This window comes from Hyperoodon ampullatus (assembly GCF_949752795.1).
Source record: "Hyperoodon ampullatus genome assembly, chromosome: 18".
Classification (NCBI taxonomy): Eukaryota; Metazoa; Chordata; class Mammalia; order Artiodactyla; family Ziphiidae; genus Hyperoodon; species Hyperoodon ampullatus.
In genome coordinates this window covers 22,739,424-22,883,602 of record NC_136931.1, presented here as the reverse complement: position 1 = coordinate 22,883,602, position 144,179 = coordinate 22,739,424, and positions in this window count along the sequence as shown.

Here is a 144,179-nt window from a genome sequence, read left to right as displayed (position 1 = left end):
TTCAGAGTATCACTCTGCTCTGCTATAGCACAGCACATACAGGTACACCTTGGAGATACTGTGGTTTCAGTTCCAGACCATAGCAATGAAGCAAATATCACAAAAAAGCTAGTCACACAAATTTTTCCCTGTGCATATAAAAGCTATGTTTATATTATACTGTAGTCTACTGTAGTTTACACTATACAATAGCACTATTCTAAAAAAACAATGTACAGACATTAATTAAAAATACTGTATTGCTTAAAAAAATGCTGACCATCATTTGAGCCTTCTGTGAGTCATGCTATTTTTGCAATTGCAAATTCAAAGATCACTGATCACAGATCACCATAACATATAATAATAAAGTGGGAGATATTGAGAGAATTACCAAAATGTGACACAGAGACACGAAGTGAGCAAATGCTGTTGGAAAAATGGTGCTGGTAGACTTGCTTGGGGCAGTGTTACCACAAACCTTCAAGTTGTAAAAATGCACTGTCTGAGAATCATAATACTAAAGTGAAGCACAATAAAATGAGGCATGCCTGTACTGTGAATCGACCCAGAATCAAGAGAAAGCAATTAAATTATGGAGACAAGCCTTTTCCTGAATGAAAAGCAAGAACAAAGCATTTTGCTAAATTAATTGAAGAAGCAAACATCCACAGAAATTAGTTGATTAAATACTGCATTGAAGGGGGACATTTATAAATGGCAGTAGAGGTTGAGAATAAATTTCTAATAGTAATGAAGGCTTTTTAACCAATCAAAAACACAGATGGTATGGGAAAAGAAAGCCATGGGGCACATAAAGATGACAGAAGAATATGGACAAAGGCATTGAGACCACACTGTACCTTTTTTGCCATATTGTTAAAAAATTCCCATTAGTCCTTAAGTAGAGAGGAATTAACCTTAATATCAGAGTAAACTGGATAATATTAAAATTTTTAATTTTATAACTGCAACACTAAGGGCATAGTAAACTCTGTCTCAGTCTCATACTGAAGTGTAAGTTAAGCCATTCTCAATTTAAATTTTTGTTATCTTTATAATGCCATGAACTAGAGAATCCCTCCAGACAGCACAGGTACTAATAAAGAGAGAGAAGCCTATGTGACTACTAAGTCAAAATCCAGATGCCCAGAGGGGGTAAACAAAGGGGAACACAGCCCCTCCCCCCACAACACAATGTTGTTTCAACAAGGATTACTTCTGACTGGATCTGCCATATGTACAGAAGCACTTAATGAATTTTAAAACAGTACATAAGAAATAAATGATTAATATTATTTTTAAACACCATGAAATACAAGCATAGAGAACAAAGGGAATGTATTTGTGGTCCTTCATGACTTAGTACAAAAAAGCTCCCCATGGATAAGTGTCATTCTAATTATTTTAGTCAAATTTGGATTACGCCTGATCAGCTTGGTAACTAGCAGGAAAAAAATCCTTAGACACCATGATACTGGTCCTATTTTGTGCCTGACCAGGCTAATTTGTCAAGGACAATCAATTTGGTTACTGAAGAGAAACAGGGAATGTCTAAGAATGACCTGAAATATATTTGTACTTCAGAGCTTATACCTGTCAAATGGGATATTCTTTATAGTCAATTCATTGTTACTCTGACTTAAATTCTTTTCACAGTGGAACAAAAGTACAGTAATTTTGAAAATGGCATTTTAAGTGAAGTTATTTATTTATACTTTACACTATATTATTTATTGTGTTGGAAACCAAAAAGAATCACATGATTTAAAAAAAAAAGAATGCAACATATTTTCTGTGAAAAAAATGCATTGAATACAACAATACAACTTCATGGATAGAAGGATGGAATTCTGAATTGTACAAACATGTGCAATGCACAGGAGCAAGTTACAGTGGAAAAAGCATCAACCTCTACAGAACTCCTAAGGTCACAATCATGGTCCTATCTAGGCACTGCCATACACTATGACCTAGGAGAGGCTTCTCCATTGTTCAGTAAAAGGACTGTACCCGCATAACCTCTCTCTCAATTCCTCCAGATTTGAGTTTATGAATTGTAGTTTTTAAAACCTATGTGGATGGGTTTTTTAAAATATGCTTACTTAATTATAAGAAGTTTCTATAAGGAGTGAAACAAGAGGTTCTTTAAATATATATATATATATATATATACATATATATATATTAGCATATTAGAAAGAAGCAGATGGAACAAAGAAATTATAGGATTTTGAGAATGTCTTAATAAAGACACTATTTAAACATATGTAGAAAGGTTTAAGTTATACTACTGAGGATAGTGCATCATCCCAAGGTTTTAACCACCCTTAGGTACAAAGAGACAACTGAATACACGGGGTTAAGGTAATCTGAAAGAAGAATATCCTATATTAAGGGCAAACTTGAGAGAAGCTTTCATTTAATTCAGAAACAACAAGTCAGAGATGATTCTTTGGAAAGGGAATGAATACTCTGATCTCACTTTCTTCTTCTCTCCCTTAGTCTTCTGCCATGGCTCCCAATTGACCAAAGTCAATGGGAAGCCAGAGTGCAAAGAAGGCCCATTGATAAACTAGATACTTATTAGTGGGGGTGACGTGAGTGGGGGGATGCACAGAGCAGATTGGAGAAGGGTGGGCAGGGTATCTGGAGTGACAAAAGGAAGATACCTGCTCCACTGGCTTTGTTTGCATTTAAATGAAATTACTGGACTATATCCTAACAGATGACTGATATACTGAATTACTGTCTTCTCCTCTACAGATCATCTTTGTGTGTAGATTAAGCTGTTAGATATTAGTTTATCCTGACGAAGAAAGAGGTATATTCGTATTTTCCAAATCCCATGTGTTTCGAAAAATTAACGACTACTGTGAATGCACACATATGAATTTCCTGGAGCCTTCCTTAGACCTAATACCTACATCTTGCTTGGACACACACACATATACAAACACACACACATCACATATACAGATCACATACATACCAATACACTTGAAACAATCACTTCAAATTCTGTGACTGTAATAATAATGGGTACTGATTACTACACTTTCACTGTGTGAAATCTACATACCAAACTGCCTAAGAGCATAAGTTCTGCCTTTAGATTGCCTGAATCTAATGCTACTTTTGCCAGCTAGAATTATCTGTATGTTCTTGGCCAAGTTACTAAACTTCTCCAAGCCTCAGTTGCCTGATGTATAAATTAGGTATTTTGATAATCCTAATTGATTTGGGTGTGGGGGGTGGGAAGGGATGACATGAAAAAAGTAGGTAAAGGGCCCAGCATGACTCAGTTTAAACGTGCTTGATTAGTTAGTAGTAATACTACTTTCTCCTCACTCTACTCGTCTAACTTGCACTACTAACATTGCTACTACTTTGTGTAAGGAAAGTTGCTAAAGTTTTAGACGTGTGTTGACTCTACTTCTATCATTATAAACACTTAAAAGTCAGGTAAGAAAATAAATGACATTCTCTCTTCTTATTTGATTTTATAGAAATCTGGCACACAGTTGAAATGGAATAATATGGGAATTCTACCTGTTGGTCTCCAACTGGATAATGTAGAAGAGACATATACCAAAATGTTCATTGCAGCTCTATTCACAATAGCCCGGAGCTGGAAACAACCTAAGTGTCCATCATCGGATGAATGGATAAAGAAGATGTGGCACATATATACAATGGAATATTACTCAGCCATAAAAAGAAACGAAACTGAGCTATTTGTAATGAGGTGGATAGACCTAGAGTCTGTCATACAGAGTGAAGTAAGTCAGAAAGAGAAAGACAAATACCGTATGCTAACACATATATATGAAATTTAAAAAAAAATGTCATGAAGAACCTAGGGGTAAAACGGGAATAAAGACACAGACCTACTTGAGAATGGACTTGAGGATATGGGGAGGGGGAAGGGTAAGCTGTGACAAAGGGAAAGAGAGGCATGGACATATATACACTACCAAACGTAAGGTAGATAGATAGTGGGAAGCAGCCGCAGAGCACAGGGAGATCAGCTGGGTGCTTTGTGACCGCCTGGAGGGGTGGGATGGGGAGGGTGGGAGGGAGGGAGATGCATGAGGGAAGGGATGTGGGAACAGATGTATATGTATGAATGATTCACTTTGTTATAAAGCAGAAACTAAAAAAAAAAAAATATTGAAAATAAAATAATAATAATAATAAAAAAAACAAAAACAAAAACACACACACACACACACAAAAAGAATAGATTACACCAACTCAAACAATTTCCTTTATATGTTGCATGCTTTAAAAGCTGAAGAAAGAAACATCTTTATGGATCACACTGTACCTTTGTTTGCTTACTTGAAACTCCAAGGTGATCTACACAGGAGTATTGAGTAAAGCTGAGATCAACACCTCTTTCACCAGGGAACATTTTCTCTTTGTTTGTTTTGTTTATATCTTATAATGATGAAGAAGACCAGGAATATTTGTGAAGTATCAGAGTTGAGATTCCCCATTTAAAAATGAAGCCAAATAAAACACCAGTGACAAATTCTATATAATCCAATGTAATGGGGGACACTGACTATTTACTTAGAGAGCAGAGAGATTTGAGGCCTGAATTTCTCTTCCAGCTTGTTAAACTGGCAGTTAATGTTTAAATGAGGTTATATAGATTTATGTATATATTTAAAATATGGAGATATCCCAGTGCAACAGACCTTGACGTGATACACCTAAGTCAATTAAGGAAAGAACTGTTTTTCCTCTCTCTACTTTCTCTGCAAAATCTATTTATGAAGAAAAGGGACTAACAATTGAGTGCCATGTGTATATATATATGTGTGTGTGTGTGTGTGTGTGTGTGTGTGTGTGTGTGTGTGTGTGTATGTATGTATGTATATATCAAGCACTATAACAACTTCATATATAAAATTTTGCTTTAGGATTTAAGTGAATAGGTAGATGAGGGAGGTACCACTAAAGATGGTGTCCTTAATGTGTGTCTCAGTGTATATTATGAACAGTCATCAATACGAACAGTCATCACTGTTCATATTATGAACGTATTATGAATGGTCATCACTTTCTGGAATCTAATAGCTTTACTAATTAAAGATTGTGAACAAAGCAATAGTTATTAATCTTCTTAGGAGACAGTGTAGAAACTTAACTAAATACCATAGGTAGGTCTCATTAGGCCTGTAGTTGAGACAAAAATAGGGAACACTGGACACTCACCTCTTCAATCCTTTCTTCCCTCCCTAAAAGGAGGCTTCTTCAAAGAATACTTAAATAACCCACACTTTCCACTACAATTTAACACCACTGCTTTCATTTGAAGGTCATAGGATCTGTGTCAGACACACGTGGGTTCAAATCCAAATTCTACTACTTAGTAGTTGTATGAACAAAGTGGACTAAATTAAACTCTCTGTGTCTATTTTCTAATCTATAAGCATGGATAAAACTACCTCAGAGGATACTTGAGATATTCAGCAAGTAACAAGAAAAACTGCAACCACATCTAGCATTATACATTTCAGAACTATTTCCAAACAAAATTATCACAAAAGGTAAGGTCAGCCTCTGAATTCACCAGGATGGAGTAGTCACATTCCTCCTAGGTCTTCTCCTTTACAACTAAAGTACCTTGGGAATAACATAAAAACCACTGGTAGACAAACTCTGAAAGGTGGAAAGAAGGTTTGCTGCTAAGGAGCTTGAGACTTGAACTACACTGCAGTGAATCCCCTGGGTTTACTATTGCTCTTATATAGCCCACAGAGGGAGTTGCAGAAGACTCCATCCTTGAACCACTAACAGGCACTGACCAAAAAAAACTCCAAATAAAAAAGTTTTTTCCCCTAGCCATAGGATGGGGAAAAGGGTGGGCTAACAAAAGAACACCTTCTTTTTTTTTTTTGGCAATACATGCTCAACTACAGCCAAATACCGGTGGAAAACCTGCACTTGGACCAAGTGGAGAGTTGATTTTTCACCCTATCCCACTTCCACCTGCGGAAAATAACAGCAGTGCTACTATTCCCCAACCAAGTGATGTCAGTAGGACCAAACACAGATATGATCTTCTATTCCTTGCCCACCAAGAGCAGGTGGTGGCATTCCAATCCTTCCATTTAGATAGTGACAGTGAGGCTGAGCAGAGAGCTGATCTTCCATCCCCACATGGTGGAAGCACACAGTGTTCTATTTTCATTGCCAGGATAGTTGACAGTGTGGTAGAGTGGAGAGCTGACCCACGTAAGCATTGACAAGTTTGAAGGAAATGGTATGGGTGAGGGATAGGAAGCATACTGCTTCCCTCCATCCTTAGCGTCAACAGGCCCATTGGGGAGCTGAGTGTCCACCCCCATCCAACATCAGCAAGAGAGAATAAAGTGATAGAAGGTGCGGCTATTTGTCACTCCTCTTCTACCCTCCCCCTTCTGATGTTTGTGGATCCCAGCAGGGAGCTGAGCTTCTATCATCACTCTGCAGTAGAAGTGGTATGAGTCACCAGCCTTCCATGTCTACCTTGGCTAATGACAGGGGTCCTAGTAGTGATCTGAGCTTATATCCCCACTCAGAGGAAATGAGGTGGTATGTGTCAGTGTTCCATATCGCTAGGGAGGTGTAAGAGGGACTGAGGGGTAGCTGAAATTCCACAGCACACATCTGCAATAAGGCACTTTGAGTCAGTGTCCACTTTTGTTGAGATGAAGTTGGAGGAGTCGAATGGGAATCTGAACATAAATACATACCAATCCTTCCCATTACACCTCAAAAGGGAGACTGTTTAAAAAGAACATTATATAGAATCCAGAGCCTCGTAATATGAAATATGCAATAAAAAATGTCCAATCAAGATACAATAAAAAATCACTCAGCATCAATAACCAGTATAATCACAACATGTACAAGAAAATATAACCAAATCGATACTAACGCTGACATGAATCAGATGCTGGAATTATCTGACAGATTTTGTTTGTTTGCTTATTTTTCCAGCCTTGAGATGCAATTCCCAGAAGCACTGTTTCTGGGAAGTTATAAACGCTATGGGTAGAAGTAGTGGTGGAGATGGAGTATGTGAGTAAGAATTATATTAACCAACTTTCACCTTTACTTCCCTTATTTGCTTTCATTCATTCATTCATTGGTTTCTTCTTTAGAACTATCCCCTCCAACATGATTCACACACATTTTAAAGGAAAAAAGAGGAAAAAAAGCAAGAAAAATCTAGCATTTTATAATTGTTACATTTTTCTTTCCTACTTTTCTTTCTTCTTCCTGCCTTTCTTTCTTTAGTTCCTTCATTTTTTTTCCTTCTATCCATCCAAACATGATCCCACAATTTTTCTAAAATCTAAGATGTTCTAAGCTCTGTGTTAGGTGCTGTCAATATAAAGATTTGATGTGGTCCCTGAGCTCAAAATGTGTAGTCTCTACTGGGTTTTCAGAAGTATAAAATGGTATGCACTGTGACAATTTTATATGAAAGGTTTGGGAATCCAGCAGTATTGAGAAGAGCATGTAGGGTCACACAGACCCAGGTTCATAGCATGTCTTCATAACTGGGGCAGGTTACTTCCCCTTTCAGCCTCCGCATGTCATGGGAATTTTATAAAAAAATCATTGATACACATGCTGAGCTTAGAGTGATTAGTTCCTCCTCCTTCATGCAAGGAAGATATAGTGATCACAAAGACTTCACATAGCCTTCTGATCTTAATCTCAATTATTACTTTCTTGCTTGGACCTGGAAATGCTGCTATTTGATGTGCTGGGAATAGTTTATATTTGAATCTGGGTGGTGGCTGCATATGCTTGCTTATGTTAAATCATTCAGCTATACACTAAAGTTTAGTGATATAATATATTTTCTGTTTGTTTGTTTCTGTGAGTGTTAACCCCCAAAAAGAGAGAAAGATAAGAGGAAGGAAGAGGAGGAAGAGGACAAGGAGGAAAAGAAGGAGGAGGAGGAACAGGAGAAGCAAGAAGAAGAAGAAAAAAAAAACCTTGGTGGTAAATATGAATTTTGAAACACAAAGGATGATTTTAAAGAGAGACCAGATGTCATCAGAGTTTAATGGAAAGCTACTATGGATTTTTATATAGTTATGATATCACAGTATTTGTGGATCATGTTTGTATTATCTTAGATTTATTTTTTGAGCCTAGCATGAAAATCAGACTTGTCTCATGAACCTGTCATTTGATTCCATCAATCTTCCCACCAAACAGGTACAGGAGAGATTAACGTCCCTATTTATGAGCTCAGTGATACTCAGGAAGATGGTGATAGAGGAAACAACAAGAAGTGATAGTACCTGGATTGGGCAGTTATAGTGCTGATGGAGAAAAGCAGGTAACATGTCTCTGCTATCACAGAATAAGGTGCATTAATTTTGATCTACTTTCTCCTTTGGGTCTACTCCAACATTTAGAGCTTTTCGTGGTCTATGTTTTCTGGGTCTTAGTTTAAGGAGAAATCTAAGGCTAAGTTGAATTTTGTTTCTCCTACATCTCCAATTCACTTTATTTTAAAAATGCATGGGTGTTTGTAATTGTTCCCCTTTATTCTGAAATCCATCAATTCCATCAAGAAATATCTAAGTGGTTGAGTTCATCAAGATACCTTGTTTTCTGGGAAGAATGCCAAGGTAGCTCACAGATTCAAAGAGAGGGTTCCACATCCTTCATCCCATACTTTGGCTCTGGGTTATAAAGGGAAAGGCCTCTCTCTGTTTTCTTTTCTGCTTAGCTCTGCCCAGTTTTACTCTGAAAACAAGCTTTTCACATATAGCAGTTACAAAGGATGTCATAGCCCTATGGTCAAACTCCCCAGTCTTGGAAATTGTTTTGTAAAAGTAGAGCTTCTTCATCCAGTTACTGTAGATCAACTTCTGAGAAGACTCCTTCTCTGCTTGATGTCACCTGATTAATGCAATTGCCCTTAAATTAAATACTTGAATTAACTATTAAAACCAGGGGAATAAAGGGTATGTTTTACCAGGCCCTATATCATGGGCCATCTCTTCTCAGAGACATAAAAGTTGCTAAGACTGTCAGCTCAATTAGTACCACATGGAATGGGAGAAAGGTAGTTTTCTGAAGGATGGAATGTTGAAAAAATGGATTGAATATGTATCTAGTTTACATTGTGGGTTGTTATTAGATAAAGTCTCCATAGAGGTAGGAACCAAGTACTTTTGCTTAATATAGTATGTGTCATCCAATCCAGTACCTGAAATAAAATTATTTCTCAAAATTATGTTACACAACTAAATAAGTAGATGAATGGATGAGTGAGTGAGTAGATAGATGGATAGATGGGCAAATATTTTATTAGTTAAAATAGTCTTAGATATATGTATTAATTCAGTAAATATTTATTAAATTCACACTTCGAAGTAACCCCTGTTTTTCTATACTGAAATAAACATATTCTCATCAATGCACCATAAGACATTCACCATTCTAGTTGTCTTGGAAGATGAATCTTTTTAAAAAAGAGGCTTTCAAAGATTTCCTCAGGCTTTGTACTCTTCTATCAAATGTATCTGTCATTAATTTGCATTACATATAATGGTACAGACATATACAGATTTTCTTTTGTTTGCTACTTTTGGAATGGTAAGGAACTGCCAACATTCAGCCAATGGCCCCTTGATCCTCTTTATACCATGCTCACAGTGCTGGGGAAGAAAAGAGTCTGGACTTCTTTCTGGGTTCCCAGGGAATCTTTTGAGGCTACTTTGCCCTGAGCAGTCTTACCCAAGCATGACATGCATCTTATTTCCTAAAAGGATGTTACACACAGAGAATACATAACTCTTAATAAAGTAGTAGAAATTAATTTTAGCATCTTTTTATGAGTGATAGCTTTCTTCTATCAATTAATATAAATCTGTATAAGTTACATCTATCATTCATTGGGAAGATTAATAAGTTCTTAATAGAAAAATAATAAAAGCTTTCTTAATATCAGAGCAGCATTATTCATGACCCTTTAAAAATAAGCCTATGGAGGAGAATATTAAAAGATCATTTATATTTTGTAACTAATAGGCATTTTCTTCCAGTTAAAGACACTCTGAATAATGCACAGAATATAGTTGATTAGAAGTTGGATCCTCAATTTCACACCTCTGTCACTGTAATGAAATGTGTATGTCCTGAGCTGGATTCACATCAGCCCTCAGGCATCTTTATAATAGTGTGGTTGCTGAGTATGTAAGACAATGATTCATTTGTTCTTTTACTCTTTAAATCAGGCAATGTTTACTAATGGCTAACATGTACTGAGCACTATCTTAGATGATTTATATATAGTAATTAGTAAAACAAAGATCACCCCTGATGTCATAGAACATAATGTTTCCTGAAGAAAGAATGTTGATGCATAAGTCAACCAATAGTAGAATTAGAAAGTGAGAAATGAATGCTATGATGTTAGTAAACAAAATACACCCGATGGAGATTAATTAGAGAAGGTTATTGGGATAGGTTTAGTTTGGAAGACCTGGTAAGAGAGTAATTCTAAAAAAAATCAATGGACGGCTTAGAGGATAAGAGGGACATGAAATTCTAAGATGAATACAGAGTATGTACAAAGTATTTGACACCAAAAGTATTGTAGTTAATTTGAAAACTAAAAGGAATACTGGGAAACTAGAATAAAGTGAAGGAAGGAGAGAAAGGCTCAAATTTGAGTTACAGGGTTTCAAGATTATACAAAAACTTATTGGCCTGATAAAGAGTTTGAATATTAGTTTATATTCAATATATACTAAGGTTCTTATTATTTAAAGCCAAGTAATGTTATTATTAACATTGAATACAAATATGTTACTAAATAGCTACGTCTTCTTGAGTAAAATAATTAAAACTGGTTCTCCTTTAGTTTCTTCTTCTGCCCAAAGAATGGTTGATGTTAACAGTATCTAAAATTTCATTACATTTTAATTTTCTATGGAAAACATTTGAAAATAGCAAAAGGCTGGTTATTCTTTTGCTTTACAGCTTGTAAATATTTCTGTATGTAAGTTTCCTCATCTGAAAAATCTTGATCCATAGGATAAGGGAGAAAAAAAGTCAAATGTGTGGAATGAGAACATGTTCTATATTTTTCAGATTCCTTATTCAATTTAACAAACATTCATTACTCCCTACTGCATGCTAGATATTAAATGTGTAGAGATCCAAACTATAGCATCTGTTCCCAAGGTGTTCATGGTTGAATAACTGATGAGTAGATGACAATGACAATCCAAGGAAGTATCAGAAATGATTGAGCTATTAATAACATCGTGATTGTATGAGATTGTGAACATGGGTTTTATTTTCTTTGAGTTTAAAAATAAATATGACTCTTCTGGAGTCTATCCTACACTAATTGCTTCCTTAGTAATTTCCCAACATCTCTAATGACAGCTCCTATATAATTGGACAAAATACTTGTGCAAGAACTATCCCTAGCCACATAAAATTGAAAGTAATTTCGAGGTCATTTTCTGCAAGCTGATCAATACGGATTGCACAACACACGTCCACCCTGAATTTATTCCTATAATTTCGCTTTGAGTGTAGCCATGGTTAATTGCTAATCCATATTCATTGAATATCACAAATGAGGGCACAGTCAGGAGATACTTCATGTACCATCTCATCTACTGTGGAAAGAAGTTATGGGCTCAAATTTTCATCTTCTTTTACGGTTGCTTGGCCTCTCTAAACTTCTTTAAAAAAAAAGAAGAGTTACTCTTGGAAAATACTGAAGAATTTGCATGGCAATGCTTAGCAGGTAATTACTTCATTAAATGTAAGAACATAATTTAAATTGCCACCATATAGCAATTGAATTGGTTTAATTGGACTATTTAAGTTAAAGATAACTTTTTAGTTGTGAAATTATTTGTATTTCCAAAGGCATCAACTCCAGCATTGAAAATGTAATTATTTGGAATTTTTCATGAATTCTACTTGAAATAATCTATAAATTAATGTGAGGCATGGAATTATAAATTAACACTGTCTGTTTAAACTCTGACATATTTCCAAATCACCTCTGTTTGTTCACTCTGAGAACAAAATTTGTTGAAAACTGTATGGTAGAAGGGCCACTAAAATTATATGGACAGATGAAGTAAGAAATTCACTTCTGATTTATACAAGGCTAATTTTGCAGAGTTTTCCTACCCTGAAAAATTTGGAGCACCATTTTTTGATGGTTTTGATTGTCCTACATTACATGTGAGCCATAATTAAACTACATAACCAACATTCTGACTTTTTATAATTACTCATATATATGTATGAAATAACATTTGAGAGGTAGCAAATTTTTAACTTAAAAATGTTCAAAAGAAGTTACATAATGATATTAATTATATTATAAAAGAAAAGTCTCCCCTAAATCCCTAATCCTTACTTTAAGATATTTAGTTGGATATTGGAAAGCTATACAAAGGGAGAGAAGAGAGTGATAACTAACGCTACATTACTTAGCCTTTTGCTTAACATTTATTATTTTTATGTATTGACATGCTTTTAATAATCATCATTTAACTTATATTTACCTACGACTTACTCTCTTGGACTTTATGAACGCTTCATTTTTAACAATAATAATGATAGCAATTGCATTTGAGAGTCTGGGTCTGTACAAAATATCTATATTAATAAACTTATTCAATCCTCAGGATATGAGGCTGAAGTCCTATTTCAGCTATTGAGGAAACCTGAGATCAGAAAGATTAATTTGTTCATGGTCATACAGGAAGTAACTGTCAAGGTCCAGATTTAAATGCAGTTTTGTCTAAATATTTTTACAGATCATACTCTTAACCACTTTAATAAATTATTTCAGCTCCTTTGTAGATAACACTAAGGTAGCATTTCCTTGTTTCTTTTAAACTAATTTACATTCAACATGTCCCCACAGTACGTTTGTTATTATATACTAAAAGAACTATAGTCTCAATCTTAATTTATATACTGCTTTCCACAAAACTTCAAAGTATTTAGCAAGTCCCTACAAGTATACACATTTTATAGTCTCTCTACAATTTCAAATGAAGCTTCACTAGATAGCTTTATTTGTATTTAATTTAGTTATCCTCTTACTTAACATATTTATTATTTTAATTTCAACCATTAGGATAATAAGCTGTCCCTTCAGTTCCACTGGATTTGTTGTAGATTGCTGGTTCTTGTCCTGTGAAACGTAATCTCTACCAAGTCTTTACAATTTTCTCTCATGTTACTAACTGGCCCACAATTCTCAGGATTTATCAATCCAGGCTTCCCAAGTCCTTGATTAATATATAAACTACACCCATCTCTGTTTTTAACCATGTTTCCATTTTCCTGATAGATTGACTCATCAGCATAGTGAAAGAAAATGAAAACAAGAGTTGGAATTCAGATGAAAGCCATTCTCCTGGCCTGTATAAGCAACATCAACTCCTGGATCGTTTCTTATTGCCCTTATAAAATCACACTGGCTAAAACTGAAGAACAAAAACATAAAAATCTCAGTCTTTTGGCTTTCAATGTTATATCCATTATTCTCTCCCTACTGTAAATTCTATCACAATCTTTTTAAAGTCACATGGCAGACAAGACCTTTGCTTATCAAAATACCTTCTCATTGTGTCCTGGACAAAGTCTAAACTTTTTTTCCATGACTTTTCAGATGTTATGGTTTTACAGATGAGAAGACTGAGCTTTAGAGAGACCAATATAAACAGCTTACAGTGTAAACTGTAGGTGGAGCATCTAAAGTTGAGTATATCTAACTATAAATGTTCTTCATTGTTGTAATCTACAGACTATCCAGGGTTTATATATATATATATATTTTTAATATTTATTTATTTATTTTGCTGTGCCGGGTCTTAGTTGTGGCACATGGGATCTTTTAGTTGCGGCATGTGAACTCTTAGTTGCGGAATGTGGGATCTAGTTCCCTGACCAGGGATGGAACCTGGGCCCCCTGCATTGGGAGCATGGAGTCTTACACTGGACAACCAGGGAAGTCCCCAGGGTTTATCTTTGTATGAAACTCTCTCAGTCTAGGTCCTAGCAGGAAATTATGGCACACACAGAATGACTTAACTAGAGAGAATGTAATTTAGGAATTATTTATAGAGTTGTAGTCAGGGTTATAAGAACCAACAAGTGATGATGAGTCACACAAAGACTAATGATATCTGGAAGCTGTTACTATTCCTAGATTGGGGTAAGGGAAATGACTGGGTTACCTAGAACCTGGTGTGAAATGGGGTTTGGAGATAACTCATTTAACTGTACCCATAGGGGAATTAATCCATTTCCAAAGACAGAGCAAAGCAGGAAAGGAAGCTGAAGCATAATCCCTGAACTTTCCTTTTGCTTTATTATCTTCTGCTGGTGCCTCCTATTGGTCAACCCAACAGAAGTTAGAGAGCATGGGAGCTCAGGAGATACCATCCTTGGAGATCGTAGAGCAAGACAGAGCAGAGAAGGGCATAGAATGTATTTGGGAGGCAAATAAGCCATAACTAGCTCAGAGGCCTTTGTTACACCCCATCAGTGTTAGGTGTTCCCTCCTAGGAGCTTTCTTTGCACCCTGTCCTTTCTTCTGGTTAATTCTTATCATGTTGCATAAAAGTATACTTTTTAATTGTTCTAACTCTCCCCCTACCCCCATATAGGAGGTCTCTAAGAAGATAGGTGGATCATGTCTTTATTTTTTCACAATTATATCCCTGGTGACTAAAACAATGTTTTGTGCTCAAGCAATGTTCAATGAACAAATGAATGAGAATGAATACATGTGAATAACAAGGAACATTTTCAAACTTCCAAACTTTCAAACTTCCAAGCTTAAGCAAATGAACAAAATTATTTATTCTCGTGTGGCAAAAATCTGTTGCTACTGATGTTATCTTGGTTGTTACTGTGAAAGCATGTGTGTGTGTGTTTGTGTGCATTTAGGCGTACAGCTTACATAATAAGGTGCACAAATGCTAAAGTTTCTAAATGTTTATATATGTATATACTTTGATAAGTGGATTGATTTCCAATGATATTATTTTAAACAAATCAAATCAAATAAGTCCATCTTGCCTTGATCAGCTTTATTAGTTCATTAAAATGGAAGAATCTAAAATTTCTATATAGGAGGGCCTTGGAGTTGTCAATATGTGTATTAGAGATGTTTCTTGGAGGCACATTTGCATAGTAAACTCTGTGTTTTCACTTGGATTATTTGTTCATCTTGCATAGATTGGGAGATCAGCACTGACAAAATTACAAGAGTTGCTATATTACATTGCACAACTCCAGGAAGGACCATTCATATTATAATTCACCCTAGTGGTACCCTCTTGACAGTAGGCTGGAGTCCTAATGAGTAGCTAAAGCTCTCCCAAAATACCCCTTGGCCACTATCTCTAGTGTCATTGTTTTCAGTATATTCAAGCAACTGCTGACAATGGTTCTCTGTTTTGTTAAATAAATAAATGAGCTGATAGTTTGGTACTGTTAAACCCATACATTTAAATAACTTTAATGGGTGTTCTACCATATCCTTGGTACCAGTCCACTGCAAGTGAACTGTTACATATATTTCATCTTGGAATCTACTCAATAGTTACACCTATATCATAATGTTGATACTTGGCCTGATCCCAGTTTTTTTCATGTTGAAAACAGAAAAAAAATTAAGCCACAATGGGTTTGTTGATAATCAATTAGATAATACTTATAAAGGAAATAGTCCAATGCCTACACAACCTAATATAAGCACAATTAATGTCATTATTCTCTTCCAGATCATTTTTAAATTCTGGAAAAAGGACAAAATTAAAGGCAGGTTTTTTTCATGATACAGTGTAATACCTCTTTAACACCATCATCTCCATTTTTTCCTGGTTTAAGACAGCCTGATAAAAATACCATACCAAATTCCAGTCATTTTCTATACCCAGGTCATTTGTTTACCTGTATTATTTTTCTAATGATTTTGACATGAAACACTGTCAAAAACATTTACAGTCAGATAAGTAATATTTGTTCCAAAATATCCCTGCATCCCCAGTTCTGTAATTGAACTATGAAATCTGCAATACATTTATGGATATATATATATACATATATATGTGTATGTATATGTATACACACACACACACATACATACACACACATGCATGTGTGTGTGTGTGACACTCCTTTGTCTACTGACACTTTGAAGAATTAATGAGTTGACTTCTTTGAAAAAGGAAGGAAGCAAGCAGATTTGGGAGAAGTCCACTTTATGACTTCAGTGAACTGGTTGTGTTCTGATTAAAGAATAATGCTTAGAACTTCATATTGTCAACACAAGGGAAATTAGCATGTCCATATTTGAATTTAGTGCATCATTTGGCATGCAGTATAATACCATAAATATGCTAGTACATGCCTACATAACAATTTGTGGTATGAATCACATGTAATATTTTCTCTGAGTTGGTTATAAAGGACATTTGGAAACCAGAATTAACCAGATGACATTTTATTATGCAGTTGGACTGATGTAATGTAAAATTTAATTACATAATATTTCACACACAGCTGGGACAAAACACATATGGGCTTCCAAGATTCACCAGCTAAGCTGAAATGGAGCTCTATTGGGGAGGTGATCAAAGTGGGTTGTAAGCAGGAACATCTTCCAAAGCTGACTCTTCTCTAGATACATGAGAGTCTATTTATATGTCCTGAGGCTCCTTCTTAACTACTCAAATGCTACTTTCACCTAGTTCCTCTGAGAGAACAGATATACTCTAGAGAATCTTTTACAACAAAGCAAAGCAAACAATACAAAACAAAATAGATCATCTGAATCTCCTTGAAAAGCATCCCAAGTAGTTGGTGAGCTTGCTGTACTTTAATCCCCCTTGTGTTTACAAAAGCTTCAGATTTTTGGTATCTAATTGCTAGCAAATGGCAGATAATAAAATGCACTCATCAAACCAAACAGAATTTGAGTTCATTTTGTGGCTGCATTGTCTGTGTCTAAAAACTTCTATCTGAAATGTGCTCAATGAAAAGTCATTTTACACCTAGAGAGAGAAATTTAATTAGAATAAAGTGAGTGAGATGCCAATACTATCAATTCAACGAGCATTTATTGAGTCTTACTATTTACCCAGGGCTGTGCAAGAAGAGGTAGAGCAATGGGGAAAAGATTTTTTTTACAGCTTATATTTTCAGTAGCTCTTTTTTGAGCTTTTGTGATACTGTGGGGAACACTCTCATGGGCTACACAAGAAGCCATGTGATACTTCCTTCCCATATTTCTGTTCTGAGCATCCGACCTCCAGTCCAGTCTAAGCCACTGTCGACAAAAATAGTCAGTATACAATCTACAATAGGAATAAAAAAGAGTTTTATTTTAGCGAAACTAAGGACTATAGCCTGGGAGACAGCCTCTCAGATAACTTTGAGGAACTGCTCTGGAGAAGCATGGTTTTCAGAAGTTTTATATCTTGTCAGAACAAAGCACATCAAACAAGTCTGGGATACGTTCCTTCAAGGTTTAAAAACAAACAAACAAACAAAACAAAACAAAAAACAGATCAACATGTACACAACTGGCCTTGGCACCTGGGAAGGGAGTCTTATCATCAAAAGAGTACCAGCATTGACATCCCAAGAAGGGACGCATTTAATCTTTGTTTTTAACATGGATATTCTTTACTTCTGGTCACACACCCTTTTCTTTAATAATTAAAGCAGAGGTATAGTGTATGTTTGATAGGCCACAAACAGGCTGTTTTAGTTAGTAAAAAATTCATGTTAAATCATGTGTAAGCCACAGTGACTTCCCCATACTTCAACATTGGAAAATTTCTTTCATCACAAGGGAGATTCAAGGGGTCACTAAACGATAAATCTCTGTTTTAAAACAAGACTTTCATGAGCACCCTCCCAGAGTGGGCCTTATCTGCTCTTCAGCATCCCTCTCCAACAAAAGGGCTTCTTACTAGCTCTCAAGGCCTTCCAGTGTGTTTGGGGGGGGGATGGAAAAGAATGGACCTGGAAGAGCCAAAATCATCATCACAGTCTTTTCAAAGGAAGCAGCTTCTTCTTGTCAACTACAGGGCATCTTAACTTGCAACTCAAAGAGTAAAGCTGGCCCAGGATGTGTGGTAAATATGTCAGTAGTGTTAACGCTTAGAATACTTCTAGGGTGAGATAACATGCAAAAGGTTCCCGATTCATTAAAAGCAACTAAATTCTGACAGCAAATCCATAGAAGATTAAGGGCAGCCAAAGCAGACCTCATTGTCAGCTTCTCCTTAAAGGACTTTCTTAATTCAATTATCTAAATACTCATAGGGGCAATTAATTGTCTCCCACCCAAAAACCATCCTTGCAATTACAAATGCAATTACAAACTATTTCTCTGTGGCCAAACTTTTTCATGCTGTCACTCCTTTATGCTTCTATCTATACAGTTTCTTCTCCCTACAATATTCATCACATAGAACTCACCTCCTATAATATGGTACAACTCCTGCACCATTTCTTTAGGTAATCCCTCTCCCAAGGTTTCTTAACAGCTCCACTATTGCAACTTATCATTATTATTACAGTAAGACATTGGGGTTGTTTTTTCTGTTTGTTTCCACTACCAGACTGTAAACCTCTTAAGGAAGTACTCAGACATTTTATCCATGTGTCACCAGTTTCAAGCACCATGCCTGGTACATCCTAAGTGCCAAACTGAAAAGAAACAATCAACGGAGATATCCCCTCTGCAAAGTTGTCTCACAGATTTATAAACTCCAAACCCCTAGGGGGAGGGGGAGGGATATTTGGGGATTCTCAATCATTCTGTTTGCATGACAGATAACAGCCACATTTGCAAACACCACCTCTGGGGAATACCTATTTGGGTAAAAATGCAAGGGTATAAATTACTACAGTAATCTCTAGTCACCACACTTGTTAAGAACATACTGATAATATCACTTGGTTCACTGCAGGCCTAGATCAGGTAAATTTCAGATTTTTCACAATTTTAGACATTTTAATTATAGAACTACCCACCTAGAAACCATATCAGAATGGCCAGCCACTGCTTATTTAATATATCCAGTCCAGCTTACAGTGAAAAATTGAATCCAATTATTATTTTTTAAAGTAAACCATTCTGAAATCTTGGCAGTTTTTCCATGACTATTTTACTGTTATACCGTTTCTTGAACCCTTGACAGATAATCTCACCACACCAGATTACAAACCTATTGATTTCACCCAACCCATTCATTTTGTAAATGAAGACATTGAGGTCCAATAAGGTTGGGTGACTTAACAAGACTGGCCACATAATAAAAAAAAGTGTGAGTTATATCTTATTATCTCATACTTGGTCCTGAGATGTGGCTTACAAAGCCCATTCCTTGCTCTTGGTTTAATTTACCTCTCAAGGCCAAGTCTTCTCTTCCTTGTATAAATAGCGACTGGGAACAAAGCATGAGGGTATATTTTGCATAAATGAAAATAAATAAATGTAATTTTAATGATAGGAAATGCATTTAAAAGAAATGTGATTTCAATTGTTTTTATGTTCCAGCATGAAATAACCCTGACATGTGAAGTTTATTTGTAAGCTTTATTTTGCTGTGTGTAAGTAAGAAAAGAGAATATAGCCGAATTCTATGTTTCACTTTATTTTAGTCCACCACTGCATGGGTACTTCACTGGATGAAAATGAGTGCCTGATAAGTTATTTATTAATAGTGGATGAGTTCTGTGTGCTGAGCTCCAGCTGGCACAGCTTACCCTACCCCTGACTGAGTACTGAACAAAGGATAAGTTGATAATGCTGTGAGAGCAGACTACTCTTATTCCTAGACAGTTATAGATAGTAGAGCATGGGTGCCAACCATATTTATGGGACAGGTTTCTTTACAAGACTGGTGAAATTAAAATAGACAAAAATGAGCTTCAGATACCCAGCCTCCCTCACTTTTCATATAGATACAGATATATAAATATAGATAGATAGCTGAAGAAAATTTTTCTGAACAGATGTCATCAGCTAAGCATCGTGTTGCCATGAAAATGTTCACCTGATCAAATGATGCCCCAGACCTCAGGGAAAGAAACAGTTACTATAGTAAGTGGCACCCCCAGCCTAGATAGGGTCCTTTCTGGAGGACATGTTCAACATTTTCTAATGCTGTGTATCATCCTTCTCCCAACAAACGTTTTGAATCAGGTAGATCTCCCCATGGTGGAAACTTTAACAAGTTACCCAACTACTCTGCGCATTGTTTCTCACCTGAAGCAAAGGAATCAATGCATGCCTTATAATGTTGCTATAATAGTTAAATGAGGTGGTAGCCACTTTTAGCTTAGTGGCTGCTGTAAACTCAGTATTGAAGAAATGGTAGAGGTAGCATGCCATATAAGTGAGAATTTGTAACAATAACATAAAAACGTATTTTAAAATGCCTGAATTCTTACATTATTGAATACTTACCAAAGCATGTATAGATATGCATTTAGAATAATACAGAACTTGGTCATGCACTGTGTTTTTATGAATTGGCAGCACTGGCATCATTTGGGGGCTTATTAAAAATGTGAAATCACAGAACCCACCCCATGCTTACTGAATCAAAATTTTCCTTTTGAATAATATCGTCAGTTGTTTCACATGTATGTTAAAGTTTGAGAAGTGTTGAGATATGGTAAAAAATTACCTATTTTTGTTGTTGTTATTGAGTATCGGCTACATGCCAGGTACTGCATTTAGTTCCCTTATGTTGATTAGCTCATGTATTCTTCACAAAAAAATATTATAAAGAAAAAGAGTTATCTCTCATTTCAAAGATAAGGAAACTGGCTGGAAGAGAGTTCAGACAACACAGTTTGATAATGTCTGAGACAATTTTCAGAGCAAGACTTTTTCTTTTTCAAAGATCTTACGTTTTTTCCCCCCATTATTTAGCACTACATGCTTGTTTCATAGAGGTCCTAGCAGGAAATAGAACTCTCAAATTGTAATTTGAAGAGGGTTTATTAAAGGTACTATTTACAAGTTGTGGACAAGATGTAGAAACACCATAAAAAGATAATAACAGTGAGATCTTACCTCAGTTGGTCTGAAATAAATTAGAGTAGGTAGAGGTTAACACAATTTAAGGGTAGAGATGGCTGTGCTGAAAGGAACTAAGAACTTTGGTCAAAGAATCTACCAAGCTGAGGCAAATTTCTCATGGAAAAAAAAAATTGGTGGGCTTCCCTGGTGGCGCAGTGGTTGAGAGTCCGCCTGCCGATGCAGGGGACTCGGGTTCGTGCCCCGGTCCGGGAAGATCCCACATGCCACGGAGCGGCTGGGCCCGTGAGCCATGGCCGCTGAGCCTGCGTGTCCAGAGCCTGTGCTCCGCGACGGGAGAGGCCACAACAGTGAGAGGCCCGCGTACCGCAAAAAAAAAAAAAAAAAAAAAAAAACAACAAAAAAATTGGTGAAATAAGTTATTCCACCTCACTTTCCTTATTCCCTCTGATATTGGCTTCCATTGGCCAAACTCAACAGGAAGCCAGAGGGCACGGGAAGCCACTGATGTAATCCATCCCTACCACACCTGGCACAGAAAAGTGTGGAAATAGGAGCTATATGGACCATGCCCCAAATCCATGCATGTGTATTTTTAAATATAATGAAACATGTACCATAAGCTGTATAACAAAAGCAAGTTAGAAAATCATAAACAGTATGACAACAGAGACATAAAGAAATATATACAATGACTAGAAAAATATCTAAAATTTAACATTTGTGTTGTCCACATGGGTGGATAGTTATGTCATGATTTTTAACATTTTAAAATATGTCCAAAGGGAGTTTGCTGGTGGCGCAATGGCTAAGAATCTGCCGGCCAGTGCAGGGGACACGGGTCCAGGAAGATCCCACATGCCACGGAGCAACTGAGCCCGTGTGCCACAACTACTGAGCCTGCACTCTAGAGCCCATGAGCCACAACTACTGAACCCGCGTGCCTAGAGCCCATGCTCCGCAACAAGAGAAGCCACCACAATGAGAAGCCTGAGCACCACAACAAAGAGTAGCCCCCACTCGCCGCAACTAGTGAAAGCCCGCACACAGCAACAGATTCAATGCAGGCAAAATAAATAAATAAATAAATAAATAAATAAATAAATAAAATATGTCTGTGTAATATACTTTGTTTTAGCATATTTTATTATATTTTGTGTATCTAAGTTAATGCACGAATATAGGTGAAAACTCAAATAGTAACAGGATTTATAATAAAAAATAGGGTAGTCCTTCCCCAGTCTCACTTCCATAAGGTGGTGAGGTTCAACTCATTTAGATGTCTCTTATAATATTTTATTCCATCTATCTAAATTATATATAATCAATTAACTTTTCTTGATTTATAAAATTTATGCATTTTTTTGTTCTTCTTATATCTCTTTCCCATTGCTCCATCATCTAGCTAATACTTTGATATCACAATTGTCATTTAAAATCTATAGTGTGCATGGTAATGTAAATTTTACTTATAACTGAGCCAAATATTATGTAGACATTTTTAAACATTATATTCTTCTTAGAATTAATATTTTAACTTGTGTAAGGATTAACTTGTCTAAGACTGATCTCCTGCATTTGGCCTTCCAGTAAAGAACTTTGCCTCTTGCTAAACTCCAGAACTTAGACACACCCAAGTACTTATAACAGTGACAAGGTTGTATCCCAACATTCCAACACTCCAGGGGAGGGGACGGTGCTCTTCTAACCATTTACAGTGAGATCATGCCATATCTCACCACATCACAGAGCTGTAAACTCAAACTCAAACTCAAACTCATTCCACAGATTGCTTAGCTGTCAAGATAAGGCTAGAGATGAGGTACTGCCACATTATATTTTTACTACATTGAGCCCCTGATGATGGTAGGTGAGGAGCTAATGATTCCCAAATCAGATATATTGAAGTTCCCACAGCATAAAGTTCTGGGTCTTTCTCCGAAAGTCCAGTATCCAATTCTCCTTGGTCTCTGTGTTCTGACCTTGAAAGTAGTGAGCAACAGGAGCCCACATACCAGTTATCATTGTCTCCATGTGATTCCCTCTCTAAGAAGCCTATGTATGTGTGCTTCTTTATCATTTGTCCTTGTTCAGTTGACACTGAGCAATATTTACCCCACAATGTTGTAACCTATAGCATACTTTGTCATAAGCATTCCCCTAAGACATTCTTCCTATAGCCTTTTGTGTTTATGCTGAAATTTGTATTGGTGCTTCTCTCCAAGATCTACAATGAAAATTTGAGGTTGCAGAATCATGGGATATCCATTTGCTATCCTCTTGATATGGAGTTCTGTTTCCTGTATTCCATGCATTCATTTAAATCTATTACATAATTTCATTTAAGGACATTTCTAATACTTCCATAAATGGATATACATATATATCCATTTATATAAGCAATTTTTAGCCCTTCCATGTTCTGCTCTCTCACTTCATTGATAATTGGGTTGGATATAGAAATCTAGGATGCAAGTGATTTTTTTTTCTTATGAATTTTGGAGGCATTGCTGCAATATATTTTATTATCCAGTACTACTTGAAAAGTCCAATACTATGTACATTTACATTATTTTGGTCATGACCTTTTAGTCTATTTAGAAGCCATCAAGGATTGTCTCTTTATCCTTGGTATTCTGAAATTTCACAGTTGTATGCCTTGGTGTGCGTGTGTGTGTGTCTACATATGTGTGTAATAGTTTTATTCTTCTTTAGGCTCCTGTTGATCCTTAAATGTCCTTTCCTTCCCTTTAATTTTACTTTCTCTGTCTGAAACTTGTTAAATTAAATGTTGAGCCTTCTGATTAATCTTTTTCATTTGACTCTTCTACTTTCCATATCTCTATGATTTGGCTTACTCTTTATAAATTCTTTCAATATTATCTTTCAAACTTTCTAGTGTTTAAGGAGTAAGTTTATATACATATATATTCATTTATATATGAAACATTCATTTTTAAAGTTTTTTTAGTTTTTAGTTGCTCTTTGCATTCTATCAGTTTCTTATTTGTTTGCATAATCCTCCAACAACTCTCTTGTTGGAGGATTTCCTCAAATATCGGGTGATTCTTGTCTATTCATTCAACGAAGCACTAAACTTTGCACAAGGGAGGGAATATTGATGACCAGGGGTCCTCAGTTTACTGTCTATAGGTGCCTGCCATTGTCTTGTGGATATATATATATATATATATATATATATATATATATATATTTTTTTTTTTAATTGGGGTCATTCAGTTTCTCTACAGAAGAATCCTCTAATTTCCTGCTTTGGTATGCATAAGCCATGCTTCCTGAATTTTGTGATTAGGGTGGATAATGATGAACGTGCCCCATTGTACAGTACATAGGCCATACTTTTTTCACTTTTATTTAACTGTTCCACCCCCTCCCCATCTCAGCTTAACATTTCAACTAGTTTGGCTGAGTTCAGGTCTTTTGATTAAATATTTTACATGGCAGGGTTCTTATCTTTGGTGAAGAGGAAGAGTCAGTGAGAAAGGAAGAACTAATTTAATCTCCTGGAGTGTGGGGATGAAGGGGAAACCTGAGAAATGCCAATCACTTTGTAAAAAACAAAAAATGTATAAAGAATTCCCCTGTGTTCACACCCTCTTCAATTCACCTCCAAATTCTGAGCACCTCAGGGGTTCTGCAGGGCAAACTGCCCAATTTCTTACTAGTCTTCCTCCTCAGAAGCCACTTATGTTTTAACTTCTGTCCTAGTGTGACATTTCGAACTCCTCCATCTATATTCTACCTGCTGAATTTGTTGAAAAAATTCATCTGCTCTTTTCTTCTCACCTGTCTCATTGTCATTGGGTAAATGGTGATTTTACCCACATTTTTCCATTAGTGTAGTGAGGTTTTAGAGGGAGAGAAAATTAAACTGCATGTGGCCAATCCCTTGCGTTATGTTTATAATGAGATATTACACAAAATGTATAAGTGATGGAAGAAACAATACATTGATCTCAGCCTAAAATGATTAAATTTGACAGGAAAATGTTAAAACATGTAATATGAATAAGGTGCATAGAAGCTTCATGGATGTTCCCTCACACACATAAAAAACATAAAAACACACAAAATATAGTTGTGAAAATATAATGGCTAACACAGAAAAACTTCCCCCAATCAGGAAAACATACAGGAAAATGAAATATGCTTTTCTACCCTTAAATCATCATGTTCAGTACTGAAAGGAGGGCAGAAAACTGATACAGAAAAGTGAATGCAACACTCTGGAAAAATAATATGACAAAATGAATAAAGAACAATTTGTGTACTATTTGTTTTAGTAATCCTGATTCTGGCAATCCTATGGAATGGTAGGGAGCAACAAATATTGTAATAACAATAAAAAATAAATTATATATAATGAGTGGAGGAAGGAGGGAAGATAGAAAGAAAAGGAAAACAAAAGAAAGAAAAAATTGGATACAACCTAATAACTAAGACATTTTACTACACTGACATAATATGTTACTTGCATATAAAAAACTACATGAAGTTGTACAAAATAATGATCTCACATAGAAGAAAAATATTATCTACTAGCGTTAATTTTAAAAAGTTAGACACCAAATTATATTATGCATGCAATATGACCGAAACTATGTCATAATTAGCACTGAAAGAGCCTAGAAAGAAATACATTTAAATGTATGCAATGGCTGGTTTTGAGTACTTAAATGAGTGATTCTTATTTTTTTGCTCTTGTATTTTTCAAATATTGTCTGAACAATAATATTACTTCTACATTAAAATAGCAAAATAAAATTTTAAAAATTGAGTTTGGAAGAAAACAACCCAATGGTGTGTTTAAGGAAAAGAAAGCCTCTACGCCTACCTTTTTAAGCCACTGTTCTCATGCAAACTCTGAACCCTAGCTCCTGCCCAGGCAAGAAGTCCTCCCACTATTGACTCTCTCCACTCCTCATTGCTTTTGTAATTGAGAACTTTACCTTAGAGTTAGTCTGACTTGATTTAAAGCCTGGATTGTACTCGTATACCAATATTTCTCAACCTTGACACTATTGATATTTTGGTTTAGATAATTCTTTGTGGTGGGAGAAAGGATGCTGTCCTGTGCATTTTAAGAAGTTCAGCAGCATCCCTAGTCTCTACTCACTAGATGCCAGTAGTATATCTTCCTATGACAGCCAAACATGTCTCTAGACATTGCCAAATGTCCCTTAAGGGGTAAACCAGCCACCTTTTGCAAACAATTGCCTTGTTTGTTGTGTGACTCTGGGCAAGTTATTAACTCTTTTATTTCCTTTTATAAAATCAGGCTACTAATATATTAGTTTTAGAGTTGTTGTTATTAAATGTGCTCAATATAGCCTGGCATATTATCTGGTAAGTGTTCAGGAATTCTTACCTCTGATGAGAAAAACAATAATTAGTGTTATTGTTGTTTAGTCACTAGTATTTTTATGGGTTCAATTTTGTCCTGTATAAATTTATATAGCCAAGTCCTATGGGTTCAATTGTGTCCTGCATAAATTTATATAGACAAGTCCTAACACCCGGTAACATGGAATGTGACCTGAGTGGGGGCTCTGGTCTTTACAGAGGTAATCAAGTTAAAATGAAATTATTAGGGTGGGTCCTAATTCAATATGATTGGTGTCCTTATAAAAGAGGGAAATTTGGGGACATACAGGCATGTAGGTGAAATACTTTGTGATGATAAAGGCAGCTACTGGGGCAATGCTTCTACAAGCCAGAGAACATCAAAGATTGCCAGAAAACTTCCAGTAGCTAGGTGAGAAGAATGAAAAAATTCACAGCCCTCAACAGGAAGCAAACTGTGAATACCTTGATTTTGGACTTCTTATGTCCAAAACTTTGAGACCATAAATTTCTCTTGTATAAGCCACCCAGTTTGTGGTACTTTGTTATGGAACCCTAGCAAATGAATACTATTATTTTATTGTTGTTGTTGTTATAATTACTATTTCTCTACTAATCCCCCTATATTCCATAGCAGCAGACTCCCATGCAGATGTTAGCAGGGTGTTAGAGATTCTTTTTGCTCGGCAGTAAAAGATAAAAGAAAAAAATAAAACTTCTTGAATTTCATTATGGTTTTTCAACAGCCATCATCAGGATTTATTTTGGAAAGTAAAAAATGCTGCAGGATCCTGATTCAAGTTATACATGACAAAAAGTTAAAAAATTTTATTTTAATTTCCTCAGAGTTACTCAGTTTTATATAGAGTCACAGAGACTTGAATGGTCACTTTGTAAAATTTTTCGCTAGAATGTAATTGTAGATCATGGTTAAAGTCTCTAAGGAAAACCACTTTATGGGATACTGGAGTGAAAACTGGGCAAACTGCATTCTAGTCCTGGTTCTGCTCTTTGCTCTAGGACTTACCACAAGTCAGTTTAATTTTAGGGACATCAATTTTCTCAACTATATATAATGTGAGATAGTTGGACAAAATGATCTATAGATTTCTTTGAAGTACTGATATTTTATATTTTTATACAGAGAAAGAGTGAGCAGAAAAGAGACAAAAGCCAATGATAACATTTTGGTCCTCTCTCCAGCTTGTACTTCATATATCATATGTATTAACATGTACTTCATGTATAATATTTGTCTATTTTGATTCTGTTTCTTGAAAGAAGGAAAACACCTCTCTCTCTCTCTCTCTCTCTCTCTCTCACACACACACACACACACACACACACAAAGGAACAGTGCAATCATCCTTACCTACTTATCATAGAGCAAATGAGTAAAGTCTTCTCAGGAGAAAAACATTAATATTGTTCTTTCACAGAAAATGCCTGTCGTCTTTCCAAGGGTTCTGGCACAATACAAGACCATCTTCATAAACTGAGAAGCCTACACAATTGAAATCCAACATTTTAATCTAATATGTTGATTATTCCATTTACCTGCTCTGAACATATTACTGATCTGGACATATTGCAGTGGAAGAAAAGGGTGCGGGGGGAGAAAGAAAATTTTAAAAAGAAAGAAAAGAGAAAAGGCATAACTCAACACTGACCTGAGAAATCTATCGGCATCTCTTGCTACCTGCTTCTCCACCTCCAAAATATACATACCTGCAAAGACACACAGAGTAAGAAAAGCAAAACACATCCATCAAATACATACAGTCTTTTATTTTTTAACATCTTCATTGGAGTATAATTGCTGTACAATAGTGTGTTAGTTTCTGCTTTATAACAAAGTGAATCAGTTACGCATATACATATGTCCCCATATCTCCTCCCTCTCCCATGTCCCTCCCTCCCACCCTCCCTATCCCACCCCTCTAGGTGGTCACAAAGCACCGAGCTGATCTCCCTGTGCTATGCGGTTGCTTCCCACTAGCTATCTATTTTACGTTTGGTAGTGTATATATGTCCATGCTACTCTCTCACTTTGTCACAGCTTACCCTTCCCCCTCCCCATGTCCTTAGTCTTAACACAGTTTGTCATTTCTCACTTTGGAGTGCTACCGCCTGCCACAGATTTCTGCCTCACCCGTCTCCGTCTCTCTCTGCTTTTAGATATCCCACCCATTTGGATTTTCTCTTCTTTCAGTGCCCTTCTTTAGATAGGACCACCTGGTTTCCCAGTGCTAACTAAACACTCACTTGGTGGAAACTTGAAAACTACAGTAATTTTGAGACTGGGAGGGGGATTAAGAATATATCACTTAAATATATTTAAGTGAAAGCAAATCCTGTGTTGTTTGTTTCAACAGCTGTTAGGAGAGAAGGATTTTAAATAAGGAGAATTGAAAGCATAAATTAGAGAAGAAAATACTATTTCAGATGTTCCTTATATTTCTAACTTAAATACATTTCAAAGCATCTTCACATATGGATGACATGAAGCTTTGATATCAGATGAAACTTAGCAATCTGGGCTTGTTCTTCTGTCTTGGGTTCATTCTTACAAGTCGTACTGAAACATCCCAACTACATCGTATCAGAATAAGCCTGGATAACTGCAGTTGCTGAGGGTACCCAGTTGGGCAGAGTGATCAACCAACATCTTTCTCCTCTTTCTTACATTAAACAAGATGTCCTTTATGTAAGTAGAAGTTGAGACATTGTTTAAAGGATGAAATTTGCACCTTTGTCATAAGAGCAAATGGAAACAGTACATGTCAATTTTTATTTAATATTAGTAAAGTTGTGACTTGTAAAAGTGTGCTGTTTAGCTATAGAACACAATGGAGTACTCAATTCAGTGATGCTGAACATCCAGAATACATTATCATTCTTTATGGTGTCAATTCCCTTCCCTAGTAAAAGTCTAAAGGACAATACAAGTGAAATCATATTCACTTTGTTCCCAATTGATTAGTTTTATATCTCAAAAGGTGAATTACCTGGCAAGATAAAGTAAGTTTTCATTTGAATGCATGAGTTTAACCATGTAACCCCAGTTCTGAGGAATGTAATGCAGATTTCTGTGTTTCTCTCATAATCTTCATTACATAGTCAGATTTTCTTTTCCTAGTTATTAATTATAATGCCCATTATTCTACAAGTGATATTCTGTGTAAATAGCATTGTGCTAGAGATTGCAATCTGGGGAAGTCATGTGAAAGCACAGAGAACAAGGGGAAGAGGCCAAGAGGCCGAGAAGCAGATGTATATGATTCTGTCTTTCGCTGCTGTATCCAAGTTGCCTGACACATAACAGGTGCTCCCTAAATATTTTTGTAAAATTGACTGATGAATGTATAAGTGAACTGGAGTTGGCATTTTTCACTTTGTTTCTCTTTTCAAAATATTTTAAATATTAGATTCTTTCTCATATCCTCTCTTCCTCTCTCTCTCTCTCTTCCTCTTGCTCGCTCTCTCTGTCTCTTTGGGGGCTTGAAGCTAACCAATCTTAGGCCTAAAATAAGCCCATCAATAAACGTTGAATGACTGGTCTTCCATGATCCCTAGACTGTATGCCTTATATTCTGTTCTCATCCAGCACATTCTACTTAGTCAATTTGAGTCATGTCAGTGGTTTCAGTTACTATGCCTAAGCAGATAATTTTCAAATAAAAATCTTCAAATCAGATTCTGTCTGACTTCCAAATCTGTGTGTAGCTCTGCCAACTTGCTGTCTACCAATATGACACTGGCTCTACAGACTGAATATTTTCAAAACCCACTTTTTTCATGCTCTCCATCCCTAATACTTTGTTATATTTCAGGCCCTTGTCACTTGGCATCTTGAATCTAGCCATTGTCTCTTGCTTCTAGTCTTTGCATTCTTTAATCCAACAGCTTTGAACTGTTCATTATAATGCAGTTTCTTAATTCACTGTCTTTCTAGCATCCTTCGGGAGTTCATAATGATATACATTACATTCTGAACCTTTTTCAAGCCTCTACATGTCTCTTCATGTTGTAACCCTGCCTCCCTAACCATTCCGTCTGACAGGGGCTTCCCCCATTCTTTGAAACAGTGGGCACTCCAAAACAGCAGCCAAGAAAGATAGCAACTGTGGGGAGAGGAATCTCCCTGCTGATGATGGAAGAGTTTTTAGAATAAATCTTATTGATCCTTGGTAAGTGAATGTTGCAGTTGTGAATTCTCACTCCATGATATTGAAGTTTAAAGCCCATTCTAAAAGAAGTTGTGCTTAACCCACTAAGCTGACTCTACTGAAAAAATTGATGAGGGCTCCCCATTCTCTAGTGATGTATTCCTGGAAAGGTTTTCTTCCAGGATGTGAGCTCATTTCGAGTGAATCATGTAGTTACCTATCTCTCAGGAAAGCATATCCATTAGACAATAATCTTTGGGGAGGGGTGATGCCATATTCTTACTTGCCAAAATGAACTGCATGCTAAGATTTCTGCTTTGAAATCCCTTAAGATAATTTTGCTTCATCAATTCAGCTATTATTGAGTTAGAAAGTTTAGTATTGTTAATTACTTTTTCTAAAAGCAACCAGTGATATGTTTCAGGATCATAGAATTTTCTGCTTTAGAGAAGCCTCAGAAATTACCTGGTGGCATTGCGGTACTTGAATTACTGCCCGGTCGTTCCTTTGAGAGGTCTCTGTTAGGGTTCTACCATGGACAGGAGGTGCTGTTGCTGCCTCTCACACAGTTGACGTGTGATTTTAGGCAAAATGTCCACACAGATTGTGTGGGCACAGCAATCAGCTTCACTGACTGGAATGACCACACCTCCTGTGCAAGCTATCTGGTTGAGATTTAACTAGTATTTACTGAATGCCTATTATATGGCAGGCACGGAGCTGATGCATTTCCACATGGTTGCATTTAACTTTCACAATTTTGGAGGTCTTTAATATAGTTCCCACTTTAAAAATGATGAAATTTAAGCACAGATGATTTAAGTATTTTTGCTTAAAATCACTAAGATGAAGTAGCAGAGAAAGGATTAGAAACTAGGTTTCCTGATTCCAATCCTAATGTTATTTCCTATGCTCTCACTCATTCTGTGTTTACTTGATAGGATTTAACACGTCATGATCAGATGGTGCCTGGTAATTTCTGTTCATTACCTCTATTTTCCAAACTTCTTATTTTCTAATTTTATAAATACCTCAAATATATATAAATATTTTTTCTGGAAATCTCATATTATAAAAATTATTTTCCCATTACTAAAACAGTGTTCAGCAAGTTACTACCTGCTTTTTTGTAAATAAAGCTTTATTGGAACACAGCCGCTCCCATCTGTTTATTTATTTTCCATGGCTGTTTTTGTCCTGCAACAGCAGAGCTGAGTAGTTGCAACAGAGACTTTATAGCCTGCAAAACCTAAAATATTTACAGTTGGTCCCCTTTCAGAGTCCTGCAATGGAATTGAGAATTCCAGTCCTAAATACAGCCCTTGTGTTGGTGTTATTCCACCTGTGTAGCTCTTTACTTGATTGTATTAAGATGGCCCTGGATAGGGCTTCCCTGGTGGCGCAGTGGTTAAGAATCCACCTGCCAATGCAAGGGACATGAGTTCGAGCCCTGGTCTGGGAAGATCCCACATGCCACGGAGCAACTAAACCTGTGTGCCACAACTACTGAGCACGCATGCCACAAGTACTGAAGCCCGCGTGCCTAGAGCCCGTGCTCTGCAACAAGAGAAGCCACCACAATGAGAAGCCCACACACCACAACCAAGAGTAGCCCCCACTCGCTGCAAATAGAGAAAGCCCACGCTCAGCAACAAAGATCCAAGGCAGCCAAAAATGAATTAAAAAAAAAAAAAAAGATGGCCCTGGATAATGCTGATGTACTCTGCACATTTAAAATTAATGTATTATCTAAAAGGTTTGCTCACCCCTGGTTTAAATCATGGGGAAATCATTCACAGAAATTATTTGCATTTGTGCATGCACATGAGGGGATGCACACACATTTAAAATGCTGACAAATTCTTTTTGGAAAAAGACTGGATGGAAACAAATATTTGCATATGAAGTTTCTATCTCCTATCTATCATCTATCTATCTATCTACCTATCTATGTATACGTTTCAACTATCTCATGCCCCACTTTTTATTCCAGTCATTGCTGCAAAAACGAGCTTTTGCAAGTATATATTTAGAGCAGATTGCCTCAGCTAAACTACATTTCTGTCTCTTGCTGTCTGAGGATTTCTCTGATGTCATAGTATGGGATATCTGGAGGAAACTAATCCCATAAATGCACGAAATTGGAAGAGCAAGGGCAATAACAACCCAGGGTCAATCCTTGACTAGCATGGTAGAAGAACTAGGTGGACAAATGCTCCCTTTTTTGTCCCCTGGATGGACAACTCTGAGGTGCATTCTGCATGTCTCCTTAGACGTTAGCAGAGATGGAGAGGGCCAGATGCCTATCATGATGACCAGTTTGATTATGTACTCTTAGACAGGCTTTTTCTTCTTCCTCATTTTTCCTTCCTAGTTCCTTACTCCTAGTCTCGAGGAACACTTCCCAAAATAAACTAACTGCATTTATGCACCCACTCAAAAACACAGGATATAGAACAGTGCATGGATATATGTTGCATATACTTAGAGTTGGCAAATAAGAAGTAAGCTTGCAGCAATGTCCTCCTACTGTGACCGTGGTATCTTTCATTATGCATTATGCTTGTACTTTCCCATGGCAGTTAGATGAGCCATCTGAATCCTTTCCAAAATAGCATTCTAGAAAATGACTACTCAATATCCCGAGTTGCCACTGGAAATGAAAACTATGTTTAATACCCAGTATACACCATATTGTATAGCCTAAATGTAATGTGTGTGGTGGTGGAAGTGGGTGAAGGTAAGTACTCAAAAGTATGCACATATACTAGAGCAACACACAATATATAATTTCAATAATATATGTATTCTTGCATACATTAAAAGATTATAATTTTGCATTACCTAATGACATTTTTATAATATATGGAATAGAATTATTTGAAATCTTGCTATTTAAAAAAAGGTGATGTGGCATACAGTATCTGATAAAACACAAAACAGGGAAATTTAATATAGAACAAAATACTAATACAAAAAAGTGATTTTTTTTTCTGCTTTATAACAAATTTAATCAGTTATACATATACATATGTTCCCATATCCCCTCCCTTTTGCGTCTCCCTCCCACCCTCCCTATCCCACCCCTCCAGGTGGTCACAAAGCACCGAGCTGATCTCCCTGTGCTATGCGGCTGCTTCCCACTAGCTATCTACCTTACGTTTGGTAGTGTATATATGTCCATGCCGCTCTTTCACTTTGTCACAGCTTACCCTTCCCCCTCCCCATATCCTCAAGTCCATTCTCTAGTAGGTCTGTGTCTTTATTCCTGTCTTACCCCTATGTTCATCATGACATTTTTTTTTCTTAAATTCCATATATATGTGTCAGCATACAGTATCTGTCTTTCTCTTTCTGACTTACTTCACTCTGTATGACAGACTCTAGGTCCATCCACCTCATTACAAATAGCTCAATTCTGTTTCTTTTTATGGCTGAGTAATATTCCATTGTATATATGTGCCACATCTTCTTTATCCATTCATCCGATGATGGACACTTAGGTTGCTTCCATCTCCGGGCTATTGTAAATAGGGTTGCTATGAACATTTTGGTACATGACTCTTTTTGAATTATGGTTTTCTCAGGGTATATGCCCAGTAGTGGGATTGCTGGGTCATATGGTAGCTCTATTTGTAGTTTTTTAAGGAACCTCCATACCGTTCTCCATAGTGGCTGTACCAATTCACATTCCCACCAGCAGTGCAAGAGTGTTCCCTTTTTACCACACCCTCTCCAGCATTTATTGTTTCTAGATTTCTTGATGATGGCCATTCTGACTGGTGTGAGATGATATCTCATTGTAGTTTTGATTTGCATTTCTCTAATGAGTAAAGATGTTGAGCATCCTTTCATGTGTTTGTTGGCAGTCTGTATATCTTCTGTGGAGAAATGTCTACTTAGGTCTTCTGCCCATTTTACAAAAAAGTGATATATTTTTGACCAAGCTTATAAGGTTAGATTTACTTATTAGAGTTTCATTTGTTTAACCTTTGTTGGTACATTCTCATGTTTTAAAAATTGTAAAAAAAAAAATTGTGAATGTTATTCTTTACTGGACAGAGAAACAAGGGTAACGTAAAACACACTGCATTATAAAGTTACTGTTGAGTGGTAATACTTAAGTTCATTCCAGTGGCACAGTATCTCCTATCAGTGGATAGCATGATGGTATTTATCAGTCAGTTGTGAATTTAAGTGGCATCATCAAACATAATAGAAAATAGATTCTACTGTAAGTTTAGAGAAGACACAGACATGCTCTTCAAAATGATGTTTTTTATACTCACCTTCCATAAAATCTGATGTCATAATATAATATCTTTACCCTGTGAAAATATTTTCATGTCAGCCCCAGAAATTATGTCTCCTCCTGCTATAAAATCTGTCCTTGATCCACAAAGGAGAGGCTTCTAGAGAAAATATATTCCTCTAACACAGGTTAGTGTGATAGATTATGGGCCCCAGAGTCAAACTCTAAGTCTGGGGTGTGTGTACGTATGTGTGTGTCCTTCTCTGACCCTCTGTCTCATTCTCAGTTTCTATTGCTGCTGCAACAAATTACCAAAAACTTAGTGGCTTAAAACAACACAATTTTTTTTAATCTTAGAGGTCTTTAGGTCAAAAATCAGACGTGGGTCTCTATCGGCTAAAATCAAGGTGTCAGCAGGGCTGCATTTCTTTCTGGAAGCTCTGGGAGAGAATTGGTTCCCTTGCCTATTCCATTTTCTAGAGGTCACACAACCTCCTTGGTTCCTGGGTCCCCTGATCTATATTCTAAGTGAGTAACATAGCATCTCTCTGACCATTCTTTCATAGTCACATCTCCCTCTGACCACAGCTGGGTAAGGTTCTTTATTTTTAAGGACTCGTGTAGTTTCATTGGGCTCACAGACTCATTAATTAGAGATCCCACTCAGGAGAAGCTTCCCATCTCATGGTGCACAACCTTAATCACATCAGAGAAGTCATTCTTTTTTTTTTTTTTTTTTTTCAGTACGCGGGCCTCTCACTGTTGTGGCCTCTCCCGTTGCAGAGCACAGGCTCTGGACGCACAGGCTCAGCAGCCATGGCTCACGGGCCCAGCCACTCCGCGGCATGTGGGATCTTCCCGGACCGGGGCACGAACCCGTGTTCCCTGCATCGGCAGGCGGACTCTCAACCACTGTGCCACCAGGGAAGCCCGAGAAGTCATTCTTGCCATGTAAGATAATGTTACTGAATTAAGTCGTATGGACCCTGCTCGGGCCCTAGCCTGGCTGAGGCTCTCTGCCTTGACAGGGGAGGATTCTTTTTCCCTTTGGGTTCTAGTAGGTGAATACCAAAACCAAAGCACTAGCTATGTTCAGTGGCCAAAGAGTGAAGAAGTGGGAACTAGGTTCGAAGATCAACTTCTTGCCCACCTGGAGAGTGATTTAATTTTAAAGAGTAGAGACAAAGGGAGGAGGAGTGAGGCTAATGATGGGGAGAATATGCATTAGTCTACTGGGGAAGGGACAGGGCTTTTCCGAGTGAGTGGGGTGCCACCCTCTTTCTATCCCTCTTTGGTACTTAGTGTCTGGTCATGGCCACTGGTAGATATGTCATTTAATATGCTAATATAGTAAAATCAACTTATAATGAGACTCAGGGTCTGTTGGAGGTCAGATTAATCACCATCTTGGTCCCAGCTAGTTCCATCTGTTTTTTTTCTTTTTCTGTGTGTTGCTCCATTTCTTATCTCTGGACCCTTTAACTTAAAGATTTATGTTCACTCCTGCTAAAGGTGGGGTTGGCAGGTTTTGAGCAAGGACACTCCTGTTAATGGCAGGGGTTGCAGGGTTGTGAGCAAGGACACTTCTGGTAACAGTGGGAGTTGGAGGGTTGTGTGCAAGGACACTCCTGCTAAAGGTGGGGGTTGATGGGTTTTGAGCCAAGACCTGGACGAGCTCTGGCAACAATAACATAGTCACAGGTTCTGTGGATTAGGATATGGATAGCATTCGAGGGAAGGGCATGATTCTACCTAGCACACTCAGTACTGAGATTAAAAATATGTTTCAGAGAACTTCATGATGATTCAGTAAGATGACACAGGCAAAGTGCCTTCCGTTCCCTAGGCCATAGTGGGTGATTTATAAGTGTAAGTTATTTTCCATTTTCCCCATTCCCTTCCTGGTATTTAATCACATGAAGTTTTTACGAGTCAGACATATAAGAATACTGATGCATGTTGAAGACAAAGTGCCACCATATCTCAGGTGATGATACCAACCTTGAGCAGAAGTAGATTAAGGAGTGAGAGAAGATATTTCTGTTTTGGCAAATGGACACATTCATGTGCACAAAAGTTGCAAATCCACCAAGTAAGGACAATCTCTATAGGAAATTAATGCTTTTATGTGTATTATTTGTACAATCTCACTGTATATTAACTATCTGTTTTTATATTAGTTTCACTGCTGGATAGTGACATTCTTTGGGAGCAGTAATTTTTTTCTTATTTATCACAGTATTTCTGTATTAAATATTGTGTGTGAGCATATGTGCATGTAAAGGATGTTTTTACCATAAATACTACATACTACAAATAAGTATTTACAGAATGCATAATATTTTATATGTTTCATGTAATATATAAATAAATATTAAGCAATTTAATACAATTACACATACACATACATGAATATGTACACGTGTGTGTCTATTTATATATACACTATGTTTGATTTTTTTCATATATACTTGTTTGAGTTCATCTTTTCATAAGACAATCCAATGTACTTAGAATATTTTGCACACGTTGAATGTTCAATATTTAGCTACTATATTATATGAGTTTACACACATGTACTTGGTTTTTCACCTTTGTCATTGAATATGTGTCACGACTTTTGTTTCAGTTGAATACCCAAAACTTGAGATACAGCCAAATGGTTGTGATTTTAAGCTGTTAAATTTTGAAGTAATTTAATTAATACCAACTGGCAACTGTATAGTTAAAGGCAAGGATGGCCTTAAATTCCTAAAAAATTTCACAGAAGGTGATGGGATGAAAGGTAATATTTCAGGCTATGATTAAAGTTAGATGGAGATTAGCAGTAAAATGATCATACATTTTCCAAATGAAAAGATTGAATCTTAAGTTTTAAAAATAGTTGTAAAGAATGCCTTTTCTTTGAGACTTCAACATAGCAAGGACATATATGTGGTATATGAACTTTTTGTATAAGCAGGTCTAGTGGCTAGGAAGGAAAGATAGACAGATGTTTAGTTTGAAAAGCATATCAGTATGTAGGTCAAATAAACCAGGGTCTAAATAATCAGCTTCCCACTGGTTGAAAGGGCCAGTTCTTGAAATCTGTCCTCTAGTGGACATGATACCATAGCTTTTAAACCATCAAGATGCACAGGATGTAATTCAAGCTTTTTAGAAATTGTGGTGCCTCTTGAGTAATGCATGGATGCTTTTAAGTAAATAACAACTACAGTGTATTTAGTTGTTCTCTGAAAGTATCCATCAAATTTGCTAATGTTAACTCACAGTACATCATGGTTTGGAAACACCACCACTTACATTCAGGACTTCCCCAACTGTAGCACATGATACTTCTTTTCCTTAGAATCCCTCATTCCCTTGCCTTTCCTTCCTTATGATGAACTCATATTCTGTCATTAAAAGTTAGTTAATTCTGTGAAGAATGCCATTGGTAGTTTGATAGGGATTGCACTGAATCTGTAGGTTGCTTTGGGTAGTATAGTCATTTCCACAATACTGATTCTTCCAATCCAAGAATATGGTACATCTCTCCATCTGTTTGTATCATCTTTGATTTCTTTCATCAGTGTATTATAGTTTTCTGAGTACAGGTCCTTCACCTCCTTAGGCAGGTTTATGCTTAGATATTTTATTCTTTTTGTTGCAGTGGTAAATGGGAGTGTTTCCTTAATTTCTCTTTCTTATTTTTCGTTGGTGTATAGGAATGCCAGAGATTTCTGTGCATTAATACTGTATCCTGAAACCTTACCAAATTCATTGATTAGTTCTAGTAGTTTTGTGGTGGCATCTGTAGGATTTTCTATGTATAGTATCATGTCATCTACAGAGACAGTTTTACTTCTTTTCCAATCTGTATTCCTTTAATTTCTTTTTCCTCTCTGATTGCAATGGCTAGGACTTCCAAAACTATGTTGAATAAGAGTGGTGAGAATGGACATCCTTGTCTTGTTTCTGATCTTAGTGGAAATGCTTTCAGTTTTTCACCATTGAGTATGATGCTTGCTGTGGGTTTGTCATATATGGCCTTTATTATGTTGACGTAGGTCCCTCTATGCCCATTTTCTGGAGAGGTTTTATCATAAATGGGTGTTGAATTTTGTCAAAAGCTTTTTCTGCATCTATTGAGATGATCATATGGTTTTTATTACTTAATTTGTCAATGTGCTGTATTACATTGATTGATTTGCGTATATCGGAGAATCCTTGCATCCCTGAGATAAATCCCACTTGATCATGGTGTATGATCCGTTTAATGTGTTGTTGTATTCTGTTTGCTAGTATTCTGTTGAAGATTTCTGCATCTATGTTCATTGGTGATATTGGTGTATAATTTTCTTTTTTTGTGATATCTTTTTCTGGTTTTGGTATCAGGGTGATGGTGGCTTCATAGAATGCATTTGGGAGTGTTTCTCTCACTGCAATTTTTTGGAAGAGTTTCAGAAGGATCAGTGTTAGCTCTTCTGTAACAGTTTGAGAGAATTTGCCTGTGAAGCCATCTGGTCCTGGACTTTTGTTTGTTGGAAGATCTTTAATTATGGTTTCAATTTCATTACTTGTGATAGGTCTGTTTATATTTTCTAATTCTTCCTGGCTCAGTCTTGGAAAATTGTACCTTTCCAAGAATTTGTCCATTTCTTCGTAGTTGTCCATTTTATTGGCATGTAGTTGTTTGTAGTAGTCTCTTATAATCCTTTGTATTTCTGTGGTGTCAGTTGTGATTTCTCCTTTTTCAACAAAAAATTTTACAATTTGTATGGAAACACAAAAGACCCTGAAGAGCCAAACCAATCTTGAGAAAGAAAAGCAGAGTTGGAGGAATCAGTCTCCCTGACTTCAAACTATACCACAAAGCTACAGAAATCACGACAGTATGGTACTGGCACAAAAACAGAAATATAGATCAATGGTACAGGATAGAAAGCCCAGAGATAAACCCATGTGCATATGGTCACCTAATTTATAACAAAGGAGGCAAGAGCATATAATGGAGAAAAGATAGCCTCTTCAATAAGTGGTGCTGGGAAAACGGGACAGCTATATGTAAAAGAATGAAATTAGAACACTACCTGACAACCATACACAAAAATAAACTCCAAGTGGATTAAGGACCTAAATGTAAGACCAGACACTATAAAACTCTTAGAGGAAAACATAGGAAAAACACTCTTCGACATAAACCACAGCAAGATCTTTTTTGAATCACCTCCTAGAGTAATGGAAATAAAAACAAAAATAAACAAATGGGAGTTAATTAACCTTAAAAGCTTTTGCACAGCAAAGGAAACCATAAACTAGACAAAAAGACAACCCTCAGAATAGGAGAAAATATTTGCAAATTGAACAACAGACCAAGGATTGATTTCCAAAATATACAAACAGCTCATGGAGTTCAATATCAAAAAAACAAACAATCCAATTAAAAAATGGGCAGAAGACCTAAATAGACATTTCACCAAGGAAGACATACAGATGGCCAAGAGGCACATGCAAAGATGCTCAACATCACTAATTATTAGAGAAATGCAAATCAAAAGTATAATGAGGTATCACCTCATGCCAGTCAGAATGGCCATTATCAAAAAATCTAGAAACAATAAATGTTGGAAAGGGTGTGGTGAAAAGGGAACCCTCTTGCACTGTTGGTGGGAATGTAAATTGATATAACCACTATGGAGAACAGTATGGAGGTTCCTTAAAAAACTAAACATAGGACTACCATATGACCCAGCAATCCCACTACTGGGCATATACCCTGAGAAAACCATAGCTCAGAAAGAGACATATACCACAGTGTTCATTGCAGCACTATTTACAATAGCCAGGACATGGAAGCAACCTAAGTGTCCATCGACAGATGAATGGATAAAGAAGATGTGGCACATATATACAATGGAATATTACTCAGCCATAAAAAGAAATGAAATTTAGTTATTTGTAGTGAGGTGAATGGACCTAGAGTCTTTCATACAAAGTGAAGTAAGTCAGAAAGAGAAAAACAAATACTGTATGCTAACACATATAGGGAACCTTAAAAAACAAAATGGTACTGAGGAACCTAGTGGCAGGGTAGGAATAAAGATGTAGACATAGAGAATGGACTTGAGGACATGGTGGGGGAGGGGGAAGCTGGGGTGAAGTGAGAGTAGCATCGACATACATACACTACCGAATGTAAAATAGTTAGCTAGTGGATAGCAGCAGCATAGCACAGGGACATCAGCTCAGTGCTCTGCGATGACCTAGAGGGAGGGATAAGGATGATGGGTGGGAGGCTCAAGAGGGAGGGGATATGGGCACATATGTATGCATATGGCTGATTCACTTTGGTGTATAACAAAAACTAACACAGTATTGTGAAGCAATTATACTCCAATAAGGATCTATTTAAAAAAAGAAAAAGGAGAAAAAAAAAAGTTAGTTAAGCTAGCTCATGAGCTAGGTTGACTGTATCCAAATTCTGTTTCTGCCACCTAGTGGCTGTGAAACGCTGACAGTCACTTAACCTCTCTTGGCCTCTACTTTTTAAATCTTAATGTGCTAAAATTTGCATTGATCATTTAGGATACATGGTTATTATAAGGAATTAAAGATTTGATGCACATAAAGCAGTTAGAATACTACCAGGCATGCTGTAGAAACTCAAACATATTCAATATTATAAGACTCAAAATCTGTTTCTTTGAGGACTTCTCAGAATCCTCCAGTTGGCTTCATTTTCCCATACCTTTTGCCATAACATATTTTGAAACATATGTCATAACAAATATTACTGTTTTATAATTATTTGTTTTGAAGCCTGTTTCTCCACTAGAGAATGCATTCTTGGAGTGGAAATTAAGTTACTGCTGCATTCTTGGTGGTTTTCAAAATGTGGGACACAGATTAGATTATCTAATTTGTGAGATTAGATACTCATGAAACAGAATCCAAATGAATAAATGAATTAATCAATGCATCTGTCAACATATTTGAGGCTGGTTAAGGTTAAGCACAGATATACATTATATATTATTATATATTATATATATATTTTATATTATACTCCTATGTATAAATTTTTTTCCAACATACATGTATATGTATACATGTATGAAGGTTAACATAAAGTAAGAAAATATTAGTTGGAAAAAAATGTAGAAGCTGATATCATACAGAGCAGGATCAAAACAAACTCTGGCATCAAGCACTTGCTGTTGACCTTCAAGAGGTAACTTAACAAGCTAGAGTCCCTTCTACCTACATTGCATCAGTGTGAAAATTCATATAAAATCTATAAAGGATCTGACACCTTGAAGACACCTAATAGATGATAACTATTACATCAGCATTGCCAAAGGTTAGAAGGCTTGGCTATTTATAGAAGCACATTATGGATTGTTAGGAATAAACAGTCCTGCCTAGAGTGAACCACATTATTATTCTGTTTTTTAAACAAAAAAAGTGAAGTAATTTAGGGCCTTCCAGATAAGCTCAACTTTCCTATATTGTTACCTGGGGCCAGGGAGAATATCGGTGAGAAAGCAACTGGTAGAAATAGATAGGGCTCTTTGCTCTCTAAGTTGGGCTTGTGAAATGATGGTTCTACAGGCAGATTTCCCAAAGCCTGTGAGAGAATTACTGCTCTGCTGGAACTCTTTACCTGTGCACTAAAATAGCCGGTGCAGCTTCTTTCATATAAGTCTTAAGTCTGTCCATTTACTCCAAGAGATCAATAAATCTCAATCCCTGATTTTATTCCGAGTATTAATCTGCCACTGATACAAAATCTAATGAAAAAATTTTACCCTCAAGGAAGAAATTACCGTCATATCAGAAGGTGCCAGATATGTAGTGCCAACAAAGCTATGTTAAGTGGTTTATGTGTATTATTTTATTTAATCCATTCAAAGACCCTATGACTTAGATTCTATTATTATTAGCATCATTATATAGAAGAGGTTCCTGAAACTTGGAATACTACATTAATATTCACACAAGTAGGAGGTGGAAAAGATATTTAAACACAGATCTTTCTTACTCCAAAGGCCTGCCCTTTCCATTAAATTAGACTGTCTTTTAAAAAATATTATTTAATTGGCACATGTTAGTGGGAAATAGAGCTGAACTGGAAATCAAGCTACATAGGCTAAATGCCCTTATTTTAATTGTAGAGTGAAGGGCCATTTGCTAACAGGATGATATAAGAGGAATATCCATAGGAAGACCTTTATCTCAGTGTAATTCTTGAGGTTAAAAATTACAATGTGGAGGCTACCGCCCTCGCACCCAGCTCCTCGTGGGGCGCGTCTCTAGTCCCGGCTCACGGACACCTGCGCCGCCACTTCCTCTAGCCCGCTGAGCCCACCCCTGGCGGCGGGCGGGGGAGGGGCTCCCCCGCAGGGGCTGTGTCGAGCTGGGCGACGACGGGGACCATAGGAGAGCAGGGGAAGAAGCCAAAAGCTGGGATTTTTTTCCCGAATGCACCACCCTGAGATAGTGAGAAGAACTATGATACATCAGAAATTCATCTACACGTGGAACAACTCCTACAGAACACCTACTGAACGCTGACAGAAGACCTCAGACCCCCCAAAAGGCAAGAAACTCCCCACATACCTGGGTAGGGCAAAAGAAAAAAAGAATAAACAGAGACAATAGGATAGGGACGGGACCTGCACCAGTGGGAGGGAGCCGTGAAGGAGGAAAGGTTTCCACACACTACAAGCCCCTTCGCGGGCGGAGACTGCAGGTGGCGGAGGGGGAAAGCTTCGGAGTAGCGGAGGAGAGCACAGCAACAGGGGTGTGGAGGGCAAAGCGGAGAGAGATTCCGGCACAGAGGATCGGTGCCCTCAGGCACACACCAGCCCGAGAGGCTTGTCTGCTTGGCCGCCGGGGCGGGCGGGGCTGGGAGCTGAGGCTCGGGTATCGGCTTTCAGTCGGAGCGCAGGGAGAGGACTGGGGCTGGCGGCAGGAAGAGAGCCTGAAGGGGTTAGTGCACCACGGCTAGCCCGGAGGGAGTCCGGGGAAAGGGTCTGGAGCTGCCGAAGAGGCAAGAGACTTTTTTCCCTTTTGTTTCCTGGTGCGCGAGGAGAGGGCATTAAGAGGGCTGCTTGGGGAAGCACCGGAGACAGGCGCGGACCTCGGAGACGGGCGTGGGACGCTGGGGCTGCTGCTGCCGCCGCCGCCGCGGGGCCTGTGTGCGAGCGCGGGTCACTGTCCGCCCCGCCTTCCGGGGGGGCCTGTGCACCCCGCCACTGCCGGGGTCCCGGGACCCGGGGACGGCTTTCCCGGGAAAGCGCACGGAGCGCCTCGGGCTGCTGCAATGTCACGCCGGCCTCTGCCGCCGCAGGCCCGCCCCACACTGCGCGCCCCTCCCTCCCCTCTGCCTGAGTGAGCCAGAGCCCCCGAATCAGCGGCTCCTTTAAACCCGTCTGTCTGAGCGAAGAACTGACGCCCTCCAGCGACCTACGTGCAGAGGCGGGGCCAGGTCCAAGGCTGAGACCCGGGAGCTGTGAGAGCAGAGACAGGGAAATCTCTCTGTGCAGCCTCGGAGGCAGCGGATTAAAGCTCCACAGCCCATTTGATGTGCCCTGCGGCTGTGGAGTGCATAAATGGACAGCGAATCATCCCAAATTGAGGAAGTGGACTTTGAGGACAAGATTTAAGACTTTCCCCCCTTTTCCTCTTTTTACAACGAATTATCCCAAATTAAGGAGGTGGACTTAGAGAGCAAGATTTCAGACTTCTCGCCCTTTTCCTCTTTTTACAACGAATTATCCCAAACTGAGGAGGTGGACTTGGAGAGCAAGATTTTTGATTTTTCCCCCTGCTCTCTTTTTGTGAATGTGTATGTATAATCTTCTATGTAAGATTCTCTCTGTATAGCTTTGCTTCCACCATATGTCCCAGGGTTCTATCTGTCCGTTTTTTTTTCAATAATTACGTTTTAATTTTAATAACGCTACTATATTTCATACTTTATTCTATTTTACTTTACCTGCTCTTTCTTTTTTTCCTACCTTCCCTTCCTCCCTCCCTCCCTCCGCTCCTCCTTTCCTTCTTTCTTTTTCTTTCCTCCCTCCCTCGCTCCCACCCTTCTTCTTTCCACTTTCTCTTTCCTTCCTCCCTCCCTCCTGTCTTTCTTTCTTTCTTTCCTTCCTCCCTCCCTCCCTTCTTCAATTCACTCTTCCTTTTGCTTTCATTCCTCCCTCCCTCCCTCCCTCCTTTCTTTCTTTCTTTCTTTCCATCCTTCCTCCCTCCCTCCCTCCTTTCTTTCTTTCTTCCTTCCTTCCTTTCTTCCCTTCTTCCTTTCTTTCCCTCTCTCTTTCTTTCTTCTACTAATTCTTTCCTTCTACTTTTTCTCCCTGTTATTCTGAGCCGGGTGGATGAAAGGCCCTTGGTGCTGCAGCCAGGAGTCAGTGCTGTGCCTCTGAAGTGGGAGAGCCAACTTCAGGACACGGGTCCACAAGAGACCTCCCAGCTCCACATAATATCAAGCAGCGAAAATCTCCCAGGGAACTCCATCTCAACACCAGCACCCAGCTTCAGTCAATGACCAGCAAGCTACAGTGCTGGTCACCCTATGCCAAGCAACTAGCAAGGCAGGAACACAACCCCACCCATTAGCAGAGAGGCTACCTAAAAACATAATAAGGCCACAGGCACCCCAAAACACACCACCAGACGTGGACCTGTCCACCAGAAAGACAAGATCGAGCCTCAACTACCAGAACACAGGCATTAGTCCCCCCCACCAGGAAGCCTACACAACCTACTGAAACAACCTTAGCCACGGGGGACAGACACCAAAAACAACGGGAACTACGAATCTGCAGCCTGCAAAAAGGAGACCCCAACACAGTAACATAAGCAAAATGAGAAAGCAGAAAAACACACAGCAGGTGAAGGAGCAAGATAAAAACCTACCAGACCTAACAAATGAAGAGGTAATAGGCAGTCTACCTGAAAAAGAATTCAGAATAATGATAGTAAAGCTGATCCAAGATTCTATTTCCAAGATCCAAAATCTTGGAAATAGAATAGACAATATGCAAGAAACAGTTAACAAGGACCTAGAAGAACTAAAGATGAATCAAGCATCGATTAAAAACACAATAAATGAAATGAAAAATACTCTAGATGGGATCAATAGCAGAATAACTGAGGCAGAAGAACGGATAAGTGAGGTGGAGAATAAAATAGTGGAAATAACTGATGCAGAGCAAAATAAAGAAAAAAGAATGAAAAGAACAGAGGACAGTCTCAGAGACCTCTGGGACAACATTAAATGCACCAACATTCGAATTATAGGGGTTCCAGAAGAAGAAGAGAAAAAGAAAGGGACTGAGAAAATATTTGAAGAGATTATAGTTGAAAACTTCCCTAATATAGGAAAGGAAATAGTTAATCAAGTCCAGGAGGCACAGAGAGTCCCATACAGAATAAATCCAAGGAGAAATACACCAAGACACATATTAATCAAACTGTCAAAAATTAAACACAAAGAAATCATATTAAAAGCAGCAAGGGAAAAACAACAAATAACACACAAGGGAATCCCCATCAGGTTAACAGCTGATCTCTCAGCAGAAACTCTACAAGCCAGAAGGGAGTGGAAGGACATAATTAAAGTGATGAAGGAGAGAAACCTGCAACCAAGATTACTCTACCCAGCAAGGATCTCATTCAGATTTGATGGAGAAATTAAAACCTTTACAGATAAGCAAAAGCTGAGAGAGTTCAGCACCACCAAACCAGCTTTACAACAAATGCTAAAGGAACTTCTCTAGGCAAGAAACACAGCAGAAGGAATATACCTACAATAACGAACCCAAAGCCATTAAGGAAATGGGAATAGGAACATACATATCAATAATTACCTTAAATGTAAATGGACTAAATGCTCCCACCAAAAGACACAGACTGGCTGAATGGATACAAAAACAAGACCCATATATATGCTGTCTACAAGAGACCCACTTCAGACCTAGAGACACATACAGATTGAAAGTAAGGGGATGGAAAAAGATATTCCATGCAAATGGAAATCAAAAGAAAGCTGGAGTAGCAATTCTTATATCAGACAAAATAGACTTTAAAATAAAGACTATTAGAAGAGACAAGGACACTACATAACGATAAAGGGATCGATCCAAGAAGAAGATATAACAATTGTAAATATTTATGCACCCAACATAGGAGCACCTCAATACATAAGGCAAATACTAACAGCCATAAAAGGGGAAATCGACAGTAACACAATCATAGTAGGAGACTTTAACACCCCGCTTTCACCAATGGACAGATCATCCAAAAAGAAAATAAATAAGGAAACACAAGCTTTAAATGATACATTAAACAAGATGGACTTAGTTGATATTTATAGGACATTCCATCCAAAAACAACAGAATACATATTTTTCTCAAGTGCTCATGGAACATTCTCCAGGATAGATCATATCTTGGGTCACAAATCAAGCCTTGGTAAATTTAAGAAAATTGAAATTGTATCAAGTATCTTTTCCGACCACAATGCTATAAGACTAGACATCAATTACAGGAAAAGATCTGTAAAAAATACAAACACATGGAGGCTAAACAATACACTACTCAATAACGAAGTGATCACTGAAGAAATCAAAGAGGAAATTTAAAAATACCTAGAAACAAATGACAATGGAGACACAACGACCCAAAACCTATGGGACGCAGCAAAAGCAGTTCTAAGGGGGAAGTTTATAGCAATACAATCCCACCTTAAGAAACAGGAAACATCTCGAATAAACAACCTAACCCTGCACCTAAAGCAATTAGAGAAAGAAGAACAAAAACATCCCAAAGTTAACAGAAGGAAAGAAATCATAAAAATCAGATCAGAAATAAATGAAAAAGAAATGAAGGAAACGATAGCAAAGATCAATAAAACTAAACGCTGGTTCTTTGAGAAGATAAACAAAATTGACAAACCATTAGCCAGACTCATCAAGAAAAAAAGGGAGAAGACTCAAATCAATAGAATTAGAAATGAAAAAGGAGAAGTAACAACTGACACTGCAGAAATACAAAAGATCATGAGAGATTACTACAAGCAACTCTATGCCAATAAAATGGACAACCTGGAAGAAATGGACAAATTCTTAGAAATGCACAACCTGCCAAGACTGAATCAGGAAGAAATAGAAAATATGAACAGACCAATCACAAGCACTGAAATTGAAACTGTGATAAAAAATCTTCCAACAAACAAAAGCCCAGGACCAGATGGCTTCACAAGCGAATTCTATCAAACATTTAGAGAAGAGCTAACACGCATCCTTCTCAAACTCTTCCAAACAATATCAGAGGAAGGAACACTCCCAAACTCATTCTACGAGGCCACCATCACCTTGATACCAAAACCAGGCAAGGATGTCACAAAGAAAGAAAACTACAGGCCAATATCACTGATGAACATAGATGCAAAAATCCTCAACAAAATACTAGCAAACAGAATGCAACAGCACATTAAAAGGATCATACACCATGATCAAGTGGGGTTTATTCCAGGAATGCAAGGATTCTTTAATATATGCAAATCAATCAATGTGATACACCATATTAACAAGTTGAAGGAGAAAAACCATATGATCATCTCAATAGATGCAGAGAAAGCTTTCGACAAAATTCAACACCCATTTATGATAAAAACCCTGCAGAAAGTAGGCATAGAGGGAACTTTCCTCAACATAATAAAGGCCATATATGACAAACCCACAGCCAACATTGTCCTCAATGGTGAAAAACTGAAACCATTTCCACTAAGATCAGGAACAAGACAAGGCTGCCCACTCTCACCACTCTTATTCAACCTAGTTTTGGAAGTTCTAGCCACAGGAATCAGAGAAGAAAAGGAAATAAAAGGAATCCAAATTGGAAAAGAAGAAGTAAAGCTGTCACTGTTTGCAGATGACATGATACTATACATAGAGAATCCTAAAGATGCTACCAGAAAACTACTAGAGCTAATCAATGAATTTGGTAAAGTAGCAGGATACAAAATTAATGCACAGAAATCTCTGGCATTCCTGTACACTAATGATGAAAAATCTGAAAATGAAATCAAGAAAACACTCCCATTTACCATTGCAACAAAAAGAATAAAATATCTAGGAATAAACCTACCTAAGGAGACAAAAGACCTGTATGCAGAAAATTATAAGACACTGATGAAAGAAATTAAAGATGATACAAATAGATGGAGAGATATACCATGCTCCTGGATTGGAAGAATCAATATTGTGAAAATGACTGTACTACCCAAAGCAATCTACAGATTCAATGCAATCCCTATCAAACTACCACTGGCATTTTTCACAGAACTAGAACAAAAAATTTCAAAATTTGTTTGGAAAAACAAAAGACCCCGAATAGCCAAAGCAATCTTGAGAACGAAAAACGGAGCTGGAGGAATCAGGCTCCCTGACTTCAGATATACTACAAAGCTACAGTAATCAAGACAGTGTGGTACTGGCATAAAAACAGAAAGATAGATCAATGGAACAGGATAGAAAGCCCAGAGATCAACCCACGCACATATGGTCAACTTATCTTTGATAAAGGAGGCAGGAATGTACAGTGGAGAAAGGACAGCCTCTTCAATAAGTGGTGCTGGGAAAACTGGACAGGGACATGTAAAAGTATGAGATTAGATCATTCCCTAACACCATACACAAAAATAAGCTCAAAATGGATTAAAGACCTAAATGTAAGGCCAGAAACTATCAAACTCTTAGAGGAAAACATAGGCAGAACACTCTATGACATAAATCACAGCAAGATCCTTTTGGACCCACCTCCTAGAGAAATGGAAATAAAAACAAAGATAAACAAATGGGACCTAATGAAACTTCAAAGCTTTTGCACAGCAAAGGAAACCATAAACAAGACCAAAAGACAACCCTCAGAATGGGAGAAAATATTTGCAAATGAAGCAACTGACAAAGGATCAATCTCCAAAATTTATAAACAGCTCATGCAGCTCAATAGCAAAAAAACAAACAACCCAATCCAAAAATGGGCAGAAGACTTAAATAGGCATTTCTCCAAAGAAGATATACAGACTGCCAACAAACACATGAAAGAATGCTCAACATCATTAATCATTAGAGAAATGCAAATCAAAACTACAGTGAGATATCATCTCATACCAGTCAGAATGGCCATCATCAAGAAATCTAGAAACAATAAATGCTGGAGAGGGTGTGGAGAAAAGGGAACACTCTTGCACTGCTGGTGGGAATGTGAATTGGTACAGCCACTATGGAGAACAGTATGGAGGTTCCTTAAAAAACTAAAAATAGAACTACCATATGACCCAGCAATCCCACTACTAGCCATATACCCTGAGAAAACCATAATTCAAAAAGAGACATGTACCAAAATGTTCATTGCAGCTCTATTCACAATAGCCCGGAGCTGGAAACAACCTAAATGTCCATCATTGGATGAATGGATAAAGAAGATGTGGTACATATATACAATGGAATATTACTCAGCCATAAAAAGAAACGAAACTGAGCTATTTGTAATGAGGTGGATAGACCTAGAGTCTGTCATACAGAGTGAAGTAAGTCAGAAAGAGAAAGACAAATACCGTATGCTAACACATATATATGGAATTAAAAAAAAATGTCATGAAGAACCTAGGGGTAAAACGGGAATAAAGACACAGACCTACTTGAGAATGGACTTGAGGATATGGGGAGGGGGAAGGGTAAGCTGTGACAAAGCGAAAGAGAGGCATGGACATGTATACACTACCAAACGTGAGGTAGATAGATAGTGGGAAGCAGCCGCAGAGCATGGGGAGATCAGCTGGGTGCTTTGTGACCGCCTGGAGGGGTGGGATGGGGAGGGTGGGAGGGAGGGAGATGCATGAGGGAAGGGATGTGGGAACGGATGTATATGTATGACTGATTCACTTTGTTATAAAGCAGAAACTAATAAAAAAAAATTACAATGTGTTTGGGTTTGGGATATATGTAGCCTTGTGTCACCTTTATCAATTCTTACCTGTGTGACTTTAAGATAGTCAGTGATCTTCATAAAGTTGTTTCCCCAAAGGGTGACCTTGTGACAAAATTTGTGTGCAAGTATTTTCTTAAGAAGCCATCTTAGAAGGCACAGTAGGGAAATGGGGAAGATATATGGGAAAGAGATGGAAGTCAATGCAGAGAACATTAATGAACTCTGGGTTCATTGTGGGTATAAAGGTTCAGTCCCACTTGAGACCTCTGGGACACTGCAAAGAACATGCATCAGAGCCTCACATCTCTGAAGAAAAGTGAGGAAGGTAGCACATTTATCCACTAACTCCTGTATCCACTAACTCCTGTCATTATTGAGCAAAGACTGCACTAGAGGCATTAATCCCTATCATTTCTGGTCTACCCTGAGGAGGCAAGCCTGCTCCAACTGCCAGAAAACATCATCAGTCAAAATATCACAGGTTCTGGAAGTAGAAAACCATCAATGCATATAGAAAGCATGAATGCTGAGGACATATGGATGGGGCACTGATAGCATCTGCTATACTCACAGAAGCTCAGTTTTCCTATGTAGAAAATAAGGATAGCAATACTTTCCCTGTCTGACTAGAGATCATTAAAGTATAAATAACATGAATACTGAAATGATTTGAAGAAAATCTGAGCAAATACCATTGTTATCCTTTTTGGTGAAATTGTTAGTTCCATTGTTGTAGCAAAATCTTATTAAATTACTTTAAGTAGTTCCCTTCTATGGTGAAAAAATCTATCATTTCTCACTCCATCTATCTTTGTTAAACTAATGAGAGATATATCAGAGTTTTCCTTATTATCTGGTCTTTTAAGCCATATACCTTTGGACTTTTCAATTGAAGAGAAATTTTTTTTTCCTTAGGGGATGATCAGAAAATAATTTGGAAGGGCATTCTGGGAAAAGAATACCTCATTCATCTTTGTGTATCCCCATTAAGATCTACTTATTGGAGGTGATTCATAAATATATGATAGATAAATGAATGGGATTTATAAAGCCTTATATGGTGGGCTGAATACCTTAGAAGTATTTCTTCTAAGTTTATTATTTTTAGAATTTTTGATTATCCTTTTTCATTCTGTCCTCTTATTTAGAATATTTTTAAAGAAAATTTAAATGAACTTCTCATACCTGATTTATTGTTTCGAAAGAATAGCCATGCTCCTCCCCTTGAACAAAGGGAGACCTTGGCATTGTTTGTTTATCTGACAGATGTTTCTGACATTTGGTCATTTACTACTTAAAAATTTTTAAAGACTATTTTCTCCCCTTTGAGGGGATTCACAGAACTCTCGTTCATTTAGTTGTTGCATATACACCCAGCGGCCTATTGTCAATATATGGGGCAAACATATCTAAATGACATCTTAAGCATTTGAGGGACTCCAACTCTTTTCACATGTATAAGCTGGGGTATCAAACAACGAAACATGTATGTAGGCATGGGTGAGGGCTAACAGCAGCGTGGTGTTTGTAAGAAATTTAGAATTTCAGAAATGAGAAGAAGATTAGGAGAGAATAAAGAGCAAACTCGAGGAGCCAGGCATGAAGGGCCTTGAAAACTATGCTGATCTGATTGTGATATATATATTTTAAGGATTTTCAGCATGTGAATAGGTAGTTAACATTTTATTGTAAAATATGTTTCAGCTAGTACCAGATCAGGCTAGCACTCCTACCATGAAAACCATAAAAGTAGACAAGATACATAAGGTGACACTTTTCATACTCAGAGAATAGGCATTGCAACTGGGTCATCTCTGAGGGGAGGAGGGCTCATAAGGTGAATCCCATTGCCCGAATATCTGTCTAGGGAAAATTTCTCAGCACATAAGGATAAAGTCTGAGTAGGGTGCAGCTGTCCACTGAGTTGAGGAAGTGGAAATCAGAGATAAAGGCAGCTGAGTCTGAAAGATGGAACTTCAGAGAAGGGCCCCAGAATTCATGTGAGATTCCTACCTAAGTTTGTGGCTGAAAGCTGGGTTGTGCATGTGCATGGTGGGGTCACCTGAGGCTTATCAGAGAGTATCTGCTATGGAGTTGAAAACAGAAGGAGACAGTAGAGATCAGGCTGTGAATAGGGAAGGGTAGTGTCTGAGTTCCAGCCCCATCAGAGTGGAAAGATTTCCTTATTACCTTTTTCTCAGCCCTACACCATTTAGTATTTGATAAAGGCTGTGCCTTTATTAGGAGCAAATATCACACACAAAAGTAAGATGTACTTTCCTGATGAAGAAAGCCTGAAATGAAGATTGATAAGATTTGTAAGGGAAACAGAGTGGAGTTCGCTCCTTCAAAAGTTAGAGGAACGTGGAAAATACCTTGGGTTTCCTAGCAAAGTATAAAGAGAAACCTGTACAAGTTCAAGATGATCAGACCATAATTGAACATACGATTCTACACCTAGGTACTTACCTCAAAGAAATAAAACCATACATTCACTCAAAGATTTGTACATAAAAGTTCATAGCATTTGTACTTATTATTGTCCCAAACTGGAAACAATCCATCTATCAACAGGTGAATGGATAAACAAAGTGTGGTATGAAATACTACTTATTCAGCAATAAAAGGGAAAAACTACTGAAACAGACAAAATGGACACATCTCAGAAACCTTATACACAGTAAAAGAAGCAAAACGCTGTATGATCCACTTATAAGGAACTCTAGAGAAGACAAAGCAATATACAGGGACAGAAGGATGATCAGTGACTTACTAGATTTGTTTTATTCTATTTTATTTTTTTGGTTGTTTATTTGTTTTTGAGTGTATAAGTGTGTTGAATGTAAAGAGACATAAAATTATTTTTTCTTGGTTAAGGAAACGTTTTATATCTGGATGGAGATGGTGAAAACATGGGTGCTATGGAATGAATTTTGTCTATCCAAAATTCATGTGTTGAAGCTCTAACCCCCAATGTGACTGCATTTGGAGATAGGACCTTGAAGAAGTAAGGTTAAATAAGGTCATAAGGATGGCACCCTGATTCAGTAGGAGTAGTGTCCTTATAAGAAGGCATACCAGAGAGCATTTTCTATTTCTCTTTTGGACCCATCTGCAAGCCAGGAAGAGAGCTTCTACCAGAAACCAAATAGACCAGAATCTCAGTCTTCCTTCCTAATAAAGATTTCCTTATTACCTTATTCTCAGCTCTACACCATTTAGTATATAACAAAGGCTGTGTCTTTATTAGGAGCAAAAGTTGTGACTTTCTTAGGAGCAAAGTCTGTGCCTTTACTTTCTCACACTTCTAGCCTCCAGAGTGTGAGAAAATAAATTTCTACTGTTTAAGCCACCCCGTCTATACTATTTCTGTTATAGGAGTTCAAACTCACTAATAAAATGGGTATTTATATATGTTAACACTTAGTAAACTCTACATTTAAACATGTATAAAATTTATATATAAATTACACTTCAATAGAATTGATTAGGAATGTTATTGAGACAGCATGCTGAGAGAAATGTGGCTTATTGAGGAAGAAGGATGAAGATAGAAAGCAGAATGCCTGGTCATTGTTCATACATCAGTTTAATGGGAGTATCAAACAAAATTAAAAGAAAAAAAAAACTAATCTGGGATTTGGGCAGAAAGTGGAAAATGTGCTCAAAAACAACCATATTATCTAGAAGTTATAATGAACTTATTTTGGAGCTTGACAGATTGTGCTGTGGTGACAAAGATGGAAGAGTTTGTGGTGATGGCCAAGTTTCTGGATTTAGTGACTAGGTGAATGATGACATTTATCTGGAATACAGATAACATGCACATTAGGAAGAAAGATGCATTAATTTTGGATATGATACGTTGAGTTGTCTTGGGAACATTCGAAAGGAGATGCATCTATAGCACTAGATATAGAGCTTTGAATTTCAGAATGAGTTCATACTTGCCTATAAATGGAGTCATTAGCATAAAAATGAGAATTACAACCATGAGAGTGGATGAGATCACCCAGTTGGAGATGTTAGAGAAAAGAATGACATTAGCAGAGAACACATAAAAATATGAATATTTAAGAGACACGCAGAGGAAGTGATGTCCATGAAGGAAGCAAAGAAAGATAAAAGAGTGAATAAAGAAAAGTGGTGCCACAGGAGTCAAAGGAACAGAGAAGTTTAGGAGTAATGCTAAATTCAGCTGAAAAGCCTAGTAAAAGAGTCCATTTAGGGCTGAAGCACATTAATCGGATTTGGCACTAAGAACTAGGACTGGTCACGGACAAGAGAAAGAAATCTTGGTCTAAAAGCTACAGTATCTTCATTCACATGCAGACTCCAAATAACTGCTGGGTGACACAGAACACATTTCTTTATCCCCATGAACCTGAACACTCTCTTTTTCAAAATAAAAAAATAGGCTGTAGGAAGATGAAATGCAGTAAATAATATGGAAGCAGCTTTTTACTTCTGATGTTTTCTTCCCATATAAGCTATTTTATGTGCTACTCTGCTTTGTGAGGAAAGAATAATACATCAGAAATATAACAGGGCTTCCCTGGTGGCGCAGTGGTTAAGAATCTGCCTGCTAATGCAGGGGACACGGGTTCGAGCCCTGGTCCTAGTCTGGGAAGACCCCACATGTCGCGGAGCAACTAAGCCCATACGCCACAACTACTGAGCCTGCGTGCCACAACTACTGAAGCCTGTGCGCCTAGAACCTGTGCTCTGCAATAAGAGAAGCCACTGGGATGAGAAGCCCGCACACCACAATGAAGAGTAGCCCCCGTTCACTGCAACTAGAGAAAGCCCGTGGGCAGCAATGAAGACCCAACGCAGCCAAAAATAAAATAAATAAGTTTTAAAAAAAGAAATATAATTATCCTTTTATATCTCCATCTGTCAGGACAGGCTAAACTATATTGCAGTATCAAAATACAAAAAATCTTCAAGGCTTAGCACGACTGAATTGTGTTTTTCATATCCATGCTACATGCCCAACACACATTACCCTACACATTCACCCTATGCCATTTTATAATATTATGCCATCTTATGATATGCTATTGCACACAAATGCCTTCAAATTCTTTGTGGCACAGAAGGAGACAGCTGTATAATCAAGTACTGACAGTTAAATGTCTTGTCCTGGGAAACGGCAGGCCACTTCTTTTCATATATTCCATTGGCACAATTAGATATTTAACCATTCACAACATTAAAGGGTTAGGAAAGTCCAATTTTCCAATGTGCTCTCAAGGGAAGAAGAATTAGAAATATTAGGAATATGTAGATTTCCTATTACAACACACTAAAATGATATTAGGACACAAGTCCTACAGAGTGACACTAAAAGAGACATCCACACTTCTGGTCTCATTCAATGCAGGACTTTCTTTTGTCCCCAACTTTGTCACTTATAGCATCTAACAATGTCCATAGACTTGATAGAAAAGCATAATCTTTCCACTTACATAATCACTTAAGTTATCATATAGAAAGACATAACTGTTCAGTGGAAAGAGCACAGGTACTGGGTAAAGCAGACATGTGTTTGAATTCTGTATATGCATTGTAACTACAAGCAAAATACTGAAACTCTCCAAGATTTGCCATTTTTATTTATATAATAAAGACAATATATAACCCTCAGAATTTTTTCTGAAAATTATATGAGATAAATAAAATCACTGAGCACAATATCTTAGAACTGGTAAAGCATTTTCTTCATTTATTTTTTAAAATTGCCATATGTAAAAGTTTGAGATTAGATCATTCCCTAATACCATACACAAAAATAAGCTCAAAATGGATTAAAGACCTAAATGTAAGGCCAGAAACTATCAAACTCTTAGAGGAAAACATAGGTAGAACACTCTATGACATAAATCACAGCAAGATCCTTTTGGACCCACCTCCTAGAGAAATGGAAATAAAAACAAAGATAAACAAATGGGACCTAATGAAACTTCAAAGCTTTTGCACAGCAAAGGAAACCATAAACAAGACCAAAAGACAACCCTCAGAATGGGAGAAAATATTTGCAAATGAAGCAACTGACAAAGGATCAATCTCCAAAATTTATAAACAGCTCATGCAGCTCAATAGCAAAAAAACAAACAACCCAATCCAAAAATGGGCAGAAGACTTAAATAGGCATTTCTCCAAAGAAGATATACAGACTGCCAACAAACACATGAAAGAATGCTCAACATCATTAATCATTAGAGAAATGCAAATCAAAACTACAATGAGATATCATCTCACACCAGTCAGAATGGCCATCATCAAGAAATCTAGAAACAATAAATGCTGGAGAGGGTGTGGAGAAAAGGGAACACTCTTGCACTGCTGGTGGGAATGTGAATTGGTACAGCCACTATGGAGAATAGTATGGAGGTTCCTTAAAAAACTAAAAATAGAACTACCATATGACCCAGCAATCCCACTACTAGGCATATACCCTGAGAAAACCATAATTCAAAAAGAGACATGTACCAAAATGTTCATTGCAGCTCTATTCACAATAGCCCGGAGCTGGAAACAACCTAAGTGTCCATCATCAGATGAATGGATAAAGAAGATGTGGCACATATATACAATGGAATATTACTCAGCCATAAAAAGAAACGAAACTGAGCTATTTGTAATGAGGTGGATAGACCTAGAGTCTGTCATACAGAGTGAAGTAAGTCAGAAAGAGAAAGACAAATACCGTATGCTAACACATATATATGGAATTAAAAAAAAAATGTCATGAAGAACCTAGGGGTAAAACGGGAATAAAGACACAGACCTACTTGAGAATGGACTTGAGGATATGGGGAGGGGGAAGGGTAAGCTGTGACAAAGCGAAAGAAAGGCATGGACATATATACACTACCAAACGTAAGGTAGATAGATAGTGGGAAGCAGCCGCAGAGCACAGGGAGATCAGCTGGGTGCTTTGTGACCGCCTGGAGGGGTGGGATGGGGAGGGTGGGAGGGAGGGAGATGCATGAGGGAAGGGATGTGGGAACAGATGTATATGTATGACTGATTCACTTTGTTATAAAGCAGAAACTAATAAAAAAAAAAAAATAAATAAATAAATGAAAAAAATAAAATAAAATAAAATTGCCATATCTAAATCTAGTCAGGATACATGAGGTTTAGAGATAATTTTGTATCCTTCTCCTTCGCTTACAGAATAGGTTCATTTCAGCTTCCTTGAATACTTGATTGAAAATACCATATAAATAATTATAATTAGAATTTCTAGAGAAATAGCCCTACTATTCATCCACACTCCACCTTCCTCTAGCTCCCAAAGATATATACTTCATAGGAAAGGAGGACAGATTGTCGTCTCTGAGATATCAAGTTTCTGATTCAGAAGTACTTACACATGCTTTATCTGGCTTATTGCTCTGTGTCTCTTGTGGAATTGGGGAGACTCAGACTGTGAAGATCCACCCTAATCTCAACCACCATGCACACTTTGCTCCTACTCTTCCATATGCAGGAGAGAATGCAATATAATATTTTTTTCATTATGGCTTGTGTGTTGCTTTCATTTAATTGCAACTTTCCCAGAACCCATAAATTAGAGTCAATACTTTAATCACAGTGCTAGGTCAGCCACTCAAATTGTCAATAATCAGGCTATTACCCAATCAGGTATTTTGTGTCTTACTGAATGAAACCATCAGAGGCAACATCTGTATTTCTGTTGTGAAAGAAAATCTACTTTTTGAGGGAGATTAATTATATTGCTTCCCATAGCTCCTTTAGGTTTTTGTCTAATTTATTCCACTGCACTAACTCAGGAGTGATTATGAATAAAGTGGCAAGCATCTTCTCATGACCAAAGAAGTGTTGGCAAATGATGCTGCTTGAATCTGATACAGATGCTCTTGCTTACTATTTGACTAGTGTGTTGGAAATATGTTAGACATCTGTGTCATGGTTTGATTTAGTTACCGTGTAGTTATATATCTCAACTTATCAGAGAAGTACTCAAAAATAAGTCTTGCTCCTGTTTCCAAAACATTGACTTAGAATCAGGAATCAAGGACCAGGCCATTGACTGTCAATGTTATACATCAATTAATGAATTAATGATAGTGATTCATCCTCCCTGAAAGGAAAATCACTTCTGTGTTCTTTGGAAAATGAATAATAAACTTCTTATGGTATGAAAATAGTGAAATTGTAAAAGTGCCATCATCTTCCTTCCTTTTGAAATAATTTATTCAAGTAATATGTCACAAACTGAAAAAGATATAAAGCATTAAAATATGATCAACCCTTAAAAATCAGATCAAATTTGTATTACTATTGTGTGCCAAATAGCAATTTCAATTTTAAAAGTTCAAGCATAAATATAACAACTATGAACACTAATCAAAATCCAGCTTCATTTTCACAAATGCTTTTCTTGCTTATTTTTAAAGAGATAAAAAATAACCCATCTCTATTCCAGTGAAGCTGGTTTTAAATGAAATTAAAGCGGAAGGGTTGATTAATAAGTATTGACTAATCCCTCTAATCCTTAAGCAGATTATCCGAAAATAGATTGATTTCTGATGGCCACAGACAGTGCACCATGAATGTATTGGAGTTTTTATATTTTAAAAAATTGTTACTCTGCTTTTAAAAATAAATAAAATTATAAAACCAAAACCAAAACAACTCCCATTGATATTTGCTTCAACTACAGTAATCTAAATTTAATTTGGATAAATTACATGTTGTATTAAAGTATATAGTCATATGTTACAAAGACAAGTTTGAATTTGGCTTCTCTAGAGTTAGTCTCTTTTACAGAGCTGTGTTAGTCAGGTTTACTTAGAGAAACAGAATCAATATTATGTATATATATATTATATATATACATACATTTTATATATATATATATATATAATATATATATATATATGGAGAGAGAGAGAGAGAGAGATGGAGAGTGAAAGAGACAGAGGGAGGGAAAGGGAGAGATTTTAAGAAACCGGCTCACACAATTAAGGAAGCTGATGAGCCTGAAATTTTCAGGGCAGACCTCCAGGCTGGAGACCCAGAGAAGAGCTGATATTGCAGCTGGGCCACACAGCAGGAGGTGAGTGGCAGGGGAGTGAGTGAAGCTTCATCTGCCACTCCCCATCACTCCGCATTGCTCTCATTACTGCCTGAACCATTCCCCTGACGCCCCTGATCCGAGGAAAAATCATCTTCCACAAAACTGGTCCCTGGTGCCAAAAAGGTTGGGGACCACTGCTCTAGATCTCCTTATCCATGGTCTTCCAATCATTTTCTTTCTAGGCCCATGACCAATTAGATTATCCATTTGCTACTACCTATGACTCCATGTGCATTCTTATCTCAGGCCACTATACTTTTCACACATATTGGATGACAATTGCACCACCGAGATATCTTCCAACTGTTGTTGTTTTTTTTTTTCCTCTCCCTGATATCTTTCATGACCCCTCATTAGTGAGGATGTACTACAGCAGTCAATATTTATCTCACACCCACATATTGAGCCAACCTTTGCAAGTAACACATTCACCCTATTTCCTTTTCCATCAGTTGGTGATCAGAGACATTGGCCTTCAAGAGAGGATCTTGTTGCAATACTACAGAATCCGCTAAAAAGAATATGTGCCATTGTTTTTAGCACCAAGTCAAAGAATGACATAAATACCCCAGCTTGAGTAATTAAATAGACCTCATGAAAGAATTTATATTTTCACTTGATCTTGATAAATTCACAGGAGCCAACTGTAGAAGAGATAAAGGGATATATGTAGAATCAACATGACTAGCATTTGCAACACATGGAGGCATTAAGGGGTGTTGCATATTTAAGTAACATTAAAACTCCCATGCTCTTCCACATATCTAGACAATGTCATGCTCCATGCTCTTCCAGGTAATCTAGATTTTGTTTTTAACTCATGCACTGAATGACCTCAATTTATTTCTAACCAACAGCTCAAGTCATCTCTTCATATTTAATGCCTTCCCTGAACACATTTTCTAGCCTAATTTATGTTTTTACAACTTTATTAAGGTATAATTGATATACAAAAAAAAGCTGCACATACTTAATGTCTACAATCATTGAGTTTGGATGTACACATATGCACATGATACCTTCACCACAATCAAAATAAACATATTCATTACCTTAAAAAGTTTCCTCTGTGTGTGTGTGTGTGTGTGTGTATGTGAAGAACATTTAACATGAGATTTATCCTTTAACATTTTTTAAGTTAATGATACCATGTTGTTAACTATAGGCACTATATTGTACAGTAGATCTCTAAAACTTATTCATCTTGTTGTTCTAGTCTAACTTAAATGCCTGCTTCTCCTGTTCCAATACTTGCCTGAGATTTCCTCTGCTAAGTTCTAATGTTCATTTAACTGAGCTATCTCTGTAGGAATACTATGATTCCTATTAAGAATGGAGAATTTTCTTATTCATCTGTATCTTCTCAGTGTCTGGCACAGTAACCTGCCCAAAGTAGATGCCACAGTATTTTTGATGACCGAATAAATGCACATAGCTTTCTTGGCAGGAATATAGATAGACACTACATGAGTGAACTGAAATACAGTAGGATATAAATCTTACTTTCTGTTACCTAGCTTTGGGACTAAACATACTGGCAACAAGGAGTCATGAGAAGTTTTAAAAGAGGGAGAGCAAATGCTGAGTTAAAACTAGAAAGATGATTAATCTGTCTTGAAACTCATAACTGACACTCTATTGACTGCTTTGACCTGCATCTAAGTTTTACTTCCAATTCTCATCAGAAAAAAAAAAAAAGGATTAGTTTTGAAATGTCACAAAGATATTGAGATATCTGGAAGCCATATAAATTTTGTCAAAATTTTATCAAAAGCACAATTATACAAAAATGTAAACAGTATATATTAACTACCTTCTCTTGCCTAATTCTCATTTTGAGATATTTGCAGATCTTTTTATTTACTTCACCTTTATCAGAATCACATGAGACATGCATGGTCATTTTTATTTCATAGATGAGATAACCACAGACTCATTGGAACACCTTGACATTTGAACAACTCAGGCGTTAGGGGTATTGACCCCACAGGCCGTTGAAAATCCGCATTTAAAGTCAGCCTTCCATATCCTCAGTTCCGCATTCATGGATTCAGCCATCCATGGATTGTGTAGTACTGTAGTATGTATTTATTGAAAAAACAAAGTAGACCTGCGCAGTTCAAGCCCATGTTGGTCGAGGGTCAACTGCATACTGCCTGACCTGGCATTACTAAGCCATTCTAGATTCTAGATTCTCTTAGTGTAAGCAGGGATTGAATTTTGATTACTCATGTGTTTCATAGTTCAAATGTGGAAAACTCAGAGTATTCATTACATGTGTTTAACTTATCCCTGGTAGCTTTCATTGCAATATTCCCATTTGGAATACATACTTCCCTTGCTAGGCTTCTCATATTAATTGTAGCTATTGGCTGTTCACACCCAAACTGCTGGTTTAGTGCTATGACATTTCACTCTTATTTCTAACAGTAATTCTTTTCCATCATGTTTCTATTCATCTTAATTGTCAGAGATTTTAATTTAAATCTGTAGTATCTGTGATTCCTCCTCAAACATTTTTTAGCATGTTGCCAATTTTATACTTTTCATATGTTTAACCCTTTCATTAAACCAATTTCTTAAATATTTAAAAATATTTGACTACTTAAAAGCCAAAAGTACATACAATCCTTATAAACAAGCTTTATGTACTCTGCAGTTTTGTAAAGTTGTACATCATAGGAATTCCTGGATTTTGAAAAATAAAATAAACAGTAATGCAAAAGTTTCCAATATCAATCATTGTCTATACATTACCTCTCATTGTCCATAAATTATCATAAATTAATGTGTAATTTGCATATCCTCCCTGTGTGCACAAAAGTTCTTTATTTTTTATTTTTAACTTTTTATTTTATATTGGAGTATGGCCGATGAACAGTATTGTGATAGTTTCAGGTGCACAGCAAAGCAACTCAGCCATACATATACATGTATCCATTCTCCCCCAAACTCTGAGTTCTCTAGAAGAGTAATCATGCGATAACGATGCCTAGATGAGCTAAACTTTGGACAAACATATGTAAGCATAATTTAGATAAAATTAAGGCACGAGGATGGTGGAAAGATGATGAAATGAGAGTCTAAATAGAAGGGGATAAATTGACAATAAAGTGAGAGAAAAACATGACTTGTCTGCAGCTTTGCAGTTTTTCTTTTTTTTAACATCTTTATTGGAGTATAATTGTTTTACAACGTTCTGTTAGCTTCTGCTCTATAACAAAGTGAATCAGCTGTACGTATATATATATCCCCTATCCCCGCCCACTTGCATCTCCCTCTCACACTCCCTAACCCACCCCTCCAGGTGGTCACAAACCACCAAGCTGCTCTCCCTGTGCTATGCAGCTGTTTCCCACTAGCTATCTATTTTACATTTGGTAGTGTATACATGTCAGTGCCACTCTCTCACTTTGTCCCAGCTTACCCTTCCCCCCAAGCTTACCCTTCCCCCTCCCCGTGTCCTCAAGTCCATTCTCTACGTCTGCGTCTTTATTCCTGTCCTGCCCCTAGGTTCTTCAGGACAATTTTTTTTTTGTTAGATTCCATCTACATGTGTTAGCATATGGTATTTGTTTTTCTCTTTCTGAGTTATTTCATTCTGTATGAGAGACTCCAGGTCCATCCACCTCATTACAAATAACTCAGTTTCGTTTCTTTTTATGGCTGAGTAATATTCCATTGTATATATGGGCCACATCTTCTTTACCCATTCAACTATTGATGGACAGTTAGGTTGCTTCCATGTCTTGGATATTGTAAATAGTGCTGCAATGAACACTGTGGTACATGACTCTTTTTGAATTATGGTTTTCTCATGGTATATGCCCAGTAGTGGGATTGCTGGGTCATATGGTAGTTCTACTTTTAGATTTTAAGGAACCCCCATACTGTTCTCCACAGTGGCTGTATCAATTTACATTCCCACCAACAGTGCAAGAGGGTTCCCTTTTCCCCACATCCTCTCCAGCATTTATTGTTTGTAGATTTTTTGATGATGGCCATTCTGACTGGTGTGAGACGACACCTCATTGTAGTTTTGACTTGCATTTCTGTAATTATTGGTGATGTTGAGCATTCTTTCATGTGCTTGTTGGCAATTTGTATATCTTCTTTGGAGAAATGTCTATTTAGATCTTCTGCCCATTTTTTGATTGGGCTGTTTGTTTTTTTGATATTGAACTGCATGAGCTGCTTGTATATTTTGGAGATTACTCCTTTGTCAGTTGCTTTGTTTGCAAATATTTTCTCCCATTCTGAGGGTCGCCTTTTCGTCTTCTTTATGGTTTCCTTTGCTGTGCAAAAGTGTTTAAGTTTCATTAGGTCCCATTTGTTTATTTTTGTTTTTATTTCCATTTCTCTAGGAGGTGGGTCAAAAAGGATCTTGCTGTGATTTATGTCATAGTGTGTTCTGCCTATGTTTTCCTCTAAGAGTTTTATAATGTCTGGCCTTACATTTAGGTCTTTAATCCATTTTGAGTTTATTTTTGTGTATGGTGTTAGGAAGTGTTCTAATTTCATTCTTTTATAGGTAGCTGTTCAGTTTTCCCAGCACCAGTCATTGAAGAGGCTGTCTTTTCTCCATTGTATATTCTTGCCTCCTTTATCAAAGATAAGGTGACCATATATGTGTGGGTTTATCTCTGGTCTCTCTATCCTTTTCCATTGATCTATATATCTGATTTTGTGCCAGTACCATACTGTCTTGATTACTGTAGCTCTGTAATATAGTCTGAAGACCGGCAGCCAGATTCCTCCAGCTCCGTTTTTCTTTCTCAAGATTGCTTTGGCTATTCAGGGTCTTTTGTGTTTCCATACAAATTGTGAATTTTTTTGTTCTAGTTCTGTGAAAAATGCCATTGGTAGTTTGATAGGGATTGCATTGAATCTGTAGATTGCTTTGGGTAGTATAGTCATTTTCACAATGTTGATTCTTCCAATCCAAGAACATGGTACATCTCTCCATCTGTTTGTATCATCTTTAATTTCTTTCATCAGTGTCTTATAGTTTTCCGCACACAGGACTTTGGTCTCCTTAGGTAGGTTTATTCCTAGGTATTTTATTCTTTTTGTTGCAGTGGTAAATGCAAGTGTTTCCTCAATTTCTCTTTCAGAGTTTTCATCATTAGGGTATAGGAATGCAAGAGATTTCTGTGCATTAATTTTGTAACCTGCTACTTTACCAAATTCATTGATTAGTCCTGGTAGTTTTCTGGTAGCATCTTTAGGATTCTCTATGTATAGTATCATGTGATCTGCAAACAGTGACAGTTTTACTTCTTCTTTTCCAATTTGGATTCCTTTATTTCTTTTTCTTCTCTGATTGCTGTGGCTAAAATTTCCAAAACTGTGTTGAATAATCGTGGTGAGAGTGGGCAACCTTGTCTTGTTCCTGATCTTAGTGGAAATGCTTCCAGTTTTTCACCACTGAGGATGACGTTGGCTGTGGGTTTGTCATATATGGCCTATATTATGATGAGGTAAGTTCCCTCTATGTCTACTTTCTGGAGGGTTTTTATCATAAATGGGTGCTGTATTTTGTCAAAAGGTTTTCTGCATCTATTGAGATGATCATATGGTTTTTCTCCTTCAACTTGTTAATATGGTGTATCACATTGATTGATTTGAGGATACTGAATAATCCTTGCATTCCTGGGATAAACCCCACTTGGTCATGGTGTATGATCCTTTTAATGCGTTATTGGATTCTGTTTGCTAGTATTTTGTTGAGGATTTTTGCATCTATGTTCATCAGTGATATTGGCCTGTAGTTTTCTTTTTTTGTGACATCTTTGTCTGGTTTTGGTATCAGGGTGATGGTGGCCTCGTAGAATGAGTTTGGGAGTGTTCATCCCTCTGCTATATTTTGGAAGACTTTGAGAAGGACAGGTGTTAGCTCTTCTCTAAAGGTTTGATAGAATTTGCCTGTGAAGCCATCTGGTCCTGGGCTTTTGTTTGTTGGAAGATTTTTAATCACAGTTTCAATTTCAGTGCTTGTGATTGGTCTATTCATATTTTCTATTTCTTCCTGATTCAGTCTTGGCAGGTTGTGCACTTCTAAGAATTTGTCCATTTCTTCCAGGTTGTCCATTTTATTGGCATAGAGTTTCTTGTAGTAATCTCTCATGATCTTTTGTATTTCTGCAGTGTCAGTTGTTACTTCTCCTTTTTCATTTCTAATTCTGTTGATTTGAGTCTGGGTAATGGTATATCAATTTTGTTTATCTTCTCAGAGAACCAGCTTTTAGTTTTATTGATCTTTGCTATTGTTTCCTTCATTTCTTTTTCATTTATTTCTGATGTGATCTTTATGATTGCTTTCCTTATGCTAAATTTTGGGGGGTTTTGTTCTGCTTTCTCTGATTGCTTTAGGCGTAAGGTTAGCTTGTTTATTTGAGAATTTTCTTCTTTCTTGAGGTAGGACTGTATTGCTATAAACTTCCCTCTTAGAAGTGCTTTTGCTGCATCCCATAGGTTTAGGGCCGTCATGTTTTCATTGTCATTTATTTCTAGGTATTTTTTGATTTCATCTTTGATTTTTTCAGTGGTCTCTTGGTTACTTAGTAATGTATTGTTTAGCCTCCATTTGTTTGTATTTTTTACAGGTTTTTTCCTGTAATTGATATGTAGTCTCATAGTGTGTGGTCAGAAAAGATACTTGATACTATTTCAATTTTCTTTAATTTACCAAGGCTTGATTTGTGACCCAAGATATGATCTATCCTGGAGAATGTTACATGAGCACTTGAGAAGAAAGTGTATTCTGTTGTTTTTGGATGGAATGTCCTATAAATATCAATTAAGTCCATCGTGTTTAATGTGTCATTTAAAGCTTGTATTTCCTTATTTATTTTCATTTTGGATGAAATGAATTTTGGATGAATTCTGTCCATTGGTGAAAGTGGGGTGTTAATGTCCCCTACTATTATTGTGTTACTGTTGACTTCCCCTTTTATGGCTATTAGCATTTGCCTTATGTATTGAGGTGCTCCAATGTTGGGTGCATAAATATTTATGATTGTTGTATTTTCTTTTTGGATTGGTCCCTTCATCATTATGCAGTGTCCTTCTTTGTCTTTTGTAATAGTCTTTATTTTCAAGACTATTGTGTCTGTTATGAGAATTGCTACTCCAGATTTCTTTTGATATCCATTTGCATGGAATATCTTTTTCCATCCCCTCACTTTCAGTCTGTATGTGTCCCTAGGTCTGAAGTGGGTCTCTTGTAGACAGCATATATACGGATCTTGTTTTTGTATCCATTCAGCCAGTCTATGTCTTTTGGTTGGAGCATTTAATCCATTTACATTTAAGGTAGTTATTGATATGTATGCTACTATTACCATTTTCTTAATTGTTTTGGGTTTGTTATTGTAGGTCTTTTCCTTCTCTTGTGTTTCCTGCCTAGAGAAGTTCCTTTAGCATTTGTTGTAAAGCTGGTTTGGTGGTGCTGAATTCTCTTAGCCTTTGCTTGTCTGTAAAATTTTTAATTTCTCTGTCGAATCTGAATGAGATCCTTGCTGGGTAGAGTAATCTTAGTTGTAGGTTTTCCCCTTTCATCACTTTAAATATGTCCTGCCACTCCCTTCTGGCTTGCAGAGTTTCTGCTGAAAGATCAGCTGTTAACCTTATGGGGATTCCCTTGTATGTTATTGTTTTTCCCTTGCTGCTTTTAATACTTTTTCTTTGTATTTAATTTTTGATAGTTTGATTAATATGTGTCCTGGCATGTTTCTCCTTGGATTTATACTGTATGGGACTCTCTGTGCTTCCTGGACTTGATTAACTATTTCCTTTCCCATATTAGGGAAGTTTTCAACTATGATCTCTTCAAATATTTCCTCAGTCCCTGTCTTTTTCTCTTCTTCTTCTGGGACCCCTATAATTTGAATGTTGGTGCATTTAATGTTGTCCCAGAGGTCTCTGAGACTGTCCTTATTTCTTTTCTTTCTTTTTCTTTTTCTTTATTCTGCTCTGTGGTAGTTATTTCCACTATTTTATCTTCCAGGTCACTTATCCGTTCTTCTGCCTCAATTATTCTGCTATTGATTCCTTCTAGAGAATTTTAAATTTCACTTATTGTGTTGTTCATCATTGTTTCTTTGCTCTTTAGTTCTAGGTCCTTGTTAATCGTTTCTTGTATTTTCTCCATTCTATTTCCAGGATTTTGGATCATTTTCAAAATCATTACTCTGAAATCTTTTTCAGGTAGACTGCCTCTTTTCTCTTTGTTTGTTTGTTCTGCTGGGTTTTTACTTTGTTCCTTCATCTGCTGTGTGTTTCTTTGTCTTCTCATTTTGCTTAACTTACTGTGTTTGAGGTCTCCTTTTCGCAGGCTACAGGTTCGTAGTTCTCGTTGTTTTTGGTCTCTGCCCCAGTACGTAAGGTTGGTTCAGCGGTTGTGTAGGCTTCCTGGTGGAGGGGACTGGTGCCCGTGTTCTGCTGGATGAGGCTGGATCTTGTCTTTCTGGTGGGCAGGACCATGTCCGGTGGTGTCTGGAACTTAGTATGATTTTAGGCAGCCTCTCTGCTAATGGGTGGGGTTGTTTTCCTGTCTTGCTTGTTTTTTGGCATGGGGTGTCCAGCACTGGAGCTTGCAGTTCGTTGAGTGGAGCTGGGTCTTAGCGTTGAGACGGAGATCTCTGGGGGAGCTTTTGCTGATTGACATTACATGAGGCCAGGAGGCCTCTGGTGGTCCAATGTCCTGAACTCTGCTCCCACCTCAGAGGCTCAGGCCTGGAATCTGGCCGGTGTACCAAGACCCTGTCAGCCACACAGCAGTCAGTTTACATCTTAGCACCCAATTCCTAACAAAATCGACACTTTTTAATTCTCTCTTCCATGATTGGCTTCCAGGATCTAAAAACTTCCAACCATGTAGGAGGTCACATGGAATAGAGTGCAGCTTTACAGTTGATGTTAAATTCATGCATCAAATAATTACTATGCATTTACTATGTTCCAGTAACATAAGGCAACATAGGGGGACAAAGTAGATAACATGGAAACTGTCCACAATATGTTCCTAATCCATTGAGAGAGAAAACATTTTGAAACCAATCAAGATGTGCTTGTTTTGTTATAAATGTTGTAAGCAAATAACTATGAACACATCGCTGGGTGAGATTAGTTTTCCTTTTCAGCCTCCAAATTATAAGATTTAATAATCCTCCAAAATGTGGTAGAGTATACACAGGTTTAAAGTTGGAGAGCTCTGGATTAACATTTCACTTTTGTCACTTTTTAAAATGTGAATTAGCTATGTTATTTAACCTCTTGGAGTCTATTTCCTCATCCTTAAAATGCATATAAGCATTGAACCTTGTCGATAAGACTATGCTTAGCCCAGTGCCCTATACCTGGTAAATTCTTAGTGAAATGAGTATATAGTGATTTAAAAGAAGAGGTAAAGGAGACTTCTGGCCCTTGTTTTGTTGCATTGTATTTTAAGAGGTCAACCTCTATTGAAACTATGTATAAAATAGATAACTAGGGGCTTCGCTGGTGGCACAGTGGTTGAGAGTCCACCTGCCGATGCAGGGGACACGGGTTCGTGCCCCGGTCTGGGAAGATCCCACATGCCGCGGAGCGGCTGGGCCCATGAGCCATGGCTGCTGAGCCTGTGCATCCGGAGCTTGTGCTCCACAACGGGAGAGGCCACAACAGTGAGAGGCCCGCGTACCGCAAAAAAAAAAAAAAAAAAAAAAAAGATAACTAATGAGAACCTACTATATAGAACAGGGAACTCTACTCAATGCTCCCTGGTGACCTAAATGAGAAGGAAATCAAAAAAGAGAGGATATATGTATACATATAGCTGATTCAGTTTGCTGTACCGTATAAACTAACACAATATTGTAAAGCAACTATACTTCATTAAAAAAATAATTAAAAAAAAAGAGGTCAACCTGAATCTTGCAAAGCCATCTGTATATCCTCTTGTTCAATAAATGCCTCTGTTATCCATCACACTCTCATCACTTGTGACCAGGTGTGTATTTGGACCCTCTCTTTATTTTAGCAGCGAATTCTTAGAATGTTCCCAGTGTCCATCTGGCATTAATCCTAGGAAATGACAGATACTTAGACCAAATTATGCAAGATTGAAAGTTCCATTTGTTCAGCTATTAAACCAATGAAATGACATTTTGTCAAGAAAAAAACAAACAAAGAAACAAAAAAAAACCATGTTCAGTAAGGCAAAGATCTGTGTAAGATAAACATCTTTTCTCTCTGTCCAGGGAGAATAAAAGTAGTAGCTTCATGTCATCAATATTTGAAGATGCTTTGAAATGTGTTTAAGTTAGAAATATAGACAACATCTGAAATTGTATTTTCTTCTCTAACTTATCCTTTTAATTCTTATTTAAAATCCTTGTCTCCTAACAGCTGTTGAAACAAAGAACAAAGGATTTGCTTTGATTTAAATATATTATATATTCCTAATTCCCCTCCCAATCTCAAAATGAGTTCAGTAATACAATATGCTAAATGTAAGAAAAAAATGCTCTAAATTTTTGGGACAAGGTGAGCCAAAATATCTGTTTTAGGTCGTCACCTATTCTTATTTAAAGAATAAGGCCCTGAGGCCAAAAAAAAAAAAAAAGACTCTCCATTGATGTTGTTTCACATTCCCTCTACCTACAGCTCAGAGGGCAGGTAAGATTTATTTAAGGTCATTTCAGAGTATCATATTAGGGCATATCATAAGGATAGTGTTTTTTTAATGCAAATTCTAGGATGTTCTTCCATATGGAGAACATTGAGTGAAACTGGGCTTTGATCATTGTCTGATTTCTGCTTCTTGACTCTCCCAGTTACTCAACATCAGATACATGGAGATGATATATGAGAGAGGAGAGAGAGACTATAATTCTTAATCATTCTTCTATAGCCTCTCCCCAGGTGAGGAAGAATTGGAGGGATTTGGGCTGGAGGACAGAGAGGCAACATGCAGACATGTTTAGAATCAGCCCTTCCCTTGGACCCAGATGTATTTCCTTGAGTCTTAGCCTTAGCTCTCTCCCTTCCTGTGGAGAGAAATACCCAGCAACTATACAGGGGATCCTAATGTACCAGACTGAGATGAGTTTACCCTGGACTCAAGCTGGTGCCTTGTTATTTCAATTACCCCATCTGCCATTTCATATTGAAACTATGTTCTTGTGTTCCATCTCCTAGTATAAAGGTCATGAACTGTGCTTGTCAACTCTGTGTCCACTGGGCATTGAACCAGGTCAGGCATGTGGTGGGTACCTGGTAAATATTTGTTGAACATGTGAACAGATGCATGCATCCATCCATGCCTGGATGGATAAATCAACGGTGGAATTTAGAAGATAACAAAGTATGCATTAGTAAGTATTAGTCATGCACAAACTATGTTGTTCTTGCATATAAATAGGTGTTCCAGGGAAGAAACAATATTGCAACAATTATAATTTTCTAACATTTTCCACTTGCATTATTATCACTAGTAATACCACTACTTCTACTACTATTTATCCTTAGAACTTATAGATACCAGGTACCAGATAGTTTATAGTAAAGACAGAAAGTGCCCCTATGATTCCATCCTATTTGAAATGTTTGTACAGAAACAGAGTACTAAGAATATGGAAGCATATGTAGTTCTTTATAACGGTGAAATTCCCTCTTTTGCCAGAACTGCTAAGGTTTGGCCTACGGAATATCATTTTGTTAATGGCAACTGTTATCAGCAATCGATAAATGTATAACACTCAGAAGCATTGGAGGGTAAAATTGCAAACTCAATGTCTAAACACACAGAAAAATTATTATCTCATTACTGGTCATGTCAGTTTTGTGCACATTATTTTTAATTATTTGTATTTTTTTCCCAGGGACAACAAAAAAGATTCTGCTGCAATGGAAATCACTGTAATATGATAACACTCTTGTGTTTTCCTTGTGGGTTTTTTTTTAACCTTTTGAACTGCAAAGCTATTGCCATAATGTACGATAGCAAGAGGCTCCTAGGACTTGCATCCCTGACGTCATGCTTCCCCTTGGACAGGCGCAGGACACTGTATCTGAAGCAGTTCTATTTATCTGGAAATAGGAGTAGAAGGAGTCACAAGCAACTCCAAAGTTCTTGTATCTCACTCAGTTAACTAGGAGTAGAAGTTTTCAGTCAATGTCAAAGTGGTAGTGCTCTGCAAGGGCAATTAAATGTCATTTAAAATCAAAAGACTCAAATATGATTCTTTTTACTACTATTTGTTGAGATCATGATTTCCTTAAACCTTACTCTCTTCCTTTATAATATTAGTTGATAATAAATTTTACCATACAACGTGTCTGTAGGAAACAGGTGAAAGAATATATTTAGTACTGTCAATGTTTAGTGAGATTGATATCTCATTCTACATATGCCATAGTTAACTAGTTCCCTTGTATCTGTTATTCTATAGCCTTATTGATGATGCTTAAAAGAAAAAAAAAGAGATCATGTATCTGGTTTAAAAGCAGTAGGGAAATGTAGTCCAATAGTTTCCTTCTTTTATCCTTATCCTGCTACCAGAAGCAACTCTCCCGCCCAACAATTTTTATTTTTTAGTTCATTTAGCTTTTTATATTGGTATTTACCTCCACACATCTAAATAATACATGCACCCTGTTATTTTCCAACTAGTCAAATTTTTTTTCCTCTTATTTTAGATGTGGATTGAGTTCTTTCACACTTCTGCCCTTTCTCCCTTCTACCATATAAATTATGTCTCAATTTTCAGATACATATTTCATTGTATTGCTATATCTATATAAATAGTATTCATTACTGAGCCAAGAAATATATTGACTTAATTGTCTGTTTTGAACAACTGTTTTTGTTTTGATTATTAATAACTGTCTCATTTTTAAAACTATTTTTCTGTAAAAATCCAAGTGTTTTTACATTTTCCCAGGGCTCTTTAAAAATGCCTTTCAATACAATTCATTAAACAGTCAAGAAGGCAGACAATTTATTCATGTTTTTTTTTTTCTTTTTTGTTTTCCCTGAAGATCTCCATCTAGATGCCCATGGTCCCCTGCCTCAGCCTACACTGGTTGCTTCCCAGACCTACTGTGCAGCTGCCATCTTGGAATTCCCCCTCCTTTCTCTTCAACATTGGTTTTTCTCATCAGACAATCCCCTTGTATTTATTTTTCCTCAGTATATTTCCTAATTTTGGAAGAGTTAATCCTTCAATAAGTTCTTGAAAACTGTGCATGACATGGAAAAGGAATGTGTTGTAAACTTAAAATTAAGTTGAGTGAGAAGCTATGCCCCTGAGAGGATACAGATGAAGTGTAAATGATGGTGTTCTACTTGAAGAATGGAAAGGGACTCTCTGAGCATCCAGTCCACACTTCTCATTAGATCACAAGGGGAGAATGATCAAAAGGAAGTTAGTAGCAAAACCAGAACTACAACTGCCAACCCCCAATTAACAGCCAAGTTTTTCACACACACACTGTCAGGGTGTGTGCTCCATAACTTTTGTGCTTTTTTCAGTGTTCAGTCCTTGCAAAGATACTGTGCTATGTGCCTTGCTGTGACTATAACAATTTTACAGGTGAAGAAATGGGGAAAAGAATAACATAAATTGATCAAACTGTACAATTAGTAAGTAGCAGATTAAGACTTCCAAAAATGCACACACACACACACACACACACACACACAGAGATGAGATCTGCATTTAAATATTTACTGTTTTTAAAAGCCCATTTCTATTCATGAGCTTAAAACATAAAAATTAAGTAACCAAGGACATCTTTTTAAATGTTTCATGAGTTTCCCATTGTTCAAAATTGGTAATAGTACTAGTGACACTGTGTGATTACTGCTGAGCTCAGAAGCTCAGCTTTCTCTAAAGGTCAGCTAGAAAGGGCAAAGCTGATTCCATGCACGCAATGCTTGTGCAGGAGGATACTAGTGATGGCTTTCTGAATTGTTTCTCTCCTTAAATGAGCCAGTGTTCAAGGTACTTCAAATTCCTAATCTGTCTCCTTTTTTAAAGCCACATTGAGTACAATAAAATTTTTTTTACAATTTAAGGTGAATAGTATTGTCCCTATAAAGCTGAAACATTAACATAATAGTTATTGGAATTTCCTGAGCAATGTTGATACAGTATGAACATTACCTGGTGAAATAAAAATACATTAAGGAGTAGAAACTAAATTCATTTTCATTTGTTCAACAAATATATCCTGAATGTCTTCATGCCTGCCAACCTTGTTGATATCCAGCTACACAGATGAGCAAGCTACACCCTGTCTTTAAAGGCAGGAAACAATTACAAAACAAATGTTTAAGCCAATTACAAAACAAATGTTTAAGCCAATAACTTAAATGCATTGTGAGAATTATGATAATTGGTTTATAAAGCACCATGTGATAGAGAACAATATCCAATATGTACAACTAGGAAGTACAAAATAGGAATAAAGAATAATTTACACAGTTTAGTTTGATTAACAAATTGAAGGATAATCACTTAAATGTATTTGCTTAGATTATTTCTCTTGGGTTTACAGGAAGCTGTTGAAAGATTGCCTCTGGAATATGGATTAAGGACTTTGGGATAAGAGATTTGCTTTTCATTATGTATAATTTTATGCCAATTGCTAAAAAGCACCATTTGCCTAAGATGAAAGATGGACATTTAAGTTAGTTTTAGGGATTCAAGAAGTCTTTGTAGAATATGTGTCACCTGAATTCAGTTGTCATACATGAAGAAGAGTAACAAGGTAATGAAGTACAGAAGGGTTTTCGAGATAATGGGAACAATATGGCATAAATGTCAGAAGTGGGAAATATTAGTCTTACTTTATTACCAGGGGATGAGGCAAGTCCTGGTGAGAGTGAAGCAGCCGTGAGAACCAGAGCTGCATTGGGAAAGCTTTCCGTATTCTGTTAAGACCTTGCAGTTCATGATGAAGAACTGAAAACTGCACGCTCGGGGACGGCAGTACTCACCAGGAAAGACTTCCACTGATTCAAAAGAGTAATTAATTTTTCCAGGAAATTCACTTTGTAAGAAGTTCTGTATGTGGTAATGCCTTTTTAGGATTAAAACACATATATTATATTATGGTGTTTGTTAGTAGAATAATTTGACTTCATTTTCAGTCATATGATAGACTAGATTCCTGAAAAACTAAACACTCCAGCATTCTTAAAATATTAGAAAAACATAACAAAAATGCACTGAATTGCTTAGTTGAATTTACTAGAAATTAAGGGAAATCCCCAAGGGCCAAACTTTCAGCAGAAGCTGAAAAACACAGTGGCATGCTGCCTTTGATACTTTAGCTATCCTGCGGGCATTAGTCAATTCTGATCCAATAAGTCTCAAGGGAGAAATGGACAAAACAATGGACCAGACAAGGTCAAGTATTAACACTGAGACACTTTAAGGGTTAAAACTTCAGTGAAGAACAAACAAAAATGTGTGTGTGTGTGTGTGTGTATGTGTGTGTGTGTATGTGTTTGACTCAGGGCTCTGGGAATAAAACAACAAAATTCTTCCCTGAGAAGTAACTCCATCAGGTTTTCCCTTGCTACTTATCTGTGGGGAGGGCATCAGAAGGAGGATGAAAAGAGAATGAACATATACTGCAGAGTCTGTAAGTGGCCATTGAAACCTAGGGATTGCGTGAAACACCTCAGGCCTGTCTCTACCAGTTGGGTCAATAAGCATAGGGTACATGCCAGCCAACTGATTTTCACAAATTGCATATGTGATACTAAGAGAAGAATGAGAACCACCCCCAAATATATTGCTTTTGAAACAAGCTGTGTTTCTATTGCTCACTTCCAATAAAATCTCCTTGCCTGAGTCTGTAAGTTTGTACATTTTCTGCCACCCTGTTAATCCATGTCTCCAATAAATTTATATCACTGGTTTCTGGGACTTTAAGCAGAATTATAAATGGTCTCTGAGATTTTGAATTTTTTAGATATCAGTATATAGCACAAATTAAAATGTGGGAAGAGAAAGAGTGGGTGCACCTGATTTCTATTTGAGGTAAGTAAGGAAACATAGCACATGTAACATTTTTGATGGTGAACATTGAGATTCGTTTCCAGATAAAGGATAGGTTATTTTTTTCTTTGTGTCTTCCATTTTACTTATTTATTTTTATTACATTTATTTATTTAGGCCTGGATTTAAAAAAATATTTTTAATGTTTATTATTATTATTATTATTTGGCCACACCATGTGGCATGTGGGATCTTAGTTCCCTGACCAGGTATCCAACCCTTGCCCCCTGCAGTGGAAGCATGGAGCCCTAACCACTGAACCGCCAGGGAATTCCCTATTTAGGCCTTGATGTTTATAAATACTGAAGTTCATTGATATGACTTTGTATTCTCCCTCAGTCATCATCATTGATTTCTCCTGCTTTTCATTAAAAGGCTTTGCAGTTATTGTAAATCACAGTTGCTCCATGCAGGCAGTGCCCTACTAAAACTGGCAATGTACTTTTCTTAAGATAAGGAAGAAGTTCTTGAGGACCTGATGACACCTTATTTAATCAGGGTACACCAAATGCAGGGACCATTCAACTTCTTGGGTTTCTGCTTTACAAGGTGTCATGTTTACTACTCCCAATCATATGTGTCTCCTGTAATGAGGAAACCAGTATGCAAAACGATGTCTTATGATGCAAATGTTATGTGCCTCTTATACCTGTAAGTTTCTCTTAATCATTCAAGTATGTTCTTTCATACATAATGCAAGGCTCTCAAATACACATTTTGGTCAAACCACCATGAGAAACAAAAAATCTGATTCCAGCCAGATCTGCTTGATACCTTTCTGATATTTCATTCTGCTACATATCCAAAAGAAAGGAAAACAGGATGTTGAAAAGATATTTGCACACCCATGTTCATTGCAACATTGTAAACAACAGCCAAGAAGTGGAAGCAACTCCAATATCCATAGTGGGATGGCTGGATAAACAAGAGGTGTTATACACATACAATGAAATATTATTCACTCTTAAAAGAAAAAAAAAAGACATCCTATGGTGTCACATGCTATAACACTGATGAACCTTGAGGGCATTATGCTGAGTGAAATATACCAGTTCATAAAGAGACAAATAAATACCATATGATTCCACTTATATGAGATATCTAGAGTTTTCACAATCATGGAAACTGATATTTTAGGTCAAAAATGTCAAAACTGGGCTTCCCTGGTGGTGCAGTGGTTGAGAGTCCGCCTGCCGATGCAGGGGACACAGGTTCGTGCCCCGGTCCTGGAGGATCCCACATGCCGTGGAGCGGCTGGGCCCGTGAGCCATGGCCGCTGAGCCTGCGTGTCCGGAGCCTGTGCTCCGCGGCGGGAGAGGCCACAGCAGTGAGAGGCCCGCGTACCGCAAAAAAAAAAAAAAAAAAGTCAAAACTTCTGAGTAGTTACATGTCAAATTCCTGATATCTTTTTCTTTATTTGGCATTTGCAGATTAGGAAAAGTGAGAACTAACATTTAATCAACAACTACTAGATGCCATATACTCTGGTCAGTAATTGTCCTACATGTTTATTGTTTTTTTCTGAACAAAGGCACACCTTTTTAGAGTTGGGGAAATGGAAGATTACCTAAAATTGATGATGTTCTAGTATCATATGGTGGTCAGTGGATAAAAAAATGATGGAGTCAAGATACCAAGTCTAACTCTCTCCAGTAGAAATGTGCTAACAAGAAATTGACAGGCCTAAAATAGGCAGAAATTGGAGCCCAGAACCCAGCTGAGTTCCACACTAATTGCTCAGATCTGATCCAAAGATAACAGTGTGGAGAATGGAGAGTAGAGCTTGGATATTTGCTAGGGAAAGAAATCATCCTACTCCCTACTCCCCTGAAGCAAAGAAACCCATTTACAAGTCCAGACAGGGTAACTAAAATCCAATTCCCAAGTTATTCAGAATAGGGTGAAAGAGAGAAGTAGAGTTAAGCACCATGCCAAAAGTCACAAATTAAGGACACATGCCCCAGCTGGGTATACCCCCAAGTCATGGAGCAGAAGCTGTAAGAAACTTCTGAAATCTACTGGGTTCTGCACCCAGTTCTGTTTACATAATATGAGTATTATTTACTCATATTATTTACATTATTTACTCATATTATTTACCCACATCCAAAGTGGGCCATTTCTGACAGTGAAAAAGGGCCCTATTAATAATTAGACTTGGGGGTAAAAACTCATAAACCAGGCCTGTTCCAGCAAAGTTCAATATGTGTTGATCATACATGTGTAACACTAGGCCACGCCTTGGAGGGCTTCAGAGCTTGTTCTGATGCCAATTAATATCCCTCCACATTTTGCCAGTTTCTCAGGTCATATTTGCTCCTAGAATTGTGTCCTGTAATGCCCTAGACAAACTTGGAAAGCTTGTTTCCCCAAAGGCCAACATTTCTACATGCTCTAAATTATTTTCTATCAAAAAGGAAGTAGGCTTTCTTGCCAAATAACTAGGATGAAAAGCATGAACCCTCTATCACTGGGGGAAAATGAGAACTTACAGAAATAGAATAATTTATTTCATGCATAAAGCCAACAAATTAGTTCCAAAGGCATATGAAAAATCCGTGCAGAGCTCCTATAATCTCAGAGACAGATCCTCACCATCCACAGAAAACTTTAGCATAAGGGATGACAAAACAGACCCAAGATTCCCAGTTGTGTCTTTCCCTTTCACAAATTAACATTTCATAATATTAACTCTACCATGGTTCTGCTGAGGAAATCTTCTGACAGGTGCTTCTTTAAGGCTGGCAAATGAAAACTACTGTTTTCTGTCCCTAAAAAGTTCTAAGGAGGAAACAAGTGAAGGAGCTGGAATGATCAATCTCCATTCACCACTTGGCTCCCAAAATTTGAGCTAGTCTCTCAGCCATCACTTTGGTTATATACATTTCCCGTTTGATCCAAGTTTGGTAAATGTTTGTCTGGGAATTAAATAATTTCAGTGCAGCAATAATGTTCCATTTTTGTGAGCCCAGAGTATATAATCACTAATGAGAGCCGTCAACAACACAAAATGACTACAATGAATCATATTTTCAGACATAAAAAAAAAAAAGCTCTGATGTCGTGGATAACTGCTGTATCTCTATCATCAGAAAATGCAGAATTCCTTTTGGAGTTCTAAAACACTGAATGTAGTTTTCATAGCTCCATCACTACTTTGAAGTATTTTAGGAAGCAGGGGACCCCTGATTTTAATAACCTGTTGAGACCAATGTCTTCTTTTGAGAGATAAAAGAAGTGAATTTCAGGGAGCAAAGGAATAGTCTCACTCGATGTCAGGCTCCTAGTAAGGATCAGAGTCAGAACTGGAGGCTGGGTCAGGCTGAGTCCCTGGTACTTTGCATTCGTATCAGCCTTTTCGCCCTCATAATGGTCTTTGTCACTCTGATACCTGCCAGTATTTCTTATTTTAGTATCACTGTTTTTCTTCTAAATATGCAATCCTTTAATCTATTGAGTCTCATATGGTAATACTGACCTTCTTTGGGCCTCTGTATCATCTGGCCTTAGTTTTTCTGTGTGTATTATGTTGGCCTCTTTTTACCCTTTATTTATAAATGCATTTATATAGTTTAACCTTTGACAACATGCCTGTTAAATACAGCAGGCTTAAGAAAATGTCTCTGTTCTTTCTTATTTCCCTTTACATTTCCCTATATCTATAAACTTAGAATAAAAGCTATTAAGTGCAAAAAATTTTTTTAATGAAATAGTAGCCGAAGAATAGATGTTTTTAAGCCCTGTCGTAACACTACAATGGTCAAGTCCACATTTTAAAGACAGTAAAACTGAGAGTCATATAGGAGATGCTTTAGAAATACTCCCTGGATTTTGGCAAGTCTTCTAGCTGGTTTCTTGGCCAGCAGCCAGTATCTCTTCCATTTCATTTCCATCCAACTGCTGAATTGATCTTCCTAAAATGCAAAATGCATCATTTCATTTACTAGTCTAAATGCCTTCTGTGACTTCTTATTGCTCAGAGAAGAAAAGATGAATTTACTAACTTTGAGGTTCTTCTATACTCTGCCTTGCTCTTACCTTTCTACTCTTGCTGCCTGTCTCTGGCCCCTGACAAATACACAGATGATGCTTCAGGAAAAAAAAAAAATCCCAATATACACCATGACTCCCTCAGTGACTCTGCACACACTATTTCTTCTGCCTCAAATTTATCTCATTTTTTGACTAAGAATTTTTTTTCACTCTGTGAGATCAAATTCAGATTTTAAAAATTCTAAGTCTTCTCCAGTTATGTATTCTTCCTTTCCCTAGTCATACATTCACTCAAAAAACATTGTGTGTTTTCTAGGCCCCAGACCCTCTTTGAGAGGTCAGAGAGAACATGCTGAGAAACACAGAAAAATTCTCTCCCCTCATGACACATTCTAGAGCATAGAAAAAATAGAAAATGAACAAATAAATAAGCAATATATTTTAAAATAGTGACAAGTGCAATGAAAAAGTAACAGCAGGATAAGAGTCAAAAATACCAGGGAAGAGTGAGGAGTACCATAAACTTGATTGTTAAGGAGATGTCTCTTAGGAAATGATCCTTGAATGAGCAAATGGAGATGAATTGTACGGGCAGAGGTTCAAATATATAGAAAAAAATACAAAGGATCTAAGTGTGGCCAAGTTTGTTAAGCTAATGAACAATGACAGAAAGAAGAATATTTTGATTAGAATGTGGTAAGCCAATGGAAACTGATATCTTGCTCTCCAGGAGGTAAAAAAATATGTATCGGTACACGTTCCTCCTTCAGTGTTCTTATAACTATTTTATATAATATTATTAAACTATTTTTCATATTTATTTTGCTTTGAATGCTTAAATATCTAAGTCCCCTATTAGATTGGGAGATAAAAGTATAGTTATAGTTCACAAGAGTATAGTTTATACATTTTATATTATTCTTCTGCACCTAGAATGGCCTGAGAAAACACATAGGGTGTGTAGACTAATCTATTCATTCATTTATGTATTTCTTTTTCCATAATTGTTTATTGAGAGCCCAACAGATAGCAGGTACCATGTAAAGACACCAGAAATAAACTGATGAGTGAAGGTTATCACAGTCCCTGCCTTAATTATTGAATTTACAATTTTATAGGAGACTCACCAAATAACTACACTGATTAATATAAAATTAAAATCACAGTAGGTAACATAAAGAAGATATATGTCATAGTCAGACAATCAGGGACAATATCTCTGAAGAGATGGAGTCTAGGCTACAACCTAAAGGATGAACAGGGGCTTATTACATGAAAGTTGGGGCTGAAAGAAGAACTTAAATAAAGGCTAGATGTGGAGGACAAGATTCAAGGCACTGAAAGAGAGCTAGCTTTGCATACCATGTAAAGGATTTTGGCTTTTACCCTAAGAACAATGGTAAGTCATTTGTTTCATCTCAAGTAACTACCCAAGTATTAACTAATTCAGCTTAGTGAGGGCCCACTTTATGGCAAATCTGTCTTAATGTCCTTACCCTCTTCTACAACCATAAGATATTTAAAAATAACGAGTCAAAGTGATCTCCTTGACTAGAACATGGCATAAATGGCCTTCCCTACTGGATTGCTGTTTGCTTTCCCAGGATGACTGTCCATCTGCTCTCATCTATGGAGAGAGTTCATGTGTTCATGTCACTCGTGGCTTTTATTGTCCCCAAATATGAATGATATCACTTGTCTTTGTACCTTTGAACCTCTGTGCATTCGTGCTGCCACACATGAATGAATTCTTGATGGGAGGAACAATACCCTGGCTTACAACAAGAGATCAGGAATCTTTTGAAGGGTCATGTGTACAGGATTTATGATCTGAGGTTATCAATGACCATCGGATATCTGTCTTGCCCAACAAGAAATTATTACTAGTCTAGGTCTGGATACAAGGCTTTGTGATACATCTGCAAGGTTTTCTCCTTCATTTTTAAAATTTTTTGATAAAACTGGCATAAACAGGAAATGCATGATGCCTGCCAATCATAATTAAAAGTTATGATCCTGCTAGTGTCTTAGTAACAGGACTCAAGGTTTGGAAGACTGTCTATCTCTAGCGCAAGTCAGCCTACATCTTGCATACAGTTTATATAGCCAGACATACACAAAGCCTCTAAGAAATAATTTAAATATATTGCAAGAAAAAAAAGATGAAAATGAATCAAGAATAATGTCACATACTGGGCACAATGTTCTAGTTTTATTATGGCAATAGTCAGGACTTCTCCACAAGATGTGGTTGTTTTATTAGACCCTGCTGACCACTAACTGACAAAACTAGAGAAATGCCCATGGAAAAATACAAGCAAAAAAAGAAGAGGCAAAAAGAAAGAAAAATCACAGAATATATCCTTTTGATTTGTCTTTCCTTTTGTCTGAGCACAGACAGATTTTTCATTTGTTAGAAGCTGTACACGTGAGGAGTAGAATCCTGCATGTCTTTATTTATTCATTACAATGGGGTTTTGCAGCCTTGGAACTACTGACATTTGGGGCCAAATAATTTGTTGTTGGGGGCTGCCCTGTGCATAGTATCATTTTTAGCAGCATCTCTAACCACCACCCAATAGATGCCACTAGCATCCTTCTGCCCCCTAGTTGTGACAATCAAAAAGGTCTTCATACATTGCCAAATGTTCCCTGGGGTCAACAGGAAGAACCACTACATTACAAAACAAATTAGGGGTCTGATGTGAACAAAGAAATGTACTAAATAATTCATTTTCCCATATTCTCTATGCCTTTATCTTTGTATCTATGTATGAAGCATGGAGACTGTGTATGTGTATCTCGCAGATGCAATTCTTACATTATCTCATTCAATCCTCCCAAATATTCTTTAAGCAGAATGCATCCTCCTACATTCAATTCATGCTGAAACTAAGGTTCAGAGAAATTAAGTAACTTGGTTAAATATAAACTATAATAGGAAGAGTCAAGATAAAACTCAATACTCTCATATGAAACTCCAACAAACTATGAACATTTTGATTAAATATAATCAAATGTGATATCTAAGTTTTACAACTTTTTTACAACTTATCCTTTTACATTCCAAGTCAACTCTACACACAGTAAAAGTCTCTCATGCACATAAAGTATTGAATATATTTTTCAAGCTCTTTCAGGTTATGCTTTCCTTATAAACCTCAAAACAACCCTGTAACAGCATAGCAGGGGTTCTTATGCTCATTTTATAGCTGTAGAAACTGAGGGTCAGGAACGTTAAATGACTTACCTAAGAACTTATAGTTTGTATGCGACAGAAACTGGATTCATCTAATATATACATATGCACATATATACATATGTGTGGATATCTGTCTGAATATTTTGACAACTGGACAGGTCTCTACATATTAATTTTGAGCTCATTTCATAGCATCCCAGGATTCCAGGAAAGGGTAAAGGAATTTTTTGTTCTTCTTTACCTAGTAAGCATCAGAACTGTATTTGCTCATACACTTTTCTCTTAAACTTAGATTTCTCATTTCTTGATCATAGGGGAGGGAGGGAATATGATTATCTTTGCTTCAATATAAATCATATTAAATGACCACAAATATACACAAATTCTAATCTAGAATTGAACATCATGGAGATGATAGAGGAGTATGGAGAAGAAGTGGGAGAAAAGTGTTGGGGTGAAGGATGAAAATAATCGACTAAGTATAATCTAGTAAGATTGGAAGGTTAACATTGAAGTCTATGGGGGATATAGCCAGACCCTTGGGTGGGATACATGAGAGGAACTTCCATGGTTTGGCTCTAGAACGAATCCATTTGGCAGTATAAATCAAGGGAAAATTCAGAAACCAAAGAGTTTTCTTGGAGAAATATGCAGAAGTATTTAAATGGGAAAAGTCCAAGAAGGTTAACTAGGAGATTTACTGCAGGAGTACAAGCATGTAATGATCAATGGAGGGACAGACTGAAATAATCCAAAATTTTACTTTTTTCGCCTGAATTTTCAATCATTATTCAGTATTGTACCTTGAAGTTTACTGGGTACAACTACTTCACGTTTTAGGGAAGACTCTTCTATAAATGTCACTTAGTTGAAGGTGGTCAATGATACTGTTCCAATCATCTATATCCTTACTGGTTTTCTATTTGTTCTATCAAATACTGAGAGAGCAGTATGGGGATCTCTGATTATATTGTAGATTTGTCTATTTCTCTGTATAGCTTTATAATTTTTGATTCATGTATTTCAAAGCTCTGTTATTAGGTGTATAAATGTTTAGCAAAGAATTGGCTCCTTTATAATTATGAAATGAACTTCAGAACGTTTGCTCTGAAATTTGATTTTAATATTATATAATAATAATTAACATTAATATCCACCTTTCCTTTGGTTAGTGTTAGAATGGTATGTCTTTTTCTATTCTTTTATTTTAACCTATTTGTGTCCTTATAAAGAGTATTTCTTGCAGCCAGCATATAGTTGGGTCTTGTTTTTAACCTATGGGCTATTTATTGTTTGCATTTAATTTAAATATTTATATGATTAATTTTATATCTATCAATTTTTATTACTTCTTTTTGTATATGCCCCCTCTGTTTAGGGTTCCTTTTCCCCTCTTTTTCTGCCTTCTTTTGGATTAATGCAATTTTTTTTTTCTGATTCCATTCTATCTCCATTTGGGGAGCTTATTAGCTATAACTCTTTGTTTTGTTATTTTAGTGGTTTCTTTTGGGTTTATAGCATCCATCCTAACCTTTCAAACATCTATCTTCTAGTGATATACCACTTCACGTCTAACATAAGAAACTTATAGTAGTATACTTATATTTCTCCCCTCCTGAAATTTGTGTTCTTGTTGTCATGTAATTTGCTTCTATATGTTATTATTTTTGTCTAAACAGTCAATTGTGTTTTAAAGAGATTTAAATAAAAGGGAACTAGCTTGTATTTTTACCCACGTAGCTATCATTTCCAGTGTTCTTTGTTCCTTTGGCTAGAGGTAGATTTCCAAATGGTACAATTTTCTTCTCTCTGAAGGACATCTTTATAACGTTTCTTAGAATGTGAGCCTGTTGGTGATTAATTCTTTCAGCTTTTTTATGTCGGAAAAAGTATTTCTATTTTTATGGATTTTTTGCTGGAATAGAATTCTAGGTTATCTTTGTGTGTGTGTGTGTGTGTGCGCGCACGCACAATGTGTGCTTTTAAGATTTTCTCTTATAACTGGTTTTGAGAAATTTGACTATGATCTGCCTTGGTGTTACACTTGGAGTTTATTGAGCTTCTTGGATCTGTGCATTTTTAATTTTAATCAAATTTTGAAATTAGTCAGCCATTATTTTTTAAAATACATTTTTTTCTGTATACTGTCCGATTTCCAGAATAATAACTGCATGTATATTAGGTTAGTTTAACTTATCTCACAACTCACTGGTAATTTTTTTTTAAATTCTGTTTCTCTGTTTTCTTTTTTAAGAATAATTGTTATTGCTATGTCTTCAAATTCACTGTTCATTTTTTCTGAAATATCTAATCTTCATCTACGGCCATACCACCCTGAATGCACCCAATCTTGTCTGAAATAGCTAATCTTCCATAACTTCCAGCCACTGTATGTTTCTCCTCAGACATAATTTTCATCTGTAGAAATTTGATTTATCTTTTTTATATCTTTAATATCTCCACCTATCTTTGGGTTCATATAAAGTACAGTTATAATAACCATCTTCATGTTCTTCCCAGCTAAATCTAATACTTATGTTAATTCTGGATCTCTTTCAATTAATTTATTTATCTTCTAATTATAGATTTCCTCTTTTTTTTGCATGCCTGATAATCTTATTGTATACTAAACATGGTGGATTTTACTTTGTTGAGTGCTGGATGTTTCTCTATTCCCATATATATTATTAAGCCTAATTCTTAACATAGAATTAGGCTTAATAATAGTTCAGAAACTTGGAATCAGTTTGGTCCTTCTGGGTCTTACTTTTATTATTTCTTATGTGGAACTAGTCAATGCTCAGTGTAAGGCTATTTCCCTGTGTATTGTAGCCAATGCTCCATGAATTATAAAGATTCCCAATCTGGCTGCTGGGAACAAGCACTACTCTAAACCTCTATAAATGCCAGGCTCTGTTAACTTTTATCTTTCTGGGTGGTCATTTCCCAGTTTCAGGTGGTCTCCTCTTGTGCGTGTGCTGATACATATTGGGGACCCTTGCAGATATGTGTACTTTTCTCTGTATGTAGCTCTCTCATCAGTTGCCCTGTCCTGTGAACTTTATCCATCACCAAATCCTATATTCTCCATCCTGCCTCTTCAATTCAAGGAGACAGCTGCGTGCTGTCTGGGTTTTATTGCCTGCACTGTTGTCTGGAAAGTTTCTCAAGGCAATAAGCTCGGCCAACAGCAGGGCTTTCTTGTTTGCTTGCCAACACTCAGGCCTGATGCATTTATTGTTTGATGTCCTATGTCTTGAAAAACTTTTATTTCAACTATTTTATTTGTTTTATGATTGTTCCAGGTCAAAAGTAAATTCAGTACCTGTTATATCATCTTTTAAAGATTATTTTTAATTTTTCTTTTTTTTTTTTTGTTGGTTGAGTTGGGTCTTCCTTGCTGTGTGCAGGCTTTCTTTAGATGTGGTGAGCGGGGGCTACTCTTCGTTGTGGTGTGTGGGCTTCTCATTGCAGTGGCTTCTTTCTTGTTGTGGCACACAGGCCCTAGAGCGTGCTGGCTTCAGTAGTTGTGGCACATGGGCTTAGTTGCTCTGTGGCATGTGGGATCTTCCCAGACCAGGGCTTGAACCTGTGTCCCCTGCCTTGGCAGGCGGATTCTTAACCACTGAGCCACCAGTAGTCCTTGTTATATCATCTTTATTAGAAGCAGAAGTATCATCCGTCAGTTTCAGGTTCAAATGTCACCACTTCCGATAAGTCTTGCTATGAACTTTCCTTTTTTGTTTGCCTCGTCACCATCTATTCCATCCCTTCTATAATTCCTTCTATAATATCCTTCCTTCTATAATATCGACTCTCCCAATTTGTAATCATTTTAAAATTATTTGTTAAAATAATAAAATACTTGTTCTCTTTTTCCTCTCTTGACTACACAATTTCATTTATCACAGCATGGACTTCTAGAATCCCAGAAATTATGTGCATGGCACATAATAAATGCCCCTTAAATATTGGTTGAATAAATGAATACATCTCAATCATGTTTTTCTCTCTCTGACTTGTATTTGCCTATCTTATTATTTAAAATTTAACATTCTATGCGTGCACTGTACACTGAGGAATTTTTCTGAGCAGAACACTGGGTTAAACAAAGAGGCAAATAGCATTTCCCTGGGCCTCTTCTTTGCAACAGAGTCACCCAGCTGGCAGATCTGCATTCAGAAGCAGGGTACAAAACTGAATACTTGTCCCTGGAAAGCTTTCTAGGTGTATACTGTGTGAGTACCACCCTTGCTGCTGCCTTCCTTCCTGCGGCACTGCTCCCTGAATTGTGTACTTGAAACGGGTTTGCCTTAGTGGGAAGTGGAAAGTAAGCAGCAGACTACTGAGAGGTAAACATGGCAAGGTAGACTCTCTTATTAATGACACAGGAAGTGACATATGTCACCTCCTACTGTGATCTTTTTCTCCCTCCAGCAACACATATTACTCTGAAAAACGAACACAGTTAAAAGGAGAAAAAAATTGAGCCATCAACGTGGGACACTGTTTAGTGGCAACCAGCTTGTTTACATCCCTTTCTCCAGCATGAAATACTGCTAGACTTTTTGATTTAGTTCCCTTGCTTTCCTTTGAATCAGAGAACTCCAAATTTAGCGTTAATTTGGAGATAACCCTCTTCTCAAACTTCTCACATTTATTGAAATTAGGCTATACTTAAATGGAGGGAGAGGAAGCAATAATTACTAAGCACTTACCAATTTCTAACGACCATGATGGATCCTTTGATTTCGGGAGATAGAGACATGTGAAACAGATTTATGGAGGTCACAGTCTGATTGGATTAAATAGACTAGGTAGTGCTAAAAAGTTGATGGACATTTCTATGTGATAAACAGACAAGGTATTAGAGGATGAGAATAGACATGCTATGGACTCTGAGGACACAGCATATAATAGTGGGGCCTGAAGAAAATATTGTATTGGAAATTGTTTAGTAACAATGGTTATATGGATACAGACACATTAAGAAAATCCTGATGTAGTAGAAATAGCATGGGTCACAGGAGTCAGACAAATTTGGTCAGATGGGGAAACTAATACTCAGTGAAGTGAAGTATGATACCTGAGGTCACACAGCTGGTAAGTTTAAGAGTAAGGATTTGAAGCCAGGTCTCTGAGATCTAAAAGGTGAGCCTCTTTGTTCTACCAGATTACCTGTAAATAGCAATATTTGTGTTTTTAAAAGAATTTCCTCTTTTTGTAATACAGGCTAGGTGATCAAGCTGTGTTAAATCAAATTCCTGGCATTTATGTGGTCAGAAATATGTGCAGTTGAGTGACTTAAAAATCAACACCCAGAAGAGAGTGGACCTTTCTACCATGCTTCTTATACTGAGACTTCCATCAGCAAGTGATTTCCTTGCTTTTTAATTTAATGCTAACTCTGTTCAAGCAGAAAATAGATTTGAAGACAATGAAGAATGCACCACTTTATTTTCCCAAGGTCTTCCCTGCACAGTAGAGCTTGAACAAAACTAATTTTATAAGGAGAGACAACCAACCAAGTTAATCTTCAAACGCAAAAATTTATTGTTTTTTTCCCTAAATTATTTTACTAAGTATTGATTTCTTGATTCTTATTATTCGTCTTTAAATCACAAGGCTCAGTGTAGAATTTGCTTACATTCTGGTAACAAAATTCATAATCAAAAGGGAAGAGGAAAATAATCCCAGCATGGTGCATGTAATGTTTCTGTCCAAGGGAACCTTGTAAATTGCTGATAAAAATAAATTGTAGTGAATGAGAAAATCATAAAAAGTAAAATATCAAAGGATTCTTAGTGATAACTTGGTCCAATTATTATTTTTATTATTATTTTCCACTCCCAAGGTAGGGAAAGACTGGTTTTCTGAGAAGGAGTACTTTGATTGCAGTTTTTCCACATGGGTATCATATTTTGGAAGATTTTTCAATGTAATAACATTACTGACAAATAATGGTTATACTGAAGTTGATCAATTTAGAAATGGGGAAATGTGCAGAGTTTGTGATCATTAGTAACAACAACAACCAAAACAATTCTCTGAGGTCCAAATTATTCTTGACCTTCAAGGAACCTAGAAAGTCTAAGGGAGTGATTTCCATCGTTGGTTTTAGTGGGTTCTCTGGTAGTGTATCCCCTCAAAGGAAGCTGAAAGAATAAAAGACAGTTGAGCCCTTTGTAGAATAAAGAGAATAGAATAAAATCAGGCTGAGACCAAATCGAACTTCAAGGCCATAGAAAGAAATCTCAGAAATACATTAAAATGGAACTGAGAATTAAGAGCATTTGGAGGTCAGAGGTGTGTATAAGCTTAGAACAGAAGAAGGTTGTGATTTAGCAAGATACCCGTGTAAAATCAATGGATTGCTCATTGCTGGTGTACCTTGACTACTTGGTGCTTCTTAAGTAAAATAGCTTTAATGTCTGGGGAGAAAGACAAATAGAAGCCTATAAAACATTTCCAATCTTTATATGTTTTTCTTGGGCTTCCAAATGTTTTAAAAATTACAAAAAATGTATCTTTTAGCCTTGATTTCCTGTACCTTCAGAAAAATTTGCAAGAAGCAGGACCATTTTACTATAATGGTGTCAATTTTCAATACTCATATGGTGGCTTTGTAAGCAGATAGGGTAGGGGATCCCTGGAAAAAGAGAACTAGGCACAGCTTTCTTGACATAAAAGAAGCCATTTTTGGCCTAAGCCATTTTGTGGTCTAAGCCTGGCCACAGTGCTTGTCCTTGAATAGGTCTCAGTAATTAAGGATCTTAAGGGAAGGGAGGGAATGCAGGAACAGAGGAAAAGCAGTTAAGAAACAAAAGTTCAGTGATAAAACAGTCCTATTTCCTCCTCAAAGGATGTACATAGCAATCTGAGAGTTCTGCAGGAACTAGGGCCCCCAGGTGGAGGATGGTAACTACATGCTGACACCCCAGAATGGTCCAAATCTAAGGAATGATGATGTTCACCTTTTCTGACCCTCGTGACTTCAATCAACTAAAGCTTGGACTCTGTCAATCTTTGCCCAGATTCTATGCTTAATTCTCCTCTGCTCAAGCCCCTTCATGAATATGTATGTATCTTTAGCTTAAAACTGCCCCAATTTTGCTGTTCATGGAGACACTGCTTTGGGAAAGATCGCCGGTGTCCGCCTTACTTGCTGCAAGTAATAAATCCTTCCTCCTCCTGCTCTTTGGCTTAATTGTGTCTTTTGGCTCTACACCCACCAAGAGGCGAACCCAGTTTTCAGGTAACATCTTCATCTTTGAAACGGCATAGAATGCATGCTTTCCAACTCAAAGTCTACAGTATTCTCTATTATCTTATAATAAGGTCACTTAACTCATTTATATCATTATATAATTTAAATAATTTGTCTGGGCTCTGAGGCATTTAAGTTTGCCATCTAATTTAAATCGTTATGACATTTGAATTTTAAGGTAGTGTTTCTTAAGCTTTAAGGGGCACCTAGGACCTTGCTGAGGTGCAGATTGAGATTCAGTAGACTTGGCAATTCTAATCAATTTCCAGGTAATGCCAGTACTGATGGTACCCAGGCCATACTTTAAGTAATGAGAGCTTAAAGTAAATGTCTTCCTCTGGGACTGGAGAAAAGGGCTTATGTGAAACTAGTTTGTTTGGTAATGGGATACCAAGGAATAAGAGTACAAGGCAGGTAAGCAAAACAGAGAAGGCATGAAAGCCACTACAATCATATATTATCAAGTTGGCCGCCAGGATGGGTAATATCAGGGAGGAAGAAATTTGCCTCTACCCTTCTAGGTTCTTCTGGCTGGTCTAAGAATTAAATTAGCATGAGAGAGATAAACAGGAGAAAATCAAACAAAAATTTAATGATATGTACACATGGGAGAGACCCAGTAAATTGAGTAACTCACCAAAATGGCCAAAGCCCTCACCTTAAATACCATTCTCAGCTAAAGGCAAAAGAGGCTAAAGATGTTGAGGGTAGAGAGAGTCAGTTAAGGGAGGCACAAAGAAAAGCACAGTAAACTAGGGCAAAGTCGTTATTCAGGTTTAAGTCAATGCCTTCTCCCTTGATAAGAGTATCTAGATTTAGTCAACTTCTTCTTCCTGGTACAGCAAGGGAGATTTCTCTTATAAATGTAAATGTTTCCTACTTAGTAGGTAACTCCTACTTAGTTTTCAGAGTTTTTCCGATATCTGCTGTTTCTTAGAAAATAATCAGCTTAAAGCAATTAATATGCCAAAGAGACATATTTTGGGATGGCAAATTCTGCTCCCCTACAGTAACTAATGATAAATCCTACTGGGAACTCTTAAAGAGTTTTATGAAATACATATCACAATTTACTGCCTGAGGATAAAAGAGGGAATATTTACCCATCCAATCTTACTCCCATTGGTCAAAAGATGCAATACGTTTTATTATGATTGGTTGGTGCCTTGAGACAGAGCTTGGCCACAAAGCTCATGTCTCTTTGAGGCAGAGGACAGATGGTCCCTTGGCACTCTGCCACACTGCTTCCCCCAAAGCCAAGTCATGACTTTACCATTCTAATGGTGAAAGCATAGGCACACTCTTGGACAACAAGTATCTGGGGAGAAGATAAGTATTACTGCATTTTCACTTTCAGATTACTGGATGGCCTTTAAGGGACCAGTAAAAGTCATTATGGCTTTTTCCTCTCCTAGAATTTCTGTGGCTCCTCCAGTGACCTCTAGTTTATGAATTGGTTGCTAGTTAGTAGAGAATCAGACCCAATTCCTCTTCCTACTGTTTAAGAGAAAACCATATCCTACAGTAGATTAATTGTACAATACAAAGATGCCCTGCCAGACAGCTATAGAAGAAATCTCTCTTGTTTGGAGGCCCTTTAGCAATCTTGAAGATGCTATGGGGTGAGGGTATGTCTCTCTCTCTCCTAAGGGAGTCTAAGAGATTATCACCATTACCATAATATCAGCTATAGAAAACAAGTACCTCTGGGCTCTAGGCAGCCCGTTTTTTCACTTTTCTTATTATAGTTCTAAAATTTGAGTGGAATGACAACCTATTAAAACAGTGGCATTCCACAACTAATTAGAATGTTTCCAAAGCTTTAGATTATGCAGTAAACATTCACATCAGAATTCATTGTCTTGCTCAGGTTAGGGCTGATAACTTGAATTCTCTGTTCAACTGTGATGCCTGCATTATTTTCCCCTAGGGTGACAAAGGTTACTGAAACCTGGGGGGAGTCTTAAAGTGTCAGTAGCACACAGACAGCTTCACTCATGAATTCCTATCTGTTCTGGAGTTTGAGACTCAAAAACATTTGGGATTCAATGGAGCATCAAATTACTTACATGTGGCAAGAGACCATACTGTGTAGAGGAAAGAGCTTTGGCCTAAGTCTGAGAATAAATTTTCTAGATTCTTGAGTTGAATTCCAGCTACTCTTCCAAACAAAAGGTATGGCTTTAGACTTATTCCTTTGATGATAAAACTTCAGTTCCCACATATTAAAACAAGAAAAATATTATTATTCTCATTCATATCTCAGGATTATCAAGGGAAACAAATGTTTTAGTTTTTGTCTATATCACACAATAGGTATGAAAATAACATGAAAAGATGGCAGGCACTTTATAGCCATAAAAGGACCACACAAGGGGTTGTTTTGGCAAATCACAAAGGTGGCAATGTATGTTTTCAATTCTTTCATTATACCCTATAACTGATATCACTTTCCTTTCAATGCCCTTTTTATTACATCATTGTCACACTTCACTATTTCAAAAGGTCTTTTCACCCAGCTAGCTCTCTAGTAAGAAACCAATAATCCAAAAAAGCATTGATAATGCTGTTAATTATGATGATGATATAATACTTTGCATGTGAATATTACAATTTAAAAATAATATGAGTGGGAAAAAAAATAATATGTGTGGAATTCCCTGGCGGTACAGTGGTTAGCACTCTGTGCTTCCACTGCAGGGGGCACAGATTTGACCCTTCGTTGGGGAATTAAGATACTGCATGTTGCATGGCATGGCCAAAAAAATTTTTTAAAATAAATACATTTTAAAAAATAAATAGAAATAATATGAGTATCTACTATTGCTAACAATGACCACACTAAAAAAAAGCCTTCACTTTTCATTTTGTCCATGGAGCTCTAAAAGAATAGATCTCTTGATGTGACTCACATAGTAAGGTATGGTTAAAGAATTTGAACCAGGCATATAGGGCTTAAAACCCATTGCTCTTTCATTATCACTATGATTGTTACCAAGACTGTCGCCTCATAATCATAACTGTGCCCCTCCCTAGAACAGAAGCCAATTACTCTTCTCTAAGTTTCAGAAAGAAGCTGCAAAGAGAAAAAACAAACAGACAAAAAAAACCCCAAAAAAACAAAAAACGAGAACTACTTAGAACCAGCTAGGCCCAAGATGGTGGAAGATTTATCTTCCTGTAGACCCTGAGCCTCATTATACACTCATTATAATACATTAACATGCTAAATAACACACCAAGGCAGTTGATGATTGCTGTGACAACAACCGGAAAAGCCCAAACAAGGCCTGAAAAGATTGCATTGGTTCCAGGTCCAAACCACACCCCTATTCTCCAATAACACATGAATATTCCTTCAACTCTTTCCAAATCCCTTCCTTTTACTTTAACCTTCCTATATATTTGGTGTCTTCCCTCTGAATTGGGTTGAGAAGTTGATTTGCAAACTAGGATCCCCCTTCTCCATTCTTTGGGCATTGAATAAAGCTCGTGCTGTTCCAGTCTCGGCATCGGTTTCCTAATCCTAATGACAACAGGGGAGACATAAACAATCAAACAAACAAACAAAGTACACTAGAGGAAAAAGACTCTGGCTGACCAAATTACAGTCCAATCCTGACAAATTATATAAAACATCACACTAAAGGTTTATTTAACTCAGTTCTTATTACCTGATATGGCATATCTATCTTTCACCAAAATTATTACAAATCTTGTTAAAATGCAAGAAAAAACATAACCTGAAGAGACAAACCAAGTATAAGAACCAGACTCAAATAAAACACATATGTTGTAATTGTCAACATCAAACATGAAATTTAAAATAACTATGATTAATATGCTATAAGGGTCTAATGAAAACGTAGACAGCATGTAAGAAAGTTAGCAGATGGGGTATGTGTCCCCAAACAAAGAGAACCAGACCTAGCTTTCTTGACATGAGAGAAGCCATTTTGGGTCTAAGCCATTCTGTGATCTAAGCCTGGCCACAGTGCTTGTCCTTGAACAGGTCTCAGAAATTAATGATCTTAAGGGAATAAAAGAATGCAGGAACAAACAACTGTTATTAGGCAAGAGAAGTTACAATAGATAGTATATCAGGTGTAAAGACTCTCAGTTCTGTTTCAATGGTAAAGATTAGCCTAATGTTCTCAACCACCAGATTAACTGGAACCTAAGGGATGATGATGTTGACCTCTTCTGACCCTCATGACTTCATTCAACTAAAGCTCGGACTCTGTCAAACTTTGACCCAATTTTATGCTGTATTCTCCTCTGCTCAAGCCCCTTCATGAATATGCATGTAACCTTAGCTTCAAACTGCCTCAATTTTGCTGTTTTGGGAAGACACTGCTTTGGGAAAAATCTGTAGTGTTCCTTTTACTTGCTGCAAGTAATAAACCCTTCCTTCTCCCGATCTTTGGCTTGATGTGTCTTTTGACTCTACCCACCAAGAGAGGAACCCAGTTTTTCAGATGACAAGACTAGATGGGAAATATAAAATTATGTACCACAGAGATGGAACCGTACAAAATTAAAAAAACAAAAAATTAGAAATGAAAACAGTATAATAAAAATGAAGAATAACTTTGAGTTCATAAGTAAAATGGGTATAACTGAGGGTTGAATCAGAGATCTTAAGATAGGTCAATAGAAATCTCCCAAAATGAAATGCTAAAAAAATGAAGGATGAAGGAAAAAAAAAGAACAGAACATCTAAGACAATGGACGAATTTCAAAATGTGTAGCATACATGCAATTTAAATACTAAAAAGAGAAAAACAAGAATGTAGCAGAAGAAATATTTGAAGTAGTAATGACTGATAACTTTCCAAAATGAATGACAAGCACCAAACTACAGACTCAGGACAAAAAAAAAAAAGGTAAAGAAAATTCACTTGGATATATCATATTATCATATTTAAATGATAGGAAACCAAAGACAAAGATAATATCTTGGAAAAAAATAAACCTATAGAGTCACAAGGATAATAATTATATTGGATATGTTGTCAGAAACCATGCCAGAAAGAAGAAAGTGGAATAAAATATTTGAAGTGTTAGAAACCACCCCCCCCCCCAACCAACCTAGGATTCAATACCAGTGAAATTATCCTTCAAAAGTGAGAGAAAAATAAAAAGTCTTTCTGAGATAGACAAAAACTGGGAATCCCCTAGTGATCCAGGGGTTAGGACTCCACGCTTCCACTGCAGGGGGCACAGGTTTGATCCCTGGTCAGAGAACTAAGATCCCGTATGCCACATGGTACAGCCAAAAACAAAAACAAAACAAACAAAAAAACTGAAGAAATTAATCTCCAGCAGACTGTGCTGCTAAAATTATTTTTAAAACTTCTTCAGGGAGAATTTAAATAAAAAAGATCTGCAACTTGGATCTACATCAAAAAAAGATGAAGCATCAGAAAAGAATAACTGAAAGAAAAATAAAGTCATTTATTTTTCTTATTCTTATTTAAAATATAATTGTTTCTTTAATTTAATAATAGTAGCAATGTATAAGTGATATAAATGACAGCAGTGTCATATGGGTAAGAGAGAGGAGTTAAAAATACTCTTTTATAAGGCATCTGCACTATAGATAAAGTGGTATGATGTTATTAGAAGGTATATCTAGTTAAAAATATGTATTGCAAATTCTATGGTATCCACTAAAATTTTTTAGAAGAAATATATTGATATGCTAAGAAAGTAGATAAAATAGAATCATATAAACTGATAAGTTAAAAGCCAAAAAAAAGGCATAAAAAGATAGAGGTGGTAAAAAAATGAAAAAGTAGAAAAAAAGTTTTAAACTTGATAGCTATTAATCTAAGCACATCAATCATCACTTTAAATGGGAATGTTCTAAACATATCAGTATAAAGGCAAAGATTCTCTATAAAAAAATAACAAGGAGCCAAATATATGTTATCTACAAGAAACCAACTTAAATATACAGACTCAGGTTAAGAGTAGAGGGATGGAGAAAAGATATACCATGGTTACAGTAACAAAAATAAAGATGAAGCAGTCATTTATTTGCATACAAAGCATAGTTGAGAACACAAAAAATTGTCAGGAATAAATAGGGTGTTTATTTGGTGATAAAAGGGTTGATTCTCCAAAAAGACATTACAATTCTAAAAGCGTATGTACCTAACAACAGAGTGTTAAAATTCATGAAACAAAAACTAATAGGGGGGGCTTCCCTGGTGGCGCAGTGGTTGAGAGTCCGCCTGCCGATGCAGGGGAAATGGGTTCGTGCCTCGGTCTGGGAAGATCCCACATGCCGCGGAGCGGCTGGGCCCGTGAGCCATGGCCGCTGAGCCTGCACGTCCGGAGCCTGTGCTCCCAAACGGGAGAGGCCACAGCAGTGAGAGGCCCGCATAGAACAAAACAAACAAACAAACAAAAAAAACAAACAAAAAAAACTAACAGGACTGTGAAGAAAGAGAGACAAATCCACTATTATAGTCGGAGACTTCAACACACCTCTTTTAGAAATTGATAAATCAGGAAGGCAGAAAATCAGTAAGGATATAGTTGACTTTACCAGCACTATCAATCAATTTGATCTAATTAACTTTTATTAGAACATTCCATCTAGCAATAGCAAAATACACATTCCTTCCAAGCTCTCATGGATCATTCAGCAACTTATAACACGTTATGGGCCATAAAACACACCTTAACAAACTTAAAAGAAAGAAACCATGTAAAGTATGTTCTCAGACCACAACTGAATTAAACTAAAAATAAAAACCAGAAAGATAGTTAGAAAATTCCTACATATTTGGAGATTAAAAAACACATTTCTAAATAACACATACCTCAAAAAATAAGACTCAAGTTAATATATTATGTAATATTATATATTATGTAATACAATCTTATATTACATATTGTATTATATATACTATTACATATTATATGCTATTACATATTATATACTACATACTAGGGATATTACATATAAATTAATACACACTGGACTACGTGAAAATGAAAATACAACTTATCAAAATTTGTGAGATACAGCAAAAGCAGAGAGAGGGAAAAATTTGTAGCATTAAATGAATATATCAGAAAGGAAGAAAGATCTAAAATCAATAATGCAGGTTTCCACTTTAAGAAATTAGAGAAAAAGAGCCATTTAAACCTAAAATATTCAAAAGAAAAGAAACAATATAAACTAAGAGTAGAAATAAATGACAAACAGGAAAACAGTAAAGAAAAGCAATGAAACTAAAAGCTTCTTTGAAAAGGTCAATGAAATTGATAAGCCTCAACCCTGGATAACCATGACTAAAAGAGAGATGATACACATTAGCAACATCAGAAATGAAAAAGGGGTCATCACTGGTCCTTTGACACTAAAAGGATAACAACGGAATGCTACAAACAACTCTATGACTTCAAATTTGATAATTTAGATAAAATGAAACAATTTCTAGAGGGACACAAACTACCAAAACACAAACACCGATAGGATAAATACATAATATGCATATGCCTATACCTATTAGAGGTATTCAAATAATTTATAACCTTTCAAAAAATAAAGCATAGGGACTTTCCTGGTGGCACAGTGGTTAAGAATCTGCCTGCCAACACAGGAGACATGGGTTTGAGCCCTGGTCCAGGAAGATCCCACATGCCGCGGAGCAACTAAGCCTGTGTGCCACAACTACTGAGCCTGCACTCTAGAGCCCACAAGCCACAACTACTAAGCCTGTGCGCCACAACTACTGAGCCTGCACTCTAGAGCCCATAAGCCACAACTACTAAGCCCGTGCGCCACAGCTACTGAGCCTGCGCTCTAGAGCCTGCAAGCCATAACTACTGAGCCCACGCGTCACAACTACTGAAGCCCACGTGCCCTAGAGCCCGAGCTCCGTAACAAGAGAAGCCACTGCAATGAGAAGCCCGCACAATGAAGAGTAGCCCCTGCTCGCCACACCTAGAGAAAGTCCACGCGCAGCAATGAAGAAACACAGCCAAAAAAAAAAAAAAAAAAAAAAGGCATAACACCCAGATTGTTTCACTGGTGAATTCTACCAAACATGTAATGAAGAAAAATCCCAGGTCAATACAATCTCTTCCAGAAAATAGAAACAGAGGGGAAACTTTCTAAATCATTCATGAGACCGGCATTATTCCAATAAAAAAACAAAATGAAGACGTATATGCACATCAATATTTCTTACAAACACAGATGCAAAAATTGTCAGTGAAATATAAGCAAATCAAACTCAACTCTCTCTCTCTCTCTCTCTCTCTCTCTCTCTCTCTCTATATATATATATATATATATATATATATATATATGTATATATATATATAATATATCATGACCAAGTGGGATTCACTCCAGATATTCAAGGCTGATTCAACACTCGTAAGTCAATCAGTGTATGAACCATGTTAACAGGATAAGGGGGAAAAATCATACGATCATATCACTTGATGCAGACAAAGCATCTGACAAAATTCAACAATGTCATGAGAGAAACTCTTGGCAAGTTAGTAACGGGGTGGGGGGAATTCTTCAACTTAATGAAGAACATTCAAATAATCAAAATAAAACAAAAACAAAAACCTAAAGCTAATATCATAGTGGACGATGAGAGATTAGGTGTAAACACGGAAGGGGCAAGAAAGCCCTCTCTCATCAATCCTATTCAATATTGTACTGGATATCTTAGCTAGTTCAAATAAGACAAGAAAGGAATATAAAAGGTAAATCATTGGAAAGGAAAATACATTGGAAAACTGTTCACAGATGAACTGAAAAAATAACTTCTGAAAATAGTAAGCAAGCACAGGTGGTCCTTGACTTACAATGGGTGGAAACTTGACTTTACACGGTTGACTTTATGATGGTGTGAAAGTGATATGCATTCAGTAGAAATCATACTTTGAATTTTGAATTTTGATTTCTGCCCTAGTGATACTCAGTGAGATAATCTTTCATGATGCTGGGCAGCGGCAGCAAGCCCCAGCTCTCAGTCAGCCACTTGATCACAAGAGTAAACAGCCGATACCTTCATAACCATTCTGTACCCACACAACCATTGTTTTTCACTTTCAACTCAGCATTCAATAAATAACACAAGATATTCAACACTTCATTATAAAACAGGCTCTGTGTTAGATGATTTTTCCCAACTGTAGGCTAAATATAAGTGTTCTGAGCACTTTAAAGGTAGGTTAGGCTAAGCTATGACATTTCATAGGTTAGGTATACAAAATACATTTTCCAATTGTGATATTTTCAACTTATGATGCGTTTATTGGGACATAACCCCATCATAAGTTGAGAAATATCTAGATAGCAAGGTCACTGAAAATAAGGTTAATATAAAAAAGTTAACTGTTTTCCTATATACCAGCACAAAAAATAGGAGTTTGACATCATCATCACAAAGTGCCATTTATAATAATACTAAAAATAAAAAATAACAAATATAAATCTAACAAATTATGTATATAATTTATATGCAGAAAAATATATAACTGAAGAAAGAAATTAAAGTTATAAATAAATGTAGAAGTATTCTGCTTTCATGGATTGGAAGACTAAATATTGTTAAAATGCCAGTTCAATCAACTTTGATACATAGATTCAACAAAATTCCAATCAAAATCCAGTAAGTTATTTTGTAGGTACTGACAAGATGATTCTAAAGTTCATATGGAAAGTCAAAAGACATAGAATAAGTAACACAATACTGAAGAAAAGAAAAGAGGACTAATGGCATTAAGATTTAATACAGATCAGAAAAACAGTGTTGAGTTGGGGGTAAGATGGCGGAAGAGTAAGACGCGGAGATTACCTTCCTCCCCACGGATACACCAGAAATACAGCTACACGTGGAACAACTCCTACAGAACACCTACTGAACGCTGGCAGAAGACCCCAGACCTCCCAAAAGGCAAGAAACTCCCCACATACCTGGGTAGGGCAAAGCGGAGAGATTCCCGCACAGAGGAGCGGTGCCGAGCGGCACTCACCAGCCCGAGAGGCTTGTCTGCTCGCCCGCCGGGGCGGGCGGCGCTGGAAGCTGAGGCTCGGGCTTTGGTCAGAGCGCAGGGAGAGGACTGGGGCTGGCGGCGAGAACTCAGCCTGAAGGGGGCTAATGTGCCACAGCTAGCCGGAAGGGAGTCCGGGAAAACTCTAGAGCTGCCGAAGAGGCAAGAGACTTTTTCTTCCCTCTTGGTTTCCTGGTGCGCGAGGAGAGGGGATTAAGAGCGCTGCTTAAAGGGGCTCCACAGACGGGCGCGAGTCACGACTGAAAGCGCGGAGCCCAGTGACGGGCGTGGGACGCTGGGGCTGCTGCTGCCGCCGCCAAGAAGCCTGTGTGCGAGCGCAGATCACTGTCCACACCGCCCTTCCGGGAGCCTGTGCAGCCCGCCACTGCCGGGGTCCCGGGATCCAGGGGCGGCTTCCCTGGGAGAACGCACGGCGCGCCTCGGGCTGGTGCAACGTCACGCCGACCTCTGCCGCTGCAGGCTCGCCCCGCACTCCGTGCCCCTCCCTCCCGCCCGGCCTGAGTGAGCCAGAGTCCCCGAAGAGTCTGCTCCTTTAACCCTGTCCTGTCTGAGCGAAGAACAGACGCCCTCCGGCGACCTACACGCAGAGGCGGGGCCAAATCCAAAGCTGAGACCCAGGAGCTGTGAGAACAAAGAAGAGAAAGGGAGACCTCTCCCAGCAGCCTCAGAAGCAGCGGATTAAAGCTCCATAATCAACTTGATGTACCCTGCATCTGTGGAATACATGAATAGACAACAAATCATCCCAAATTGAGGAGCCAGGAGTCAGTGCTGTGCCTCTGAGGTGGGAGAGCCAACCTCAGGACACTGGTCCACAAGAGACCTCCCAGCTCCACATAATATCAAACGGCGAAAATCTTCCAGAGATCTCCATCTCAACACCAGCACCCAGCTTCACTCAACGACCAGCAAGCTACAGTGCTGGACACCCTAGGCCAAACAACTAGCAAGACAGGAACACAACGCCACCCATCAGCAGAGAGGTGGCCTAAAATCATAAAAAGTCCGCAGACACCCCAAAACACACCACCAGACGTGGACCTGCCCACCAGAAAGACAAGATCCAGCCTCATCCACCAGAACACAGGCACTAGTCCCCTCCACCAGGAAGCCTACACAACCCACTAAACCAACCTTAGCCACTGGGGACAGACACCAAAAACAACGGGAACTACGAACCTGCAGCCTGCAAAAAGGAGACCCCAAACACAGTAACATAAGCAAAATGAGAAGACAGAAAAACACACAGCAGGAGAAGGAGCAAGATAAAAACCCACCAGACCTAACAAATGAAGAGGTAATAGGCAGTCTACCTGAAAAAGAATTCAGAATAATGATGGTAAAGATGATCCAACATTCTATTTCCCAGATCCAAAATCTTGGAAATAGAATAGACAAAATGCAAGAAACAGTTAACAAGGACCTAGAAGAACTAAAGATGAATCAAGCATCAATTAAAAACACAATAAATGAAATAAAAAATACTCTAGATGGGATCAATAGCAGGATAACTGAGGCAGAAGAACGGATAAGTGAGGTGGAAGATAAAATAGTGGAAATAACTTCTGCAGAGCAAAATAAAGAAAAAAGAATGAAAAGAACAGAGGACAGTCTCAGAGACCTCTGGGACAACATTAAACGCACCAACATTCGAATTATAGGGGTTCCAGAAGAAGAAGAGAAAAAGAAAGGGACTGAGAAAATATTTGAAGAGATTCTAGTTGAAAACTTCCCTAATATGGGAAAGGAAATAGTTAATCAAGTCCAGGAGGCACAGAGAGTCCCATACAGAATAAATCCAAGGAGAAATACGCCAGCAAGGATCTCATTCAGATTTGATGGAGAAATTAAAACGTTTACAGAGAAGCAAAAGCTGAGAGAGTTCAGCACCACCAAACCAGCTTTACAACAAATGCTAAAGGAACTTCTCTAGGCAAGAAACACAACAGAAGGAAAAGACCTACAATAACGAACCCAAAACAATTAAGAAAATGGGAATAGGAACGTACATATCGATAATTACCTTAAATGTAAATGGACTAAATGCTCCCACCAAAAGACACAGACTGGCTGAATGGATACAAAAACAAGACCCATATATATGCTGTCTACAAGAGACCCACTTCAGACCTAGAGACACATGCAGACTGAAAGTAAGGGGATGGAAAAAGATATTCCATGCAAATGGAAACCAAAAGAAAGCTGGAGTAGCAATTCTCATATCAGACAAAATAGACTTTAAAATAAAGACTACTAGAAGAGACAAAGAAGGACACTACATAATGATCAAGGGGTCGATCCAAGAAGAAGATATAACAATTGTAAATATTTATGCACCCAACATAGGAGCACCTCAATACATAAGGCAAATACTAACAGCCATAAAAGGGGAAATCGACAGTAACACAATCATAGTAGGGGACTTTAACACCCCACTTTCACCAATGGACAGATCATCCAAAATGAAAATAAATAAGGAAACACAAGCTTTAAATGATACATTAAACAAGATGGACTTAATTGATATTTATAGGACATTCCATCCAAAAACAACAGAATACACATTTTTCTCAAGTGCTCATGGAACATTCTCCAGGATAGATCATATCTTGGGTCACAAATCAAGCCTTAGCAAAGTTAAGAAAATGGAAATTGTATCAAGTATCTTTTCTGACCACAATGCTATGAGACTAGATATCAATTACAGGAAAAGAGCTGTAAAAAATACAAACACATGGAGGCTAAACAATACATTACTTAATAACGAAGTGATCACTAAAGAAATCAAAGAGGAAATTTAAAAATACCTAGAAACAAATGACAATGGAGACACGACGACCCAAAACCTATGGGATGCAGCAAAAGCAGTTCTAAGAGGGAAGTTTATAGCAATACAATCCCACCTTAAGAAACAGGAAACATCTCGAATAAACAACCTAACCTTGCACCTAAAGCAATTAGAGAAAGAAGAACAAAAACATCCCAAAGTTAACAGAAGGAAAGAAATCATAAAAATCAGATCAGAAATAAATGAAAAAGAAATGAAGGAAACGATAGCAAAGATCAATAAAACTAAACCTGGTTCTTTGAGAAGATAAACAAAATTGATAAACCATTAGCCAGACTCATCAAGAAAAAAAGGGAGAAGACAAATCAATAGAATTAGAAATGAAAAAGGAGAAGTAACAACTGACACTGCAGAAATACAAAAGATCATGAGAGATTACTATAAGCAACTCTATGCCAATAAAATGGACAACCTGGAAGAAATGGACAAATTCTTAGAAATGCACAACCTGCCAAAACTGAATCAGGAAGAAATAGAAAATATGAACAGACCAATCACAAGCACTGAAATTGAAACTGTGATAAAAAATCTTCCAACAAACAAAAGCCCAGGACCAGATGGCTTCACAAGCGAATTCTATCAAACATTTAGAGAAGAGCTAACACCTATCCTTCTCAAACTCTTCCAAAATATAGCAGAGGGAGGAACACTCCCAAACTCATTCTACGAGGCCACCATCACCTTGATACCAAAACCAGACAAGGATGTCACAAAGAAAGAAAACTACAGGCCAATATCACTGATGAACATAGATGCAAAAATCCTCAACAAAATACTAGCAAACAGAATCCAACAGCACATTAAAAGGATCATACACCATGATCAAGTGGGGTTTATTCCAGGAATGCAAGGATTCTTCAATATACGCAAATCAATCAACGTGATACACCATATTAACAAATTGAAGGAGAAAAACCATATGATCATCTCAATAGATGCAGAGAAAGCTATCGACAGAATTCAACACCCATTTATGATAAAAACCCTGCAGAAAGTAGGCATAGAGGGAACTTTCCTCAACATAATAAAGGCCATATATGACAAACCCACAGCCAGCATCGTCCTCAATGGTGAAAAACTGAAACCATTTCCACTAAGATCAGGAACAAGACAAGGTTGCCCACTCTCACCACTCTTATTCAACCTAGTTTTGGAAGTTTTAGCCACAGCAATCAGAGAAGAAAAGGAAATAAAAGGAATCCAAATCGGAAAAGAAGAAGTAAAGCTGTCACTGTTTGCAGATGACATGATACTATACATAGAGAATCCTAAAGATGCTACCAGAAAACTACTAGAGCTAATCAATGAATTTGGTAAAGTTGCAGGATACAAAATTAATGCACAGAAATCTCTGGCATTCCTATATACTAATGATGAAAAATCTGAAAGTGAAATCAAGGAAACACTCCCATTTACCATTGCAACAAAAAGAATAAAATATCTAGGAATAAACCTACCTAAGGAGACAAAAGACCTGTATGCAGAAAATTATAAAACACTGATGAAAGAAATTAAAGATGATACAAATAGATGGAGAGATGTACCATGTTCTTGGATTGGAAGAATCAACATTGTGAAAATGACTCTACTACCCAAAGCAATCTACAGATTCAATGCAATCCCTATCAAACTACCACTGGCATTTTTTACAGAACTAGAGCAAAAAATTTCACAATTTGTATGGAAACACAAAAGACCCCGAATAGCCAAAGCAATCTTGAGAACGATAAATGGAGCTGGAGGAATCAGGCTCCCTGACTTCAGACTATACTACAAAGCTACAGTAATCAAAACAGTATGGTAGTGGCACAAAAACAGAAAGATAGATCAATGGAACAGGATAGAAAGCCCAGAGATAAACCCACGGACATATGGTCACCTTATCTTTGATAAAGGAGGCAGGAATGTACAGTGGAGAAAGGACAGTCTCTTCAATAAGTGGTGCTGGGAAAACTGGATAGGGACATGTAAAAGTATGAGATTAGATCACTCCCTAACACCATACACAAAAATAAGCTCAAAATGGATTAAAGACCTAAATGTAAGGCCAGACACTATCAAACTCTTAGAGGAAAACATAGGCAGAACACTCTATGACATAAATCACAGCAAGATCCTTTTTGACCCACCTCCTAGAGAAATGGAAATAAAGACAAAAATAAACACATGGGACCTAATGAAACTTCAAAGCTTTTGCACAGCAAAAGAAACCATAAACAAGACCAAAAGACAACCCTCAGAATGGGAGAAAATATTTGCAAATGAAGCAACTGACAAAGGATTAATCTCCAAAATTTATAAGCAGCTCACGCAGCTCAATAACAAAAAAGCAAACAGCCCAATCCAAAAATGGGCAGAAGACCTAAATAGACATTTCTCCACAGAAGATATACAGACTGCCAACAAACACATGAAAGGATGCTCAACATCTTTACTCATTAGAGAAATGCAAATCAAAACTACAATGAGATATCATCTCACACCAGTCAGAATGGCCATCATCAAAAAATCTAGAAACAATAAATGCTGGAGAGGGTGCGGAAAAAAGGGAACACTCTTGCACTGCTGGTGGGAATGTGAATTGGTACAGCCACTATGGAGAACGGTATGGAGGTTCCTTAAGAAACTAAAAATAGAACTACCATATGACCCAGCAATCCCACTACTGGGCATATACCCTGAGAAAACCATAATTCAAAAGAGACATGTACCAAAATGTTCATAGCAGCCCTATTTACAATAGCCCAGAGATGGAAACAACCTAAGTGTCTATCATCGGATGAATGGGTAAAGAAGATGTGGCACATATATACAATGGAATATTACTCAGCCATAAAAAGAAATGAAATTGAGCTATTTGTAATGAGGTGGATGGACCTAGAGTCTGTCATACAGAGTGAAGTAAGTCAGAAAGAGAAAGACAAATACTGTATGCTGACACATATATATGGAATTTAAGAAAAAAAATGTCATGAAGAACATAGGGGTAAGACAGGAATAAAGACACAGACCTACTAGAGAATGGACTTGAGGATATGGGGAGGGGGAAGCGTAAGCTGTGACAAAGTGAAAGATCGGCATGGACATATATACACTACCAAACGTAAGGTAGATAGCTAGCGGGAAGCAGCCACATAGCACAGGGAGATCAGCCCGGTGCTTTGTGACCACCTAGAGGGGTGGGATAGGGAGGGTGGGAGGGAGACGCATAAGGGAGGGGACATGGGAACATATGTATATGTATAACTGATTAAATTTGTTATAAAGCAAAAAAAAAAAAATTAAAAAAAAAGATTTAATACAGAGCTTAAAGTAATGAAAAGAGGATAGTACTGGCAAATGAATAGAGACATAGATCAATAAAATAAAATAGGGAGTACAGAAATAGAACCACACAATATAGTTAACTCATCTTTGGCAAAGGAGCAAAGGTAATTCAATGGAGAAAGAATAACCTTTTAGAGAATAATGCTGGAAATATTGAATATCCATATTCCTAAAATTAATCTAGACACAGATCTTACACCTTTCACACAAAGTAACCTATTTTGAATAATAGATGTTGGCTGTAAAATGCAAAATTATAAAATTTCTAGAAGAAAACATAGGAGAAACTCTTGATGACTATCTTAGTTCAGGCTGCTGTAATGAAAAACCTGGGTGACTTAAACAAACAAGTAAAATGAAAAACACATTTATTTCTCATAGCTCTGGAGGCTAGGAAGTCCAGGATCAAGGTGCTGCTGCTAGATTCTGTACCCATAAGAAGCATTTTCTTGGTTTGCAGACAGCTTCCTTCTCGCTATCTCCTCACATGGCAGAGAGAAAGATCATCTCTCCCCTGTGTCTTTTTACAGGGGCATTAATCTCATTAATGAGGACTCTGCTCTCATGACTTAATTTTCTCCCAAAGACCCCAACTCCAAATACCATCATCATGGGCATTAACATTCAACACATGAATTTTGGGGGAAAATAAATATTCAGTCCATAGCAGTAACTTTGGGTTTGATGATGACTTTTTAGATACAATATCAAAAACACAATCTATAAGAGAAAAACTTGATAATAACTTGGACTTTATTAAAATTAAAATTTCTGCTGTGGGAAAGGCAGTGTTAAGAGAATAAAAAGACCAGCTACAGACTAGGAGAAAATGTTTGCAAAACAAGTATTTGATAAGTGACTGGTATCCAAAATATACAAAACCAGAACAAAACAACACAAAAACAAAAACAAAACAAAACAAAAAAACCCTCTTAAAACTCAACAATGTATAACAACAATAAGATACCACTACACATGTATTAGAGTGGCCAAAACTGGGAATACTGACAGCATGGAATGCTGGTGAGGATGTAGAGTAACAGGAATTCTCATTCATTGATGGTGGGAATGCTAAATAGTACAGCCACTTCGGAAGATAGTTTGGCAGTTTCTTAACAAAACTAAAAATAGTTTTACCATTCAATCCAGCAGCTCTTTGTTATTTACTTTCAAAGGAGTTGAAAACTCATGTCCACATAAAAACTTGCACATAGATGTTTATAGCAGCTTTATTCTTAATTGCCCAAATGGGAAAGTAGCCAAGATATCCTACAGTGGATATATGGATAAACTGTGGTACAGTCAGACAATGGAATATTATTCAGCACTAAAAAGAAATGAGCTATTAAGCCATGAAAAGACATGGAGGAAACATATGCATCTTACTAAGTGAAAAAAGCCTAAAAGGCTGAAAAGGCTAAATTTTCTATGATTCCAACTATATGACATTCTGGAAAATGCAAAACTATGGAGACAATAAAAAGATCAGTGGTTGTCAGACATTGGGGGGTATAGGGAGTTATAAATAGGTAGAACATAGAGGATTTTTAGGGCCAGAAAACCCAGGAGAAAGAAAACAAAGGACCCAAATAAAAAATGGCCAGAAGAGCTGAACAGGCATCTCACAAGAGTAGATATGAACATGAAAAATAATCATATGAAAAGATGTTCAACATCATATATTGTTAGGAGTTTGAAAATTAAAGCAAAAAATAGATACAACTATATACCTATTAGAATGATAAAAAATAATAAAAACTCACTACCAATTTCTGGTGAGGATGCTGAGCAAAAAAATCTCTTATCCATTGCTAGTGGGAATGCAAAATCATACAGCCACTTTGGAAAACCACTTGGCAGTCTGTTACAAAGCTAAATATAGTCTTATCAGATAATTCAGCAATCACACTCCTAGGTATTTACTCAAATGATTCAAAAACTATGTGCACACAAAAACCTACACATTAATGTCTATGTTATTTTTATTCAAAATTGTCAAGAAATAAGCAATCAATGTGATCTTCAATGGGTAAGTGGATAAACATAGATCTATGCTATCATACAACGGAATAGTGTTCACCAAAAAAATGAAATGATCTATCTAGCCACAAACAGACATGGATGAAGCATAAATGACCACAGCTGGTTGAAAGAAGTCAGTCTGAAAAGACTATATATTGTGTGATTTTAATGATATGATGTTCTGGAAAAGGGATAAAACAGAAAAAAAGCTGTGAACATTTGTTACAGGGGAAGGAAGACTGAATAGTTGAAGCACAGGAGATTTATTAGGATGGTAAAATTATTCCATTTAATACTGTAATTGTGGATACATGACACTACGCATTTGTCAAAATGCACAGAATATTACAGCACAAAGAGGAAACTCACTGCAGGCAATTTAAAAATAAATAATCTAAAAGTTCTGGGAAATTTCAAGTAGAAAGCAGACTGTGGGAAAACGTTCTAACTGTACTACTAATGGATGGAACAACCTCAATAAAAAGGGTGGGGGAAATGTTACTGACCTAGGAAACACTGAAAATGAGTGGAGTCTGTAAAACTAAAAGTTATAGAAGTACTGTATTCTAGTTGATATAGTTGTTTTCCACAGGGGTATGGGCTAATAATTCTGATAGTTCTATAAGTGAATTCTGGAATTAAAATATTAAGTAAATAGAATGTGGATAGTGGAAGCTGGGCTTTTCACCACTGAAGATGGAATTTAAAGATAAATAAAGGGGCGACTGAAAGCGCGGAGCCCAGTGACGGGCGTGGGACGCTGGGGCTGCTGCTGCCGCCGCCAAGAAGCCCGTGTGCGAGCGCAGGTCACTGTCCACACCGCCCTTCCGGGAGCCTGAGGAGCCCGCCACTGCCGGGGTCCCGGGATCCAGGGGCGGCTTCCCTGGGAGAACGCACGGCGCGCCTCGGGCTGGTGCAACGTCACGCCGACCTCTGCCGCTGCAGGCTCGCCCCGCACTCCGTGCCCCTCCCTCCCGCCCGGCCTGAGTGAGCCAGAGTTCCCGAAGAGGCTGCTCCTTTAACCCTTTCCTGTCTGAGCGAAGAACAGATGCCCTCCGGCGACCTACACGCAGAGGCGGGGCCAAATCCAAAGCTGAGACCCGGGAGCTGTGAGAACAAAGAAGAGAAAGGGAAACCTCTCCCAGCAGCCTCAGAAGCAGCGGATTAAAGCTCCACAATCAACTTGATGTACCCTGCATCTGTGGAATACATGAATAGACAACAAATCATCCCAAATTGAGGAGCCAGGAGTCAGTACTGTGCCTCTGAGGTGGGAGAGCCAACTTCAGGACACTGGTCCACAAGAGACCTCCCAGCTCCACATAATATCAAACGGCGAAAATCTTCCAGAGATCTCCATCTCAACACCAGCACCCAGCTTCACTCAACGACCAGCAAGCTACAGTGCTGGACACCCTATGCCAAACAACTAGCAAGACAGGAACACAACGCCACCCATTAGCAGAGAGGTGGCCTAAAATCATAAAAAGTCTGCAGACACACCAAAACACACCACCAGACGTGGACCTGCCCACCAGAAAGACAAGATCCAGCCTCATCCACCAGAACACAGGCACTAGTCCCCTCGACCAGGAAGCCTACACAACCCACTAAACCAACCTTAGCCACTGGGGACAGACACCAAAAACAACAGGAACTACGAACCTGCAGCCGGCAAAAAGGAGACCCCAAACACAGTAACATAAGCAAAATGAGAAGACAGAAAAACACACAGCAGGAGAAGGAGCAAGATAAAAACCCACCAGACCTAACAAATGAAGAGGTAATAGGCAGTCTATCTGAAAAAGAATTCAGAATAATGATAGTAAAGATGATCCAAAATCTTGGAAATAGAATAGACAAAATGCAAGAAACAGTTAACAAGGACCTAGTAGAACTAAAGATGAATCAAGCATCGATTAAAAACACAATAAATGAAATGAAAAATACTCTAGATGGGATCAATAGCAGAATAACTGAGGCAGAAGAACGGATAAGTGAGGTGGAAGATAAAATAGTGGAAATAACTAATGCAGAGAAAAATAAAGAAAAAAGAATGAAAAGAACAGAGGACAATATCAGAGACCTCTGGGACAACATTAAACGCACCAACATTCGAATTATAGGGGTTCCAGAAGAAGAGGAGAAAAAGAAAGGGACTGAGAAAATATTTGAAGAGATTATAGTTGAAAACTTCCCTAATATGGGAAAGGAAATAGTTAATCAAGTCCAAGAAGCACAGAGAGTCCCATACAGAATAAATCCAAGGAGAAATACGCCAAGACACATATTAATCAAACTGTCAAAAATTAAACACAAAGAAATCATATTAAAAGCAGCAAGGCAAAAACAACAAATAACACACAAGGGAATCCCCATCAGGATAACAGCTGATCTCTCAGCAGAAACTCTACAAGCCAGAAGGGAGTGGCAGGACATAATTAAAGTGATGAAGGAGAAAAACCTGCAACCAAGATTACTCTACCCAGCAAGGATCTCATTCAGATTTGATGGAGAAATTAAAACCTTTACAGACAAGCAAAAGCTGAGAGAGTTCAGCACCACCAAACCAGCTTTACAACAAATGCTAAAGGAACTTCTCTAGGCAAGAAACACAACAGAAGGAAAAGACCTACAATAACGAACCCAAAACAATTAAGAAAATGGGAATAGGAACATACATATCGATAATTACCTTAAATGTAAATGGACTAAACGCTCCCACCAAAAGACACAGATTGGCTGAATGGATACAAAAACAAGACCCATATATATGCTGTCTACAAGAGACCCACTTCAGACCTAGAGACACATACAGACTGAAAGTAAGGGGATGGAAAAAGATATTCCATGCAAATGGAAACCAAAAGAAAGCTGGAGTAGCAATTCTCATATCAGACAAAATAGACTTTAAAATAAAGACTACTAGAAGAGACAAAGAAGGACACTACATAATGATCAAGGGATCGATCCAAGAAGAAGATATAACAATTGTAAATATTTATGCACCCAACATAGGAGCACCTCAATACATAAGGCAAACACTAACAGCCATAAAAGGAGAAATTGACAGTAACACAATCATAGTAGGGGACTTTAACACCCCACTTTCACCAATGGACAGATCATCCAAAATGAAAATAAATAAGGAAACACAAGCTTTAAATGATACATTAAACAAGATGGACTTAATTGATATTTATAGGACATTCCATCCAAAAACAACAGAATACACATTTTTCTCAAGTGCTCATGGAACATTCTCCAGGATAGATCATATCTTGGGTCACAAATCAAGCCTTGGTAAATTTAAGAAAATTGAAATTGTATCAAGTATCTTTTCCGACCACAATGCTATGAGACTAGATATCAATTACAGGAAAAGAGCTATAAAAAATACAAACACATGGAGGCTAAACAATACATTACTTAATAACGAAGTGATCACTGAAGAAATCAAAGAGGAAATAAAAAAATACCTAGAAACAAATGACAATGGAGACACGACGACCCAAAACCTATGGGATGCAGCAAAAGCAGTTCTAAGAGGGAAGTTTATAGCAATACAATCCCACCTTAAGAAACAGGAAATATCTCGACTAAACAACCTAACCTTGCACCTAAAGCAATTAGAGAAAGAAGAACAAAAACATCCCAAAGTTAGCAGAAGGAAAGAAATCATAAAAATCAGATCAGAAATAAATGAAAAAGAAATGAAGGAAACAATAGCAAAGATCAATAAAACTAAAAGCTGGTTCTTTGAGAAGATAAACAAAATTGATAAACCATTAGCCAGACTCATCAAGAAAAAAAGGGAGAAGACTCAAATCAATAGAATTAGAAATGAAAAAGGAGAAGTAACAACTGACACTGCAGAAATACAAAAGATCGTGAGAGATTACTACAAGCAACTCTATGCCAATAAAATGGACAACCTGGAAGAAATGGACAAATTCTTAGAAATGCACAACCTGCCAAGACTGAATCAGGAAGAAATAGAACATATGAACAGACCAATCACAAGCACTGAAATTGAAACTGTGATAAAAAATCTTCCAACAAACAAAAGCCCAGGACCAGATGGCTTCACAGGCGAATTCTATCAAGCATTTAGAGAAGAGCTAATGCCTATCCTTCTCAAACTCTTCCAAAATATAGCAGAGGGAGGAACACTCCCAAACTCATTCTATGAGGCCACCATCATCTTGATACCAAAACCAGACAAGGATGTCACAAAGAAAGAAAACTACAGGCCAATATCACTGATGAACATAGATGCAAAAATCCTCAACAAAATACTAGCAAACAGAATCCAACAGCACATTAAAAGGATCATACACCATGATCAAGTGGGGTTTATCCCAGGAACGCAAGGATTCTTCAATATACGCAAATCAATCAACGTGATACACCATATTAACAAATTGAAGGAGAAAAACCATATGATCATCTCAATAGATGCAGAGAAAGCTTTCGACAAAATTCAACACCCATTTATGATAAAAACCCTGCAGAAAGTAGGCATAGAGGGAACTTTCCTCAACATAATAAAGGCCATATATGACAAACCCACAGCCAGCATCGTCCTCAATGGTGAAAAACTGAAACCATTTCCACTAAGATCAGGAACAAGACAAGGTTGCCCACTCTCACCACTCTTATTCAACATAGTTTTGGAAGTTTTAGCCACAGCAATCAGAGAAGAAAAGCAAATAAAAGGAATCCAAATTGGAAAAGAAGAAGTAAAGCTGTCACTGTTTGCAGATGACATGATACTATACATAGAGAATCCTAAAGATGCTACCAGAAAACTACTAGAGCTAATCAATGAATTTGGTAAAGTTGCAGGATACAAAATTAATGCACAGAAATCTCTGGCATTCCTATATACTAATGATGAAAAATCTGAAAGTGAAATCAAGGAAACACTCCCATTTACCATTGCAACAAAAAGAATAAAATATCTAGGAATAAACCTACCTAAGGAGACAAAAGACCTGTATGCAGAAAATTATAAGACACTGATGAAAGAAATTAAAGATGATACAAATAGATGGAGAGATGTACCATGTTCTTGGATTGGAAGAATCAACATTGTGAAAATGACTCTACTACCCAAAGCAATCTACAGATTCAATGCAATCCCTATCAAAATACCACTGGCATTTTTCACAGAACTAGAACAAAAAATTTCACAATTTGTATGGAAACACAAAAGACCCCGAATAGCCGAAGAAATCTTGAGAACGAAAAATGGAGCTGGAGGAATCAGGCTCCCTGACTTCAGACTATACTACAAAGCTGCAGTAATCAAGACAGTATGGTACTGGCACAAAAACAGAAAGATAGATCAATGGAACAGGACAGAAAGCCCAGAGATAAACCCACGGACATATGGTCACCTTATCTTTGATAAAGGAGGCAGGAATGTACAGTGGAGAAAGGACAGTCTCTTCAATAAGTGGTGTTGGGAAAACTGGACAGGGACATGTAAAAGTATGAGATTCGATCACTCCCTAACACCATACACAAAAATAAGCTCAAAATGGATTAAAGACCTAAATGTAAGGCCAGACACTATCAAACTCTTAGAGGACAACATAGGCAGAACACTCTATGACATAAATCACAGCAAGATCCTTTTTGACCCACCTCCTAGAGAAATGGAAATAAAGACAAAAATAAACACATGGGACCTAATGAAACTTAAAAGCTTTTGCACAGCAAAGGAAACTATAAACAAGACCAAAAGACAACCCTCAGAATGGGAGAAAATATTTGCAAATGAAGCAACTGACAAAGGATTAATCTCCAAAATTTATAAGCAGCTCATGCAGCTCAATAACAAAAAAACAAACAACCCAATCCAAAAATGGGCAGAAGACCTAAATAGACATTTCTCCACAGAAGATATACAGACTGCCAACAAACACATGAAAGGATGCTCAACATCTTTACTAATTAGAGAAATGCAAATCAAAACTACAATGAGATATCATCTCACACCAGTCAGAATGGCCATCATCAAAAAATCTAGAAACAATAAATGCTGGAGAGGGTGTGGAAAAAAGGGAACACTCTTGCACTGCTGGTGGGAATGTGAATTGGTACAGCCACTATGGAGAACGGTATGGAGGTTCCTTAAAAAACTACAAATAGAACTACCATATGACCCTGCAATCCCACTACTGGGCATATACCCTGAGAAAACCATAATTCAAAAAGAGACATGTACCAAAATGTTCATAGCAGCCCTATTTACAATAGCCCGGAGATGGAAACAACCTAAGTGTCCATCATCGGATGAATGGGTAAAGAAGATGTGGCACATACATACAATGGAATATTACTCAGCCATAAAAAGAAATGAAATTGAACTATTTGTAATGAGGTGGATGGACCTAGAGTCTGTCATACAGAGTGAAGTAACTCAGAAAGAGAAAGACAAATACTGTATGCTGACACATATATATGGAATTTAAGAAAAAAAAAGGTCATGAAGAACATAGGGGTAAGACAGGAATAAAGACACAGACCTACTAGAGAATGGACTTGAGGATATGGGGAGGGGGAAGGGTAAGCTGTGACAAAGTGAAAGAGCGGCATGGACATATATACACTACCAAACGTAAGGTAGATAGCTAGTGGGAAGCAGCCGCATAGCACAGGGAGATCAGCTCGGTGCTTTGTGACCGCCTGGAGGGGTGGGATAGGGAGGATGGGAGGGAGACGCAAAAGGGAGGGGATATGGGAACATATGTATACATATAACTGATTAAATTTGTGATAAAGCAAAAAAAAAAAAAAAAAATGTTTTCACTGTACAGGAAAAGCCAGACATATTCTAAAATATTTATTTACAGTGAAAAAAATAAAAAAATAAAAAAATAAAATAAAAAAAAGATAAATAAAGGAAGGAGTCAACAGTTATCCGTGTGATATGGATTACAGGTAAAAACATCAGTATGAACTTATATTTAGGTTAAAACAGATAAAGAAGGTTACATATATAAATATTTATAGACTTGTGTATGCACACATATATTGTTTTGTTCTTTCATTTGGGATGCCTAGAAGCAACACTGTCCAATAAAAGGGACAAGAACTACTTGGAGTAATTACTGATTCTACGATTGGAGCAGAAAATATATAAGGTGAGCATGTAGCATCTTGAAGTGCCAGAAAGGATATACTAAAAACAAAAACACAGTGACGAAAGGTTTATCAAAACAACTCAGGATCCAACTGAAAGAGCACTCAATGGACCAAGCTGATATAATTTGAACAATAAAATTAGGATTGGGTTGTATTCAATAGAATAGTTGTGCTGATAGACCTTGCACAACTCAAATTCAATGAGTTGTGCAAGGTCTATCAGCAATTTCAGGTTTATACTATACTATATACTATATAGTATAGTATACTATACTATAGTATAGTATAGCCTCTTCCTGGCTTGCAGATGGATGCCTTCTCTCTGTGTCCTCACATGGCAGAGAGAATGAGCCCTGGTGTCCCCTCCTGTTCTTATAAGGCCCTTTATCTGAAGGGGAGAGGCCACCCTTATGACTTCATTGCTAATTACTTTCCAAAGGCCTCACCTCCAAATTCCATCATATTGGGGCTTACGGCTTCAATACATGAATTTTGAGGGGATACAAATATTCAGTCTATAACATCACCACTGGCTTAAAGATGAAATGTTGTCTTGCTTTGTTTCTTCTTATTTTTACAGATAAGGAAACTGAGGTTCAGGTAAATTCAATGAGTTGTGCAAGGTCTATCAGCAATTTCAGGTTTAGCTCAAGGCTGCTGGCTAAATTGTGCTCAGATATATTATTCAGAAAGATAACTGTTTCAATAAACCTAGTCTCAGCAGCTTACTACTGTGGGAATTAGGTTCTCTTGCACTTTCACAATATAATTTAAGTTGGCAGGCACCAGTGTCTATCCTATCTGGTAGGTCTGACATCCCCAAGGGATTTGGGGTCCTCAGATAGGTCCTCTGCATTAGGTAGCAAGAGTAGGAAAGAGAGAGAACACAGAGGATTAGGAATTGTGTTGTTGTTGCCGATGCTGTTGTTTAATAACCAGCATTGCCTACATTCTCCTATAGCCAGAATTCAGTTACAAGGTCACAATTCACTGTATAGGGGGCCTAGAGATATAGGCTTGCTACAGGTTCAGGAAGAGAAGGGAGCAAAAAGGGTAAGGTATAATAAATAAACAAACATTCTCAGCCTCACCACAGGGTCCTTTTAGGGGTGAGAAAAAAAGCTTATGTGAACATTTGTTTCTGAGAAGAGTCTCGTGTCACAAAGGAAGTCATTCCAGCAATACAAGCACAGGAGTACAGGTTAGGCTTTATAGTCATGATATCACCTACAAGTAGACAAAAGTGAAAAAGGAAAGACTTCCATTAGGAAGTCGTATTCCATCAATAGACAAGGCAAGGGAAATGAGAGTGTATGTGGAAAAGGGGAGGGGAATGGGAACAGTACAAGAGCAGGAAATGGACAGTGCATAAGAAATGCTGATTAGCCAAAATAAGAAACACTTCAGATAAAACCTGAAGTGTTTTATTTAAAGGTAAGTTTAATTACCTTAAGAGGTAATTAAACCTTAGGGAGCAAATCATATTGGCTGCATTGTGAAGCAATAGTCTTTTACTTTTAGCAACACTTCTTGGAGTAGAGTGGGAAAGAGAATGATCTTTTAGCTGTATACAATTTCTGACAGTCTGCCGTTCTTCTAGTTGGGAAAAATAGTGTTATCTTGAGCCAAGTCCTGAGGAATGTGGACCATTCACTCTGTCTTGGGAAGCACTATGTCTAGATAGCAGCATAGTCCCATTAAATAACAATCAGGGATCTGAACTTTTTAGGGAATCTAGGCTAAACGTCATCTATAACATTGCATAAAGACAAAGCATTTGCACTTGTTTCCTTTAAGTCTAGAGATAACCCAACAGGGATGTTTGGCAGTTGGCAGAATTGGAGATCCTATTGTACTTTCGCATCTTTCATCTTGTTAAACTCTGATTCTTAATTCTTGCAGTTCTCAAAACTCCAACGTTCTCTCTTACTCAGATAAATCTTACCCTTGGGGCTTCCCTGGTGGCGCAGTGGTTAAGAATCCGCCTGCTGATGCAAGGGACACGGGTTCGTGCCCCGGTCGGGAAAGATCCCACATGCCGCGGAGCGGCTAGGCCCGTGAGCCATGGCCGCTGGGTCTGCGCATCCGGAGCCTGTGCTCCGCAACGGGAGAGGCCACAACAGTGAGAGGCCCGCGTACTGCAAAAAAAAAAAAAAAAAAAAAAGAAAAATCTTACCCTTGGCTTCCAGAGTAATACCATAATGGCAATTCTTATTTGTTCTTTTTAACCATTCCATCTTTATGTTTTTTATTTTCTAGCTTGTTTTTTGTTTGTTTGTTTTTGCTGGTGCATTTAATTCTGCCTAAAATTCAGACCTTACTTATCATTTAAACAGAAAAATCTGCTTTATGATATTCATCACCACTTCTTCCCTCCCTGTCTTTTTAACTATATCTCACGTGGTGATTTAACTGACCAAATTTAAGAATTTTACTTTATATTTCTCTGCTACTTTTACAGACCCTAACACTGTCTACATGATAGAAGTTGCTCAATAAATGCATAAAAAAATAAATTGAATTAACTGAGGCTAATGGTTGCCAAGACAGAGGTCATATCCTATTTCCCAAACATGCAGTTATCTCTGAATTTCCATGTACAAGTTCACCTATAGGTGAATATTTCATCATCAACAAATGTCTGAAGACACTGAATAATAGTACAAATAAATTAACAGCTCTATAATTTGCACAGTAATGGAGCCATAGGAAAGTCCTTTCACATATAACTTTAAAATCCTGCAGTGCAATGGTTTAAAAACTAAGCAAACATTTAATTTTAACTTTCCTGTTACATATATCATATAGCTCTGTAGTATCCAATCCCATCTAATCATTAGAATTATTCTGGGAGCATTTAAAAAATATGGATTTCTCTATTATAAATAACCCAAGAGGTTACAATTCAAAGCTCTTAGGTGAGACCTACATATTTGTATTAATAAAATATTGAATATTCTCTAAGGATAGCCTGATGATTATCCAGGTTTGGAAACAATGATTTAATATAAATACACCATTATATAATTTGACATAAAATTTCTGCCTAAATTATCATTAGTGAGACAGTATCCTCTAATCATTGGGATGACATTTTATCTTTGGTAATTAACCCCCAAATAACTAAAGGTCATAGCAAGACTATTTCATAAATCATTATTTGAAAAATCAAGGGAGGGTGCTTCCCCTCCACCCCCCACAGAGATATTTTGCTAAATCAAGCTAATTTTATTTTTTTTAAGTTGACTAGAAAATTTCAATCAGATATTTTTGGTAGTGCTCAAAGTAGCTGATTTCTGAAGATTTAATTAAAATCTTTACTGCCATTTCACTTTTGAAACTGTTCAAATTGTCCATTATTTCATCAAATTATTGGAGCAATGGAGAGTTAAATAGCTTGTGTGACCATACTCTCCATTTATGGAAAAGTTGGAAGGCAGAATGGTACATTTTAAAGATAACCACACACTGAATTTCAATACATATTCCAGCATCCAGCATTCTTGTAACTGTATAGAAATTGCCTGATATCTTCTAAGTTCATTATTCTCTTCAGTCAAGTGAAAATTTGGGTAGCTATATAAAGCTAGTATCTTTAGAGTAAATGATTCTATGCTCAATTCAACCATGTTTTAAGGAGAGATGTCAACTGGGGACTTTCCTGGCATCAGAGACAGGCATGCAATCCAAATACTGATAATGCAAGGGATTCTCACAGTTTATAAAGATGCAAAAAGGAGAATTAATTATTTCCACTTTGGTGATGAATATGTAAGTTTGGAATTTGTTGGCAGTCTTCCTTCCTAACAAATGGAAGAAGTTGACATAAAGGAGATGATGCTGCCAATCCAGAGAGGCAAATTTACTGGGCAAAGGGAGAGAGCTATGAGGACTATCTCTTGTTTGGAGAGACTGTCAGGCCTCCAATTATGTTTACTCATTTAAGGAATTCCCTCTTTGTATGGAGTCTTGCAAATGGTCAGAATCCTCCCATGGAGAAAACCTCAAGGAGAAGAGGCCAATTTCTAGGCTAGGCTAATTGGATGCTTCTCTCCCAGTGTCTGTACTGGATGTGGAAAACAGAGCAACTGTGTAAATGTTATTTGCTTATGCGGTGTTGGTGATGACCTTTAATTGCCAATGGTGGCTTCATCCTGGTAGAGTATAAGTGGCTTCCTAGAGAAACATTCTCACGAAAAAAAAACAGCTAAATTTACTGCTCTTTGGCCTTCTGGAATTTCCTCTGTTTCTGTCACATTCCAAACTTGAGCCTCTAAGCTACACTGAATTACAGGAGTACCTGATATCTTTCATATAAATTTCCCTTTTCTCATTATTATAGCCAGAGTTGGTTTTCATCGCTTGCAAATAGAACACTAGTGGCATTCAAGTCTCAGGTTCCTTCGTGAAGACCTGAAAGCATAGCTTTTCACTGCCTTTCCTGCAGTTATGTAAACCATGTAGTTTATTTTTCTTTTTTTCCCCAAAGTCATCTAAGTTAATTCTGACACTTTCAAAGAGTTTTGATTAATACAGATGTACAAATATCTATGACAGAATAGTGTTATGGACACAAAACAAACTAATACATGCAAAATATCTAATAATTTTGGGAATATAATATGCCATCAATAGGTATTCCTTTCTTTGGAGTCCTCTTACTAATTTCACAGAAGAACTGGGAAAATGGTCTTATTAAAATTAGCCATGTAGAAAATTGTTACGTACCATCTGCCCTTATCTAGGGAGTTTGTCAAAATTGCTTGGAGCCCTTTAAAATTAAGTTTTGACCTTTTTGATACCCAGCTTTTTATATTAATAAGCTTCTCATAGGAAGAATTTTGTAGTATTCACTTTGCTTAGCATTTCACTTGACAGAAAACAACTAAAGTGGGTCAAATATGGCTCATAATTCCTCTGTAATGGGTACTACAGCAGTTGAAAGTCCATGAGAGAAAAGCCTTGCCCTAAACTCCTCATATGAAATTCATTTATTTTACAAAAAAGTCATGTGCCAGTCTGCTTAGCTCAACAACCAGCCACGCTATGAAGTGTAAATTATTGATTGCCTATGGAGCTTACTCACTATTTTTAGGTGATTGCAAAAGTAGTTACGTAGAAGTCTATTGAGTATGAATCAGATTTTTGATAGAATGCAACTTCTATTATTTAAAGTGGTTAGCATATAGATGGAGATAAAAACAAGTGTTTAATTTTTTTTTTTTTGGAAAAGGGAGTTCCATAAATACTATCACAATAGCAGAAATCACGCACTGATCATTTGCTATGAATCACAATGTTTACCCACATTTTCTACAGAACTACATGCCCTCTCATTGTTGGTATTTTTAATCCCCATTTAGCAAAGGCTAAAACTATGACTCAAAAGGTAATGTAAGTGGGCTTCCCTGGTGGCGCAGTGGTTGAGAGTCCGCTTGCCAATGCAGGGGACACGGGTTCGTGCCCCGGTCCTGGAAGATCCCACATGCCGCGGAGCAGCTGGGCCCATGAGCCATGGCCGCTGAGCCTGCATGTCCGGAGCCTGTGCTCCACAACGGGAGAGGCCACAGCAGTGAGAGGCCCGCGTACAGCAAAAAAAAAAAAAAAAAAAAAGGTAATGTAAGTAACTTGCTCAAAGCCCCAAAGCTAATAACTGTCAGGAATAGGAGCCCAAACCTACTCACTAAAAAGTTCCTGCTCTTTACAATTGGTTATTCAGTTTTCCCTCCAAGTATAAAACCATGTGATCAAAGTTATTTTGGAATCTCAGTATTTATTTGGAGATTATGTTCTACTTATATAATTTGTATAATAACATCACTGAACATTTTGTTTTCTTCAGTGCCAATAAAAGAAATATATATATATATATTTTTTCTAAAAGGTAGTCTTTAGGAACAAACAACAGGATGTAAACAAATGTAACCAAATATAACAAAATATTTCATTTGGAAAAGTAACTTCCATACTTATATGGTACATATAAGGTACTTTTAGAAACCTGACTTTAATTTCATGTTACTTACCACTGCTGGTTCAGATGTGACAGAATAATTATTTTCCCAACATTCTATTATATTTCCATAAACTGCTTCTTTCAGCAATAGCTGAGATATAATATGAAAAGAGGCACCTGACTCTTTTAGAGGATGCCAGCATCTTTCATGACACAGAGGAGTTGCTAAATAAGACTTTTTCAGCATTATTATTTGCTAAATAATGGCCAGAGGAAAAGTCACTGTAGGAGATAATATTATAGGAGAATGTATTAAGAGACTATATACAAAAGCTCAGGCATTCTTGGGTCGGAGGCTACTTCTAAGAGAAAGAATAGCTGCAAAGCTCATTCATATTTATGGAAATGTAAATGGTTTGAAGTGAAATTGGCATTTTCCACTCATTATAAGTATTTTATTGAGTATGTACTGTGTATCCAACACTGTTCTAGTCATTAGAGATATGACAGTTTACAAAACAACAAGCACACCACAAATGGTGTTCATGGAGCTTATATTATAAGGGGTACTGTAGCATACATCAGACCAGAGATAAGATGCTGCTGTCAGGCAAAAAAAAAAAAAAAGAAAAAAGTGTCATTGGCATAGCTGACTTAGCAGGGCTTAGGTGGGAGTAGTAGTAAATTCCACTCAGTGTGAATGTGGGACATTCATTAGTGTACCTGTGCCTGTGTTAATGTGTTTAAAATTTATACAACCAATTTGTTTCCAAAGAGCGATACAATTGTCAGGGATATATTTATTATAATTTTATATACTTTGCTTTATTGATTATTACTTCTTCAGTTCATTTATTAATTTGTTCACATAGTATAAGGCTTTTGTTACTTTTTGAACCATTTCCCACTTAAGTTGCAGAGTTTATAAATGAGTAGTTGAGCTTTATATAATGAATGCTATGTTTTGACTTATTTTGACCAAATATTGGGCTACTACATTGTTCAAAGAGCCTGGCCAAACATATCCTGCATCTGAAAATCTACCACTTTCTAACATCTGTTGGGAGAAGAGTTACACATAGATGGTTAACGCCTTAGGAGGCAGAGGTGAGCTCTAAGCCTCTGAAGTTCTAGGTCTGCCTCCTAAGATGATTGCAAAAGGCCTTCTCATCTAAGCCTCCTGGGTGATTGGAAAAATTACCTACTACCTCCAGACTTTATTTCACACATCTGTAAAGAGAAGGCAGTGGTCTGCTACTATACTGTCATTATAGTGAGGATTAAGAAGTACTAAATATTTGACAAATACAAAAATTATTATATCAACCACACATTTTTTAAAAAGCTATGAATAAATACTATTCTTTCTCCCATGCCTCTTACCTCTTCAAAAAGTACTCCCTAGCCTATTAAGATTTCATGAATTATTTTTTGTTTGTGCTAAGCAACGTGAGCCATGCTTGGCTACATTGGAATGAGGGGAACAAACAAATGAAAACACAAAATGATTCCAGCTTTTGCTTCCATACTGTCAATTTTTGTCTATGAGAAACTGAGTAATTTCAAACAATTAAAGTCAGTATCACCATTCTCAATCTCTTCTTTGTATTTATCATAATTTATTGGGAATTTTCAGGAAGGAGCCCCAGGAAAATCTACTTAATCAATTACATTTTTTTGTTTTCTATTTTCAGAGAGCACTTCTCCAACATTCTCTTGATCTAATTCATCTGTGGGTGTGATGCATGTAATTTTAAACTCCATATATGTCATTATCCATTATACTCCTTTTCTAGGAAGTCTGTTAAACCTTATTTATATGAAGGATTAAATCAACACCACAAAATGATGCTATTTAAATTGCAAGTGCTCTTACTTAGTGCTTTCCAAATGGATTCAGGAACAACCAATATTACAGCCCAACTTCAACACTGTCATTGTTCACATACAAAAATAACCACACATGCAATTTGATTATACACGGATTACTTTTCCTAGGCTCCTCCATTCCTTGGGGAAAAATCGTGTCCATTTTTGCATGATTTTAAATCTAGAAGGAATCTTAGTTAATATCTAGGACAATATAATCTTTCCCATACTTCTTTATTTTTTTAAGTTGATAAAATGGACAGTTTGATAGACTAATAAAGTGTTCTGTGAATCTATTATATGAGACCATGGAAGTTTTCTATCCTGTGTTCTACTTCTGTGCTGAAGCGAATTATTCCAGAGATGGGGAGTCCATGTTGCTCGTATAAACTCATATGTTACCCGAATAAGTATGGCCCAAAAACCTAAAAATATAGCATATTAATGAAGCTAAGTTATATTCCGAGTTTTTGATTAAAGTCTCTCAATCTCTATCTCTCTATCTTTGCAGGAAATTCATTTTCCAGGCACTTCAGCCTGTCTTATTTTTATTCTTCCCTCCCTTTAATTTTTATTTACTTATTTAGTTAGTTTTTAGTTTGGAACTTTTCATAAGCACCGTCTTTATTTTCTATCTTATATTATTGTTACAAATTAAGATAAGAGAATGGGCTGAGGGGCTTCCCTGGTGGCGCAGTGGTTGAGAGTCCGCCTGCCGATGCAGGGGACGCGGGTTCGTGCCCCGGTCCGGGAAGATCCCACGTGCCGCGGAGCGGCTGGGCCCGTGAGCCATGGCCGCTGAGCCTGCGCGTCCGGAGCCTGTGCTCCGCAACGGGAGAGGCCACAACAGTGAGAGGCCCGCGTATTGCAAAAAACAAAAACAAACAAAAAAAAACAAAACAAACAAAAAAAAAAGAGAATGGGCTGATAGGAATAAAAATCATGTCTAGACCCCCATTTCTCATAGTACACTTTATTATTCATCCTAGAAGATCTCTAGCCAATATAAGTACAAAGGAGGTAGGAACTCGGGGAGTCGCCCAGCATCTAAAGTCCTTTCCATGTCTGCAATATCTGTAGAGGTAAGTTTCCATGTTTAGAGTACAGAACTCTAGAATGCCAAGATAGGTTTTACCTCATGGATCAACTTGGGGTAAAAATCTGTGATGGTTGCAATAGCTTGAGAAAGGGTCTAAAAGTTCAAGAGTATTCGGGAGCACAGTGTCATGCATAATTAACCATATTTGCCACATTTGTGCCAGACATCTGGTGATCCTCACTGTTAGTTCCTGATCTGTATCTTTATGCCCTTAAGTTCTGCTACTGGTCTATAATTCCTCTAAAACTTGCCATGCTGCCTCTTCCTTTTAGACATCATTTCCCCATTGTTGTGGAGAGTCTGGAGTCACATATTAGCTCACGTTTCTTGTCATATCAAGGAATTCATGTCAGTCAAGTTATTTGCTGGGCTCTGTCCACTGTGTGTGCACTGAGTGCTCACCTGACCCAGGCTGGGACAGTCAGGTCTTCTCTTTCAAATCTAGATTTGAGTCACAGTGACTCAATTAATCAATATTTGGGTCTATAAGGTGGGTGAGAAACAAATCTGGAGACCCTGTTGCTTAGAAGAACGTTGATTTGACAGTTCTGATTAGCTAAACTGAGAAACAAGCTAACAGCAGCTCATGAAGTCCAGAAATTTCCTCTTTTTAGCATGGCAGTTTTTTTGTTTGTGTTTTGACCAATGAGCTTCCATCATCATACAGACGCATCGATGTTCCCTGCCTCTTGTCTCTGTAATACACAGAATATCATGGATGCAGGGGCACTCTCCATTGGAACTTTGGCTACAATGAATAAGCAACTATGGCTGGACAAAGCTGTGGTTTAATTAGAGTGTGGGGGGATCGTGTGCACTCTATTACCCCTCTACTTGTATATTTTATCCCCAAAACTCTTATGGTGCTAGTGGCGATGTGTATTGGTGACTCCTCTGTATATGAGAGGTCTTATGGAAAAAGACCTGCAACAGGACTCTGTGAAATGCAAAGTAGAAAGATAAGAGGAGAAGGATAAGCTGGAGAGTGAAGAGGAAGTGGAGGACAGTGATGTAATGCAATGATAGCAGACTCTCAGATGGAAACAGAGATAAGGCAGCCTACTGTCTCTCAAAAACTGAAAGACTAATCATATATTCCCCCATTCCAAATTTCAAGAGGACTGCTATTCCTGACCCTGGGTTCCATGCAGTTCCTCGTTCATAGCATCTTTACTTTCATTCTCAGGTTATTAGAATAGTCATCCTTCATGGCTAAACTCAAATGTCAATGCTGCTTGGAGGCGTCCCCTAATCTCTCAAACCCAAATTAATCATTCTTTCATTTGCACTCTCTTAGAATTATGTTTATGAATTTCTTAAAGATTAATTTTACCCTACCATAATTTATTATTAATAAATCAGTCCTCCCTCCACTATAAAGTACCATTAAAATAGAGATTAGTTCTGGCATATAGTTGTGTATACTAAATGTCATTTATACAATAAAATAAAGATAATAAATAAGTATTAAAACCTTACTATTAAGCACACTGCTAGGTTTTAAAAATGTATCTTTAAACTGTTAATGCAACTACCTTATGAAAAAGTTCTAATTCCCATTTTGTTAATTAGAAAACAGAACTTTAAAAATACGTGCATATAACTAGTTAATGGTGGAACTAAAATTCAAATCAAGATTTTCCTAATGCCAATGTCCAGTGCAACTCAATAATTCCTGAAATTAATTTTCATTCCTGGTTTGATGGTCTAACCAAGATGAAAGGCTGACCTTGGATCATAAAATTTTGCTTAGATTAACATGAGATAAACTAAGCCATGGTTTTATTGATGGCTGTTAACAAGACTTTGATAGTCTCTGTAATCTTTCTTCTTTAGCAGCTTGGGAAATCTTTTCTGTAAACACTTCAAATAGAGTCAGGTTATTTCATCTCATAAACAATTCTGTGCATATCTATTTGAAAGAAAGAAAGGTCACGTTTTTTTAAAAAAAAAGCAGCAGTGACATAGACATTGTGTTATGTCTCTATGGGTTCCTTTGTGTCAAGTGCCCACTGATGAAAGTGAAGGTGATAAATTTATTCTCACAGTGGAGTTGGAAGCTCAGTGTCTACTGGGTGTTTATTCAGATTCTATTAATCAAATAAGTGTGATAATTCAAGTCCTGGCAATTTGAAATACCTCATTTTAATGATGTCAGAAAAAAAATAGGTTTAATAATCCAACAAAGATTCTAAATAAGACTCAGGTTGCAGAAGAAAATTATTTTAGAAAATTAAACTATGCTTCAACCACATTTAACAAGCCATACATTCTACACAGGTATCATGCCCTCCTGTTTTCAACACTTTGCTCAAATGTTTCCACTTTGCTAAGTAAAATTTACCTTTCCAAGCACTACTCATACCTCTATTTCTCCAAGCACTATATCTACTGCAAGAGCCACCCCAACTTGTCCTCCAAAGCCTTGCTATGCAGCTCCAAAGGGATCAATCCATTTTTCACATTTCTAAATCATTATTTTCCCATCTCTCTTATAAACTTGAAGGGAACTAACACAGTTTAAACAAATATCCTGAGCCTGGAACTAACTTTACTATTCCTTTTGACCATCGCAAATATCTGATGCTCAAATAAAGACTCAGAGAGATGACATAATCAACCAAAACACATTTTTTTTAATGTATGGATTGAGATTTGAATCCACATCTGAATTCAATGCTATTCATTTTGTTTTTGCCATCTTGTTGCCTGTGGGCTGGAACTATGTGCAACTGATGTGTGTATTTAACTACAACAGCACGTATCATAAGGTCCTCCACATGGTAGATCCTAGATAAAAGCAAACTAAGTGTGGAAACCCATTATTGCCACACATAAATATATATGGTTAGTCATATCTATTCATTACAGCAGCCTTGAAGTTCTCATCTAAATATTAAAGTTGATTTTCACCACACATTAGCAATTTACTGGAGTTAAATACACCTTCCCAAAACAAAATCCATATTTAAATATTTTAAGATATTTAATAATTGGCATATTTTATTACTTCAACAGAGCCAGCTCTTAAGACATAATTATGCCAAATTGGTGAAGTTGGTTTAAATGCTTGTGACCAGTGAGTAGAGTCATTCGTGACCATGCTAAGAGCCCACCAACTCCCACCATCGCTAGTATGGGTAAGAGAAACACTGGGCCACCCAGTCCTTAGCATGCCCTTTAAAACATACGTTTATTTTTAGTGGATGCAAAGACTGTCACAGAATGCATAGCTGACACTGAGATGACAAAGAAATCTTAAAATTCTCTGGTCCTCTTGCGAAACTAAACCTTACAAGCCCTTTGGGGGGTTAACAAAGTCACTGACAGTGCTGACCCCAGCTGGGAGGTAGAGTCACAGTGCCAGAAAATTAAGAGTACCACTCCACAGGCCCAGGCAAGCCTGTAACTAGCCTGACAAATCTAAGGCAGTGGATGATAGCACTTACAGTACCCTCAGGATCTCTGCAAATGTTGTTTTCTAGAATCCAAAAGAGAACTGCTCAAGGTTTACCATACACACTAACACATGCCTCTCCACGAACACATACAAATATGGCCCAGTGCTCATTCCTTCTACCTCTTTTTTCCTCTCTTCCTCTTCCTCTGTTTCTTTCAGCCATGTTGAAAAGCCAGGTTAGATGGAAAAGCAAGTCTGGAGCACACAGAATTTATGCAAACAAATGAGGGTAATGTTTTCAAGAAAAACCTTAATTAGGATCTGTTGAAAAATAGATTGAAAAGTTTATCTACTAGATTTTTAGGAGTATTGAAGAAGAAAAAATATCTAAAGGCACAGAGGGCAGTGCCTGGCACAGCATAGGATGCTCAATAATTGTTCAATAAAGAAACAAATGGGGGAATTCCCTGGCAGTCCAGTGGTTAGTACTTGGCACTTTCACTGCCATAGCCTGGGTTCGATCCCTGGTTGGGAAACTAAGATTTTGCAAGCCGCACAGCTCAGCCGCCCCCCCACCCCCCCAAAAAAAAACGAAAGAAGGAAATGGATGATGGTATAGTACTGAAGGAGTTTCATGTAGAGTTTTATGTTTATTTGTTTTATGTCCTATAGGTGATTATCTTAACATTTGAGTTAAAATAATAAAGTCAGAGAATATTTTAACCAGTCGTATTTGTCTGCTAATGTTTCTCTTCCCTTGGAAAACTTAGTGTGTTGTTCAGGTCCTACATTACAATATGTGTCATAACAAAGCTAACTTTTTTTCTTTTAAAACAGATCAAAAAGTATAAAAACCCAAATTTCTAAGATGAAGTTGTTGATTCAATAATAATGAGATCCTCTATCTTCCTGAATCTTAGACAGATATATTAGAAATTTTAACTTCATGTGTTATATGATTTGTAAAAATGTGTTAAATAGGTAATAAATTATTATTATCTTCTTCAACCAAGGCCAGCCTGCTATGGACAGTTTAGGTCTGATGTGGTGTCTCCATGAAGCCTTCAAGAACCTGACTATGTATCTTAAAACTCATCACCCAAGGTGACTGCTGGAGCTCCAACCATAACATCTGTGTTTCAAACAGCATAATGGAAGAAGGAAAAATCAAATTATGACAAACAGAGGTCAAATATTTCCCTATACCAGACTCAGAAACCCCGTGACACTTCCATTTTCATCTCATTAAGAAATCAGTTATTGAGATAAAACTAAATGGGAGATGTAGTCTTTCTTCATGATTAGTCTGTGGCTAGCTAAAATTTGATGTTTTTAATGTTATTATTAAGGAGGAAGGGTAAAACAAACTTGAGGTTGCCAAATAAATGTCTTAACAACAAATAACATAGCATATAATAGAAGGTTTGCACCTTGGGCATTTCATTCCACAGGGACAATGTATGAAGGTGTAAACCTGTACTTCCGGCTTTCTCTTGGATGGGAAAGATGAAGACCCATACAATGGAACTGTGATCGATGTAAAGCTTTACATAACATGCCTTCTGTTATCCACATTCATCCTAAAGGAAAGCATCCAAAGGCTAAAGCAGTATTCATCCCTTGGGCCAAGAATGAGAATGGTCAGCTGGTAAATTGGTGCTATTTGTGTCTTTTATTCTTTGTCTAAAAATCAAGTATTTATTTTCCTGTTTAAATGCCTAGAGTTAGAGCATGTTTAATTCAGTAAAGATGTACAGGCTGGCCAACAAGATTTAAAACTGAATATTGATTGATAATTTACTTACCTAATCATTCTGCATTTAGCAAAGTTCTCAGAAACCCCCCACCCTGACATACACATCCACTTAATTACCTGAATGTCATCATTCTTTATTTGCCAAGGTTAGAATTGAATGCTATTTAGGGAGAATATAGTTTTCAGGTACTTGAGATAATCGATATCATTTTAAAATATTTTATATAACCTTTACTGTATCTAAGAAAACAACTACATGTTTATAGCTTCTACACAGGAGACAATTTGTGATAGTGGAACATAAGTGCAAAATAGTACTGCAAAGTATAGGGTTATAAACTTGCCTCTGCTTCTAACTTATTCTCATCCTTAGGCAAGTTAGACAAACTCTCTGGGGCCTGTTTCCTTATCTGTAAAATCAAGACGGTAAGTTGGTTCCCTTTGGGCCCTTTCGGCTATTACACCCCATGGACACACAGATTTTTGTTGTCACTTTCAATCAAGTTTAATATTCTTCAAGAATCCATCTTTTCACCTTTGGATCATTTTGTAGGCCTTAAGTTAATGTCTATACCTCATGGTCTCAATATTCCCCAGTCTTTATTCTAGTTTTATGCTTAGAGTCAGCAAAGGGTCTATTTTTAGCAATTTCCCAAAGGAACTGGAAGAGTGTCTCATCTTTGGCTCATTACCTCTGAGAGCCTGTTCACTGATGCCTGCTGTTTTTACACTCTGTGCCCAGCTCCTGCATGTAATTGTCACCAAGGTCAATACAGGTTCATCACCTCTGTCAAATGGGGAAATCAAAATGAGTTTTCTCATGTTGAAAGCTGACTTGGATTTGGGTCCCTAGGGCTGGACATTATTCAGCACTGACTAAATAAGGAAAAGCCACACTAAACAGCTACAAAACACACACACACAGGAGCTTAGTGGTTGCACTTTCATTTCTACCTCTTTCAAATTAAAATTCTTAGTAAAAGGAAATCATGGCTTCCTCCAGACATAGGGTTTCATAGTACTTGTGCTTATATCAGAAGAAGCCAAGCAGGTCCTCAGGTTCTTACCTACTTTCTTCTTTTTATGAAGTTGCAGGCCTGGTATCCCAGTTGGAAGGGCAATGAGACAGTGGAGGTGGAAATAATGAATTAGATGCAAATGACTCAGTAATGGTTTGGGTTTCCTTCAGTAGTCAAGATAAAGTAGACTCTGCTTCCTATTTCACAGATGTTCAACTATAGCTCCATAATAAAGCTTAATATAGTCTCAAATCATGCGCATGTACTGCCCATGACACAGGCACTCTGCTGAGATCTTGGCAATCTTGGTAATATCCAATCACCCTCTTGCTCCATCTCTAATCTCCTATCTCTGTGAACCCTGACTTATTTCTGCTTTTGATGTATAGATTTGAATTGAAGACTATTCTCTAGAATACTGAACCTTGATTTTTTCTCAGATGTTGTTTTTGCTTGTGGATAAAATCAGGAGAAAGCTTTGACTATCCCCCAACTGTCTCAGTAAAAAACAGACATTTCACTTTGTAATTTGAAGTTTTCAAATTGATTTTCTAGGTAGAAATGCAAATCCATGAGATTCTTTTTTAATAAAACTTTTGCTGCCCTTTGTAGTGAAAGGGAAAAAAATATATTTACTTAAGGTATGCTGTGTGATAAGGATCAAACCAGATATATGATAAATACTGTTTCTCTAGTCTTCACATAAATTATGAACCTGCTTTACAGGTGATAAAACTAAGATGTTGGAAGATTATAAATTTAAGGTTTCTCAGCCCATAAAGGAGTATCACTATATTTCAAAATCATGTGTGGCTTGAAACCTGGGCTCTTGCCATCAGCCTGGTTATGGTAGTTCTGACTTACTCATCTAATGCCATTATCCAGTTAGGCTAACCTTTGAGGATATCACTAGCTACCTGTCCCACTACTTGTTCCTTTTGCCAGTCTGCTATTACTGACAATTCTCTGGACTCTTTTCACTTCTCCCTGATGTTAACACATTCAGGGTCATGTATTTGATTCTTCCTATGACCTCTGGGGCCAGTATACTTGGCTTTTCCTAAAGACTTGGAATCACTTTGCATTGTTGGTACTTTGTGCTGTCTCAGAGAAGAACTCCTACTAGGCCAAGACTTCTCACCAGGCCATGAGTATGATCTACCTTTTGTTAGCCGGGACTTCGTTAGCTGAATTTTCGTTAGCTGAATCAAGGACCTGGACAGCTGAAAAGTGGGACAATTTACATACTGTCCATCCACCTTCTCTGTTTATTTACTTTTAAATCTTTTAAAAATGTTTTTATCTCTATTTATTTATTTTAAGGATGTCAGCTTGTCAACTTTCAGGTTTCTTTTTAGTCATTGTCTTTGGAAAGCCAAGAAATTTTGCAGACTCTGATACAGCTGAATATCATCGACTAGAAATATCATTTGGGGGAAGAGAATTTATATATTTCACTCTTTTTTTTATCTGTATTGAACTGCAAAGGGTGGAAAATTGAATCAAATGCTACTATCCGGCCAACAAATGTGCCCATGCTAGCAATGCTTTATGATGGCTTTTCAGAGCTGTAGCAAGTCCAATCTATGATTAAATACAAATTTTAACCTTCTTGCTTCACACAGAAAATGAGATTTGTGCTGTGGACTTTTTTCTAAAATGCTGAATCCAGCAGAAAGTCTCATCTTGCCATCCAGTTTTCCTTTCCACTATTTCTGTTTGCATTCCATTAACATAATGTTGAAAAATGGAAGCCACTAATATGTTTTTTTCATAACTGAGCAGTGAGAGAAATGGAATATCCTGCACTCTTTTCAACCGCCTATTACTTTAGGATAGGGGCAGTGTGGCACGTTAAATGATAACAAATTGATTTTTCGTGGGCTTACAGTCTTTCTATATCCCCTATTTCTAACCATACATATTATATGAGAAGCATAGCATTCTGAAACGTATATTACCATTATGTGTAAACTCATATATCACTGAAAAGTGTGTACATGACATCTAATAAGTATCCTGCCTCTTTTGAAAGCCTCTTACTTAATAGGTCTTATCTACATTCTATGTAGACATATTTCCCTGCCATAATTCACACTGCATAGAGATTAATGCCCTAATCCAGCTTTAAACAAAATTTCTTTATAGTGTTAAGATATCCTGATATGAGGACAGGCATTTTAGAAAAGTCATGTTTAAATAGTTAAGGAAGCTCTAACATATCCAGCCTCTGAGGCTAAACAGTGGCTCTTTGATTAAAAAAAAAAAAAGCACACTTGTACTGGCTCAAAATGCTCAGATATTTCAAGTGGATATATTAAGGAATTTGCAAAAGAAATTTTCTTTCAGAGTCACAGTAGTATACATGTAATAAGTTCTGGATTGTGGATTGTGATAGTCTGGTAGAGTCCAAATGTACTGTGTCAATGTACATTTTTTCCCAAAAATGTATATTCAAATCACATGTGTAAAAGACAAAGTGTGTGTGCACTGATCCAAATGCTGGTGGAGATATGAGTTAATTTATGTGAAATGACTCACTGAATGTGTTTAATCTTCTTAAGCAAGAAGATAAAACAATAACCAAAAAAACCCCCCAAACTGACCATGTATTTACCATTAACCTGGCTGCCAGCCTGTGATCAGTGCATCATTACTTTCTTGGTTCAATCATGATTACATTTACTTACTGAAATAGCCCTGCAGTGCTCTGGGTTTTTAACTTACAGTGGAATAGACCTGAGCTTGTAAAGAAGGTAAAGTCACAGCTTTGGCAGCATGGCTGCAAGTCATATATATGTGTATATATATATTATATATATATATTTTTATATTTACATATATATATAATATAGGTATATTATATATATATTTATATTATATATATATTTTATATATATATATATATATATTTAACGTATGGGGGTATATTAGGACAGAGATATATGCTGAGAAGGCTTCCCCGGCTCCCACAGAAAGCATATAAATGAAGCTCTATGAAATAGTTCTAGTAATACATCCTGGTGGCTGACAGTGTCCTCCTAGAATAGGACTCTCCAGACACAGATGAATGAAATGGTCTGGTGCTGAAGTCTGGGTCCCAGGAGCTAGCACTAGGACAGGACATCCTAGATCCCACCTCAGCCAGTCTATATTGGAAAGATTTGCGGGGAGGGGAGAGTAACAAAAAGGTCTCTGATCAGAGTATGAAACAAAATAATTGCAATAAAAGAGTAAGAAGTTTTCTAAGGATAGTATGAAGGCTACAAATGGGGAACAAAAACAATGTCTTAGAACCAGGTAGAACTGGTCTCCCATCTTTTTTTCCTGGACTATCACCCTCTTTCTCCACATTACTGAGTCATCTGTTTGAGAATCACAGAATGTGAACAAAAGCAACCTGTCTTGAGTGATTTTCCATCCAGAGAAGGGTGAGGCTTGTTTAAATAAAACAGTGACTGGAGCATTCATTTTCACCAAGGCTGGTGTTCTCTGCATGGTCTTGGATGAACACCCATGAGTTCTTGTTCTCTGACTTTCACTTGGCAAGTTTCTTGTGGTTAACAGAGCCTTCTAAACAGAATTGACTGTTTTTCTTCTTTCTTACTCCCAATCTCTTTCCAGTCCAACATCATCTTCTAAGACACCAGATAACAGTCTTTAATATCTAGTCATTCATGCCCTCAAATACTATAGTCTCAACAAAAGCTATACATGAGACTAACATTGAAAATCTCGATGTATGTTAGGCTGGGCTCTATCAGAAGCAGATCCTGGGTGAATGATTCAGTAGTACTGATATGTATTAAGGAAATGCTCCCGGGAGGAACTAGGAAGGAAATGTGGAGGGCCAGAATAGGAAGGGGAGAAGCCAAAGGTGTGATTTTAGATGAAGTCCCACATGCAATGTGATCCCCAGTAGGGCTTAGAAGAAGAAGAAATTACACCTGACTTTGTGACACTTTGAAGCAAAGGAGATGGGCTTTTGTACTAGCCCACTGACTTTGGTTATGGGATACCCTGTGTTGGGAGGAGAGGGTAGTAAAACTCGCAGTTACTTCTGTATCTTCCCTCGGTTTTGGAGTTTCTCATGCCCAGGAACCAGCCCCAGAAGGTACTGGTGCTTGCTGTTAACAACAAAGCACACGGAAGCTGAGTAATGGTTTCAAAGGTGTGAGAAAATAGATCTCATGAATCTAAGTTGGGTACCAACCAAGCTCCACGATTAGGGGTATTTAATTTTCAGAAAATAATATGAGTTCCAGGTGACTGAGAGGTGGGGGGGTGGGGCATACCAAACTATAATCTTTTATGTAGTTATTGTATTACAATCCACATCTTCCAGAAGGGGAATGTGAGTCAAAGTGGGCAGTTTCCCCAAGTCACACAGCTTAGGTCAGGACCCACATACTGGACTAACTTAAGAACCTGGCATCTTTCTCCTAGTCCCCTGTGCTACTCTCCATATATGATGCTTGACATCCACTGGATATCTTTATAGTTGCCACAGATACTATTTAGGATCCTGAATGACAACGATGTCCATATGGTATGAGTAAGAGTTAATCATGTTCCAATCTTCTGATGAACTCTTACTGTTTCACTTCAGTGGGAAACAGACAGCCTGAAATGAAAGTGAATGTCCAAAGAGAGCTGCTGATTCTAAGACAGCACTTGATGCTGAGTGCAGTTGGTTCTAAGTTCATATTGAATTTCTTTTCCCTTTTTTTCATCAGAAGTTTTAACATTTGGATCAGGCTGTACATTACTAGCCAGTCTATTTTAAACAGAAGTACTGATTAAGCATACCCTCTAAACTGTTTTTACAGTAAAAATAAGCACTTTAATTATATTAAGCATTGATAGACACAAACTTTTTAGTGATTTCCATATCTCTTTCCAATCCTTATCTTTAGGATTTATATTCATTGTAAATAACAGAATGATGATTTCTCTTTTACCAGAATTGTATTTCTGTCATGACACAGATTTTCTTGTTTTTACCTAAATTATCAAAATTTGATTATATTCCCTGTTAAAATTTTCCTGCATCATTATTCTGCATACTTATGTCTGCTTCTCTGTTTTTTTAAATATTATTTAGAATTTTAATTCAGCTTGCCAACAACTTGGCACTTAAATAAATTTGATATATCCAGGAAAAAAGAAAACATTGGTAGATAGAGAGAGATCTTTGTGCAGAAAAGGCTGCTTTGGAATGAGAGTAGATCAGATCTACACTAAAATAAGTATAATTTTTATTCAAGTAAGTGGTGGGTTTAGCACCTTTATAGAAACTAGAATGAGATTCAATAAATTTAAGTACCTTGATGTGGATAGCCACAACTGTCACTTGCATTATTGGAACCAGACTAATTGCTTCAACTACGTTTTTAGGCTCAAGTCTGTGAAATCCTTCAAATTCTTCTCATGTGGGATGTATGGTTCATAGAGTCACCAAGTTTAGAGAAGGAAGGAGCTTTAGGATCTATCTGGCCCAGCAGATCCCATAGTCCATGTAGGTAAACTGAGATTCAGAAATGAGAAATAACTTTCCTACAGGGACATAACAAATGTGATGTCATCAGAAGTTCTTGCAAAGAGTGACCTTTCGAAGACGTATTCCTCCTATGTAATGGCAGACTTTACTAAATTTCATCACGATTACTAAAGCATCAAACCAGTTTCAGGTTCATTCTCCTCCAATCCAATCTCCATATTGTACAAAGTTTAGTTTAAATACTTTAATGCCTTTATTTGTAGTTACTGTGGCTCTTCCTTATCATGTACCTCTGTACCTTTCTTATCTCCCCTCCTAACACTACCCATCATCCCTCCATTCCAAATATACCAATAAACACATATATATCAAATGTTTAAAGTTCCTTCTTGCCTCCATGCCTTTGTACTGGCTATTCTCTCTTATAAACACTTTCTGTATTCTCTCTGGCTTTAGCTGGCTAAGATAAATCTAATAAACATAGAAATGTTTCTGTCCTTTGTGTTCTCATAACCCCTGCTTATATTTCTACCAGAGTGTATATCACTGACTATTGTGATATTCTACTGACATCTCTGTTTCCATCAGTAGGGTGTATATATCCCCAGAGTGAAGTCTTATCCAAATCTCACTGGAACATGGTACCTGGCATATATGAAATGTTCTGTAAGTGTGTTGATTATTGAAAAGATGAAAATGGTAATGTTCACACTGTTGACATACCACTCCTCCCTGGAAGGTCCAAAAGAGTCACTTGAAAATGACCATGAAATGTAGGGGTTGTGGGTAGTAAGTGTGATTAATAATCCTCTGACTCTGCTAATTCACTCTGCTTAATATCTCCTGGTCTTTTGGAGTCCAGTGATAGAAGATTCAGATTCTGAATCTCATTGTGATACTGCTAAATACACACAACCACCCCACTGGTAGGCTGATGGGTGCTTAAAGGCAGAAAAATATTGTTATATATCTTTTGTACCATGCATTGTCCAGGATATTTTTGGTGCAAGCAACAACTAGTCAATTTGTAAAAGAGAAGTTCTGGCTCATCTGATTGGGAAGTCTAGAGTTGTCACAAAGAAAGTCATTGCCATATTGAGCACCCCAAGTGGTATCCTTGGTACTTGCTCTCCCCTCTCAACTCTGATGCTCTTGGTTAATTTTACTACTTAGATGGGATCTCTCCACATGGTGATGAAGATATCCCCCAATGAACTTGTATTTGCCTACTCCCAATTTAGGAACACCAGTAGAAAGAGTCAATTTTCTTGTTATCTGCGACACAATCTTCCCAAGGAAAATCCAATTGATATGGCTTTGGCTATACTAACTTCAGAGACCATCCCAGATCACATAACTATTCCTGTTGCATAAGAGGTGAAGAAAAGGCAGTCCCTCTAAGACTACAACAGTGATGAGGAGTGTTTCATCTTAGGAATGGATAAAGGGTGGTGTTTCACTAGGTTTATCTTATGACTGATAAAGTGCCTAACATATATTTTGAAAGAATGTGAAAGGAAAGAAGAGGAAATATGGCCAAGACTATTACCCTCTTATTGATCAAATATTTATGACCTTGTCTTCAATTTGTGCAGGCACTGTGCTGGACACTGGGATTAGAATGGTCCTATTTTCAAAGGGACTATCTTTGGAGATAGGGAATCTAAAGGCAAATGATGTCCTTGTTCCAATAAACAACTTCCCAAGCTCACAAATTCTTATATGAGTGTACTCCCCCACATACATATGTACAGTCACAAATACATGCAAAGTGAATTTCCACACACATCCATAGGATTCACATAATATCAGAGAGAAAACTTCCTGTCATAAGTGAGGTTGTTTAGTTTAATAAACACACCATCTTGGTCAATTATCAAGATGCCTACCTGGGCCTATAATCATCTTTTTATATAGCACACAGTGGACTGTCATTTATTTATTTATTTATTTTGGACTGTGATGATGTCAATGAAAGCTACTCAAGGAGATATATTTAATGGTTCACACTGTGATACGTTTAATATATCAGATATTGGTTTGGAAGCAGGTGAACCAGAGGATATACAATCCTGAGCTAGTTATTAAAATGGAGGCTAGTGTCAATTCTATCTCTTACTAGTTATGGGACCATTAGAAGTCATTTTACCCCTAACTGCTATTATTCTCCATCAGTGAAATGAGGACAATAATATCTGCTTAATAGAGTTGCTATCAGCAAGGTATAGAACCAGTAAGAGAGTGAAAAGAACTACTACATTGCCTGTGTGTTTATAGATTAGTAATATTTTTATTAATTTCAAGATTATGGATAAAATGTTTAATTAATATTTTCTCTCACCTGTTGTTTATGTCTTAAATGTTTCTAGTGCAGGTTTACAAATGTTCTTTATCATGTTTCTCTTTCTGAAAATAAGTGAAATGGATTCAGAGAGAGAAAGAGAGATTGGAGTGGGAAATTTGCGAAAGGGTAACTCATGCATCTGAGACACATGAAGTTCCAAGTATTATTCAGCATCATTAGTATTATTTCACACTGGAGATGTGAAGAAGTGCTAATCATACTCACTCACAGATTAACCTAATCACAGAATATCTATGCTGGGAAGACCATTAGAAGCTCAGGTTGGGGAAATGTACAGTACACCTTTTGTTTTCATGGCAGACATATCTAATCCATCTTTACATGCTCTTCTTCACAGTTAGGTTCTACATCTCCATCCAGGGCTTTAGGCAATATGACTTCTTCTTCAGAAAGCCAAACAAATAATGCCCATCTGCTATACCAAACTGATCCAGCCTGTACACACTATAGATGTAAATTCCAATACATGGAGAATCAATTGCCTGGAGGCCAACAGCAAGATACCACAACAACAGATGCAGAGCCACAGTTAGAATAGAGACTTTCCTGATTCCCAGTTATGAGGAAAAGGATTTAAAACAATGTCACAAAACCAAAACAAATGTTTGGAACAAAAATGCTTGTGGTGACCTTCAGACATTTGTCCCTTGGGGCATCAGAGAAAAATCCTAGCCAGCTGCTGCATGAGTGTATCTTGGATAGCAATGTCTTTGCTAGTTATGGAAAGAAGAAATAAACAAAAGGCAAAGTATATACTTTAAATAAATCATGTAGGAAGGAAAAATGGTCAACCATAATTTGACTGAGAGGAAAGTAAGCTTGACTTTTATTTTTTTAATTTAAAAGTTAATAAGGAAGGTTCTCTGAGATGAGAGGTTTTCTGATAAGTTGGAAACATGATTTAATTACAACTTGGACTGTCTAAGAAGAATAAAGTGACCTTGATAATAGGTCTAACTCAATGTTTTACAATAATAGTGTTTTCTCTCTTTTTAAAAGCCTCTGTTAGAAGCAGATACTGCTATGGGTATCACCCATATGTCATATATCACCTAACAACTGTCCTATTTTAAAAATTTACAAATTTACAAATTGCACAAATAACTAAGCCTTAGATTGGAGAAATGACTCACCCAGGGTCATTTAACTAGTGGCAGAGCCAGGGATAGAGCATTGATCTACATGATTCCATTGCCTATGCCCTCCCCAACAAGATGAAAGCACTGAATCTTCATTCCCACCCTCCCTCTTTTTTTATTTTTGGTGCACATTACACTAGATTACTTTATAATGTGTTCAATTATAGTGCATTTTATATACCATTTTATATAAATAGATGGCAGCGCTTATTTCGACTCAGAACACATTGACACAAAACAATACATACAGGTACCAACCTCTTAGTTATTTAAGACCAAATAAGAGATTACTGGTTGAAATTCTTTTCAAAAATTTTGAAATTTTGGGTGTGTAAAATATAAATATTTAAATAAATCTAAAATTCTAAAATCCTCATTAGATACGAAATATGTACTATAAAGTTAGCTATTTTACACATTATTTTATATGTGTTATTGATTATATGAACATTATCAAGTTGTTATAATTTATAGAATGGCGCCTCACTAAACACACATTCATAGAACTGGTTTGAGTTTGCAGATGAGGCATTGCAAAGTTCACGGGCATGGACGTCATATAGCTCTGCCCACCTAACACATGTGAGAAACTCTCTTCTGTAAATGGGAGCAATGATGCCTGCATTAAAGAAAAGTGATATGGAGAGGTAGATAGATAGATAGATGAAATGAGATAAAATGTATAAAAGTATCTGGCTCAAAATGTATATTAGCTATCTTTGGGTTTGACCAGGGATTCTAAAGATAGATGAGAGAACTGAAATCCACAGAAATGGAGAAATGTTGCCACAGAGAAGAAAGGACATGGGCTTCACAGTGAGACAGAATGTGTGGTGGAGATACAGAATGGACATTATGTTTCCAGTTAGTGAATAAGTTCTCAACAAAAAAGGCAGCCATTGTTAGAAAGCAACTCTCCAATGTTTACGCATAGGAGGTAGCAAATATTTACTACTGGACCCTATGTTTTCTTGACACCAACCTCCTGTCCAGCTGTGCCTCCCACCATGTGAACCGAAACTATTAAATTTCTCTGCAATTCAACCTTATTCAAATTTGTTGAATGGGCCTTGTTCCCTTTGTCACATGGCCTTTGCGTATGTTGCGTCCTCCGTCTGATATTCATTTCATGGATCTACTCAACCATAACCTAATCAATTTTTACTCTACTTGTGCATCTCATCAGAAAAATTACTTCCTCCTAGAAGGTTTCATGGATTCCACTTCTGAGGTCAAATACTCTTAGAGCACCATGTGTTTCCTTCAAGCATTTATCAAAATTAGAAATCTATAGTTATTAAGATGAATATATATTAAAGTAAGTCCCATCACTAGTCTGTAAGCTCCAAGGACCAGGTCCTCAATTAGATGTTTCACTTTCTTATCTCCAAACACCTAACACAGTGACTAGTGCATAATATGCACTCAAAAAATCATTACTGAAAAAATAAAGGAAATAGATTTGTACCCAGTCCTCCCGACTAAGTAGGCTTTCTCCTGCATTTTATTTATTTTTAATAGCTGCACTTTTACATCTTTGGAGAAGCGGCAGCCTTCTATTTCCTCTTACCTGCCTCATGGTACAGAGAAAGACCCTGATGGGCTGGCCAGAGAAAGCCAGGCATGGATACTACTTAACCCATGAAACTAATGTTTTGTTGAATTAGCTGATTGATTAACCAGAGGTATTTGTGAATGTAGATGTTGCTCTGATATCTGACTTGAAATATTTGTGGAAAGTTCATGCTCATTCACTGGTAAGCCCTCCCTAGTCAATCTCATTACTGCAGAGATAGATGTGGGGCAGAGAAATCAGGGGTATTGAGACACATGGTATAACAGCTTCCACCTAATGTTCTGAACAAATAAATAGATATAGGATCTAGAAACTAAATCTTGTAGTGTCATGAACCTAAATTATTAAAAAAAAAAAACCCAACTATCTGAAAAAGTGATCTCAATGCTGAAATCCCTTTTATTTTTTGAAGAGAGGGGGGAAAAGAGAAAATTTTGCTAAATCCAAGAGGGCAAAGAGTGGAATTCTACAGTTCAGATAATTACTCCAACTCCATTGTAGCCTGTTGACAATATCTACTTAAATTCATCTTAGAGCTGAATTTGACAAGGTGTAGTGCTCCTTGAAAATAAAATGTTTCTAGATAGTTACGTAACTGGTCGATCCACAAGTTTATCTGCAGTTTGCACTTTAAGTGTTCTAAATATTGCTAATTTTTTGCTAAATTGGAAGGCACACGTTAGGTTTTATCACTCCCTGAACCACTGGCCAAATAGTGGTGCTTTGAAAATATTTTAACTCTTAGTTTTTATCAATCGATCAACTATAAGCAGTTTCTTAGATTAAATGAGATCAAATGGCATTTTTTGTTTTTTGGAGTATAATTGCCTTACAATGTTGTGTTAGTTTGTGCTGTACAATGAAGTGAATCAGCTGTATGTATACATATATCCCCTCCCTCTTGGACCTCCCTCCCCCACCCTATCTCACCTACTTAGGTCATCACAGAGCACCAAGCTGAGCTCCCTGTGCTATATAGCAGGTTCCCACTAGCTATCAATTTTACACTTGGTAGTGTATATATGTCAATCCTAATCTCCCAGTTCATCCCAACCTCCCTTCCCCCGCACCCTCCCCCCCCACCAAGTGTCCACAGGTCCGTTCTCTATGTTTGCGTCTCTATTCCTGCCCTGGAAGTAGGTTCATCTGTATCATTTTTCTAGATTCCGTATATATGCATTAATATACGATATCAAATGGGATTTGAGGCTGTCAGATTTCCATTTGGCTTTTTCAATCACTATTTAAATTGTGTTTCTGTGTATATAGCAACGTGTTAATTTCTTAGGCAATACATGCAAAAGTGGCTTACGCTGAATTTTCAAAATTAGTTGAGGATGGATAGTTCAACATTGTATCTTCCAAAATGAAGCATAAGCTTCATAGTGATATCTCTAAATATTGTTAATGACAAATGGATTTCAACCTGATCTTATGCTTCTAGAAACATTCTGTGCTTACCTGTCTCTCAATAATAGATTTTCTAAGTCCCATAAAGCACATTCATTGCAATAGTGGAAATGACTTTATGTCACTGGTATCACCCAGTTAAGTTCGACTAAAAAGGCTTCTTTCAATTCTTAAAGCCAAGTTTAAATGCCCCCTCCTCTTGAGGAGCCTCCTATTCAGGTCACCTTAAGGCCATGTGACCCTTCTCTGAACTCCCACAGTGTACTTCATCCTCTCTTTTACAAATGGTAGTTTTCACCTTTGGAGATAGTTATTTACCTGGCTATCTTCCCCCTCGTAACAGAAGACATATGAGCTGAGGATTGCACGTCTCTAGAATCCTGAGGATTATTAAATAGCATGGATATACAGAGAGAGAACTTGAACCTCCCCTCATTTCTCTCCTAATGCCATGTGGACAAAAGGCAATTTATACAATTTCTATTTAGATTTGCCAATGCTCAGAAACAGGACCAAATGCAGTCAGTATTTGGACCACATTAAGTCTGAAGAGTTATCCTGAATTTGGGAAAGCAGGAAGCCTCCTATTCCTCAATGGTGTTTTCTGTTCTAATTCATTAAGGTTCACCATAGTTTTAGCAGATATTTCTCAGGATTATTCACTTCCTAAAAGAGTGGCAATAGAAATATTCTTCAAGATAAAATACACCCTAAAAAAATCACAGTAAAAATACTTTTATATTGGCAGTTTTCTCATTGGCAAGCTCACCAAGATGATGACTTGCCTGCATGACTTTGACACTGAATCTTTCTTTTATATCCTTTTATTTTGTTTGCTAAGAAATTAATAGATTAATTTGCTAGAAAAATAGGAACATTAAGAAAAGCTATGGGTTCCTTTGCCAGAGTTTCAAAGTGATTTCATCTCTGTAGGGTGTTCAGGTCCATCTAGTTAAATCTTTATGTCAACAAAATTAGAATATGCCTCAGAGGTTATGCCCTTAAATCTTTCTTCTGAAAAGAAAGGCTTGTGGCTTTGTGATTTTGAAGCAACATGCTTAATTATCCTGAACTCAGTTTCCTCTCTTGCATCAACCTCTCAGGCCACTGCAGAGGATATTAGATAATTCACATGAATGTGCTTTGCATATGAAAGTTACTTGAGAAATATCACTTTGCTCTTTTTCCTCCTTCATAGGACAACT